We start from the raw sequence: 144179 nt of genomic DNA, 5'->3' as shown, positions 1-144179 counted from the left end.
GTTTTTGAAATACAAACAATTGGCTGGGTTTATCTAACATACAGTACAAAGCCACTGTATTGCGGTGCACAATTCCAAAGACTGGCTTCATCATGCTATGCATAATCAAACAGATCATAATAGAGCTTAGTGTGATATGAGTATCTAGAGCATTTAAATTTTAATAAAGAGATTGTTCCTTCATTATATTATCTTGCTATATATTACATCTTCCTTCCACTGTGCAGTGAACAAAATTTTCTAATCTAAATCACTCCTGCAAATCCCTTAATCTCAATTATAGCAATCATGTTAACTTTGTCATTGCAAATGCTTTCCAGTCTAAAAGCTGTGTGATCCCTCAAACTACTGACTCTTACAGAGAGATCATTAATTGCTTCTTTTTTGCAGGTGAATCAGAATGTCTCACAATTTGTTTATACACAAAAAATGGTATACATGATCAGTGTGTAAACTGCAGCAGAATCAGAGAAGGTTTGACCTTTAACTTTGATTTTCTAGCTATTGGGTTTAGGTTTTGAACACTACAGGAAGGTATATTTGTCTAAAATTCAGAAATGGAAAAGTCAGAGAAGAGATTTTACATTTCATTAGCTAACTATTCATTAACTATGGCCTCTTACATTTGCCTTCATAATTAAAATACTGCAAGTTCTCCTTCTACTCTTGTGTTTTTCCCCCATACATTCTTTTTTTTTCCTTTGGAAAAAAAGAAAGCACGTTTTAAAAGCAGCAAGACGACTCCATATGATGACATTCATTGCAGTGGTTGTAGTCCACTCAGCATTCGTTGTGAGCTGTGTGGAGTTTAAAAAAGACTTCTTTTTCAGAACAGTTTCTGCCAAGAAGTAGAACTAAGTGGTTCATTAGGTCTACCATATATTGGCTGCAAACTCTGGATGATCACTAGAGGGCAGTGAAGAACACCAGAAAAATCTAACCCTTTGCTGTTGTCTTGAGGTCCTGCAATTTGTTTTACATTCAAGATGCAATAGCTCCAGTTCATCATCATAGCCCTGATAGGCTACCATACATAGCACAGATGTTGTGCATGAATTTATTTTTAAGAGCTCTCAGCCTTCTACCATAGTTTTGCTTCTGGCTCCAACACATATTCACACAAGCTAGCTCCCGAAATGTCTGCCTTCTGAATCAGGTGCACCAGCGTCTTAAGGGAACTTTATCTTTATCCCAACAGTTGTGGGGGAGGGTTGGTAGACACCAAATGAAGGGACAATATATACCAACCAAGGCTAAAGTGGGATAGGAAGTAGGTTCTTTAAAGATGAACTCAAGATGCTATCTAGCTAGCTGAGTTACATGTTTATAATCTTAAGAGAAACAGGAATAAAGAGAGAAGAAAGGCAGATACATATAGTGAAGAATAAACATAACAAGTTTCCTATTACCTGATGGAATTAAAGGTGGGCCCTAGGTCTAAAAAAAGGAGGCCTTTAAATCTGCAGGAGCCTCCTATTCGCTCATTCAGTTACCATGAGAGGGCTCAGAACACACACGAGTGACCATACTATTAGGGTGAGTGCAGTAACCTTAGCCCAGGGTTCCCCAAAGTGGTCAGTATCAACCCCCAAGAGTTGATGGGACTATCAATTATTGTTGTTATTATCATTATTTGTAGCACTATTACACTATTTATCAAATTATTTTCATATAATAAAATGTTTGTGGGTCAATGAACAATCTGAAACTTCATTAAGGGGTTGATGAGCTGAAGAGTTTGGGGACCCCTGCCTTAGGCAGGAATTACATTTGGAGTGTCAACAAAGGGTATCAAAAGTGGACTTTGTAAGATGTTTTGCCTTGGGGCAAAATACCTGAAGGTTTGTAAGGAAGAGGCTTCATTTATTATTCTCTAAGGCATCCATATAAGAATAGCCAACAAATATCTTGATCCAGCTCTTGTTCATTTCTTCTTCATATCTGAAACATGCAGGTCTTGCACACACAAAGATATCTGATGCTAGTACTGGAAATATCTCCTTCTCCATCTTGGTGCTCTTCCCTGAATTTCCAAGGCAAGTGCTAAGAGAGAAGAAAAATCATCACAATGTACAATCCTTCTTTTCTATCAAATAAAACAACAGGCACACTTTAGAAGGTATCTTCAAAGAGCTGTATATGAAGTATCAGTGGTTGCACTCAGAGATTTAGTCAGAAAATGCAACTATAACCTTAGAATATACCAGTCTTCCCCAACTTGCTGCCCTCCAAATGGTGAGCTTTCAGTTCCATCTCCATTGGCCATACTACCTGGGTGCTGAAGTCCTACCCATTTGGAAGACCTGAGGACTGTGAAGGGCTTTGAGGTACCTTTGACCTCACTTCAAACTTTAAATTTTCTACATCAGTTACCATGACACCACTTCCTAGTGTCTCACCATTTGGAGTGGTTGAAACTAGAGGCAGAGAAAAATATAGCATGAATGAATGAGGAAGCCTTGGTTTGGTGGCGCAGCAGTTGTGACTCAGTACAACCTACCACCTGAAGTGGCAGGATCCATTTCTCCCTCTAGGCATCCTCATCTTGCCCTCACTCTACCGGAATGAGGTGTTGGATTCCAAAGTACATGCCAGACCCAAGAATCCTGCTTGGGAAAGACTCAGCAGAGGCGCAGCTAGCATAGCTCTCCAGCATAACATGTGGTCTCAGTGACCACCTCTTCCACAATGCCTTGCTCTGAGCAAGGAATTTGGGCCCAGCACAGGGCCTAGAGATCCACACTGTATGATGTGCCCTGAGGGGCCATCAACAACTGTTGCAAGCTCCTTTGCTTCCTTCTGAGTGAGATATCAAGCGGGTGGCAGGAGGGAGGGCAGGATGACAGCAGATGGGGGTCAGGCCTCTCTCCATCCCCTGAGACTGCAGATTCACTCTGCCTCATCTCTGGACCTGCTCATTTCTCCTCAAGTTTCTGAAAACACTGTGAACCACAGTGCAAATATGCATTGCGTGCAAAGAGTAAAGCAAGGAATGAAGTAGTGGAACCTGAAAACAAGAATTGCTTCTAACCATATTGGACTATGAAAAGGAGACTTGTCAAAGAAAATAGCTAGAGAACTAAATTAGGTACTATCTATATTTAAAACAGGCCTCTCCTCAGGAATATTTTCACTGGATGCCACATTCTCGGTAAATGTAGTTGTTAGAATCATAATACATTTTCCATGTACTATGTACTTTGGGCCTAGAATGAGGTTGCTATCAAAGTACTATAATAAGGATGCATTTATTTCTTTATATATTGTTTGTTGCATACTGTGTGAACTTGTGGATGATGAAGAACGTAAGACAAGGCCCATTAGAGATTAAAGTGTAACTGATAGCTACATGTTGCCAGCTGTTCCCACAGCAATGCTGAAAGATCTAAATTGATCTCTGTGATTTATCTCCTATTCACAGTGAAGGATGTCCTTTGCTACTCAGTACTGCCATGTGGTGAAAGCCTCTACCATATGGCCCAATAATTTTTGTTTGGAGATGTGAGCTCTTAATGCTTTTGAATGTTTGATCTTCACATTTCCCTGGCCTCAGTGGATGCAAGGATCCGTTTGCAATAATCTAGTCATGCAAAGCTTTTCTTATTTTTTTTAAATAAAAAAAACTAACCCTTCTGCTGAGCCATTGCTTCTCTTGCCCAGTACAGACGGTCCTCAGTTAACGACTATTCAAAGTTACAGTGGTGCTGAACAAATGGATTTGGAGAAGCGCATGTGATTTGGAAAAGGGCAGGCACAGCCTTCTCATGAGTTTTTGGAAGGCCTCAGAAGCCTTCTGAAGCATCACAAGAAGACCACGTGTAATTTGGAGAATGGCAGACATGGCCTTGGGAAGAAGGCCCAGCACAGCCAGTAGCTGCCTTGCATAGGGTCAGGCCGTGCACCTCATCAGCAGCTGAAGGAAGAAGACAGGAAAGGTCAGCTGGGGACAGCAGGGCTTGCGGCGCGCAGGGTGATGTGGGGGCAGCTGGGACTCTGTGCTGTGGTTCTAGGGTGGCTGGCCATGGTGCAGTGATGGCAGCAGCAGCTGGCTGAGACTGCTGAAGGCCCTGGGCCTCTACTTCAGCCCCAGTGACACTGCTGCTGAGGAGTGCCACTGTGCAGGGCAGCCAAAAGGGCAGAGATTGGGGTGGGGGGAGATAGGTGGGTGGGAGAGTTGAAGAGGAGGCAGTCCCTTACCTTACTGGCTCAGGGCTGGGAGGGATCAAGCCAGGAATGACTTGGATTGGGGTGGGTCCTTGCCTAATGACCAGGTGGGATTCGGTTAACGATGGCAACCTGGAGTGCGGGGATTGCCGTCGCTAAGCAATGTAGTCACGTGATGTTGCACTTTATGACTGCATCACTTAGCGACAGAAATTCTGATTCCAATTTCCATTGTTAATTGAGGATTACCTGTAATCTGCTCTTATTTCTCCCCTTATCAGTGCTGAACTAGGGAAGTAGTTTAGTGATTAAGATCTTCCTTTAGCAGAGGGAAGTTTGCTGGTTTGACATTTGCAGGAATATTCTTTGCTTGTTTTTAATTAGGATCTTTCTGGAATCAGTAATTTTCCTCATTTGCTTTTTTTTTTTTTTTTTAAAGTAAGTCCAGAGTTTCACCATTTTTTTTCAGGCACAAGAGATAGAAAGGTTTTGCCCCCAGCTCCCAGATAGCCTATAGGTTTGTGTTGGGCTGTTTGGGAGCAGAAACTGAAAGCCTTCTAATGCAGGAAAAATGGTGCTTAGAAAAACAATGAAGTGGTAAAATCCGGGGTATATTTAGAAAAAAAAAGTGGGGAGGAAGGAAATCACTGCTCAGAAAGATTCTTTTTAAAAAAAATTGTAACTGCCAGGTTTCAAACCAGCAATCTTTTCTCTGCTAAGAGAAGATTTTAATTAATTAATCGTGTAATCGCTACATGATTTTCTTAGTTAACTGCTGATGTGAGGAGGTTCAGCACCTATTTAGAATTCATGCTGGAAAGTTGTTTTTTTTTTTAAGCTGCTCTATCTGCATTTTGATGCTTTAACTTTATAAATATAATTACTCTGTGTGTGTGGATCAAAGTATAAATGTCCAGGAAGACCTGCCCACTGGAAGTAACACAATTGGCCACTGCCTTCATGGAATAGAAATGTGGGCGGGCCCAGCAGCAGAGGAATTGTCCAATGAAAAAGACCTGGTAGGTTGCTGTCCCGACTAAGTACCTTGAAAACGTTTGCCAAAGACCTCAGTCTGGACTGGATTTTTTAAAAAGCCGGTTTAGAGTCAAGCCAGCATGAGCACAGGACAGGAGTGCAGATGTGCTCTAATGGATCAGGAGACATTTTATATTCTCTGTTTTGAGGGTGAAGAGAAAGACAGCTCCAACCTTGGAAGAGCAAATCTGACATGAGAAATCTACTTTCACATTGCCCCTTGTCAACCTTGACACTGGTTCCTTCTGACTTGATCTTAGGAGGAGTCCAAATGGGACATAAGGGGGCAGGGGAAAGAGGTGGAGTTTCTGGAGGCATAGCTAGTGTAGCTATACTAGATTTGCATCTCTGTTTGCAAGGGGGAGATTTAAAAAAAAACCAAAAACTAACAGCGATAGGCCAGAGATACTCAATCATCTTTCTTTTCTCACGTCCACTTTGCTAGTAGGAACACAGCAAGGTTTCAGAAAGCTCAGAGACTCCATTGTCAGATCACTCTGAGAAAGAAAGTAGCGTGGCCCTATTCTAGTCACTGATTTTCCCAGTTTAATCCAGAGAAAGGAAACCTGGCAATTTCCTCTCAAGAGATTACAGACTTCAGCTCTCATCAACCCTCCTGCATGATAAGCAGTAAGGTTTTATGGAAACTGTTATCCAAACTTCTGGAGGGCCAAGAGCACCAGTTTTTTATGCTGACTTAAACAAGTCATCTGTTACACTGAATGATGGCAGAAAGGTGTTTTGGGTTTTGTTTTTGTTTACTTGTCACAGGCAATGTATATGAACATGTTGAATATCGAAAATACTATTTAAAGCAAGTTTGCAACAGGAAGCCTTAAACCCAGCCGGTGTTCTCTTCAGATAATTAAGTAACCTGGTTATACAGGGCCAGACAAGCCAAGTTCAACTCTAGTTAAATCAGGAATGGCTATCTTGTTTGGCATCCCAGTCACTTTTCTGCCTTGCAGCTTCTATTCCCCCTACCCCAGTTGTTTGAAATAGCTTATACACACAGTGACAATGCTGAAGGCAGAACTCTGGATGGATTGTAGGGCGGCTTTTCCTCTCCCACATCCTTCTGTCCCTCTTTCATACACACATAAACCAGTATGTGAAGGTCCAGGGGGCGGGGGGGGGGGCAGAAGGATATTCTGAGGCTTTTTCCCTCTGAAAATATTGGGGGGAAAAACAGAAGAAAGGATCACGAAATATTTCTTCATATTTTGTTTCAAATCAGACATACTATGTTTAAAATGCAAAACAAATTGATTTATTATTTGAAATACACCAAATCAAGCTACAAATTAACAAATGAAATGGTAGAAAAGCTTATTGTAATATAAGAAAACCTATTTTCAGAAATTCATAAAAATAATCAAGGTAAAGAATTAGAAGGAGAAACTGCTGATACTGGCAGTACTTCAAATTTAAAAATGAGACTGATTAGTCATCATTTCTGATGACAATATATATGTTCTGAGCTTTGATTTTTCCTGCCCCCTTTTCCTCAGTATTTCCCCTGAAAATGAGTGTTTTCTATTTCTGTTTAATACAGTGGAGAACAAAACGTAGAATATACAGCTTTTAAAGTTTTTACTAGTAAATGTCTTCTTTTGTTTTGATTGTCTGCTTCTCTTAAAAAGGCAAAAATGGGGAAAAAAATGCATTCCTTACAGTTCAAGAACCTGTAGCTCCATCAGTCACTACATTTATAATATTGTCTGTATAAATTATACTCTCAGTTTTATACACCAAACGTACTTTCATAAGCAAACTGAGTTATAAATAATATATTTAATGTAGCAACAGAGCGAATAACTATGTAAAGACTGTTACAAATCAAAATTTTACGTATTAGTTCATCTCCCCCACACACACCAAATTTCCAGGTTTTCTTCCACAAAAGGGGGAAAAAACATGCTCATGACTTCAAAATTTCCAGGCACTTTACATCTCTTACCCCCTCCTACATATTCCTGTACTGATGTGTGACCAAAAAGCGACAAAGAAACAGCAGCTGAGCTGACACTGTAGGCATCTGTCTAGAACCCATAGGCCAGGAGAGGCCAATCTCAAATAAATTCTTTTTTCCAGGTTCATGTTTTGTGAAGTCTGGGTTAAGGTAAGATACCCAAAAACCAACACTCGGTACAAGAGAAATAAAATAGTCTCTACCCTATGATTTCTCTAGGCTTCGAATGTAGGCATGGAACCCAAACACCTGGTAGCCAGGTACTACCAGCGCGCAAATTACTAGATGCATAACGGAATTCTGCTCCCACCATGCTCCTCTGTCACAACACATGGTATCCATATGCCAATTTTTTTTATCCACCTTATAACCATCTTTATGAATGGTCAGGGTGCTATGATGAGATGGACAATCTCATCCAGTCCCAGAACTCTATCTCTGAACATTGGCCTAGAAGACAGCTTGTGTCTTGAATCTGAAGTCTCCCAGTGCCCAGATGTTTCCATAGCTTCTTTTTACTTCTGCACTGTCAAAGTATTGGGCTTGAAGCCCATATAAAAACTAGTTATGTCATCTGTCTTCTTTCAATTGAACAGCTGGCAGAGACCTCAAACAATCAAGAGATCCATTTATAATTCCCCTTTATCAGGGGATACTTGTAAAGTAATCTTACTGAGGGCAGAAAATGAACCATATTGGGAGAGTATGATCAGCTGAGACGTTCCCATGAGTTAAAGTAGGCACACACAATCTTTCCAACACCTGTCAGAAAAAAAAGATATTTATATTGCATTGAGGAAGTGAAAAGAACTTAATGGAGGAAGTGTGGTAGTAAGTTTCTCTATATCTAGCTCTGAAATAGTATTCTGACATTTCACTTGTGAACAGTTTTATAGCAAAAATTTGGCTGGATTTCTCCTCCCCAACTTATATTTTGGTTCCACCCTCAGCTGTTCACTGTCTCAGCCTTTTAGTCCATTTAAAATTCAAAATTTGTTCTTTCTGATGATATTCCAGCCAATTAGGGATCACGTGGTCAGTATGAGGATACTATAATATACACCTAGGGAATAACGTTACTGAGGGAACATTAAAGCTCATATTGCCATTAATGTTAGTGATAGAACTTGTTGATATAACTGAGCGATACATTCATTTGTTAATGTAGAACATTTTGCATCTTTCCACATGATGCTTATGGAGCCTAGATGATAAAACCTGTTTGTTTCTAGTGCCTGAATTTAACTATGCAGAGTTAAATATTCTACTATGGATCAAAAATAATCTTGATACTATAGCTATCGCATGCTGAAGGCATATGCAGTATAATGATTTAGGTGTTGCATCTAGATTGGGGAGAATGGGTTCAAGTCTATCCTTAGCCATGAAAACTCACTGGGTAACTTTGGGTTAGTCACTATTTCTCAGCTGAACCTTTGTCACAAAGTTATTCTACTGAGGATAGCAAAATGAGCACAGTCCCCATGTATGTTTGCTTGCTCTTTCAAGAGAAAACTTGGATAGAAATGCAATTAATCCTAAATGTGTTAGTTGCCATTAACCATTGAAATGGTAGCATTAATTAAATTTAATTAATTTGAAAGGCATTTATATGTAGGTCAACATATTCTTTGAAAGTTGGTAGCAAAACTAAAAAAAGGTATATTTTTGTGTTTATGAGGAGACACGGAATGCAACCATTTCCATTATTTATTTTTTATAAAAATTTATATCCTGCTTTTCTTCATTAAGAGCAATCCCAGAGTGAGGTACAACTGAAAAAAAAACTTTAGTTGATTAAGCATATAGATTTTAAACTGATTAAATGGTTAGTTGTAAATGTAATTATCCAGTTGTTAGAAATGCCTTTTGAAATACAGAGGTATGTGATGAATTAATAAAATTATAACAGAGTAAAATAATTTATCAGAACCATAACAATTTCCAAGAATTATACAGCTGTGACCTCCAGCTTCAACTCTACCAGTTAAATTGAATCTCACATATTAATCACCCAGAACTTCAATTATTCAGTCTAACTATGAAAGCTTGTCACCCCAGTTCAGCCTTTCCCAAACTGACCCTGCTGATCGGGGAATTATGTCAATTAAAATCCCACTCCTCTGAAGAGCCCCTAGTTGGAAGCATGTGCCCTTACTGTAATTCTTATTATCCCACCCATCAAATTAGTCTAAAACTTTAGTTGATTAATCTACCAATTAAACAAATTACAGCTTGTCCCCCTAGTTTTTATATAATAGGAACATCAATCCTGACAATTTAATTGCTAGGTCTGATCATTACCTTATTAACCTGATAAACCCCACTCCCATCACAAGGCAGAGCTGTTCTGGGAATATTACTTGTCATGTCTCCCTTGAGGCCCACCTTCTTTTAGTGAAATAACTATAGCTGTGCTTCTCGGCAATTCTGGCTCATATTTTCCCCCAGGAAAATCTCCAGGCATCCCTGCGTGAGCTATATAGTTAACTACACCCCCCTCCCACCATCCCTGCCCTTTGAAATGGAAACTACTGAAAACCTATGCATTTTTTTTCCTGAGAGTCTTTTTTAGTAAATATAAAAACAAAGAAAAAGACTACACCAAATTATAAAAGGGAAAAAAAGCTAAAAAAGGAAGAAAAGCATACAAAATATGTATTTACAGACATACATATATCAATAAATTGAAGCCATGATTCATTACAATGATCCATAGCTGATCTATATTTAAAACAAATCTATGCATTTTTAAAGACATTGCTACGTAGCTTATTTTGATGTTCAAGGCACATGCTGAATAATAATAATAATAATAATAATAATAATAATAATAATAATAATAATAATAATATAAAAAAAGATGCCAGGGGATAGCCATTCAATCTCACACATGAATGGGAGGAAAAGGTGGTGTGCAAAGAATATCCTGTCCCAATATCTCTAGCAGTTTTGCCAGCCGTTATACATAAGTGACGTCACAGAATGATCTCAGCTTGGTTCTCCTGCCAAACATGTTTGAATCTATAAACTGATCTTTATTTTTCAGCCACTGAAAGAGTATTGAAACAAAGCATAAGGGTGGGTGACGGCGTCGCTAATGTGGCAAACATATTTAGGGTTAGGCCTGCATCTCATTTCCTGTCCTGATTTTAAGGGCTTTTAATCTCTATTTTTATACCTATGAGATGTGACCTTTGTCCAGCCTTGCACAACTGTAATTTCTTCTTCCCCCACAAGCTTGCTACAGTTCAGGTCTGTGCATTTCTGCTCTCATGTTGTTTCTAGGATCGGTTTTCTGAACATGTAATCTGCAGTTTCTGAAGGTGAAATGCAATATTTCCAGTGCTCCTACATTATAATTAGCATTATTGTAGTTAAGGAGATGAGGGGACTAGCAACTTAGCATTGTGAGAGCAAACAGATAACGAAAGAACAATTTATCCATTAGAAAACTATCTAGCTCTTCTCTTCCCAACTTGCAGCTGGCACACAGAGTACCCACCCATGCTGCTCTACCCAGATTACCAGCTACAACTTAGAGCTTTACAAGGTGGTCATAGTACAACATGATCCCTTAACAGAAAACCAGGAACCTCTTTTCCTATTGTGGGCCATATTCCCACAATATCACCCATAATATGGTATAATGGCATGTGGGAATGACCTGGGGAGACAGGAAGAAGAGCTGCAGCCTAGACAACTGTCATGCAAAAGGTATCTCAGCCCACAGAAGGAAAGGGAGTGTGGGAAGCATCTCAGGAGGGACCCTCTCTAGATTTCTGGAAAGTAAAAGTAAAGGAGGGGAGAAATGCCTTCAGACTTGCAAGATTCTGTTACTGTAATCTTACAATAAAGGTAGTGTTAGCACCCATGATTGTGCTTCTTGTCTGTACTACCTTGAAGGGCTGACATATCACAAGAACTAGACTGGGAGCTAGACCTACACCCCCATTCTCACCCAATCTAGATCAGTTTTTTGGTCTCGTGGATCAATGGGGTACACTCATAGAAGCACCCTACAAACAGAAAACTCTCCCATTGTACTGGGAAAGAGGGTGAATAAAGAATACCATCTCTACCCAGCATGGTTGTGCTCCTTCCTATTGGTTCACCAAAGAGCAGTTCTGGGGATGGGGGGGGACCATTTTGTTTGGATAAAACTTCAGCAGAATATATGAAGTCATATAGCAACAGAACAGTGAGCTGCACACAAACAATGGGCATTTTTAGACTTGATTATTGAGGCATAGAAGTGCCTCTGAATTCAGTGCACAATGGAAGAACCCAAAATATACACAGGAGAGCAGAAGGGACAGAAGGCAGGATTCCAACACTATTCCAGTTTTGTTTTTAGAGAGATCCAGTGCTACTGCCACTTGATCTGTGAAAGGCTTTGTCATAGATACATAGAGGTCCACCCTTATTCCTCCTATTTTATATTTAAAATGCTCTCATTTCAACTTCAAAAACTAAGTATTTGCTATTTAATTGATTGTAAGTCAATTTAACGTCTCCTTAAGTCCAGTGAGGGCACCTTCGCCTAATACTTTATACCATTCTTGGACTAGTGCTGTACCTGTATGTTCCCATACTGACACTGTTTCTGGGTAGATGAGCTGACTGAGCAATGGTACAACCCACAACAATTCCAGTTTGACTATGTGGATGTTCAGAAGAAGACCAGTGCCTGCAGAATCTGTGTTTTATATGGTATCTTCCCACTGGCATAAAACATCAGGTTTTCACATCTGAGAACTGTATGGGAGGCTAAACATAAAATCTCTCCAGTAGTACTTTCTGCCCTTAGTTCAATTTTTTTTCAGTGACTGACATTTAAACCATAGTTTCATAACTCAAGTTGAGGCTGTCTCTCATAGAACTCGGAGGAAAAAAAACTTAGGATAATACCAGTCTTAATTTACTTTGCTGGTTATTTACATATTCTACAAATATTGAGTGTTACTGTCTTTCCCAGCATGATCTAGCTTACAGCTCCCCATGCTGAGAAAGAGAAAAGGTGAATAGGTAAGAGGATGGGCAATTATGCTAGTGAAAAGGGTAACAAAATGGTGAAAATTCCAGTAGAAGGAAACAAAGGACATGTATGATGGATATCCTTGATTAGATGCACAGAAGGCCTCTGAAATGACTGGGCTGTGGACTGACTGTGTAAGCATTAGGTTATCACCAATTTTTAGGAATGCTGTGTACTGTACCACCCATTCATACAAACTCATCCATCTGTTTGCTAACATCTAGCCTTCCTTTCTGTTTTTTCTCTTGCTTCCATTTCCCACTCTCTTCACTTTCTCTCTCCTTTTTCTCTTTTCCTTTCTTTTCCTCTATCTGCATCCCTCCCCACTTTTTGCTTCTCTCCAACACCAAGGCCTTGCGTCCTTGACCACTGACAACACTGGACAACCCTGATCCAGATGCACCACTTTAGAGGGGAGTGAGGGCTGCAAAAATGACTCTTGGAATGACATATAGCTGATGATCACTTGGCTGGATGAAAATGACCTGAAAATGGCCAGACAAGCAGATAAATGCTATACAATAATAGATTTCCACATGCGAGGATACCACCCATCTCAAATTAGGGCCAATTTTCAGCAAATACCTTAGAATCCTTTCTGTACTCTGCTTCTGTACCTTGGAAAAAAAGAAGAAAACAAATGCCAGATCTTGTCTCAATCTGTTAATTAACTTGCATATATTCCATGTTTTTCTCAGTCAACCACCCATTGAATAGGAGTTCTTCATAAAAACTGGGTTGTGCCAACTTCTTTAAGCCATTAATACAAGGCTCCAGATAAAATGGAGCTTGTCAAAACAATTGTACAATAAAACATGAACAAGCAGGAGATAATTTCAGTTTGTACCAAGGTATGTACTAGAAACATAAAAGCAAGAAAGAATCTGATCTCTATTTTCCAAAATCACTGTGCTTTTAAAACCATGTTAACAACTTCATAAATATCTCTTAAGAACTATGAGTCAGCTAGAGCGGAAAGCATCCCGTGGTTTGGGGAGACATCTGGTTTAGTCAGGGAATGCTCCATGCAAATGTCTACCTTATTTAGGAAGTAAGAAAAAAATCCATCTTGGAAGCCTGGAAAGAACAAATGCATGAATTCCCACTAGTCTGCCCCATCTACCATGTGGGCTTATTAATTTAAGACAGAAATGAGAATTCAGGCAACAGCAGGGCATGTAGAATGAGGCCCAAAATTAGGAGGTGGAGATCTGAAATGAACTGAAAAGAGGGAATCTGATGACATGCTTTAATAAGATGGCCAGATCAATGGAAGAGTAGACTGAAGACTGGAAGCGGGACCTTCATTGGGTACAGTTTTATGGATCAGTGCTAGAACTGGAACTCTAAAAAGCACCATTTTCAAGGAATAGAACTGTTTCTTTAAGAAACTGCTAAACTTTCCAGATGGGTGGTGTGGCCATAATGACAGCTGTTCTCTGATGGATGGAGAATCTGATTTCTGTCTGACTTAGAAATACATCCCCAGAAGTTCCCAGCTGAATCATGAAGGACCTGCCAAGGGAGAAGAAGCCTAGTGGAAGAGTTATCTGTGAACTACTAGCAAATGTTAATGCATTGTCCTGATTTAGGTGATTGGTTTGCTGATGTTTTTATTAACTATCTAATATGTAGTTAATACATCATTCTATTTTAGAGTACTGAAATCTCTAAGGAAGGGAAAAATAAAACATATTAAAAGGTCAGTTCCTTTCTGTGCAAAATTAAGAGCTAGTTTCCATGTATTTCTTCTATCAAACACCATACATACATACATACATACATACATACATACATACATACATACATACATGGCATTTCTGTAGTGCTTGAAGATATCTTTCTTCCTTCCTCCCTCCCTCCCTCCCTCCCTGGAAAGCTTGCCACTCACGGCTGTAGGGAATGAAGAATTAACTTTTATATACTTATTCTAATTCTTCATTTTCTACAGTAATAAGGTGCAAATTTTCCTGAAGGAATTTATGTGACAAACATTCAAGCACCACAGAAATGCTGTAATATTTGAGAGTATAGGATATATAAAAGTTATCAAATATAGTACATTTCTGTACTGCTTGAGAATTTGTCACATAATATCAGGAAAATTTACAGTTCCTCTATAAGGTAGATCATTTTGCTGATTTTGGGGTATAGAAGCAGAAGTTAAGTGACCCTGAACTCAAGATTTGGTCCCAAGGGCCTACAATTATCCTATCCATCTCCTATAGTCTACAGATCAGGTTAATCTGAAACATGCTGATAAGATGAGAAAATATGTGTATACATAGTAAATATGATGGTCATAACCATGAATTCCAGTGGTTGGAAGAGAACCATAGTTCAGTGATAAAGCACATACAGCACATGACAAGGAGAATATCTCATTTTCAACCTTGAACTTCTCATCTGAAAAATATCTTAATTAATCTCTACAGTAAGAGGGTGCAATGTTTCTATGGCGGAGAGTTATATTTTACAGAGTAGAGTCTGGTGCCCAGACAAAGAATTGGGAAGGGTCAGGGCAAGCATTACATTTGGCTTAACTTCAGTTAACTTTAAATTTATTTTAGTCCTTTATTTATTCATTCCTCACATTTATATAGCCACTCATCTCGTAAAGGTGACTCTGGGAGGCATACAATAAAAAACCCATAAAAACCAAACATTAAAAACATTCTATAACAAGAACATTAATATTATTTAAAAAGATTAGGAGAGAGCATCTTCAGTGTTACAGACAATGTAGCCATCTCAACAAATCTCCATTTCCCTGAGATCCCCAAACCTGTTGACATAAACATGTTCTGAGGGACTTCCGGAAGGCTACCAAGGATTGGCCCAGTCTCACCTTGGGGGGAATGTTCCAGAGTGCAGGTGCCCCAGCAGAAAGGACCCATTCCTTGGGTCCTGCCAGATGTAACTCCTTAATTAATCATGCTTACCACGATTATTTTCCATAGGTTGAATAATTCTTTCCTTTCTTACCATTCAGCATTACCAGAGGTAACCTAAAACTTTGGGAGCTGACAGAGTTCTAGGTCTGCAGTCTATGAACCATTGGCAGATAGGAAGGCTCTTAGCCTCAGACCCTGGGGAGTTCACACTCAGACATGATTGCCAGTCAGAGGACACAATTCTAGGCTAGATGTCTGCCAGTAAAAGCAGCCTACCTCTCTCTATGTATGAGATTAATCATTATATTAACCATGCTGGAATAAAGATCTGGGTATGTGAAGTGTTTGTTGTGTTGTTCTATTTCTACACATAACATATTTGGGAGCAAAAGTCCACCATGTTTGGAAGGCATCCATTTGGGAAAGAACTCAGCTGTTTAGCTGAGCACTATGATTCAATCTTGTACTTTCACTTCATGCTATCATGCTTTCTTTATTTGTCCTTAATTTGGTGCAATGTGTGACCCCAACCACTATGATTGTGATGTTTAGGGCTTAGTGTGTTCTGTAAATTCAGCCAATTATGTCTTAGTTAACAAAACATAGTTAAATCACATATATTATTAGTATATGTGAACGCTTTCTTTTCCTTGGGAGTAAGCCCTATTGATTTACTTGTCAGACTTACTTTGCACCAGATAAATATGGGATTATTGAATACAGCACCTATTTAGGCATCTGGAAAGCAAAATCATTCTTAATTATATTGGCTGAGTTAACATATCTCACTAAGCCATGGTTTATTTAAGCATTGTTTATTGACTCCATCAGAGTCTTTTAAAGATTATTTCCAAAGTCAAGACTCCTGATTCAGCATTGGATGAAATGTTAATTGGCACTATCCTTGATTTTATTGGACTTCAACTGACATACTGTAGTATTGACTTAAATGCAGTTCTAAAAATAACCTACACATGGAAAGTGAGCCAAGTAATCCTACAAACCATAGCAGTCTTCTGCAGAAGGAATTCAACATGTGAAAAATTAACATTAACATTCTGTAAAGTACACATAGGAATTTGGGCGGGGAGGAGTTACAGTGCTGTAAGTCTTGAGCTATTCTCCAAGGTTTTACTCTAAACTAATCCTAAGTATGAAGTCCCGTTTTTCTAATCTGCAAAAGGCCCTCAAACATTGGCTAAGTTCCTTCATTGCTTCTAGGTAGCTTATGGAGGGAACAGCTGGTACTCCAGTTCTTGAATTACCACTTGAGCAGTGCTACATAATTAAGGAAGGCACGCTACCCTGTTAATAATTCTACAAGCAAATACACTGGAAGGCTTTATAGTTAGTATCAAAAAAGCTATAAATAGGAGTGACTCATAGAAAACCTTGATAACCTCTTTCAGTTAAAAAAAATACTGACAGCCTCCACACTGGCCATTTCTTGTATCTTCCTACTTAGCCATGCATCTTGAAGCACTTCAGAATATTCCACACAAGGAAGCTGGATTGGGATCGTATTAAATAGTGTTGGGGTTTGCTTTAATGAGGCTCTTTTTACATGAAGCAGGCTTTTGTTCTTGATGTTGCTTTGTCTATTGGATGTTGTCCAGCTCTGCTTCTGTGGACAAGTAACTACACCAGAAAAAGACATAAATTCTATTAATTCAGCACAGATGCTGTAAAAAAAAGGACTGCAGTTCTATGCACAAGTTTCAAGGCATAAATACCACTGAACACGGGGGGTTACTTCTAGTAAAGATGCATACATTTGCCCCGAGTGGTTACAATCTTCTACATGTTTATAGACAAGGAAGCATACAGTGGCAAATTATATCAGGAACACGACTTGTTCAACTCAGTCAACATGACTGTGACTAATGAATTGATAGGTATTTACAATAATAAGGAATTTTTATCTATCACTGTAGATATTCTAAAGTAGTGAGGGAAGCCTTGTTATATCTGGGGACTGCACCTTTTATAAGAATGTTTTTCCCCCTTGGCCAACATTTTGAAATTGGCAAGGTGATGGAAAAAGTGGCTACCCATGATGGAGTAGTTCCTTTTTCAAATTGTTGGGGGTTTAATTATTTTTAGAACAGTCTATGTGTTATACTTGTCAGAGATTTAATATGCCTGATTGGTTTCTTTTTATGAAAATTAGCTTATCAAGAACTGAGAGGAGACAGAGGAGGAGGAGGAGGACTGAATATATAATAAAATATGCCAAAGATGTAGCAGATCTAAAATGTGAAATTGGTATCATCAAGATGCATTGCAATTAAATGAATTATTCCACGTCCATGGCAAGGTTATTTGACTGAAATTATTTTTTTTAGGTACCCAAATCAATTTATCCATGCTATAGCAAAAGCTATGCAATAAACTGACTGCATTCAGTAAACAAAGGCAAGGTGGTATCAGGTGGTTGATTTTGCTGCGTTAAACTCAGAGCAGATGGAACCATTCACTCCATTACCTAATCGCCAGTTTGCCTGGTGTTTGCTGAGTTTTCCTATCATAAAATTAGATCTAGCCACCTTCATGCTGAAGTTGCGTAGACTGCATTTGCCAGAAATGAAATAACTTTAAAACTAAAGAAGGAGCTGAACCGTTATGATATTGACACTGGTCACATGTTTGTTCACTGGGGTTTGTGAGATCTCTCCTTTCCTTTTTCCAGAGGCAATGGAGCCAATAAGATTAACCACTAAGTAGAATCATCCTCTTTGTTGGACTTTGGTAGGAAAGGCATCCAGGTCCATGTCTGGTTTCAAGATAAAGGAGGGAGGGAGAGAGAGAGAGAGAGAGATCCACTCACTAGTCTTTCTCACTATGACGGTGAGATGCATTTTTGTAACATTTATTTTTTAGTGACTTATGTTTGTATTTATGCATATCAAACAGTATATGCCAATTTTATGCAAATTTCTGCCCTCTTCAGGAAAGAGATAAAGCAGCTGTGGGTTTCCTCCATTTCCTCCTCCTTTGCGCATCCCTAGAGTTTTGATTCAATACAGCCATTTTGGAAAATATTGCCGGCAAGAGGCTGAATAGTCTTGTCTCCTTCTACAGGTACTTGGCAAAATCTGAAGAAGATCTATTTGGTTTAAATCTCATCCATATGTCCCTGGTGATAACAATATAAAGATGTATGTAAAGCCATCTTATAGATCCATGTTGAGTTTTTAATGCATTTCTCTTTTCAGGATAGCAATGTCAAAAGTTAATAGTTCCAGAGAATAAAAGCTACAAAATCAGGTTGAATGATTGCCCAGTCCTTTTGAGGGAATATTTTGTGTGTTTGTGTATGTGTATACACTCACTCTGCCTTGACAGCTCATCATAAATCACTTGGAAAGAATGTTTTGGATTGCTGAATCAACACTAACCTTCTGTGAAATTTAGATACACACTTGTATTTTAAAACAAACTCCAGGGCTTTGCAAGCGATTCTTAAGGCCAGTCTCAATGATATGGGCTATTGTAATTTGCTGTCTGGGGTAAAGGAATTACTGACTGAAACAGAATCAATTATAAGGTCATAATTATTGTTTCTTCCACCACATCCCTGCCCCCGCCCCACCAAAAATACAGATATTTTTATGCCAGGCCTTTCTCTAAAAACTTACATATTGCTTATGTACAAGGACATAACAAAATGGGAGTGGCACATTTCATTATAATTGTTCTTGTGATTATGAACACACACACACACACACACAGTTTCTAAATAGTTAAAGGTTTTCTTATTCAGCTTTTCATTTCTTTGGTATTTACGGCAGGACAAAACAACAAGAACAAAAATCTCCAGGGCCTTCTTTCAAACGTAACATTTACGAATGAATCTAGGTGTTCCAGTTAAAACATAAACTTCCAACCACAAATGCATCTGACCTATTTCATTTTGAATCTCCTTCCATATGTGTTGCTCTGCAGTCTTCTGGCCCTGCTCCTGTGATTTTCACAGCCCACGTGATACACTAAAATTGAGAAGGCAAAGCTTTTCCTGGCCTGGGACAACTGGGGAACCTGCAGAATTTCACCTGTTAAGATTGAGTGCAGTTGGCTGCTGTGAAAGGAAAGGGAACAGTCAGTTGTGAAAGTGTTTTCTGTCACACTAGGGGTCGTATTTCATTTACTTAGCTGGCTGCCTCTGGTGGCGGGGGGTGGGGGGGCAAGGGAACAGTAATCATATGTTGATGTTGTCTATCTATGTCAGTGTTGTCCAAACTTGGCCACTTTAAGATGAGTGGACTTCAACTCCCAGAATTCCCCAGCCAGCATGTGGGAATTAAAGTGGCCAAGTTTGGACAACACTGATCTATGTGGTCGCAGTTGAAAACAGCTTGATGGCACATAACCAGTCAATCAGTTGATGTCCCAGGGCAGGGAGAAGGCTCACTATCTTGTCCTGCCTGGGATGGTGGGGTGCTGGAGTTGCATGCTTGTATGGGTGGTGTGCAACAAAACAGGAGCTCAGCCTACTAGAAGTTTAACGCACCTATTTTATACTTATTTATTTCATTCTTTAAATGGGTTAAGAAAATGATAGCCGAAAATGGAAATTTTACCATGAACTTTAACAACACGATCTGTTGTTGGCGGGGCTGCAACAATGGAAGGCTAGTGCAATCCTGCATCCCGTAGTCATGGCTGTGGGCTCACATAGGGAGCTTTCTGTATTAAAGTCTTATGCTTTTCTTCTGTCCTGATTCTTCCTTCTTCGGTTATGTCCATTTGTGGATTTTAGTAAAGTTTTTTTTTTTTTTTTAAGGGGATGCAATTTTATCATGGAAGCCATGAGTGGAGAAGGAGTTGGCCTAAAAGATGGCCTAGAAGGCAGTCTTCTTTGAGGCTGGCTACGTGTGCTGGAAATACAGAAGGCAACATCACTCCTCTCCCCACTGCCGAAGTCATATGAATGGCCTAAAGGGGAAGATGATAAGAATCACTACCAAGGAAGGCCAACTGGAGCTATGCATTCTTCCCATTTAGGGCTCATCTGATCTGCGCTACCCCAATCCAGATGACAGCTAGATGGCAGCAAAGAATTGTGAGTTTTCTATACCTCTTTGCTGCTATCTACTGGTTGTTCAGCTCTGGTAACTCCATTGTCATTATCCTGGACTCTTGACCCTGCTTGAAAAAGGTGCATGGTTCCAATCATGCAGAAAAAAAGGTTTGCGCTGGCTGAGCTACTGTGGTTTCCTGGGATTTGAGAAAATCTAGCAGACTGCATGAGCCGTGGTTGCTGATTAACCTTCGGGTGGTATGTTTGTTAGAGCTGACTCATAAACAGCCCAAACAGAACTTGTAACAACGCAGGTGACTCACATTCAAAACCAAAATAGATTTGTTGCTACAAATCCTCCTCTGTGGGTTTTTTTCCCTTTAAAAAACAATTATTCATTGGATTTTCCTTAACATTGAAATATTTACCAAATAACCAGCATCAGGTCACATCTGATTTTAATATTTTATATTTAATAGTTGGTATCTGACTATAATTCCATGTGATGCAGAATACTGTTTACAGTGTGGTACATGAATCACAGTGGCATTGCATTCTAACAAATGTATTACCTGACTACTTATGAGTTTTCATATTTAATCCATTCACAGCAGAAGCCAATGTGGTGTCATGATTAGAATGCCAAATTAGAATGAGGGAAATTGTCCTCTTATGCATGAAGCTTGTTAGATGATCTCAGACTTAGCTCAACTGTCTTCTGTGGACTAATGTATCTTGCTGGTTAATTTTTGTTATCTGGATAACATTTATTTCTTTATTATATTAATTTACATAGCCACCAATCTCACGAATGTGACTGGGCAGTGTCCATAGGGTTAAAAGCCAAACAAAACAGACACAGAACTGAAGCAACATGTAAATTAAGGGTACTTGGAGGAAGCTTAGGACAGAAATGGAGATAATAATTAAATCAAATTAAATGGAGACAAACTTCTATGGCATTTCAAATAGAACATTTCAAATCCAACAAGTCATAATTTGTTTACTTCAGAACTGCTTGAAAACAAAACTGAGCATATTTGGAAATGTTCTTGGAATTCTGATGGCTCCACTTCAAAAATAAAGTTGATGCCAATTATTTCACACAGGTTTTCTTGATCCCATGAGTGATACCAATGAATCCTCGCTTAATTCATTAAACAGATATCATACACCTAGCTTCTTCACTTCTCATGAAGATATGAATTTCCCCTACATCATAGCAGCTGGCAGCATCTAGCCAACCTTGGCTGATTTCAAAAAAGCTAAACGGGTCAGATTTGGTTAGCACTTGGATGGGAGACCACTAGAAAATACCTGGGATGTAGGCTAGACAGGGAAGTAGAAGTAGAAATCCCAGAAGGCAGAAAGCAACATGGACATGTCCATGAAGCCAGGAATCAAGACCAACTTAGAGAGTTTACCTTTACTCACACCCATCCTTACAATAAATGCAATCCATTTTTGGTTTGTTTTGCTTATCTCAGGGTCAATACCTAGAATTTCTGTAGATAAAAATGCAGATATTTTAAAAGGCAGCATTATTTTCACTTAGTCTATATGCTAAGTTATGCCATCCATATGTATGTGCCAAGTCTGAAGTTTTCTGTCCTAGTGTGTTACTTTTCTTAAACTTGTAAGTAAAGAAAAAATGGATTTCATGTTAAAGCAGCACAGTTCGGAGCCTAGAGCAGCTTTGGGTGTGCTTGTGTGTCTGTGTGTGCTATGTACGGACTGTAAGCTGAATTATGGTGATACAGTATGGGCGTTAACAAAGCAGCATAGCATTATGGCCACAGCAGGTCTGGGGGTCATGTTCCCACTTCCAGATGAACTTGTACGTGCTACTCTGATTCAGATTCTAGGTATCCAAATTTTGGAAATAAAAAAGTTGGTAACATTATATAATTAATTTCATGGTCTTTAGTTCTATACGGCCTCTCTTTCTTTGTGTGTGTGTGTTTGCATGTGTGTGTGTGAGTGCATCTTTGAGTCATTCTCGACTCCTGGAGACTGCCTGGTCTAGTCCCTTCTTATTGGCAAGATTTCAGAGTGGTTTGCCATGGCCTGCTTCCTAGGGCTGAGAGAGAGTGACTAGCCCCAAGTCATGTGTTGGCTTTGTATCTAAGGTGGACTAAATTCATGGTTTCCCAGTTTCTACCCTGGTGCCTTAACCACTACATCAACCTGACTCCCTTATCTCTCTACACCTGGATAATTCAGACGGTAACCTTTGCATCTGTAAAGGTGCCATTCCTTCTATGTGAAAGCCAAAACAAGCAATGAGGCCCTGCTGGCATTTCTGCAATCTGGCGATTTTCAAAGAGTTCTAACCATGGTTGTTGTTGCGGCTGCAAGAGTAGGGGAATGCTGTCTGGAGGGATCCCCACATGTCTTGGCTATTTTTAGGGCCTTGCAACTCTTTCTAGATGCCCAATAGCTGGGTGAAGAAAATGGAAGAGTTGCAAACCCCACAAGGGATCTTTTTTTCCCTTTAGTATCCTGCAGTGGATCATCAGCTGTAAAGGCCCAGACTGTTTCTTCCCCTGAGAGGCCCTCTAAACTGAAAGGCTTTCTGAGGTGATGGTGAGGAGAATCTGCTTGCCTCGAATTCAGGACGCAGAATTCCTTCCAGTAGGGCAACCAGACTGCCCACAAGCTCAGTGCTCCAACCCATTTTAAAGCAAAAAGCTAATTTTGCTATAGTTTCAACACACCGCAACTAGGCTGGAAATAAATCGACTTGGCTCTTTAAGCAAAGTGAGCGTTGTGACCGTAGAGGGCCAGAATAGCTTCCACGACGGCGCTGAGTCCTCTTGCGCAGAGCCATTCCCTTCCCTTAGTAAGCGTAGCCCAGAAACAAAAGAAATTACATTTCTCACCCTCAACCCACTTCCCTCAAAGCCGCCTGCCGAAAGAGAAAAGGCCCAACGCTCAGGGTCTGACTTCGGCCCCGCCCCCTTCCGGCTCTAGACGATCCCGGCGGGCGGGGGGACACAGACCAATGATCTCCAAGGAGATGCGTCTAAACCGGGGGGGGGGGCATGCAACGTGCACCCTCGTTTTGATTTGGCGCAAGCTTTGGACGCTGAAGAGAAGCGTTGGGAAAACCCACGCGCTCTGCACTGCGCTCGTCTGTTTCCAAAGACCCACGCGGGGCTTCCAAGGCAAAGCGTCTCGCCCCTCTGCCCCTTGGCTGGGCCTCTGACGTCTTGCCGTCGTTCTCGACGTAGCAGGCCAGGCACGACCAGAAATCACCGGAACCCCCGCGGAGATGTGCCGCCAGAGCCCGGCCGCCCTCTCCCCCGGCCCGATCAGAGGCGTCGGCTTCTTCGAGGGAGTCCGCGAGCGGGAATGGCAGCGATCCGCGATAACGGCTCCCATTGTTAGCGCGGTGCCGATCGCTGTAATGTTTGTTAGCTTCACGGGCGATTAGGAAAGGTGGTGCCCCAAACTGGTACGGAGCGCTCCCTCGGGCGGGGGCGGAAGCTTCGCAGACGCGAGAAGGCTTTGCCTCGGGGCTGGCTTAGTTAGGCTTTTGAACACTGCCAGGGAGGCAAGTCTGACAGGCGGGGGGCGTCGGGTTGCTCTGCGGCACCCGCTCAGGAGGACAGGGCTCGCCTTGGCCGGGGCGAGAAAGAGCTGCGAGGCCTCGACGAGAAGGGTCGATGCGCACACGCGTAGGTGGGGGTCGGGCCCACTCGCCCCATTTGTATATAATATCTTAAGCAGCGTTTTGATCCCTAGGTTTATGCTGAATAATACAATGTACTGATTTCAGGGCTGCTTCTGGTCCTTCAGAGCCACATCCCTACTATATGTATTGCTCCCCACAGGGCCCACCACATCTGCTTCTCCCTCTCTTTCATCTGTGGGAGGGCCACATCTCCCCCTTCCCTCAATTTCTCCTCTAGCATGGAGGCACTCGATGGGGTGAATTTATGGGGACCTGGGTAATAAGTATCAGCACTATCTGGCACATGCCATTTTAATTTCCCCAAATGTCCTTTAAAAAAAACAACCCAAAATCAAAACCAGCCCCACCCAAGTAACCAATCCCACTTTTTTGGCAGCTGCCATATTTTCAAGGTAATTGCCAGTCAGGGGCATTTTAGAATATCTAAAACCTCCATTAATCCAAGAGAATTTTAAAGGGTTTTTCTCCTTTTAAGAGCAACTGGAAGTTATTCCATCAGTTATTATGATCATTAATATTTATATTGCAACACCAGTGTCCATGGAACTCAATAGTGACAGAAAAAATAGAGATCCTATTTGAACAAATAGTCTAAATTTCACTGTGTACAAGGCAAAAAGGGAGGTAAGCTCTTAAATGTGGCATCTGGATTTATACCTTCTGCTAAGCCATGTTTTGTTTTACTTGTTAAGTAAGCTATAATTAGGCAGATTCACACATTGCTCTAAGCAAAAACCAAACAAGCACATTGTAGCCTAATGTATTAATCCAGGAGTGAATTCTGAAGATTGTGCTGCAGTTTTATATCAGACATTGTTCATTTTGCAGGGGAGATGAGATGAGAGACAAGGAGGCATATCTGAGGTATGATGGTAGCACAAAAATGGAATTGCAAGAGCATCATAAAAGAGATTCAATCAGTAGGAAACTTTTGACACAAGTTCTGAATCACTTGATTCAAAAGTAGTGGTGGGACTGACATATTTACTGTATGAGTGGGGCTCTTGGATGAATCTCCACCTGGAAACATCCTAAGGCATGCCAGATTCATGCCCCCAAACTGCTGGTAGACCAGGAAGTAGAGCCATGTGAAAGCCTGTAGCTCAGTGAAAGCTTTTTTTTTTTTTGCATTACAAGTATGGTTTGTTCCACTGAAGTTATTTTGGCTCATACACGAAGTGTTCCACCTTGCTGAAGTATCGAAGCAAGGTTGATCTGTTTCAGTCACTGCTCCATTTTACATTCAGTTGGTGTAAAGGGACATGGCTCCTCTGTTCCAATATTTGGAATTCAGAAACGATTTACTCTGTTGAAATGCTTTGAAGGGATTCTTTGATTGAAGCTATGTTGAGTTGAAATGTGCCTTTGAAGCTTCACACACCCCTCATTTATAAGGGGTGTGTGAAGATAAGAAACCATAAGATTCCTGGTTTCATTCCTCACATTTTGGTAAAAGAACACAAAGAGTAGGTTAACCAAAAGTCATTTCCCTGAGACCCTACAAGGCCTTTGCCAGTCAGGAATAAACACAACTAGATGAGTTCAAACAACACACTCTCATAAACAGTGGTTTACAATTCACAATAGCTAGGTTCTTGAAGCCAGAACCAAAAGAACCACATTATAGTTTAGCTGTGACATGTGAACCATGTCACTGACCTGGTATGTTAGGTTCCAGATATGTATTTTATTTTGATGTATTTCTGTCAGATATATTTGGGTTGAGTCTCTGGAAGTTGCAGACCTCCTTTAAACCTGAACAAGAACAAAACTGAGAATAGATAGTAAAGACATAGGTAGGTCTATCACACCATCCTCAACTTCTTTAGGAACTATTCTCTGTCACCAACCTGGACATGATCTCACAGTTCTATTGTATGGCCGCTAACATGCTGTGTTCCTCTGACCTTATACAAAATGCCAAGTCCCTTTCCTGTCACAGCCAGTGAATAGACTGCTTTAAGGTTGCTTGCTGTACATATGACCCACTTCAGCACAGCTTTTTCTCTCCCTGCCCTTCCCAATGACTTCACCATTCATTCCCACACCCGAGATGTGACAACTGATATAGGGAGGCCTACAGCCTTGTTCTTTCCTTTTCATGAGTCATCTTAAGTATGAGTCAGTAAGCCTTTATGTTCTAGGGAACTTGGAAGCTTTTGAAAAGCACTGTTGGTTAGAACCCAATGATTTTCTTCCTGCTCTGAAGGAAAGGGATGGTGCAGTTTTACATGGCATTTTTATTCTCAAGCTTGCCCCCCCCCCCCAAATAAATAGAGGAAGTAACACTTTTTTTCTTCTTCATGCTTTTATTTCTAGTACTTAAGTCAATCTTAAATCAACAGGACTGAAAGGTTGATGACCATTTCATTACTGGGAGTAATGAAGTAATGAAGGATAGTGGACTTCCAGTAAACTGGGATGGAAGCCTCACACTTAGCACCATCTCTTATTTGCCCTTCTCTAGAAAGACTTCACTGACCTTGGAGAAGACATCTCCCTGACCTTGGATAAAGTTACATTCTGGCTAATGAGCCCCATCTGTCTCCTCCTTCCCCACTGTGAGACGAGATGTGCTTTCTTACCTCCTCAGGGTAGATTCTGTGAGAGGGTGTACAGCAGTGTTGTCCAAACTTGGCCACTTTAAGATGAGTGGACTTCAACTCCCAGAATTCTCCACCCAGCCATGCTGGCTGGAGAATTCTGGGAGTTGAAGTCCACTCAAAGTGGCCAAGTTTGGACAACACTGCTGTACAGCCAGCTTCGGCACTCTAGGAACAGTAATGTAGTTGCCAGATGACCATTTGGAATTCAGCAGCCGTTTATGCATCACCAGAGAGGAGGAAAAGTGCCATTCAAAAACAGGACAAAAGAGGAGACAGATAGAGGTAAAAGATTATTGGGCAAATGGGGGGAGAATATAATGGACATCAGTCTCACTAGACATGATTCTGACCACCCTGCTCCATCACTGGCTTGCTGAAGTAAGAAATGAGCCTTTTCATAGCAGTCCTGCATTAGAACATGCTGTCCTGGGAGGTAGGCCTATCTCTTACACTTCTGGATTTTTCTTTTTCAATGGTCTAGTTTGGGATGAAGATTACGAGTGGCCATCTAGAGCTTTTTTATGTTTATGTTCTTGCTTTAATGATTTCTTATTGTGTTTGTATACCATACAAAGCCTAAAGATTGGGGTAGTATATAAATATTGTAAAATAAATTAAAATGCTTATCTCACCATTGTGAGTTTTCATTGTCTTCTCGTAATTATGTTTGTTTAGGCACAACCTTTCATTGAGTCTTTAAAATTCTACCTTCTCCTTCAGTGGATAATTAGATAAACACCTTTGCTTCATCCAACTTCATTAGCATTTTAATTATTTCCTCATCCCTTCTTGGCTTCTTTTTTTGTCATCTGCAGAAAGAACATTCCTTCAGTCTAGAATATCTTTCACATTGCTGCTATTGTTGTCCAAATGAAATTATATGATGCAACAAAAATGTCATTAAAAATATTACATTCTGGACATATAATAATACTAGATTTAAAATGTCAAAATGAATTAGATGCATTTGCAACATAATCTCTCCTATCTTTGAAACAAAAGCTTTAAAAAGATGAATCTGTTGGTCTTGACCACGAAGTAACACTTTCTACCTATAGGCACAGTCTTGTAACCTCCCCTTTTCCCACAGGCATAGCCTGCCATAGTCAGAGGAGGAGGGATTTCTCAAATGTTAAGCCATTTGAGATGAACACAGTCCATCATCAAAACTTTGAATCTCTTTCCCACAGGCAGCAGTATGTCTGATCTGCTTGTTCTTGGTTTCATTTCTGAAAGTTTTTAATGGATTAATTAAAACATGTACACATACAGGTAGTCCTTGCTTACCAACCACTCATTAAGTGATCATTCGAAATTACAATGGGCTGAAAAAGGAGATTTACGACCAGTCCTCAAAGTTGTGGCCGTTGCAATGTCCCCATGGTCATGTGATTGCGATTCGTGCGCTTGGCAACCAGCTTGCGTTTATGACTGTTGCAGTGTTCTGCAACCACATTACTGCCATTTGCGACCTTCACAGCCAACTTTCGACAAGCAAAGGCAATGGGGAAACCAGCAAGAATTCACAAGTTGCGGTTATGTGATGTTGCACTTAACCACAGGTGATTTGCTTAATGACCGCAGCTGGAACTGATGTCATAAGTTGACATGGTCACATGATGTCTCACCCTATAACCACATCACTTAGTGATGGAGCTGCCAATCCCAATTATGGTCGGTAAGTGAGAACTATCCATATTCGTATAATCAGCATAAAAAACAGCCCACAGAAGAAACTTTTTCACATCCCCTAAGAACTGTTTTTGCAGGTGGTTTTCTTTAAATATCTCATTGGTGGTGGATTATTCCAGGGCACAGTTTTCCAAGTCGAATGTGAGCATTCAGGTATTGCTGTTGTATACATTGACTTTTATTTTTTTAAATTATTATTTTTTTATTAAAGATATTTTTTTATATAGTAAAAATACAATACAAATTTAAAGAAGAAAGAGAAAAGTAAAAAAAGTGATAAGTGATTAAGTAAGAAATGAGAGAAAAGACAGAAAAAGAAAAAAGATATAAAGCGGTTTCCAATCTTCTTTACAGCAGTTATAAATACATTTATATTTTATCTTCTCTTTCTATTGTTATATCATGGCTCTCTTCTTTCCATATTCTACCCTTTCTAATCGTCAAGCCCATAAATCACAAGTTCATTTTTTTCCATTTTCAGCAAAGAGTCCATAAAGGGTTTCTAGTCACTGACAAATGTAGTTGTTGTCTTTTCCCTAATCAAGCAAGTCAATTTTGCCATCTCTGCAAATTCTGTCATCTTCACCAAGCATTCCTCCATGTCTTTCCATCTTTGTGCATATGATAATCTTGCTGCGCTTACCATGTACAAAAACAATCATAAGTCTTTTCTAGTTGTCCACTAATCCCAGCAAGAAAAGTTCTAGTTTTAGTTAAATATTAATCTTTAAACTCTTTGTATCACTCTGCATATTTGAACCCAAAATTTTCTAGCTTTTTACAAGTCCACCAAGCATGATAAAATGACCCTTCATGCTTTCCACATTTTCAACATATTGCTGAAGTATCTTTATACAATTCTAAAAAGTTTTTCTGGTGTCATATATCAGTAGTACATCATTTTATAAAAATTCTCTTTTAAATTATAATGGGGGATTCAGTCCTTTCTGCACATATTTTCCCATTGATCCATCTGTATGTTATAACTAAAGTTCTTAGCCTGACTTCCCCTTTTATTTTTTACTCCATACCCAGTCTTTCTATATCAGCTTAGCTATAGTGATTAAAACAGCAGACAAGATAAATGTGAAATTGTTATCAAACTTGGCATTTCACAGGAATGTGTGGGTCACATAATTAATGTCCTTCAGTATCAGAAAGCTTCTGCAAAATTTGTTCCTCCTGTGAAGACAACAGAGATTAAAGCTTCAAGAATTGAAATTTGCCAGCAGTTGTTATCACACTATGAGAATAAAGGTGGGGAAATTCTTCACAGCATCAAGGCAGCTGTCAAAACATGAGCTGATCATTACGACCCAGAAATGAAGTATCAGTCCATGGAATATCATCACAAAGATTCACCTGTGGGGGGAAGGGGATTCAAAACCCAGGTTTTGGCAGGAAAATTCATGATTACAGTTTTTTGAGGATACACATGGAGTTATTCACATAGATTTCATTGAACCTGGCACTCTTATCAAGTGAGAATGCTACACTGTAACACTCAAAACTTTGAAACAAGAATTAAGCAGAGTTCAGAAGTACAAGGAGACAATTTTGCCATAGCATGGCAACTCTAGGCCTCACACCTCACAAGTCACCCAAGAGGCAATTGGGTAATTGGATATGACCACTGTATGCCATCTACCATCCGGTCCAGACTTGGTGCCATGCGACTTCTACTTTTTCCCAAAATTGAAGGAATATTTTTGTGGGCCTCTGTTTGACTCAGATGAGGAGGTAGAAAGGGCTATCAGGACCTGGCTGAAGAGACAAAGTATGGAGTTCTTTCCTGACAGTTTTAAGAAGCTTGTCCATTGTTGACCAAAGTGTGTAGCAAGTAATGGTGATTATATGGAGAAGTAAATACAGGTAATGAAAGAGCTCATCTCAAAGATTATTTTTCTGTTTCATTTATTAAAATATCCCTATTTAAATTAAAGTTATGTAGGCAGAGGCATTACTTTTCTTTCAACCTTCATAACCGTTGAAAAATCCACAGTGGCTGGGAACACATCCCAAACCACCCAAATCACATTGTGTCTTAGTGCAATGTGTGTAAAATATCTTTATACATTGGGTTAGAAGAAGGCTTTGTGTATTTTGTTTTCCTTTTCTACATCTACAAGTAATTTCTGCTTCCTGGCAGGGAAGCAGAAACAGAGGAATGAAAGATGATTAATTTAGTATCACTCCCAGGAGGAAAACCATTTTTCTTTATTAGTTCAACAGAATCACAGCTGTTGGCACAATACTTCAAAGTTTTAACTTTGGGGTGGGGGAGAGCAGAAGGAATGTTGGCATCTAGTCTGATTTACTTAATTATACTCTCAGCCTTCATCAGCTATGTCTTTGTGTGCACGTGCGTGTACGCATATGAAGTGATTGTTAGAAAGATGAATGTGCCCTTGCTTGGTTCTTTTAAAGGAATATCCTGAAAGTTTTAAGTCAAAATGATGAAAAACAGACCCAATTTTATTTCCTGCCTAAGAATAAAACCTGGATTTGAAGAGATCATGTTTAAATATGGAACAACTCGAGAGCATCTATAGAGTAAATGATCCAGACAAGAACAAGCTTGCATGTAAGACAACTGGGGAAGGATCTACCTCTTTTCGACTGAGTGAAGTGAGTGTGGGCTGATTGCCCCAACTTGTTTGATCTTTTACTAGTTGAAAAAAAGTTGAAGGAGAGTATATATGTGTATCTACACCCACACTCGCACAGGCACCACACATAAATAGATGCCAATTCCTATCCACAATGACTCCAGAATGACAAAGCAGGCATTGCAAAATCATGACACAAACTCCACTCTTTCATGCTAGTATTGTGAAGTCGCACCCCAGCACATAAAGGGCAGAGTTTGTAACCTGACACACATCACATCACTTGCGTCTGTATTACCTATGTGTTTGCCAATCCCCTTTTAATGGTAATGCAAATCAAAGCATGGAAAGATTGTGCAGATTTGAAAATATGAATCACCATAAGAAAGAAAAGCTACCGTTGTTATTTGGCTACTATATCAACCCTACCACACAGAAATATTTCCTACAACTTTGGTGGGGAGGCAAGATGATAAGGAGACAGAAAAAATTGGATGGTGCCCTCCAATCACATTTTCCTGCAGTGCCCACCAGCTTACATTTTTTTGAAATCTCACACCACAAGGCAAAATGCCAGGTACAGTTAGAAGAAGACAGGTGTAAGATCAGTGGCTTTACAAAATAAATGGACTTGACTTTGGAACAATATCACAGCTCCAGTGATGTCAATGTCTCACAAACCTCTGATCTATTGATTCCTCCTCCCCGCCCCACCTGACAAGCTGAAATAATATATCTGACTGCATCATATGACCAGGGAGACATGATTCAACCTCATTTGTCTTTCACAACTGGTGCCCTCAGATGCTCTGACCTCTGTTCTGACCTTTCCCCACCTAACAAAGCTCATGGATAATAACTTTCCTCCACTGCCCTTCCTAAATTAATTTTTGGGAGGGGGCCTCTGAGGATCACAAGGGGCAGGATAGTGACATGACAACATCCCGAGAGGGCAAGGGTGAAATTCTATCCCCTGATTTGTTTTTTTGGGGGGGGGGGGAGTTGGGGATTTCTTTTTGCTACTTTCTTTGAATATAGACTATCGAAGACTAACCTATCTACTGAGTTCCACTGGCTTTTAAAACAAGAAGATTGTGCAGCTGAATTTGGGCAATTTGCTGCCAAATTTCCAAGGCATGACATGATGGGCTCTGGGGGATCCATGGAGCCTACAGCCGTGTGTCATGTACCCAGCTCCTGGACTACTCTCTGAACTGTTGCCGCCTTACTTAGGGGCATATCTTTACCAGAAAGGTTGGTTGTATGGCCTTACACCAGAGAAGTCGGCTGTACAAAATAAATCGATGACTATTAAATAAAGCATACTGCCCAGCCTGCCATGATCAAAGAATGGGAGAGGGAAAGCCTTGGGATATGATTGTTTGTCTGAGAAGTTGGAAGGGCCTTCTTCTTTTCACCTCTGAACTGTTGGAGAGCTGATTTTATTATTCCAGAGAAAAAGTTGGATCACACTTCCTGCTCCTTTAAGGTGGGGGAAATGACTTCTCATGGACGTTTAGGCCACAAAAGCCTGTCTTTTTGTATCTCATACTATTGTAAGAGTATTAAGAAAGGAAATCCTCTGTACTTAACTGTTCAGACAGACTTTATTCTATATAGGACCCACCCAGCAGAAACTTTTGGAGGCTGGAGAAACTAGGTAGGCCTATTCTAAATTTCTCCACACTTGCTAACTTTTCAATTCGCTTCAAAAGACCAGAAAAGCTTTTCCTTACTTTTTTTTTCCAGCCCACCTTCCTTGAACTAGCAGATACTTCAACTATATACTGAAGTGAGTAGAAAACAGGGCTGCAAATCTTCTCTTATAAAGTAGGAAATCCCATTGCTTTTAAGGAGCTTACTTCTAAGTAGACATTATGTTGTAAATGTAATTTCTTTAGGTTTGGTAAAATATCATTCTACTGAAAACAGCCTATTATTGTCAACTTCCCCATAACTTTGGCAGCAATACACAATGTTATAAATGTTAAGGGTGTCATGTACAACTAACATTTGTTCCAGGAAACAAATGTTTTCAACCTTTTTCTCAGCTGTCTTTTTTCTCCCCTTCTCCCTAAATTTGCAAGTAAAACAAAGTACAGCATCACTGGGCTTTGTCCTGAACAAAGCTTGTTTATTTATGAGACTTTAATTTCATAGTTACTATTTTGGTATTTGGAAATAGGTTCCAGTTTGCAGTTTCTATTTATATTATTTAACCCATTTACTCCCATCTATACATATGCACAGAAAGAGAGACCAGTCCTAGGCAGATTTTTAATTGTAGTCTACAATAATATATAAATTATCATCAAAATCATAAAAAATGGTTGCCTGAAAGGAAGAGGGCAAAATAACAGTGCATTGCCAGCTGTTCTAGACAGACTCACATGGAAATCCTTATGACCCATGACAAGGCACATATGGCAGTTTGTAGTCTAGAGCAGTTAAAATGTGGTCCTAGAAGCCCTGGGGTCCCCCAAGATCCTCTCAGGGGTCCTCAGAATCAAAATTATTTGGCAGCCTTTGTTGAAAAATAATACAATATTATATATCAAACAATTGTGAGAAGCGGCAGTTGCAGCAAATGCATCAATTTTATTTTTTAATATGGTAAATAACCCATACAAACAAAAGCTCTTTTGGGGTCCTCCATAATTTTTAAAAGTGGGAAAGAGTCCTGAGAGAAAACAAATTAAGAAACACTGGTCTAGAGTAACTACACAAGAGTCTGAATGTAGCTATATCTTGTTTTTTGAGGAAGGCATTTTAGGAGGCTATTTTTCCTTGCAGAGAATCATCACAAAGTCATGTTTCTTTTTAGCATACTAAAAATGAAGAACTGGCTGAAACCTCTTCAAGGCAAACCTTACTTGAAACTTGCAATTGGGATTTGGAGCAAAAGGATTAATTCATTTTTATTAACACTTCTATGGGATTTTCATTTAAAGCCAACTTTTAGGTTTGCTTAAAATCTGACATTTTGAAAAATAATATTCTACCCTATGCCTTTTGGGGATTTGAATTCAGGAGGAGCCCTTGTTATAGGATGTACTCCTAAATATAAGCAGAGTGCTAAAACAATACTGAATTATTAAGTAATAGAGCTCACCATGGGGGGGCGGGGGGAGGGCTGATACTTATTCTATAATTGTCTTATACAGAGTTTGGGCTGAGCCCAGCTATTAATGAATGCTAACAGACACTCATTATATTTGAAGTAAAAGTGAAATGTATTAGGAAATATGTGAATATACAGAAGCCTCACTTCTCTCTAAACTGCATCTTGAAGAGAAGAAAGCACCAGAGAGCAGAGAGAAAGTTCCCTTTGTCTTTTAAACACAGAGACCCATTTCAGGCCTGGTGAAAAATAGACCCAAGAATAACAATATCCCTTTCCTTCATCTATCTCTTGCTGTTTTTCCCTAGTGGTCACAGAAGGCTCATTGGTACAAAGAGGTTATGCAACCTGCCATCATTCCTGTATCATGAAGTTGGAATTAAAATAGTGAATTACAAAGGTAATCATTAAATCATGGCTGTTGTAATGATAGGTAAGATTGGAATGTTTACCTGTAAGGTAAAGCTTCAGTCATAGCCACATTTTCCTCACATTTCATAGCAAGGGTATGTTTTATTTGCTGGATAAGGACCGGGTTCATTTTGAAGAAGTATGTGGAAACCTATCCAGGACTGCATAGAGCACAGCTGTGGGTTGGATGACAGCCAAAAGGGAAGCATGACCACCTTGTCCTTTCCTTCTCTTTCCCAGTAGCTGCTATGAGTGAGAATGATCTCACCTGCCAGACAGATGAGCCGATTGGTTGGAGAGGGCTTTAGAAATTATATGGAGGATTCAGACTAGGAATCAACCAACTTCGGCACTTCCTCACTTGGACACACAATGCAAAGAGAGCTACTTGTTGATCATGAGGAGTATCACAAGCAGAGGTGTCCACAGAAGGGGTAAAAAACCCCAAAAAACTCAAGATGATGCCCTCAACCACACAATTGAAGCCTTGCCTCTTTTTTACATGTGTCATGTGGATGATGCATGTAAAGAAGGCAGGTTTTCAAACATAGTCACGGGCACCATCTTACCTCCCCTCTCAATGCCCTTGATCCCAAGAGTTAAAATTAACAGTGAGACCCATCTTTCAAGGTGGCCCACCAGGCTTCTTCTTGGTAAGGGTGAGGGCTACTTATTTGTAAGCCCCTCCTTCCCTTTTAGAATTTTTGACCAATGCCCTCTGTCAAGGCCTGTTAAGAAAATGTGAGAAGTTCAATGTTAAGTGGCTTTATTGAAATGTGGCATGAAACTCAACCACCCTTCTTTTTTGATGCTCACCCATATAGTCCTTCTTTTTTTTTGCGTTTATTGCATACAGTATGTGTGCATTTGGGATTCTGAGTGAATTATGAAAATACAATAGGTCTTATATATAGGCTCAAGAACCTCCCAAAATCTTGTGGAATGAGAATCTGACATGATTTATAAACATTTTACATTACAGTCATGTCTTTTTTAAAATAAATTAACTATTTGGCATCCGCCTCTGACAAAAGTAATGTTTTTCATAGAGAAGTATGGAAAATATGCACTCCAATTTCCTTCCTTCCTTCCTTCAACCTGATGAGAACAACAATTTTTAAAAAATGAGAAAGCCTACATTTTTAAATACCAAACTGGAGTGTGTTTTCTCATTATTGCTGTTTCGGGCAAGCTGCACCTTATAGTGATGCTATCCAGAGTCTTTTCTGTTTGGGTTACAGCATTTTCTTAATACTCACTATCATAATTTCCATGGTTTGGCAAGCTTTTAAACAAACACTGTTTCTAAAAATTCTGCTCATTTCAGTTTTTCATTTCTTTAATACTCTTGTTTGTCATTAATGGATTGCAAATACATCACACAGATTGTTGTGTAATAAACACAGTCCTGATCGAGAGAAAGGGGAGACAGGGAAAGGAAGTTTTTCAAGCCATTAAAGAAGTACCTGAGCTGCATATTCGTAGTACTAAGTGCCAGTATTAGCATCAGCATTAGAGAGAAGGCATCAGCCTGTAAAACTGACACAATTCACATCCACAAGTTTTCCACGTGGCATTTGCCTTTGGGTAAGTAATCTCATGACGTCGTCGTCTTCATCCAGATGTGTTACTCAGGTTAATAAATGTGAGGAACGGGTGGCTTTAAAAAAATGTCTATTATATATTTTGAAAAATGATGATGTGATGCTAAGGTGGCCCTTTTTTATGTAAACACCCCCCAAACCTTAGCATGTATCTGAGAAATGGAGAACTGAAAAGAGCACGTGAATAAAAAGAATGGTTTAATCCTTCCATTTGTTCATGGAGTAAACAACAATGTGAAGAGCACTTTGGATGGAGCCTGTAGCAAAAAAGAATGTCCTTCTCATACACCATGGATGATTTTATATCCACTGTTCCTACAAGCTTCTTGGTCATATTTGGCAATGCTACCGTGCTATCTTCTCAGGTAACAGGGTAAATGCCAAGTAAATATTGCATTGAGACCCCTGAAATTAGAAAATATTTGTGTGCAGAAACCCTGGCTAAGAGGCCAGATACTGTTCTCTTCTTTGTCCACAGACCCCCCCTAAAGTGAGTAGAGCAAAAGTGAGGGATCTTTTTTGCATTTTAGGGGATTAAGGATAAAATGGGATCAGTAAGTCTTTTGATGCTTAAGGGGCTCCTTTCACTCCTTGGAACATCTAAACCTCCCTCGCCAGATGGGCTTTGACCAGACTTTGGAGTATGGCCTTCAATGTGTCACACAAAGCTTACTGTGGTTCTTGTGCTGGTGGAAGTTGTGCACTTCTAGTATACAAGAAGGCAAAGTCTTGTGCCTTGTGTGAAAACCCTTCCTGGAAGGGGCTTCCCCCCTCTTTTTTTTTTTGGCCTAAATCTGAGCTTATACCTGTGATATGATCTTATATCCATATTGCCTTCTGCATCATCCTTCAGGACATGTGGAGTTAATTGAGCATTCACATACATATATATGCAAGCTTCTGAACTGGGGAACAACATGGTCAGATTTCAGACAAATAAAAGTCATTCATTGCAATTTTCCTTGTCAAGTTATAGGATCACGTGCAATGGCATTTTTTACCTAGCCCCAGATATAATAAGGCCACAGTGGGCTTAACTTGCCCCTAGACATTTTCCGATGTGAAAGCCTGTTCCTCCCTCCACCAGCAGGGCTCAACTGCTGGGTAACTACAGCTGTAGTCTTTCCTCCGCCATTACTGATTTCTAAATCTCAAGAAAATAGATAAGATATTAAATTGGGAAATTTATTTTTTAAGGAAAATAAATGGCCTGTTGTTAATTGAGAAGGTATTTGTAATCTGTCTCACATGTAATAGTATCTGCATAACCAAGCTATCTTGCCCTCCCTCCCACCACATCCCAAATTGAATCCTACATCAGTTTAGTAGTTCCATGGATCTGATGAAGTGTGCTATAGCTCACCAAAAAACAAACAACAACAAAATCCTTTTTAATAATGTTTGTTCATCTGAAAAGGTGCCACCAGACTCCTTCTGATTTTAGCCCTGTGTGACGAGTTCTTTTAAAAGTAAGAGAAGTCAAAGAAGCTAAAGATTGCAAGAGAGATCAGAGTATGGTGAAAAGCAGAGCATCCTACTATGGCCATTGCATACAGTAGTAGCTAAGGTGAACTTAAGAACCCCATACCCATTTAGATACCTGAAAAGAGCTACAGTTGGGGACTGGATGGTGGACATGCTCATGAAAACCAAAAAGGAAGGAGAATGCAAGAAGTATTGATTAGGATATGCACTATGCTTGTTCATAGTGGCCAAGAGACCCCTTTGGTCTGGGAAGAAAGGCCATTTCCCCAATAGGTATAATTCTATGAAAAAATGGGGTGGAGAGAAGATAAAAATCAGCTTCAGGTTGAACATCTTTCAGATTTACAGTAAGTGGTATACAAACAAATCAATAATAAATCAGTAATAAATGGCACGTTTTGGCAGGTCAAGGGCAAAGATTAAGATTCTTTCCCTTCCCCCAGGCTTCTACCATTGAGAAGCAGCCATTGGGTTGCTAGAGAATCTTTCCTTTTTTCTTATTTTTAAAACATTTCATAATCAGGATTGACCAGCTTGTGTATATACAGTACTTGGTCATACTATTAATTTGTGTGTGTGTGTGTACATACACATACATATACCCCCACACCCTTCCTAGAACACAACAGTGCTTATTCTCTAGTTAGTTTGCAACATTCACAACTGATATAAGGTGCAATGTAATCCTCTTCGCTCCCTGCTCCATAAGATCATTAGAAGCCATCTCTGTCTAAACCTGATGTCTGTCACGTATGTTGTATTACAATTTGCATGATCTTCAACTGCCACGGCTCTTGTATTTAAGGGAAGACACTCAGATGCTTTCCCACTTTCCATTTATCACTCATCTCCATTATGGTTTAAAAGAAAGAGCAACAAAGAAGCCTGAGGGGGAAGAAGCTTTTACAAATATACTTTCAGAGTTTGTCAATCTTTGCAAAGTATAGAGCAAGAAATGGGCAAAAACATTTCCGTATCCAGGGCAGGTGCTGAAAGGCAAATCCTGCTGCTTTGTGCCTTTTGCAATCTGTGTCATAAAACAATGTGGTAATAATTCCACAATCTTTATCAAGGGAATGCATCAAATTCTGGCCACAACAACCCCTGTTGTGAAAGAGATTAGAGACCCACAAGGGCATTGGAGGGTGTGTTAAGCCTTTCTCGGATTGGTCTCTCCCAGCTCTTCGTCTGCTGTTGCCCTGAGGGGTCAACACAAAGTTTCCAGTCACAATGAACTCACTGGCACTGTATACTGTAATCAAGTTGTATTGTGTAGCTTTAGTAGTGCAGCTAAGGTTCACTCTCAGGCCCAGAGGATAGACTTCCTCAGCCCAGAGGCTCGCCAGATGACTGGAGAGCTGCAGGTAATAACAAAGGTGCCTGGGCCAGCAGAAGTACGATGGGGCTGATCCTGGTCATTTCAGCATCTTTTTTCTTGGTATAATTGGATTTGTCCAGCTTGTGCATGTCCATGGTTTCTGACATTCATTTTATTCATCTATTCTCTCTGTATTATTGTTTCCTACAACAAAACTGTTCATCCATATCAGTTGTGCCTTTCAGAGCTGACGTAGTACACGGGGTTGTCTCATAGTCCTGACCGACATAGCCAGCTTTGCTTGAGTGTAGATTATGACTGAGAGCTCCCATCCTGCTAAGCCATGATTTCATTGTGGTTCAGTGAATAGAAAATGGCTTGGAAAGACCTAAGAGTTAGCCGTAAATCATGGCGCACAAGCCTGCGATGGTATGTGACAAAGCCAAAGTGGTGGGTTTACACAACGGGCCACACCAAATGAAGCAAATCACGGTATGGCTTTGAGAGACACCTGGGCTCAGCCTGGGCATCACCTCTCAGGCTAAGGGAGGCTTCCAAGGGCTGAGTCCCCACCCGCTATAGCTTAGCCGAGGGCTGCAAATACTTGCATACTTCCCATGCAAGCTGCCTCGATCGAGCTGGCAGTGCCCGTTTCTTCTTCCTTCCATTACCCACTGCTTGAACGTTGGCAGGGCAGGCCTGCTGAACTTTGCTTAGAGTAGTTGCAGCAAGTTTCCTCTTCTGGCTTTTATGAGGTGCCTAAACCTGTTCTGAAACTTTGGCTTTGCGTGCAGCAGATGCATTTTTGCAGCTCCAGGGGAGAAGAAAATCAAGGCCACTTAACATTGATTCGGATGTAGCAATTCTTTTCTTCTAAGGCTATAAGCCACGATCAGAAGAAGGCATCATGGAACGTTTTTTCAGTCGGCTGTTTCTCAGCCATGGTATCAATTCCGGCAAGTTAATGATTAAAGGGCATTTGCATCATTTCAGGAAAGGAACGTGTAAGAATATTGCTTCTATGCAACACCTCTCGCTCACTTATGAAAATGAATTTTGATTTGCATACCGTTCATATTTCCTTTCAGTATTAAGATAGAGATAATAGCTCTCAATCTGAAATCGTTGGTAGATGAATAGAAGTATATGTGTATTTGTAATGCAGCCACTGTATGGATGCCATCACCAGAAATCATACCTGACTTGAGGGCTTCTTTACATGAGCTCCATTCCTGCATGCAATTTCCTTGGCAAGTTATGGAAGTGGTGGGCCACAGCTGCCTTCTGGGATGGCTTTTTTCACTTCCCCATCCAGAGTACAGCTCTGGAATTCTCCGGCAATTATCTCATCCAAGTACTAACCACGGCTGTCCCTGCTTAGCTTCCAAAATCAGCCAAGGTCAGCTAGATGCTGCCACCCACTGAAGTTCAGACACCCCCCCCCTTTAATTCTATTGCTGGGCCTTATTCTTCTATTAAATCTGTAGAGGATTGCACTGCCTCTCAGCTGAACACTCAGTTTCATAATTATGCTGTGTAGTGATTTGAAGTACATCCTTTTAATAACCAGGAACATATTTCTAGAGATTGAAAGATCAAAAGCATTGGACAAGGATGTTAGTTTTATTATTCCTTTGTGTAAACATGGGCCAAGGAAATAGGGATTTCCCACAGATGGTAAAAAAGCACCTTAATCTTCCTTAGAGAAAAGCATGCAATAGGACTTGTCTGGGAAACCTTTAGGCTGGAAGGCTTGCCCTTGAATGTGGCATTTGAAACCACTACATGCAGCTACTGCATTGAGATGTTTCAACATTAGTCACTCTCTAAAAGATGAGTTTTAGAGATTGGTGCTGTAACCGGCAGAATCATTTCTGCCTGGAGGATAAATAGATAATGGGTTCCAGTCTTGCTCCTGACACAAACACTCCATGTGGCCTTGGGGAAAGTCACTGGGTCTCTCAGTCCTTGTCTTCTTCTTCTGGAGAAAATATACTGACTTTGCAGGAATATGGACTTTGATGGAATCAGAGAAGCAGCGTTGTGTTGTGTTGCTGTTGTACTGCACGCCAGCACCTAAGGCTGTCTAGAGTGAGGGTATGATGACTTGGGCTAATGGAAGGATTGGGGGTAAACAAGAGAGATGAATCAAGCTGGGGGGGGGGTGGATATCAGGCTGGGAATAATGAGAAGCTAATTTTTATTTGAGCTTAAAGCAGGTTTATTTACTGCTGTCTCCTGGTAGCTGCATTGTGTTTGTACAGTGTAACAGGGCTATATGTATGATCACCAGAAAGGCTTAGCCTGAAACATTGGGCTTTTTCTCTTCCATCTCTAATAACGGCAGAAAGCTTTTATACACTCATATCTGTTCTTGTGAAATACTGCCTGTACTGATGAGTGTGTTCTCTTAGAGTACTGATGATGATTTTTAAGAATTCCTTCCTTCCTTCCTTCCTTCCTTCCTTCCTTCCTTCCTTCCTTCCTTCCTTCCTTCCTTCCTTCCTTCCTTCCTTCCTTCCCTCTCTCTCTCAGATTAAAAACAGATACAATACCTAAAAATGAACAAAAAACAACCCTAACAATAAACATAATGGAAGAGCAAACATAACTAACCAAAACAGACACTGCACACCAAGTGGACCTACCTCAACCTACCGCAGAGCTTTGGGAAACTAACCAGTTTTCAGAGGCCGCAGGGCTGGGACAAAGAGCAGGCACTGCAGCGGAGAAGGGGTACTTCCTGTGTCCCAACAGATGAAATTGCTTAATGGGTGGGACACGAAGTGCAACCACTCTGTCAAATTGTATGGTGCGGACAGCAATGGTGGGTGAGAGACAATAACCCACATAGCTGGGCCTTATGCCATGAGGGGTTTTATAGGCAATAACCAGCTGTAGCAGACTGGTTCTCCAGTGAGCTCAGTCACCCTGCGGAGCTGTGCAGGAGTGGATTCAGCAGGAGTGGGTTCAGGAAGTGCTGGCCAATCCCAAGTCCTGCATATGACCAAGCCCAGGTCTCCTATGCATGCAATATGGTTCCTGCCCACTGGCATCATTCTGGAGGACCATTTTTCACCAGTCATTCGCCTGCTGAGCTGCCTTTGGGATTGCTTACGTGATGGTTGATTGAAGTGTGAAGCTCTTGGACCTCCTTGGCGTTGGGGGTTTCAATACATAATTTAGTTTTGTCCTAGCTGCTAACCCCATTGCGGCTGGGGTCTAGCAAGGGGCGAGTTGTGGGTAGGCACAACCTGACTTTGTGACATACTGTATAACATATTGTACAGTATGCATGCAGAGGAAGCCCATCCCACTTACAGCTCTTCAGATTAAATAAACCCTACGAAGACTAGATGAGTTCACAGATCATGCTAAGCTAAAAGGCCATTTCTTTGCCTTTATTTCAGCTCAGGCATAGACATCCAACATTTCCACCAATTTGTAATGTGTCAGAAGGGGGAAATTACTAAATACATAACCAGAGAGTAATCCTATGGATGATATTTAATTGTAATCAAATGCAAATGTCAATGTTCTGGCTCATCCACTACTTTTTGATATAAGCCCCCAGCAGATTTTCAAAGGCCAAGTGTGGCCTTAGACCAGATCAATGTTGTGCTTGGGAGGAGATGTGCAGAGACTCCAGTAAGGAGCATTTATTGTAAGGAAAATGTATCGCATTTATGGCATGTAACACAAAATTGCTATCCCTGAAAGATTAGGGAGCCTATTCCTCTCTACTGTCCCTTTCTACTTAGAAAGATACTCTACTGAATGCAGTGAGGCTTGTTCAGAAATAAGTGGGTAAAGCCTTCCAGCCTGAGAAATGTTGAGTGTGCATTCTTGTTTGGTAAATTTAGAATTAAGTCTGTGGAGCCTGAGAATTGTAGGTTTGTTTTCTTTAAAATAGAACATATGACTAAATCAGCCTTCCTCTGTTCTGGGTAATTGCTGTGCATAGTTTTCTAAAGAAAATGTGTTTGATGGAAATAGGAATACAATCATAATAATGGACTTCAGCGTTTGCCCTTTATTCAAGGGACTTGCTAAAAAAAAACGAATGGGTTTTGGTGAGACGGTTTTGTATATTTGTCTAAGGCCTAGATATGCAATGGGCAGCCTGTGAGTCACATATGACTTGCTGGAATTCTGGAATTCAAATGTGTTTCCCAACATCCACAGCTGCTTTCTCCTAGTCCCATTGGACTACACCAGGACCTCTCATTCTTCATCCCTTCTCTGTGCTGTCCATGTGACTTCCTTGGGCCATCTCTCCCATCACACCACCTTCTGCCCAGGTTCTCATCTTCTTTCCTTCACAAGCTGCTGTTGTATCTCTCCACCATCCTGCCATGCTCTCTTTCCATCTCAAGTGTCATCATAAAATTCATATTTAATTAACTTAATTTAACGTTTGCCTTGCCCCAACTTTTTAATACTTTCCAGTGTGGTCCCTCCCTTGGTTTGAAGTAGCAGCCACCAAACTGGCTTCAGCTCCTTTAAGGCTGCTGAAATAAGGGTGAGTTGCTTTGTTTTAGGGGGCGGATGTTTGCTTTTTATCTGCAGTCTTTTAAAAAGGTTTGCCCATGTATTGTTTGTACTGTTTAATTTCGTAAATTGCCCTGGGAATGGTGGGCTAAAAGCCTTTAGCTAATGAATGAGTTTAATCCAGTGCTTTCAGATTTCTTGCTCATTATTTATATAAAGCCATTTTAAAGCGGGTTCATATGCTCCTTCCTTCACTTATGCGTTCATCAGTGCATGAGTTGGGGAAAGTGAGATGCTATTTGTAGACCTTCCCCTTGCCCTGCCATTTGACACAGGAAATGCAAACAAGCTCTAAAATTCTTTAAAAAAAGTCAACATTCACAATTCCTCAACTCTCCCCCCCCCCCCCCCGCTGCATCACTACATGCAGTCTATCAATGTACATCCCAGGGCTCTTTATACTTTGCATCTTCTCCACCGTGGCTGTCACACCTCCACCCCACAAAAGGTGCTGGGTCTCCATCCCCCTAAAGATTGCCACTTTCTGGCATAATCCGTCTAACACACCTCTCTACAGGTGTCTCCCTTGAGCTCCTTAGGAACACAGTTAAGGGGAAGCATAATCCTTCATTTAATAAGCCATCTTTACTGGTTTCATAGAAAATGAATGGGAAGGAATGGTTTACATTTTTAATGGCTTCCAAAAGACCTCCTGAAAGCATTTAATTAAGTTTCCGAGCAATGTTTCCAAACCATGGCTCTGCCAAGTCAGAAAGGAGGAGCTATATACCGTACCATTATTAAACAGATTTTATAACTGCATTGGTGCAAAGAATTAGCCAAGACATGTTGAACTAAGCTGTCTTTCCTTTCGTGCTATGTGCTAAATACTAAAGCACAGCCATAAAACCTTAGATTAATCAGCTGCTGTTTATTGTAGTAAATCTTCGGCAGAGTTGGAACTGCATGGTTTTTAGGTAGTTTTACAATGGTGCTTAAGAGATCTGCTTTAAGGTGAAAATCTGCTGTTATTTTTATTATATAATTTATTTTTCTGCCTTTGCTCCAGAGGCTCAGAACAGCTTGTGTTGGAATCTCCCTTCATTCCCACAGTAGCTATCTTGAGGGGTAGACTGTATTGAGAGAGTGATTGGCCCAAAGTCATCCAATGAGTTTCTATTAATGGACTTAAACCTGGATCTCCCTGGTCCTAGTCCAACTCCTTAAGCATGATTGATTGATTGATTGATTGATTATATGCCATCAAGTGACTGTCTAGCGACTACATAGATAGATTTTCTCCAGGATGATCTGTCCCTAACTTGGTCCTTCAAGTCTTCCAATGATGCACCCATCACTGCTATAATGGTCCATTCACCTTGTTGCTGGTTGTCTTCTTCTTCTCTTTCCTTCCATCTTTCCAGCATTATAGTTTCTTCTAGAAAGCACAGTCTTTGCATTATGTGTCCAAAGTATGATAATTTGAGCTTGGCCATTTGTATCTCAAGTGAGAACGCTGGGTTGATTTGTTTGATGATCCATTTTTATTTCCTGGCTATTAAACTTTATATGATACTTTCTTTTTATCTAAAGAAAACTTCCTTATCTTCAGAAAGAAAGTGAAAAGCACTTAACTAGTAATACTGGGTATAAATCCAATACCAATAGTATGATTGCAGCTGTTAATCTCAGACAACCTTTCCCCAACCTGGTGCCCTCCAGCTGTGCTACTCATCAATCCTAGAAGCCCCCAGCCAATACTCATCCTGTTTCAGAGCATGTCAGCTGAAGTCCAATATACCTAGAGAGCACAAGATCAGGAAATGCTGATCTTAGCTACACTGCTGTTAATAACATGACCTCACAAGAGAATCTTTTATATAATTTACACATGTGGTACTTAGCCTGTGTGCACTTTGTGCATTGCAAAATTGATGGTCTGGAGATATGGCGGTTGTTTGCTTGATTGTAATGTCCCTCTAAATAGTATCAACTTGTTGATTTAGTTCCTCATTAGGTACAATATTTGGTACTTAAATTAGGAGGAGTTAAATAAAGGATGAGAGAGGAATTGAACAGATGTCCAAAATCTCATGCACTGGGTGACCTTTTCTAGTTCAGTCACTCGATCCTACCAACTCTACTGCATTCTTCTGGAGAAGAATTGATCAGTAACAGATGCATGTCCTCAGATGCATGGAGTGGGCTGACAATGGATATTAGAAACAAAGGACTTGGATATGTCCAGCAGCTCATATCTTCCTTGTGAGGTCAACAAAGGGGGATTCCATCTCTTTTGAGTGCCAGGGCTCTCCTGGTGATGTCACCACATAAGTATTTAAGTCATGTGGACTCTGTGGGTTTTGTTGGCAAAGCTGCAAATCCTACAAATAAATAAATTACAGAACTCAATTCTGAGGGCACCTGTCTTGATAACTTTTAGAGGGCAGGTAAAGCATAGTTGCTCATCTAAGATAAATGATAAGCTGCCTGATTCTGCTGTTAAATTAAAAACAATTGGGAGTCAATCATGTTTTGTTACAGTTTAATTCTGTTTCACCAACTTCAGGACCAATTTTAAAGCATGTTCTAAGATGTCTGACAATATAATAAACAGATGTATCCATTTGGGTCATAAAAAGACAAATAAATACATAAATAAATACAATATAAAACAAAAGGATTATCTCCTAGAATTAATGCTAGGAGTATCCTTTACTTTGAGAAGGGGAACCTAAGCAAACCTTTTGTCTTAGCTAAATATCTCACAATTACAAAACATTGTAGGACCTTTAGCCTAACAACTTTTAACACATTGGGTGTAGCCCTGCTAGGAGGAAGATATCAACAGATTCTCTCCACTGAGAGGTTTTTTTGTTCTGCCATTCGGAAACAATTTCATCACCTGTATTTAACTCCACTTCTAAGTCAGTTCTTGATAGACCAGATTGATTGATTGATTGATTATGTGCCATCAAGTCAGTGTTGACTCCTAGCAACCACATTTTCTCCAGAAAGGTAGACAAGATAAATCCTACACTTCATCTCTTCTCACAGACTATAACAATGCCACCTTTGAAGTTGCCCATTTTTGTTTCAGAGCATGTATTATTTGGAAACTGGTAGTGAAACATGACGGTTATTATTCAATCTGACTAGGAACAAATGTTGCAGTTTGGCAATTTTGTTTACCTTTTAATGTTCTTTTGTAGGGTTATTTTGTATTGCTCTGTTTGGTAACTGAAAAGGTATGAGTATGTTTTACGCACACCTTTTGCAAAATACTTCTATACAGTATTTTATTTATTTATTTATTTATTTTAAATCTTTATTACAGTCAAAGACCAGCATAAGGAGAGTGGGGTACAGTCAATTAGAAAGCATAGAAAATACATCAGAGTCTAAAATAGTAATTATAATAATTATAACTATGTTATAGTCTGTGAGAAGAGATGAAGTGTAGGATTTATCTGGTCTACCTTCCTGGAGAAAATGTGGTTGCTAGGAGTCAACACTGACTTGATGGCACATAATCAATCAATCAATCTGGTCTATCAAGAACTGACTTAGAAGTGGAGTTAAAGGTTGGAAGAAATGATCAGCATGCTAAGATCAGATGCAAGCAGGCTAGAACAGATGAAAGAAAAGAAGCTGAAGAACAAGAAGACCAAAGAATACCTGACCAAGAAATATCACTTAGAAACAAGGAAGATCAAAGAAGCACTGGAAATAATAAAGCAGCAAATAACTGCCATAGCCAAAAAGATCAGCACATACGAAGCTCGAATTGCACACTAAAGGGAGAATTTCCAATTTCAGTTGAATCAAAAATGTTTCTACCAATCCATCAATGGAGAGACTGCATTGAACCATTCAACACCTGACAAAGAAGAAACAGTGCTGTTCTGGGTGCAGCTATGGGACAACCCAAAGAAATACAAGAATGCAGCTTGGATAAAGGAAGTGGATAAGAATAAAAAAGAAGCTGAAATGAAAGAACTTGTAATAACAGCAGAAATGGTGGAGAAAAGGGCAAGGAAGATCAAGAATTGGTCAGCACCAGGTGAAGATGAACTGCATGGTTTTTCATTGAAACATCTGACTAGTCTGCACCCACTCATTGCCAGTTTAACAACATACTACAAGGAGGTGAAATTGAAGATTGGTTAACATCTGGCAAAACCTACCTGATAATGAAAGATCCAACAAAAGGGGCAGCACCAGGCAACTACAGGCCAATTATCTGCTTGCCAAAAACTTTCAAATTGCTGACTGGTGTTGTAGCTGATGCAGTCCAGCAGCATCTAACTGAAAACAAGCTCTTTCCACCTGAGCAAAAAGGAAACTGCCCAAACAGCAGAGGGACAAAAGATCAGCTCCTAATTGACAAGATGATTTTGGAAATCTGCAAGAGAAGGAAAACCAACTTGAATGTAGCTTGGATTGATTACAAGAAGGTATTCGACTCCCTGCCACATGATTGGATAATCAAGTGCCTATAAATAATAGGAGTCAGTAGAAACATCAGAAGCTTTGTGCAAAGATCAATGGCACAATGGAAGACACAGTTGCTGGTCAATGGTGATAGACTGGAAGAGGTTAATATCAAGAGAAGAATCTTTCAAAGAGACTCACTATCACCCCTGCTGTTTGTCATTGCATTGATTCCTCTGACAACAATACTGAACAAGTCAGGCCATGGCTATCAAAAATCAAAAACATTTGCCACATCCCATCTCCTTTACATGGACGATCTGAAGCTGTATGGAAAAACATCATCTGAAATGGAATCGCTGCTCAACACTGTCTGAATATACAGCCAATATACAGTACAGATATGACTGGACAAATGTGCCACCCTGACCATCAACAGGGGAAAAACAGTGAAAACTGGAGGAATCAAGATGCCCTATGGAAATAACATCAAGAGTCTGGATGAAGAAGATCACTACAAATACTTGGGATCCTTCAAGCTGACAACATCAACCACATTGAAGTCAAGAAGAAAGTTAGGAGTGAATACATCATGAGAGTGAAAAAGATCTTAAAGTCCAAACTCAGTGGAGGAAATACCATCAATACAATTAACACCTGGGCAATTCCAGTAAGTAGATACACAGCTGGAATAGTGCACTGGACTCAAGCAGAACGGGAAGCCCTGGATAGGAAGACTAGAAAAATAATGGCAATGAATCATGCCCTTCATCCACACAGCACAGTTGACAGACTCTACTTACCAAGGAGCATAGGTGGTTGTGGAATGTTGCAAGTACATCAGAGAGGTGAAGATGAAAAAAGGGCATTAGAAGAATATTGAAGGACAGTGAAGAAGTTGCACTGAAGCTAGGGCACCATGAAGGCTTACTGAATACTGAAGAAACCAAAGTGGCCTACAAGAAAGATGAAATGAAGAATAGAAAAGAGACATGGCAAGGCGAAGTATTACATGGCCAGTACACAAAAAAAACTAGCAGACAAAGCAGATAACAACAAGACCTGGCAATGGCTAAGAGCAGGAAAGTTGAAGAAAGAGACAGAGGGGATAATTCTGGCTGCCCAAGACCAAGCCTTAAGAACAAATGCATATAAAGCCAGAATTGAGAAGACAGCAACAGACAGCAAATGCCGCCTCTGCAAAGAAGCTGAAGAAACAGTGGACCACCTAGTCAGCTGCTGCAAGAAGATCGCACAGACTGACTACAAACAACAGCAATGACAATGTAGCAACAATGGTGCATTGGAATATCTGCAAGAAATACCATTTGCCTGCAAGCAAGAACTGGTGGGACCACAAAACAGACAAAGTAATAGAACATGAAGAAGCTAACGTGCTCTGGGACTTTAGAATTCAAACAGACAAGCACCTGCCACACAACACCCCAGACTTAACAATTGTTGGTATGAAAGACAAAAAAGTCTGGATAGTGGACATTGCAATACCCAGAGACATCAGAATAGAAGAGAAAGAACTGGAGAAAATCACAAAATACAAAGACCTGCAAATATAAATAGAACGACTGTGGCGAAAGAAAGCAAAGGTAGTACCAATAGTAGTAGGCGCTTTAGGTGCAATCCCAAAACATCTGGAGCACTACCTGAAGACCATCGGCATTGACAAAATCACCATCGGTCAATTGCAAAAGGCAGCTTTACTTGGAACAGCTTACATCCTGGGATGATACCTTTAATACCATTAGACAACATCTACCTATCCCAGGTCCCTGGGAAGGGCTCAATAGGTGGATAAAAACGCCAAATCCAGTCTAAACAACAACAACAATAATAATAATAATAAAAAGCTAAAAGATATAAAGCAGAAAGTATATATCTAAAAGGAATCTAAAAGGAGGGGTGGGAGCATTAAATGGGTGTAGTGGGGCATAAAGGTTAGTATGTGGTAGACTGTATCAAATTACAGAGCATTCTAGTATGACGAACTAGATGCTCATTAAGACTAGTTTACCACACAGGTCATCATCTGGAAAATTTTAGTTGTTGCTGTGCAGAACCTGGCAACATTATATGTTGTAGCAGGGTTGGTATTTGAAGCAGCAGGAAGTTGTAGAATTGTCCTGTGCCCTGGGTATTTATGCAGTAATAGTGAGATGAGTCTAGTATGAAAGTCTGTGTAGTACAGGCACTGGAGAAGCACATGCTCTGTTGTTTCTGTGTGTCCAGAGTCACAGGAGTATCGTCTCTGAGTAAGGAGTCTTCCTGTATCGGCCTTCAAGGATAGCTGAGGGGATGGCATGACATCTGCCAGAGTAAAGGCCCTCCAGTGGTTAGGTACTTCGAGTTTAGTCAGTACTTTATTGATTTTGTCTAATATATTTAACTTTTTAGCACTCTGTACTTGTAGATCTTTTGCTACATTTTATTTTTTTTCTAATTTAATTAGGTTTTTTATGTATTTCCATTTGAGTTCTGTAACTCAAATATTATAAAATTGTATATGAGCTGGTCAATGACTGTAATAAAGACGTTCTGCTCAAAGATCTTTAAATCAGTTTAGCCATTCCATGCATCTGATGAAGTGAGCTGTAGTTCACAAAAGCTTATGCCTTTTAATAAAATTGGCTAGTCTGAAAAGGTGCTACTAGATTCCTTCTGATTTTTACAAGCCAGTATAAATCATTAGTGAGGAAATCACTTCAAGGGTTGGAGCTTCTCACAAATGCCACAATTTCCTCATATGCTTGTAAACTGTCCTCCTTGAACTTCTGAAGAGACTGAAGACAGCTTTTCCCAAAGTGTCCTTGAAATATCCCATACTCCAGGTGGTTGGGAAATGTGGATTATACCCCCAACATTTGGTGAAGACTTTTCTAGGAGCTGCTAAAAGAATGTGGAAGGGTGTGAAGATTGAAACTGAGATACTTTGTTAAATTCCTCAAAGGAAGGGAATACTTTCACACCCACAGTTGTACATTTCCTGGTGTCCCATATTTGAAGTCAAAGCAGGCTTGTTAACTTCAAACCGCTGACTCATAATGCAGACAATGAGTCAGAGCTGCTTCGAACCTTCTGGCATCAAGAGAGCGTTGTGCGAAAGCCCAGGCTGTGATGTGGAAAGTGGAGGAAAGGGATAGGCTGGAGTACAGTGATGGCTCAGGATGTGGCTTGCTAGAAAATTAGCAGCAGGGACATTGGTCCTCAGTAGTTGCTGCACCTTGCCTGTGGTTTTAGGCAAACATGGCATGTGCTCTTTGTGTACAAAAGCATGTCATTTGCAAACAGTAACCAGGTGTTGGCTTCAGCCTTGGATTCCATAAAGGTTGTGACCCAGGTATACTCTTTTTCCTTAGAAGCAGAGTTGCATGACCCGAGGACCCTAGGTCTACACACACAAAGCTTTTGGGAACACCTCCAGAAAGTAGAATCTAATGGAAGGATTTGTGTCTTGGACTGTCCACCATCACATTTACTTTTTATTTATTTGTTAGATTTATACTGGGTAACAGTGACTCATGCTCGCACCTCTAGGATGGACCACAACAATGCACTCTACTTGGGACCATCTTTAAGACTACCTGGAAACTGCAGTTGGTATAAAATGCAGCAGCCTTCCTGCCAGTGGGTGACAACTGCCAGAACCATATCATACTGGTGTTGTGGGCACTGCATTGGTTTTCTGTAGGCTTCTGAGTACAGTTCAAAGTGCTGGCCATTACCTATGAAGCTCTACATGGCTTGGCATCTAGGTATTTCCAGAACCACCTGATCTGTCCAGTGCATGCATCCTTTCCAGGCATGTTGAGGATCCCCTCCCATGTAAGATATGGGGAGAGGGGACACTCTCCTGTATGGTCTTTAGAATATTTGATCTTTAATGTTGCTTGGAGAGAGGTATCATTGTTGTCATCGTTTTAATTAGTTTTGGTTTTATTGTTTTATGTAAACTGTTAAATTGGGAGTTATTGAATAATAAAACAAACAAACAAAAAACCTCCACATTTCCTCCATAAGCTCAAGACCATATGGCACTTCTTCCTCCAATTTTCTTCAAAACAACTCTGTGAAATACAGTGGGGCAAAAAAGTATTTAGTCAGCCACCAATTGTGCAAGTTCTCCCACGTAAAAAGATGAGAGAGGCCTGTAATTTTCATCATAGGTATACCTCAACTGAGAGACAAAATGGGGAAAAAAATCCAGAAAATCACATTGTCTGATTTTTAAAGAATTTATTTGCAAATCATGGTGGAAAATAAGTATTTGGTCAATATCAAAAGTTCATCTCAATACTTTGTTATATATCCTTTGTTGGCAATGACAGAGGTCAAACGTTTTCTGTAAATCTTCACAAGGTTTTCACACACTGTTGCTGGTATTTTGGCCCATTCCTCCATGCAGATCTCCTCTAGAGCAGTGATGTTTTGGGGCTGTCGCTGGGCAACACGGACTTTCAACTCCCTCCAAAGGTTTTCCATGGGGTTGAGATCTGGAGACTGGCTAGGCCACTCCAGGACCTTGAAATGCTTCTTACGAAGCCACTCCTTCGTTGCCCGGGCGGTGTGTTTGGGATCATTGTCATGCTGAAAGACCCAGCCACGTTTCATCTTCAATGCCCTTGCTGATGGAAGGAAGTGTTCACTCAAAATCTCATGATACATGGCCCTATTCATTCTTTCCTTTACACGGATCAGTCGTCCTGGTCCCTTTGCAGAAAAACAGCCCCAAAGCATAATGTTTCCACCCCCATGCTTCACAGTAGGTATGGTGTTCTTTGGATGCAACTCAGCATTCTCTCTCCTCCAAACACGACGAGTTGAGTTTAGACCAAAACGTTCTACTTTGGTTTCATCTGACCGTATGACATTCTCCCAGTCCTCTTCTGGATCATCCAAATGCTCTCTAGCAAACTTCAGACAGGCCCAGACATGTACTGGCTTAAGCAGGGGGACACGTCTGGCACTGCAGGATTTGAGTCCCTGGCGGCATAGTGTGTTACTGATGGTAACCTTTGTTACTTTGGTCCCAGCTCTCTGCAGGTCATTCACTAGGTCCCCCCATGTGGTTCTGGGATTTTTGCTCACCGTTCTTGTGATCATTTTGACCCCACGGGGTGAGATCTTGCATGGAGCCCCAGATCAAGGGAGATTATCAGTGGTCTTGTATGTCTTCCATTTTCTAATTATTGCTCCCACAGTTGATTTCTTCACACCAAGCTGCTTGCCTATTGCAGATTCAGTCTTCCCAGCCTGGTGCAGGTCTACAATTTTGTTTCTGGTGTCCTTCAACAGCTCTTTGGTCTTGGCCATAGTGGAGTTTGGAGTGTGACTGTTTGAGGTTGTGGACAGGTGTCTTTTATACTGATAACAAGGTCAAACAGGTGCCATTACTACAGGTAACAAGTGGAAGACAGAGGAGCCTCTTAAAGAAGTTACAGGTCTGTGAGAGCCAGACATCTTGCTTGTTTGTAGGTGACCAAATACTTATTTTCCACCATGATTTGCAAATAAAGTCTTTAAAAATCAGACAATGTGATTTTCTGGATTTTTTTTCTCATTTTGTCTCTCATAGTTGAGGTATACCTAAGATAAAAATTACAGGCCTCTCTCATCTTTTTAAGTGGGAGAACTTGCACAATTGGTGGCTGACTAAATACTTTTTTGCCCCACTGTAGGTTGAGCCAAGGTAGGATGATTGGCCCAGATAAATCCACTGAACATCCACAGCTGAGGTTAGGTCTCCCTGGTTGTAATTCTAAACTGTGCCACATTATTACACTTCCTGGGGAAAGCAACCGACTGCAAAATGGCCCATATGCTGTGTTTTCACTTTCATTGCTCCCAGAAACTGTACCATGCATTGGAGGAAAGATGGATGGATTTCAGGTCTCCCCCTTAGCAGTCACTTACAGTTTCCTGGAAAATGGATGTATGCATGTACTTCACCCGCACTGAAAATATGGAAGTGAGGAGACTAGCCATTTATTTCCTTTTTGTGTGGAGCAGCGCCAGGGTATTTTGCTATTCCGGCACCTGTGGCAGTTCAAGAAGTGGAGGTACTGTAGATGCTATTGGTCAGGTGGAGAGAACCCTAACTGGCTCATGGTGACCTTGGGATATTGTCAGTGTTTCACAGTCAGAAAAAGTAAAGGCGACTAAGGTGTGGCATCATGAAGGTGTCCATTACTCTGTTTTTAATCTTTAGCATGCTTTCTTGTTGATTGATTGATTGTCTAGTGTCAACTCCATCAAGCCAATGTCAACACTTAGTGACCACATCGATACTGTATTAAGATACAGGATCATACAGTACACACTAGCCAGCAGCATAGTTATTACTTCTAGCAATCTGTATTAATAAATCCATAAAGTAACATTGGCACCCCACTGGGAAGCCCATGAGTTAAGATGCAATTAGATTAAGGAACAACTTTTCCTGGATTTTAAAATTATCTACAAAGCCCATTCCTGAATGTCTCCATCATCACAGATCAGGCACATGTCATATTCATAGCTTTATTTATTAACACAAATATTTATATATGCTGCCTTCTCTAAAGATTCTGAGTGGCTCACAATAAAGCATTAAAACATTTCCAAAATTAAAAGCATACCCAAACAAAATAAAACTCATAATGTGGCCTACAAACAAAAAATAAGATAGTATTTTTCCTCCCTGGTTTCCTCCAATTAGATTGCAACTATTTTCCCTCAAATAATGAAACATTCAACTCAAAGAAACACCGCACTAGATCCAACTTTCCATTCCTCTCTTTTCCCATCCCTTGTCTTTCTTCCTTTCTTTCACAGTATTACGTTCTGATTTTTTGTTATTAAAGACAATACTTCTTCAGATGTACTAGTTTTCGTTCATTCATTCATTCATTCATTCATTCATTCATTCATTCATTCATATTCTTTTATTGTGCATATAGTAAATCATATTCTTTTTATGTCTCTCTTCCTGTCTTTTCATCTTGTAATCAGGAATTCCACTTTTGTTGTTGTTGTTATTTAGTCGTTAAGTCGTGTCCGACTCTTCATGACCCCATGAACCATATTGTGCCAGGCCTTCCTGTCCTTCACTGCCTCCCTGAGTTTGCTCAGTTTCATGCTCATTGCTTCAGTGATGCTATCTAACCATCTCATCCTCTGCCGTCCTCTTCTCCTTTTGCCTTCAATCTTTCCCAGCATCAGGGTCTTCTCCAAAGAGATCTCTCTTCGCATTAGGTGACCAAAGTATCTGAGCTTGAGCTTCATTATCGATCCTTCCAATGAGCAATCAGGGTTGATTTCCTTTAAGATTGACTGGTTTGACCTCCTAGCAGTCCAGGGGACTCTCAAGAGTCTTGTCCAGTACCACAGTTCAAAGGCATCAATTCTTCGGCGCTCAGCCTTCTTTATGGTCCAGCTCTCACAGCCATACATTACTACTGGAAAAACCATAGCTTTGACTATGCGGATCTTTGTCGGCAAGGTAACGTCTCTGCTTTTTAATATGCTATCTAGGCTTGCCATAGCTTTCCTCCCAAGGAGCAAGCGTCTTTTAATTTCATGGCTGCAGTCTCCGTCTGCGGTGATCTTGGAGCCCAAATAAATGAAGTCTGTTACTGCTTCCATTTCTACCCCTTCTATTTGCCAGGAATTGATGGGTCCAGATGCCATGATCTTAGTTTTTTTAATGTTGAGTTTCAAGCCAGCTTTCGCACTCTCCTCTTTCACCCTCATCAAGAGGCTCTTTAGTTCTTCTTCACTTTCTGCCATTAGGGTGGTATCGTCTGCATATCTGAGGTTATTGATGATTCTCCCTGCAATCTTAATTCCGGCTTGTGATTCTTCCAGCCTGGCATTTCTCATGATGTACTCTGCATATAGGTTAAATAAGCAGGGTGACAGTATACAGCCTTGTCGTACACCTTTCCCTATTTTGAACCAATCAGTTGTTCCATGACCGGTTCTAACTGTTGCTTCTTGGCCCGCATACAGATTTCTCAGGAGACAGGTAAGGTGGTCTGGTACTCCCATCTCTTTAAGAATTTGCCACAGTTTGTCGTGATCCACACAATCAAAGGCTTTTGCATAGTCAATGAATCAGAAGTAGATATTTTTCTGGAACTCTCGTGCTTTCTCCATGATCCAGCGAATGTTGGCGATTTGATCTCTAGTTCCTCTGCCTCTTCGAAACCCAGCTTGTACATCCGGTAGTTCTCGGTTCATGTATTGCTGAAGCCTAGCTTGTAGGATTTTGAGCATAACCTTGCTAGCATGCGAAATGGGTGCAATTGTGCGATAGTTTGAGCATTCTTTGGCATTGCCCTTCTTTGGAATTGGAACATAAACTGACCTTTTCCAATCCTGTGGCCACTGTTGCGTTTTCCAAACTTGCTGGCATATTGAATGCAGCACTTTAACACCATCGTCTTTTAGTATTTTAAATAACTCAGCTGGAATACTGTCATCTCCACTAGCTTTGTGGTTAGCAATGCTTCCTAAGGCTCACTTGACTTCACTCTCTAGGATGTCTGGCTCAAGGTCAGTGATCACACCAGCGTGGACATCAGGGACATTAAGATCTTTCTTGTATAGTTCTTCTGTATATTCTTGCCACCTCTTTTTAATCTCTTCTGCTTCTGTTAGGTCCCTGCCTTTTTTGTCCTTTATCATGCCCATCTTTGCACTAAACGTTCCTTTCATATCTCCAATTTTCTTGTAAAGATCTCTAGTCTTCCCCATTCTATTGTTTTCCTCGATTTCTTTGCATTGTTCATTTAAGAAGGCCTTCTTATCTCTCCTTGCTATTCTCTGGAAATCTGCATTCAGTTGCTTATATCTTTCCCTTTCACCCTTGCTTTTCGCATTCCTTCTTTCCACAGCTATTTGTAAAGCCTCATCAGACAGCCATTTTGCTTTCTTGCATTTCTTTTTCTTTGGGATGGTTTTAGTTGCTGCCTCCTGTACAATGTTACGGACCTCCGTCCATAGTTCTTCAGGCACTCTGTGTACCAAATCTAATCCTCTAAATCTATTCATCACCTTCACTGTGTACTCACAAGGAATATGATCTAAGTCATACCTGAGTGGTCTAGTGGTTTTCCCTACATTCTTCAATTTAAGCCTAAATTTTGCAGGGAGAAGCTCATGATCTGAGCCACATTCAGCTCCTGGTCTTGTTTTTGCTGTCTGTATAGAGCTTCTCCATCTTTGGCTGCAAAGTATATAATCAATCTGGTTTCGGTATTGACCATCTGGTGATGTCCATGTGTAGAGTCGTCTCTTGTGTTGTTGGAAAAGAGTGTTTGCTATGACTAGCTTGTTCTCTTGACAGAACTCTATTAGCCTTTGCCCTGCTTCATTTTGTACTCCAAGGCCAAACTTGCCTGTTATTCCGATTACTCCTTGACTTCCTACTTTAGCATTCCAATCCCCTATGATGAAAAGGACATCTTTTTTTGGTGCTAGTTCTAGAAGGTGTTGTAGGTCTTCATAGAAGCAGTCAACTTCAGCTTCTTCAGCATCAGTGGTTGGGGCATAGACTTGGATGACTGTGATATTGAATGGTTTGCCTTGGATATGCACTGAGATCATTCTGTCATTTTTGAGGTTGTACCCCATTACTGCCTTTCCCACTCTCTTATTGACTATGAGTGCAACTCCATTTCTTCTAAGGGTTTCTTGCCCACAGTAGTAGATATATGGTCACCCGAATTAAATTCACCCATTCCCTTCCATTTCAGTTCGCTGATTCCCAAGATGTCAATGTTCAATCTTGTCATCTCATGTTTGACCACATCCAGCTTGCCTTGGTTCATAGATCTTACATTCCAGGTACCTATACAATATTGTTCTTTACAGCATCGGACCTTCTTTTCGCTTCCAGATACATCCACAGCTGAACGTCCTTTCGGCTTTGGCCCAGCCGCTTCACTCTTTCTGGAGCTACTTGGAATTGCCCTCTGCTCTTCCCCAGTAGTATATTGGACACCTTCTGACCTGAGGGGCTCATCTTCCGGCATCATATCTTTTAGCCTTTTAACATTGTCCATGGGGTTTTCTTGGCAAGGATACTGGAGTGGGTTGCCATTTCCTTCTCCAGTGGACCACATTTTGTCAGAACTCTGTGTCATGACCTGTCCGTCTTGGGTGGCCCTGCACGGTATAGCTCATGGCTTCACTGAGTTACGCAAGCCCCTTCGCCACAGCAAGGCAGTGATCCATGAAGGGGAATTCCACTTTGCCCCTACTAAATACTTTGGGTGTATTTGTATGAATATATTAGGCATTGTCTCAAGAGACAATTGTCAAAATTACTGAGAAATTTGGATTGCTGTATAATTGTTAGAACAAGCAGCTGCTAAAGCCAAAAGATAATTTGAAAGTCACTTCACTGATTGCTATGGAATTGTACACATTTACCTACTTATAATGGTCAACTTTCCTGTAAATTTCATCCTGTTCTGGCAAACTTAATGCTCTCTGCATCACTTTACTAAAAAATTGGTGCATTTTCACCCCCATCACAGTCTACCTTTCACTCCTTTCTGATAAAAATAATAATAAAAAAATCACAGGTATTTATGTTTTTCTCATGCTAGATAATGGGAATATGGAGCTTCATGCTTTCCTGCTTCAAATTTGGATTCAGAAATGAGTCATAACTGGTTACCCTCTTCCCTAAAACAGGCCTGGTGATCTTTTGTGATGATCTAACCAGCAGGTCAGGGAGGTAGTCTTTGCACAACCCTAATTTAAATGTGCGTTTGTTTAATTATATTTAATTACTGTTAATTTTTTTATAATAGGATAGGAAGATAGATAAGTTAGTATGTGGAGAGGAAGATGGATCCGCAGATATTTCTGGGCAGAGGGCTGCATTTCACCTTTGAGTGACATGCCATTAAAAAAAAACACCTGGATGAGGTCAGGATGAAAACTACATTTGATTTAATGTGCATATATTAATTAAAATTAAGCACAGTTGATACAATTACTTCCCAGTCACATATTTAATCATTTCCCCCTTTTGTCATATGAATCTATTAACAATCTTTTAAGGTATCTAAAGTCTGCAGCCAAGGCTCTTATATATACACCTCCCTTTTAAACAAGTCGATAGTCAATGAGAAGGTATGGACAAAATACCCTGGATTTCCTTATTTCCTTGGCTAGGAAGACACTTCTGCTTCTCCACCTTTGGATAATGACCCTTTATGAGAGAAAACCTGCACAGAGGGGTCCTTCATGGAAAACCTCAATGGACTTCTTTCAAATGATGATGAGAACAATCTGAATAAAGCAGGAGCCCGTGAAAAGCTACAGGTGGATTAGATCCAACTTCAACTAAAGCAAACAACAATAAAAGGGGACACTTGCGTCACTGGTCTTTGCAACTTAATCTATAAACAATTACTGGCAAGTGAAAAAAAAGAGATTTCAGGACAGCCGTGTTTGGATTAATAATGCCAAGTTGATGATTGTTGGCATTATATTGTTGACAAGTATATTGCTGGCACCTGCCATTTAAAATTTTTTTTAATGAAAAGCAGATGTCAAAAGTAGGATCAGTTCTTACCGCTATAATAAACAACAGTTGTCTAAAATGGGAAAGATTTGTACCAGAAGTATGATCTGCATAGGATATTTAGATGTGTTGGTGTGTGTACATGTGTGTATCTAATTAAAGACAAGAGAATATTAGCATCCATAAAGAATGAGGAAGAGTGTTTATAGACAAAGAGAATTAATACCCCAATAGATTAAAATCTAATATTTTAATCAAGAGTCACACTGAAAGTCATTCTATCTCTCTATTATCCCCATCTGCCCGCATAAACTTTTTTTCCTCTCTTTCTCGCTCCCTCATACAGAAGTAATTATCTTTCCTGAGCATAAATCATACAACAAGGGCTGATATAAAACACAAGTTCGATATACTGATCTGTCAACACTTGGTACATCAATATCAGTCATTCCTTTCCTACTGAAACAGCCCCATCCATGTAACCTTAACTCAAAACAGCATCCTTTTTATTATCTACGTGCCACTGGAGGTAGTCATCTGGGGCCACTTCAAGACATGGTCAGCATGGGTGGGCCCAGAATTCCATTCACCTATTTACACACACATTCCCCCCTTCTATTCATCCGTTCATCTCTTCTATCAATTCTCTCTCTCCCTCTCTCTTATACATATATCACAAAAAGTGTTTCCTTTGGAACCATTCTGAAGGGCAGAACTGCTGAGTCCATCCTTTCAGAGCCCTCAGCCTGGGCAGGGGTTATTCCTTAAAGCATAAACCTGATGGTATCCAAGTTTTCAAAATGCTCTTCTCGCTGAGGGATGGTGCCCACAAGAAGGATCTTCGCCCTGGCACACTTGTGGGTGACCTCTGCCTTGGGGCATGTTTACAGATTCTAAGAAACAGCTAAGGGGACAAATAAATTATTTACTACAGTTATGTATGGGCTCTTTTAGAAGGAGGAAAATCAGTAAATAGATACATAAAATAGCACCTCATCATTAGATTTCCCTGAGCAACTTACAGTGTTTTTACTGGGTAAACCATAATTATGAATGGGATTTGGAAAGATTGAATGAGACGCCTTGTTAGAAAAAATTATCCTGCTTCTACTGTGCTTGTCCTATTTTCTGTGCAGGCATGAACAAGAGAAAGGATGAGAAACGTTAATGAACTAGGATGATGGTGGTGGTGGTGGTGATGGTGATGATTTCTATCATTTTTTTTTTCTCCTGCAAGAGGGAATTAGACGGAGAGTTCTCTCCATTTTTCTCCTATGGATTTTTCTTCTAGGATTCTTTACCGATTATTCTGCATGATATTACTAATATACAAAATAAAGCGTAACTATTATCGGGAAAATCTGTATGAACCACAAGCATATGAAGTGCTAGTTCAGCAGAAGGAAATCCAGATCAGTGATTACAGAGAACTGATGATGGAAGGATTCAGAGGCATTTATGGCAATGCCTTTAGAAGCAACAAAGCCACTTCTTGCTCAGGGCTAACAGCAAAGGGCAGTATTTAATCTCAGAAGAGCAGTTTGTCACTGATGCTAGGATCTCTTAAATCTGGCTCATCCTTCTTTGCAACTGCAGAATGTAATTTCCTTGTAATGTGAGGGCAGTTCCTACAAAAACCTATGATTATCTCATGAAACAAAACCTAGTTTCCCAACCCATGTGAGTCTCTGAGAAGGCCAGCAAGCTGAAGCTGAAACCTCTCCCCTCCCTCCATTGCAGAGTCAGCATTTGTGTATGTTGAGGGCAATAAAAGCCTTCTGAGGAAAAGCAGACATCAAACAAATCCAGATTCATAAACTTAAGGCTAGAAGAAAAGGAGTGGGTGGATTTGCCTTTAAAGAGAATTATACTGAAACTTTTTTTTTCAAATCATGTGGGAGAATGACATGAAAGTTTTATGCTTCTTGCAGACAATATCAAGATTGCACTAGTTTTTTTTTTTTAAAAAAACCTGAATATTGTTAGATGTTTGGTAAAATCTCAAACATAGATGCACACTCAAAACCAAGCTATTTAGAAAACTTCAAGTATAGCTGGAAGTAGCAATATAATGCACACATCAGATGAATTAATTTCTTCTGCTTCTTTTTATTCTTACTCTTCTTTGGTAAATATAAAAGAGATCCAATCAACATATATTCTCTAATCACCTACTGCCAGGGTTTATTTTGCATATATTCTGTTATGATTTTTATAGTTTCTGAGGTTTGATTTGACTATTTTTTTTCTTTTAACTAAACATTGTGGCTTGGTCTCAGCACTCTGCTTATGTCAACCTTGTTGCTTCCAGATTTAAACTACTTTCTTGCCTCTGACTATAGCATCCATCTCTTTGGTATAGAAAGCTCCATACAGTCCTGGCAGTTTTAGTGTTCATACCCAATTTATTAAATCTATCACAAGCCTCAGATGTCTCAAGGAGTTTTCGTTGCTGTAAAAATCCAGCACCTGTCTTCAGTCAAACATAAATCAGATCTGTTGCCTAAATTAATATATTATATTATATTATATTATATTATATTATATTATATTATATTATGTTAATATTACATATTGCAACCCTAAGTTATGGTGATAAAGTCTTTCAGCAATTCCCCTTCTAGTGAGGCCTAAATAACATTTAGAACTTTTATCAAACAAACAGTCTGTAGAGTTTTTGACAGCTGATTTGTTTTTGTTTTTGTTTTTTTTACTTGCAAAATGCTTGCTTGTATGGCTATAATTTACAGTTCAACATGTTCTGCTCATATTAAGTAAGTTTTACTTAAAGATGTGTACATGCTTCTTGGTTTGAGCATAGTTATGGCCCCAAGTGATTTTGTGGGTTTGTTATTTTAAGTGCCTCTGAACTTGTAGAGGAGAATAGAGCTTACCTTGGAGAAAATAGGCAGTATCCATTAGTAAAATGTGAGTTTAGGCCAGGAAAAAAGGAAAGTGTGAAAAACAAATTCAGGATTGCCCTGCATTCACTGTTTTTGTATAAGATGCAGGGAAGGGAAACACTGCCAGGCATTCAGGATTCTGCCATTACAGCCTACATCAACAGAGTTCCTATATTTCTTGTGGTGTCTGCTTCCTGACCTGGCCTACCTTGAAGGACTGATAGAACTTTAGATCACTTCACATGATCTTTCCCATAAGGCAGTGTTGTCCAAACTTGGCCATTTTAAGATGATACATGCTGGCTGGGGAATTCTGGAAGTTGAAGTCCACTCATCTTAAAGTGGCCAAGTTTGGACAACACTGCCATAAGGTCACTTCTATACTGCAGAAGGGTTTATTTTTACCTACAGTCTTTAGTAGGAGAGAAGCACAACTCTTTAGATTGTGGGACTGCATAACTCATATTGTACCAATCAGCTCTGATGGGGGTTATTAGTCCAAAACTTTAGTACAGAATTTCCTTCTTCTCTTTTGTCAGTCTCTTCTTTTTTCCTCTGATAATTCCATCTCTTTTAAACAGCATCAATGCCAATTACATTTTGGTGAGTGAGCCGCTCCAACTATTTTCCATTTACATAACTTCATCACAATTCTGATAACCGCTTTTCAGAATAACGCTAAACTTCTAAAACTGGACTTGCTGGTCAAACTATAGAACTGCAAACTGGGAAGCTGAAAGAGCCTTTGTAGCATTCTGCTATGCCACTGTAACACTGTAGGTAACCCTGGAGACTTCCCCACATTGGGCCATTTCTGTAAAATATTGTTCAATAAATAAAGGACTATGATATGAACAATGAATTATTGAAAGCCCCCACCCTTCTAGCCTTCTGGAAGGCCTTAAATAGCTGGCTCTTCCCCCAAGCATTGGGATTGGGTGAGGCCAAGCGATTGTTGTTGGGGAGTATTGCTTTAGGGTGCTGAGCCCTGTTTTTTGGAGGGTTTTTAAAATTGTTTCTTGTATGGTTTTATTGTTGCTGTGAGCTGCCCAGAGTTATGGTATATAAGATGGGTGGCCATATAAGTTTCTTAAATCAATCAATCAATCAATCAATCAATCAATCAATCAATCAAAAAAGCAGAAAAAATGTCATGAAACAGATTTTAGCTATATGTTTATACTATTATAAGAAAGGTCACTGTTTTAGACTTTTACAGTGGTACCTCGAGTTACGAACACCCCTCCTTACGAATTTTTCGAGATACGACCAGCTCCGGCCCCAAAAATTTACCTTGACTTGCGAACCCCGCCTCGAGTTACGAACCGGATCTGCGGCCATTTTCCCTGCTGCCACGCGGTCACGGCTTCCTGTGGGCAAGATCACGGTAGCAAGGAGATGTTCGGTGAGGCTTGTGGTGTGTTTTGTGGCGTTTGGAAGGTTTTTGGTGTGCTTGTCAGCATGGCTCCAAAGAAAATGCAGAGCAGGCTTGGCAAGAATAAAGCTTTGAAGAAAAAAGTGACAATTGAACTTAAGAAGGACATTATAGAAAAGCACGATCGTGGTATTCGTGTGACTGATCTGGCCTTGGAGTACAAGATGGCGAAGTCGACCATCTCGACTATTTTGAAGAATAAAGATGCCATCAGAGGAGCTGCTGTGGCAAAAGGAGTAACAATCTTAACGAGGAAGAGGACACAAATGCTGGAAGAGGTGCATATGTTTCAGAACTGTTTAACCGTATGTATTTACATTGAACCTTATGGGGGAAATTTGCCTTGTGGTGCGACCAAATTCGGAGGGCAGATTAACCGTATTTACATTGAACCTTATGGGAAAATTTACCTCGAGTTGCGGCCAACTCGAGTTGCGACCAGAGTCACGGAACGGATTAAGTTCGTAACTAGAGGTACCACTGTATTTCAGCTGCAGATCTTTATGACATGATGAAATAAAGTGATCTGGACCTGTCAGAGGACAATAACCTCTGAATCCACAGGAGTTGCATCTATATTGCATTTTGTTGATGGCCACAAGCTCTTGGATGGTAGTCGGTGGAACTGAAGATATTTAGCTCGTTTGGAATAAGATAGTGGGACTACAACGTTTACAGGCAAAATTGTTTGAGGGAAGAAAGTATTGATGGTTTGGCCTATATTGAATATCACACAGCCTTTACAGCACAGGAGCTGCTTTATGGAACTGTGGCAGGCTGAGGAGGGATGCAGAACAGACCACGGCACTGAGGGCACACAAAGAAAGGTGGCTAAAAGAACAGTAGGCAATGGCTTAGGCTGAAGAAGAAAGAAAGAGGCAACCAATGGAGGGAATGAAAAACTTGGGCTGAGTCCGGAGAACTTCACTGAGTGACTTTGGGCCAGTCCCTCTCAGTCCAAACTTGCAGGGTTGTGGGGAAAAATTGGAGAAGGAAGTACTATCTATGCTGCCTTGAGCTCCTGGAGGTGGGATGCAAAATGAATAAACCAATAAAGTAGCCTACAATGAGAGGGAAATTCAAGAGGGCCAAAGAATGTGTAGGTCTCATCATGAATCCCTATTGTAAATTATACTGATTTTTTTTTTTTTTTTTTGGCATGTTTGGGCTTCTGTCTTCAGTGCGGCACGGTAGTATGGCTATAAGGGTCGGGCAACAGCTACTGGGGCTACATTTTACACACTGATTCAAACTAACTAATCCCTTCTCTGGCTATAGTAGCCTTCCCCAGCCTAGTGTCTTCCAGATATGATAGAGTAAACCTCCTTCCTCCCTAGCCAGCATGCCGAATGATGAAGATAATGGAACTAGATTGCAGGTTGACTTGCAGATTGATGGGAGTGGTGGCTCAACCTACTGTGCCTGGAAGGGGTCAGCTTGGGAAAGATGAGGGTACAGGTTTGAATGCAAAGATAATATGGATACGGTGAGTGCAGAGAGACTGTCTATCCGAGGAGCAGAGCCTGTCCTTTGTAAAGCATTCACTGTGTTCCATATTTCTGAGTAATTTGAACAGTCTTGCCCCTGGAGTCATGGCTATAGAAACACATTGCTGGCATGGCTCAGTCCAAAGAACAACAGCCCAAGGATGGGAGGGATTTTTAGTCATGCTGGCCTCCACAACCACCTCTTAACCTGGAAGGGAACTGATAGAAAAATTGAGAAGCCTGCCATATTGCCTCAGCCCTTCCCAGATGCAGATGGAATGGTAGATGTTTTGAAGGCCAAGTGATGATGTTCCATCCTTGTTTTCTCAAGCAATCTGTGTTCCAGCTTTCCAGTAGAGAGAGGATTCATTTCAGGCTGCTTCCTACAAAGGAGAATAAATGTTTAATCTGATTTTCATAATGTCCTTTGTTCTTGATGAGCTCGTGCTATGCCCTAGCAATAGTCAGTTGGTGAATTTGATTCAACAGCTTGAACCATTCACAAGAACAGGACTAAGAACCTGACACACCATTGATGCGGTATCCTCGGTCTTTCAGTCTGCCCAGTGTTGGGCTCAAACTGCTTGAATACATGCGCTGCTTTAATGATCTGACCAACTAGACTACAGCTTCTGGGGTTATGTTGATCAGCTGGGCTACTATTTATACACATGCAATATTGAAATTCCTGTGTGCTACGTTTAGACTACAGTATTTGGGTTATGCAAATAATTGTTTCAAAACCATTGCTTGGCCCAAGGGAGCTTATTGGTTCTTTTCAGAAGAATTATTTGTACTTCAATTAGTAAAACACACTGAATTCATTGAGCATGCTGGCCCCAATCCAATGAAGTATACACACACCAGATCCAGTGTTGAACTAAGATCTTTAATTTCTGTTTTCTTTTTAAGCCACAGTGGTTCCCCATCTTCCTCATATTCAATGCTACGAACTTCTTTGTTTATAAACCAGAGAGTTTAAGTCAACATATTGCATGACAAGAAATGGAAGAGCTGATACCAAGATCCTTTGGGTCTGCATGCAGCTGCTGTTTGAAGAGATTTTACAAAAATGCCTTAGTAGGGTTCACATATAATATGCCAGAAAATGGTTTGCTTTTGAACTAATAGGATGAACAAATTAGGCCAGTGAATAAACCATGGTTTTTGAAACCAGTGTGTTGCAATCATAATTTATGTGCAAACAAGGATGCATGGTTTGTGGTTTCTTGGCTTATTCCTAGTATGCTTTTATGTCCTGTCCAGGCTTCTGAACCAATCCACTGAGGGGCAAGGCAAAGATTGCTAAAAAGCAGGGAAAAATGAAACCAGGGATTGGCTAAATAAGCCAATTAATGTTCTTGGCCAAGTGTATTTAAGTTTCATACACACTGCACCTGTGGTTTTTATTGGTTTGTGAAAGGTTTTGTCATGTGCAGCATCCATGAAGGCAGATATTTCATGCATGCTCACTCCTTATGGCAGCCACTTTTTCATGCCTGCCCAGATGCTTTTTCAAATTTCCCTCAGCTCAAAGACAGGAGCCCCCATCATACTATGCCATACTGATTCTGAGCTTGACTTTTTAGTATTAAAGACTGACCAATAACTATAGAGCACTGTAGAGCCTGTAGAGTATATTCAAACAGTTAAGGGGCTGGATCAGGACTTTGGGACAGTCAGTGTCTCTTGGCTCAGCCTAACTCACAAGGCTGTTCCTGTGGGGAACAATTGGAAGAAAGAGTATAGGATATTAATCTGACAAATGACAACAATCTGACAAAGGGACCTAAGGAATATTGAATGAAAAGTGAGTATCATCCAGTTTCTCCCCATCCCGCTTCCACTTCATTACTACAACTGTAGCTGGCTTCCTCTACTCCAAGTTCAGGAGATATGGAGGAAGCAACAAATGAGAGTATTTTTCCTGCTTTGAAAAGTATAATTATGCCTTAGAATTTTCTGATTCAGAGATATCAGTGGTAAGCTAATTAGATCTAAGCTAATTTTTAGCTGACAATCCTATTGGACTTTTTCCATATTCTTCTTGGACAGTTGAGAAGTTTGGAAGGGTTTAGCTCAAAACTACAAGACATTTTCCTGAGGAAGGCAGTGAGAGGAAAAATCTCTCCTGGGGCTCAAGAAGAAAGAAAGAAGGAAAGAAGGAAAGGAAGAAAAAAAAAAAAGGAAGGAAGGAAGGAAGGAAGGAAGGAAGGAAGGAAGGAAGGAAGGAAGGAAGGAAGGAAGGAAATCACCTATAAGTTTTTTGTAACAGCCATTTTTCCTTAAGCTTTATTTCTGCCCAGATTTGGATTTCTAGCAAGAACACAGAGTCTAATCCACTTAACTGTAAGTTTTAGGGATAATAAGGGGTTCACATGGATTTAAATCAAATCAAATCTTTATTACAGTCAAAGACCAGCATAGACATGAATTCAAAGAAGAAAAGGTTCTGATTGCCACTAGGTTTACAAAGTGCTCACAGGAAAAAAAATCAGAAGACAGTTAAAGATTTTAGCAATGAACTTATTGTCAAATTGACTCAAACAGAACTTGCTACATTTATCAGACTTTTAAAAATTATTAGTTCTCCTTCTGAAGTCATTGCTCTGTGTACTGTCCAGGATCAGCCCAATGTTGTTGTCAGAAGTCAGTCATCAAATGGTGGTCTTTAAAGCATCCTTCCTCAATCTGAGGCTTTTCAAACTTCAACTCCCACCATCACTGGATGTGTGGGTTGAGGATGACAGATATTGGGTATGATGCTTATCAGACTGTGGGATGCTAATTCAAACAATTTATTGAACCACTCAGATCTCACTTCCTCCTTTCCTCCTTTCCACCAAGTGAAACAATCTTTTGTTTTCTCAAAATTTTCCACAAAGCTTATTTTTCCATTGGAGTTGTCAGCTAGATGTATTTATTTATTAAATTTATATGCTACCAGACTCCCAGAGAACCTGGGCAGTTTACAAATTGGTAAAAAACTTTTAAAAACAAGGAAAAACCAAAAAACCGAAAAAAGAATAAAGATGGCAGAAATTACAAAACTGAATGGGAGCAAAGGAAAAGGGGGCTTCAAACACCTCCCCAAAGGCATGGGCAAAGAGGGTCTTCAGGGTCCTTCAGAACACCAATAGGGTGGGGGCCATTTGAATCTCAGGGGGAACTTCATTCCAGAGGGCAGGTGTTACTACAGAGAAGACACACTTTCAGGGTCCCGATTGTTTAATTGAAGGAATCTGGAATGCACCAAACCTGCCAGATTGGATTGGCCAGGCAGATACTATGGGAGACAGGCAGTCTCTCAAGTAACCAGGCCCTATGCCATGCAGGGTTTATAGGTAGCAACCAGCATCTTGAATCGCTCCCAGAAGCAAACTGGCAACCAGTGCAGCTTGTGAAGCAGAGGTGTTACATGGGCATACTGAGGCACGCCCATCACTGCCTATGCTGCTGCATTCTGGACCAGTTGAAGCTTCCAGGTGGTCTTCAAGAGCAGCCCCATGTACAGTCAAGTCACGAGGTGACCAGGGCATGAGTGACTGTCTGAAGGGTTCCCCAGTCTAGATCAGTTCCCCACCTGCAATGAGAGGGAATTGCCATTTGCCTGAAAGGGAGTTTTACATCCAAGTAGCAGGAAAGGGTGCTGCTCTAGAGAGGGAACAGGAAGAGGAGGATGGTGAGGCAAATTTCTGTTGAGAAATCTCCTGGTCTCCAAGTGTCTCTTGTTCATGCTCTTTTTAAAAAAATAATTGAATATGTCACACTTAATTCGGCCTTAGTCACTGTTGCCTTTGGGTGGGGGATGGAAACAATAACTCTGTATGTTTTACTGCTGCTGCCATTTTAAAATCTGGTTGCTGTAAATCCCCACTGCTGATAGTAAAAACTTTTTTTTTTTTTTTAAACAAAATGATGGTGACTGAATATCCTTAAACTTAACTTGGAGCTTTCTTGTGAAAAATCAGAATCTGAATATTTGGAATAATACCTTAATTATAAAGTTAATGTGTTATAGTGGCTAAAGCGTTCGACTAGGCATTGGCACCCAAGCCCATCCTCAGCTGGAGCAACTTACTGGGTGACTCTGGGCCACTTTTTTTCTGTCCCCATCACTTATGCTCACATGACTGTTACACAAGGATTTCTCACGAAGCCAGTTAAAACTCAAAAGGGGGCCAAACAGGGGTGCATTCTGGCCCCTTTGCTTTTCAATTTTTATATTGCTGGTATGGCAAGATGTCAAATTTCAACTTTCCATCCCCCCAAGCTAAGAGATTGCAGCACTGCTCTGCTGCTTTATGCAGATGATGCTGTACAGGTAGTCCTCACTTGACAACCTTAATTGGGACCGGCAACTCTGTTGCTAACTGACGTGGTCATTAAGCGAAATGTCATGTGACTGCTTCATTTAGTGACGGCAGTTCTGGCAACCCCAGTTGTTGTCATTGCGTGAATCCCACACAGTCATTAGGCAAGGACCCGCCCGGATCCAAGCCATTCTTGGAAGAAGGTAAGGGACTGCCTCCACTTCAATTTTCCCCATCTTTGCGCTTCTGGCTGCCCGCCTACCCCTGCCTCCAGCTGTCCCTGCTGCCTAGCCCTGCCTGCCACCACGCCCACTGCATGGCATGCCACTACTGTGCCAGGGCCTTCTTTCGCGTGCTGCCTTCTTTCACGCTGGAGCAGCACGCAAAAGGAGGCCCTGGCTGCACCGGCACAAAAGAAGGCCCCAGGTGGTACAGTAGTGGTATGCAGTGTGGCGGGCACAGCAGCAGCGGGCAGTGCTGGGAGGCGGGGCAGCCGGCAGCAGCGGGTAGGCAGGCCGGCAAAAGGCAATTGTAAATGTGGGTAGGCCCGAATTTTGTTCATGTGACTGTAGGGGTGCTGCAATGGCCAGAACTTCAAAGTCCGGTCGTAAGTCCCTTTGTTCAGCGCCGTTGTAACTTCGATTGCTGAATGGACGTTAAGTGAGGACTACCTGTACTTATTTCCAGAACACCAACAGCTTTAAAAAAACTCTGGCCCAATACTGCAGCAATGATAATCTGTCCATAAATGATCAAAAAGCCAAGATTATGGCATTTGCCAAGAGGCTGAGGCTCTGCTCGTGGAGCATTAATGGTCACGAGACAGAACAGGTGACCTGCTTCAGTTAGTAGTTATGCATGCCACTAGTTCAAGAAAGCTCACTGTGAATACTGTATACCGCTGCCACTGGGCAAAGATCTGCCAACCCCATTCTTGAATTTTTTTCGCTCCAAGGGGAGAATGGGAATATAATGAACATAATGAACTCCTGGAGGAAACCTGGGATGTACAACCAACACAAAAATAAGTAAACAAGAACATTAATAGTCAAGGCAAGTACTCAGTATTCAGAACACATTTTGGTGGCCCACATGTCACAGAATACCTTGCCACCTAGGATCTGATCTCCCCCCCCCCGCCAAAAAAAATCTTTAAAAGCAGCATTGTTCTGCAAACTTTTGGTGCATGTGATCAACCTGTGCTGCTTTGGTGGGTTGTTAAATTTGCTTTGATTCTCTATTTTTTTCCTTGTCATTGTATGTAAGTGATGGAACAGATAATAAGTAAGTAAGATTTGAAGCTAACTCCTGGAGTGGAGGGAGAGAAAAAACGAGGCGAGGAAGGGGGATCTCGATTTTTCCCTCCTCCCGCCTCTCCGTTGTTTGCTCCCCGCTTCCCCGTCCTGCAGAGCACCGAAGTGAAGCTGAGGCGGGCGATCGCCCCCATTTCCCCGACTGCCAGGAACCGGCCCCCCGACCCTTCCTGCGGCACTACCAGGCGGACAAGTCGCTAGTCCGGCTTGCCTCTGCTCCCATCACGTGAGCAGAAGCCGCCGCGGCCGTCGCCAACTTGCCTCCCACCAGACGCAGTATGAGGAAGTCGGCGAGAGGCGCCCTTGCCCCCGTTCCCCAGCGCGCGGCACGGGCGGAGGGAAGCGAGTACGTGAGCGCGGCGCTGCGCGGGGAAGCGCTTTGCTTTCTTCCCCAGTGGCTTGGCGGGAGGGACCGGGCTGGCGCGGGTTGCCTGAGGCGAGCGGGGGCGGCGGGAGGGTCCACGGCTCTTCCCCCACAGTGGGCGCTACTGGGTCGCCCAGGAGCCGTACCGAAGCTCGGGCAGGCGAGACGGGCAGGGATCCGGCTCCTGCCCCTGACTCCCTTCGCGAGGAAGGGCGGGGGAGAGGAACACCCAGATTGACTGGAAACGCTCGGCTGCCCGTGCACCCTGCCTCGTATGACGCTCGGGCGGGCCTCTAGCCGCGTTTGGCCGGTAATGTGCCTAATCCTGTCCGGGCGCTTGCTTGCTTTCTTTCGCTTCGCGGCGGCCGGAAAAGTTGCCGCTTCCGCGCGCGGGGAGCCGAGTCTTTCGCGTCGCCGCCCGGGATGGAGGGTGGAAAGCAAAGGCCGGCCAGACTTTCGACGCCGCTCCAGCTTTTCGTCTCCTTTCCTGGGTCCCCCCCCGTTGCTGCTGGGCTGTAAGCAGGGAAAGCTTGTCCTGCGGCCCTGGCAGGAAAAAGGGGTGCTGGGTATTCGGCATGCAAGCCGGAAAGAGGCCGCGGCTACTGCTTGGCCGGAATGCCTTCTGCCAGCTGTGCGAGGCAGATGTTGAGTGGCCCCTTCGGCTGCGGCCTCCGCCTGCTTCTCTTGTCACCTCGGCAACTTCGAAAGAATTGGCTTTTCGCGCGCGCACGCGCTGCGGAATTAAACTGAGCTGCTTCCTCGCAGCCCGGCTTGATCGCGCGCCCACGGGGCCCGCCTCCGGATCTGCTTTTTTGTGCAGGTTGGAGGCGTTTGTCAGACGCTGCTGCTGCCGCCGCCGCCGCCGCCGCCAGCCAGCGAGCCAGGTTGCTGCGTGAGGAGGCGGCGAGGAGCCCCGCGGTGTCGGGAGGACAGCGAGCGGTAGCAGAAGCGACCCGGGCCCCCCAATGGAGGAAGAGGAAGAGATAGTGGCTGCCGTTAGCGAGGAGTGGCAAGGTGTTGCGGAAAAGAGAAAGGCCTGGGCTAAATGCAGGGACTCCTGGCAAGCGTCGGAGGCCGAGTGCCTGTCTCCAGAACCAGCGGAACTGGCCCCCGAGCAGGAGCTCCGCAGCAGCAAGTTGCCCTTGACTGCGGAAGGAGGTCAGTCTCTTCGGCGACCCTTCTCGCTTGCTCCGCTCCCAAGCCCGTTTCCACGGATAGCGACGTGCTCTTGGAAAAGCAAAGAGCCTTGTGACACCTGAAAGGCTAACAGATTTATAGCGAGCGCTTCCCGCACTCTCGTGCACGCGTTGAGGATTGCGTTTCTGGCGTTCGATGACGTCCGCCGAAGTTTATAGCTCAGGAAATCAGCTAGCCTTTCACATGCCAGAAGACTTTGCCTGCTTCTGTCGGGACAAATCCGGGGCAGGGTGGGAGAGTTTCCAGGCACTTCAGTCGAAACCACACTTGAAGGGCTGGTCTACCCTTTTTCTTACGGGAAAGTAAGCAGAGGGTTGCTTCCCACAAACTTGCCATGGTTAGGCTGGCTTATAAAATATATTTGCTAAGAAGAACGCTCTTCTGCTTGCTGCACAGTATTGATCAAGTGTGCTCACTGCATTGAATTGAATTGGTTTCACTCCCTGAAGATATTTATATATTATTATACGTCGTACATTTTCAATGCTTAATTACACATTTCTGCCATTTTCTTGTTCCTGAAAAATTATGAATTATTGCAGCTTGTCTCTTCCCTTGCTCCCAAATGATGTGCATTGATTTGCATGCAAGTCATTTAGTTAGTTAAGATTCTGTGCGGCCTTTTTAAAAAATTGCCTTGTTTGTCAACTAATTCTTTTCCTTTGATTTGTTTTGCTCTGCTGCCCTCCCTCTGTCCTGCAGGCACTATTCCAAATGAAAAGATTGCAATTTGGCTTAAAGATTGTAGGTAAGCATTTCTTGTGAAGAGTTGTGCAATTATTAAATATGCTTTTTTCAGCTTTAAGCAAAGATTGTTGGTCTTGATTCCTGGAAAGTCCATGGGTGGAACATAACACTTCATTGTGACTAGAATGTTGCAGAAGCAGCTTTGTGTTTTGTGATTCTGTGTGTGTGCGAAAGAGAGAGGAGGAGAAAACAAAAAAAAACTGCTCGGGCAGTGCCATTGGGACTATATTGTTCAGTAAATAGCAGCTGTTTTCCAGGGTTTAAAGGTTTTGTGTTCATAAGGTTTCTAGCTCATTGTAAATAGAAGTGTTTTCTGGAAATATAATATTAATAGGAACAAAAGAAATATTGTTGATCACTTCTCTGCTTTTTCAGAACTGCAATCCTAAATACTTCTATCAGGAAGGAAGCTCCATTGCAACCAGTTGGGTTTCCTTCTATGTTAGTGAGCAAGTTTTAAGTTAAGAGAACTTGTGTTTCTTCACTTCTAAGTAAACATATCTTAGATGACATAATCTGTTTTATGTGTCAGAGGTGTTTAAGAAGTTCAGTTCATATTCATAACTAATGAAGTTTATTAGAATAATGATTGCAGTATCATGATGCTGGAGCAAACTTTTATCTAAGGAGCAATTTAATGCAGTGATTGGTGCTGGATTTAAAATAGAAAGCTCCACATTCATCTCTCTGCAAAACTGGTTAATCTTGGTTCTTACCCTAGCTTACAGGGTTACCAAAAAGATAAAAGGGGAAGGGCAGATATGCTGTCCTAGGGTCACTAATGAAAATGTCATAAAAACTGTTATTCTGCTGTGTGCTGTTTAAACTACGTGCAGTATTTTAGAAGGCCATGCCTTTTTTTAAAGTAAACTTTTCATTTTTCTAATTAAAGGGTTAACTGTAAAAACAAACCTGAGCAAATCAGGAAAAGATAGTAGAAATGAATCATTTATTTTAGGTGAAATCATAGTATATTTGCAGGTTGGGGTTATTTTTATAGAGTCTAAACAAGTTTAATACTGATAGTCTTTCTCCTTTCTCATTCTGCAATAACTTTTAAGCACAGATGCAGAAAACATTTCTGATTACACTGCAGAATGTATTTGTGGTTGAGAAACTAACATAGAAAAAGAATACTTTTTTCCCGATAAGTTACCTATGTTTTTTGGTGGCCGCACTTAATATTTCTTCGGAGAGTGGATGTGAAGGCTGCCATAAAGCAGCCATGCAAAATGGACAGAGCCAAGAGTAGAGCTAAATAACTTGTTTCTCTCTGGGTTTGGGAGGGTGGGTTAGGAGGGTCTTTTAAAAAAAAAAACTTTAACTTATTTTTGTACTTTCATGATAGTTTCCTTTCATGCTCCGTCTCAAAATGGTATGCCATTGATTTTTAGCAGTTATAATCAGAGAGGACTCTTGTTCACCCCTGTTTGTTTTAAGTAGTAAATTCATTGAAGCTATTTTTATTATCAGCCAAGATCCAAAGAAGAATACAGCTAATGCTGAATTCCAGCTCAGACAGCAATTTTCCATTTCAGCATTGAAACTGAAGGAACTTTAAAGTGTTGATGATAGTAGCTCCTGGTGATTTCTTGCTCAGGGAAAATTATTCTAACATTCTAAATATTTTGGATGAGTCTTAAGTAGTTCTTTGGGTACTGGTTGTTGTTGTTGTTATTATTATTATTATTATTATTATTATTACCATTATTTTTAATATTCCAATCTTATGCCACCTCTGCTGGAAGGGGAGAAGTTTACCCGGTGGGCATAACAGCAGTGCAGGGAACTGCCAGCAGAGATAGCATCAAATTGCAGTTTAAGGCAGCCCTTAATTCTAGAAAATTAATCCCATGTTTTTCAGTTGAAATGTGAGTATGGCATCTGAGGGAATATGTAGCAGCAGGATAGAGAGTGTCCTTCACAGTTTTTTTTGCAGATTGAAAACAAAACAACTTCTGTGTTTCCAACAATCCTTGGTGTTTTATTTAATACAGATTGTTGCAGATTTCTACCCAATAAAAGCACCCACCTCTGTTGTTGCCATATTTGGAATCTCTGTTGAATATAGGATAGATATTACTGCTTCCCATCCCAGAATGGCTTGGGTGGGAATAAAATCAGTCTTACCTTTGGGTTAAAAAGGATATTTTCTACTATAGCCCCTGGAAAAAGAGGTCTGTGTTTTGTTTTGTTTTGTTTTGTTTTGTTTTTCTTTTTGGAGGAAACTATTTCTATAACATTAACTGAGACAAGGGTGCTGTGTTATCAGGTTCAAGAAAAACAAAATGAAACTGCTTAAAGACTTCGCAGAGAAATAATCTAGAAACCTTGAAAAACTTGAAAATCAACTTCTTTTATTTTTTTATTTTTCAAATTCAGAACTGGATAATCTTGTTTTTGCAGAATTCCTGTACAGTATATGGTAACTGATATGATCAATCTCTCAGTTTTGTGTTTATCCAGAGCTTTTATAAATGTGTTGTAATCTTTATATACATTTTGCCCGTTTTGATGTCTTGCTATTTGTATTTATACAATATAAATCTTTTATAGAAGTCATTCATGAAAAATAGAAATTCATATACAATCTACAAAGGCATCTAAGTATGATGTTTGAAATTTAGCACTTCCTCATTCAAATCCCAGTATGAAAAATTCCAGTTTGTTTGGAAGTGAGGCTTCTGCTTTAATTTCAGCAGTGCCGTGAGCAAACACTTGGCATGAAAAATGTCCTGCCAAATTAGCAGTATTAGCTGTTAGCTAAGCTGGGTTCTTAGCAGACCCAGTGAATGATCTGTGAGGAGATGATGTGGCTTTGATGAAGCATCCAACAGTTTGGATCAAATTGAGTTTTGTGAATATAAGGCCCCTAGGAACCCCATTTAAGATCAGGCATTAACTGTCATGCATATGTCTTTAAAAGCTTTCTTAATAAATAGGAACTAAAACTACTTTTCTGATTCTAGCATGGTGTAAGCCACCCTGGAAAAACCTGGTTTTGAAAGGTTTCCCTCAAATTTGTAAAATAATCAGGTAATCAATCAGGAGTTGGTAAGCGTTGCTCCGATAAAGAACTTATCTTTTTGTTTTAGGATGCTATTTAATTGTCTGGTCTCAAACAAGGCTGCATGATTCAGACAGAAGAATCCAGAATTTAAAAAGACTTCTTAGCATTTGCGAGGGAGTGACAGCTTAGAATTTAAATCTGGTATATCTCACCAATTGTAAACTGTAGTATCATCCAGAATGTGAATGAGAAAGAGGAGGAAAATTGCATTTTAGTTTCTGATGATTTGCTGGCTCCTTTGAAAGATCATTCACTTTTTCACTGAGTGAAAAACTTGGTAGATGAGTAGGCTTGTCTTCTCTATATGGTCCTGTTATATAAATGACAAGTTCTTTCTAGAGAGAACTTGTTCTTGCTCTCCGGGCATTTTGCTTGTCTGCAGATTTTTTGTACAGAATCTCCTTTGATTTTTAAGGACTTCCTGGAGCATCTTTAAATGAACAAGGTGAATAGGAAGAGGCACAGTTTCAAAGGCCAGTTCTCAAAGTAGCACTTTTTGTGTGCTAAATCAAGTACTTGGTAGATAACTCCTGAATCTGTCAATCTAATTCAATGTGGCATAGCTTTCCTCTGCCAGTCTTCCCTAGCTTGGTGTCCTCCAGATATCTTGTGTGACAGGATGGACATTAGTTCTGCTTCGTAAGGACGATGGGGACTGTAGTGTCACACAGATGGAAGGGAATCAAGTGGAGTGTGGGGAAAGCTCTTCCATGCTAGTTTATCAAAGACAGAAATTGCCTGTGTGATAGACAGTGGTAGTGCTTTTAGTCCAACAGATGCCTGCAAAATGCACATTAGCACATGAAGAAGATAAGAAAGCAAGAGTCTGCCACATGTTTGTTTGTTTTATGGCACAGCTAATTTTCATACTTTGTGCTAAATACAATAATTTGGTTCAGCCATGTATCCTGTTTTGAAGCTGTATATAGGTTCTTGGTACTTGAAAAGCACAACATAGGCATAGTCTCAGTACACTTGTTCCACCCTGAGTGGTAAAGGAGGCCTTGGTGAGACTGTTTGAGTTTTTGTTCTTGAAATTATTTTAAAGTTCTCAGTACAGGAGTTATTCTAAAGCTTAAGTCCTTTGATATTTTATCTTTCTGAGATTGTATGATACAACTTCAATTTGTTATTATGCCTGTTCAGTCAGAAATTGAGTTCACTGAGACTTAGTCCCAAATCAAAATATATACGTTTGCTATCTTGAATGTATAGACTGAGAAGATGTAGTGATGGAAGTGATCTTAAAATTATCAGCATCCAGTTAGATTTGTTATTTGTATTAAAGTTACTGGATGCACTTTGAAATAAGGTGATTTTGAAGTGTCTTCTAGATGTGTTTCTAAAATAAGGCCATATTCACCAGGAATTTATTATCTGAACCTGGGATTTCATGTAATACTGTTGAAATCTTGCATGAAATCTGCAATCCTACATTTCAATAATATTTAAAAACTAAAAGTTTTTAATTTACATTTGGGTGGCTGCAGGTCGTTTTTGGTAGGAACTTGCTCTCTTAGCCTTTTTCCTGAGCTCTTTAGCTTTCTTTCTTTAATAATAACCTTCAAGGTTTTTTTTTTTAAATCAAAGAAGGATGTCCAGTGAATATCTCCTGTTCATAGAATGAACATCACCAATCGGAAAAAAGAATGGGGAGGGGGAATGATCACTTTTCTCTCATAGTCTCCTCTCCTTACCGCCACACACACACTTTTCTTTCCAAATACACATTAGATTTGGAGGGAGGAGTTGAGGGTTGCAAGAAGGAAAGATGGGGAAAATGCCCTCGCTTAAATGGAAGTTCCAAACACGCAGGGGATTCCAATATCATAAGGGAGCATCATGCTTTGGGAAATTACTCTATAAAAATCTTGGTTAATAAAAGATTAATTGGAATAATGCAAGGCACATTTGAATGTTGGTGTTGAAGGAGCTTTTTGTAGTTCCAGAAGATGGAAGGTTTGTTTTCATTGGCTGGTTAACAATCAGGGAAGTTCAATTTTTTGTCCCTGCCAGCCAAATACACTGTACTCATGAGTTCTTGAGAGGGTGGGCTCTATAATAAATGTTTCTGCACATGGCATGTTTATTAAAATGGAATTGCAACAAAAATCCTCTCAATTTCTCTATATATTTTGGTCTAGTTTTACTACTAATACATTCCATAGTGGTATACATGTTAGCTTCTTTACAGCAAGGAAATCCAAAAAGTTTTGCAGTACTCTAAAAACCTAATGGATTTACAGTACCATCCTGTATATTTTTGCTATACTGAAAATCTCAGTCAACCAGTGGGATTTACCCCCTGTTATATATATTTTAGTACCATGGTTCTAAATAGGCTGTGAGTCTGCATCTGTTGATGAGACTCCAGCTGAAGTGTGTGCTACAGTCCATGTTTCGTGATGCTTCAGATGGACAACAGCCATCACTATTCATCAGCAAGCAATCAGCTACTCTGTTTTTCCTTCCTTAAGTTATTTTTGGGTGGAAAGAAAAAAAAAGGTGGAAGCCTTCGTCAGAGAACATAGGACAGTTACAAATGCAAGACTAGATGCTCTGTAAAATCCTGTGTTTGAGAGGGAAAAAAGCCTTGATTGGAACCACCTTTTGTCTTAAAGTAAGTGCAGCATACATACAAATACATACATATCTTACATTTCATTATTGTAATTGCATGCCTTTTTGCCATTGAATTACCTTGAAACTTGCGTGCAGCAGTCTTGTTGGCCTATTCCCATCAAATTCAATGAAGCATGTATAGGATTCCGTCGTGATGATGCATATTATTCCACCCTAATGATAATTAACATTACAAAATATCTTGCTACAAATATGTTTGAATTATGGCTAATCCGTTACAGGATACACATGCAGTCTGTGTGTGTGTGTGTAATGTGTGTGTGTGCGCACGCATGCGTGCAAGGGAGAGAGAAAGGCATACAGTTTTATATTAGGACGTCTTGGGTGTGTGTAGATGACAAAAAATGTTGGTGTGGTCTGAGGCTGAAGCCACTGAAGACAGCAGCCAAACATTTGGCTGGTTAGTCATATTTTTTAAAATGCACTGTGGTTGTGTTCCACCCTTTCTCTAAGGAGCTTCAAGTGGTGTATATGAGAGGGCTGTCTCATCTTATTATATGTTATAAAATGTCCAATGTGGTCTATCATATGTATATTTGTTATTCCCCCCCAGTTCTCTGGTTTGTTTGCTCTAGTAGTTATCCAAACCCCCTAAACTCTGTTTGATTTTTATCATTTCCTCGGAGTAGTAAATAGTATTGTCTCTCTATATGTCAGATTTCCTTTTTCTAACAGATTGCTAAATTATAACCTTCCTTTCCTCTGAGAGCTAAAGGTGGTACACAGGTAATACATACTTAGTACTACCTCCTCCAATTTTGTTCTCACAGTAACGACTCAGTGATTTGCTCACACTCCCCCAGTGAACTCCATGATCAGATGAGGGTTTAAACCTGAGTCTTCTCTGTCCCAGTCCAACACTGTAACCTCTACATGGTGCTTTGTTCTGTTGTTTCTGCAGTCCATCTTTCCCTCTGCTGTTTGGTTCCTATATGGTCCTCAGGTAGTTTCCTCCATTTATTCACTAGCATAGCATGACTTGTACCTACTTGCCCAGCCTGTGCTCTCCAGAGGCTGCAGCTCCTATAGCCTTCAGCCACAATGGCAGTGCTCGACAGGGATAATGGGAATTGTACTCCAACACATCTGGAAAGTGCCAGGGTGAGGCACGTTAGATATAATGAATGGCAGAAGCTCTCTGAGGTTACACAAAGGGGGCTTTCCCAGTCTGTCAGGAGATAACAGAGGCTAAATTATCGGGGACAGTTTGCATACTATGGCTTTTTAGTCACTTTGGTGTAGTAATTAAGGAGTGGCCTAGAAACCAGGAGACTCTGAGTTCTAGGCCTCCCTTAGGCATGAAAGCCAGCTGGGTGACTTTGGGCCAGTCACTTTCTTATCCCAACCCATCTCGCAGAGTTGCTGTGGGGAAAATAGGAATAGGAGGCAGAAGTATTAGGTATGTTCGCTGCCTAGGTAGGTAGGTAGATAGATAGATAGATGAAAAATTAATAATAATCTGGACTCGTGGTATTGAGAAGAAATATTTGAAAAGGAGATGCTCAAGGAGCGGAGCACCTCTGATACTCCAGATATTTCAAAGACAGTGGTGAGAGATGGTGGGAATTGTAGTCCAACAAAAGAGTCCCCACCCCAGGGTAAGTGGACTAATGGTTTGACTCAGTAAAAGTCAATATGTTATGTCCTATGACTTTTTGTACTAGGATGACTGGTGGCAATTACGACAATACATTTGTCAGGTAGGGTGAGGAGGACTAAACCTGCTGAAATTAACCATTAATCGTAAGACAGTTTGGCTTTTGCATCTGTTTATGATAGCCAGTTGAATGGCTTTGCCTTTGGAAAGAGAACTACGTGTTTTTCTTTTGGGGACAGGACTCCTTCCTGTCTTAACTATGCCACAACCCATCTTCCAGATTTCCCAATATTTCTTCCTTTGTAAAACTGCCTTCAATTTTTTTGCCTTATTTTCAGGGTGCTTTCAAAAGTCTTTCATGTTATTTTCGGTGGGGTTTTCGAGTTTGCTTTATTGCTATTTTTTTCCTGTTACTCCTCAATATTATGTCTTTCATTCTAAAACCGTCTCTCCCATGTTCTGCAGCCTTCCTGGTTGCTCCATTACCTGATCAGAAAAAGGCCCACATCTTCCTTGGAGATATACAGTGGGGCAAAAAAGTATTTAGTCAGCCACCAATTGTGCAAGTTCTCCCACTTAAAAAGATGAGAGAGGCCTGTAATTTTCATCATAGGTATACCTCAACTATGAGAGACGAAATGGGAGGGGGGGAATCCAGAAAATCACATTGTCTGATTTTTAAAGAATTTATTTGCAAATCATGGTGGAAAATAAGTATTTGGTCACCTACAAACAAGCAAGATGTCTGGCTCTCACAGACCTGTAACTACTTCTTTAAGAGGCTCCTCTGTCCTCCACTCGTTACCTGTAGTAATGGCATCTGTTTGACCTTGTTATCAGTATAAAAGACACCTGTCCACAACCTCAAACAGTCACACTCCAAACTCCACTATGGCCAAGACCAAAGAGCTGTCGAAGGACACCAGAAACAAAATTGTAGACCTGCACCAGGCTGGGAAGATTGAATCTGCAATAGGCAAGCAGCTTGGTGTGAAGAAATCAACTGTGGGAGCAATAATTAGAAAATGGAAGACATACAAGAACACTGATAATCTCCCTTGATCTGGGGCTCCATGCAAGATCTCACCCTATGGGGTCAAAATGATCACAAGAACAGTGAGCAAAAATCCAAGAACCACACGGGGGGACCTAGTGAATGACCTGCAGAGAGCTGGGACCAAAGTAACAAAGGCTACCATCAGTAACACACTACGCCGCCAGGGACTCAAATCCTGCAGTGCCAGGCATGTACCCCTGCTTAAGCCAGTACATGTCCGGGCCCGTCTGAAGTTTGCTAGAGAGCATTTGGATGATCCAGAGGAGGATTGGGAGAATGTCATATGGTCAGATGAAACCAAAGTAGAACGTTTTGGTCTAAACTCAACTCGTCGTGTTTGGAGGAGAGAGAATGCTGAGTTGCATCCAAAGAACACCATACCTACTGTGAAGCATGGGGGTGAAAACATCATGCTTTGGGGCTGTTTTTCTGCAAAGGGACCAGGACGACTGATCTGTGTAAAGGAAAGAATGAATGGGGCCATGTATCGTGAGATTCTGAGTGAACACCTCCTTCCATCAGCAAGGGCATTGAAGATGAAACGTGGCTGGGTCTTTCAGCATGACAATGATCCCAAACACACCGCCCGGGCAACGAAGGAGTGGCTTCGTAAGAAGCATTTCAAGGTCCTGGAGTGGCCTAGCCAGTCTCCAGATCTCAACCCCATGGAAAACCTTTGGAGGGAGTTGAAAGTCCGTGTTGCCCAGCGACAGCCCCAAAACATCACTGCTTTAGAGGAGATCTGCATGGAGGAATGGGCCAAAATACCAGCAACAGTGTGTGAAAACCTTGTGAAGACTTACAGAAAACGTTTGACCTCTGTCATTGCCAACAAAGGATATATAACAAAGTATTGAGATGAACTTTTGATATTGACCAAATACTTATTTTCCACCATGATTTGCAAATAAATTCTTTAAAAATCAGACAATGTGATTTTCTGGATTTTTTTCCCCATTTTGTCTCCCATAGTTGAGGTATACCTGTGATGAAAATTACAGGCCTCTCTCATCTTTTTAAGTGGGAGAACTTGCACAATTGGTGGCTGACTAAATACTTTTTTGCCCCACTGTAGTTGAAGTATGGGAAACCAAGGAAGTTGTAGATGTCTAGAGAAATAATTGTAGAATGAAAGATACTCCTCAGCCAGTTTTATAGCTAAGGTAAACTCAACAACCTTTTATTTTAATTCTAAGAATTCATTGATATTTCCTTCTCCATGGGAGAAAAGAATTTGTCATCAAATTGAAGGAGATGGTTAAAAAATGCAAATAAAAAATGGGCATAACAGTATTCTTCAATAAGGCCTGCATGACTTTTCACCTGTGCCCAATTTAGGCATTCAGCTGAATAAATGGAAGGCTTAGACAGGTAAAGAACAGGGCACACAGTTGGAAGTCTGGAAGAAGGTGGTTCTCATGTTTGTTTGAATGCCAGTGCAGCTCTCCATAAGATCTGGAGCTCTGCTGAATTATATGAGAAGCTCAACCTTCAATTGAGTGTGGAAATTTGGGAGAATAGGGTCAGGGCTGTGTAAATGCCCCATCTTCTGTCTACTTTGAGGCTCCATGCATTTGGCTGAATCCCTGATCAATGCTTATAAAGCCCATTCTAATAGTCATACGTGTTGGCCTGCTAGATTGGATAAAGTTGTTTTGCCAGACTGCAAGAAAAGGCAGTGAGTTTGCATGCTTTTTAAGCAGGCCACAATATTCACTGCACAATACCCACAATTTCTGTGGGCTTCTTTCTTGACCAGCCTGCATGGCAGACTGATATTCAGCCTGTTTTGTTTTGCTCAGAATATATACACCAAGAGAGCATCAAATACTGCAATTGTTAGAAGGAAGATAGAAAGTTGGTGCTCTTGTCCTAATCAGCTTGCAGTTTTCAACTGTTTATTTTAAACCTCTTCAAGAATGACTTCGAAAAGCCCTTAGTCTAAATATTTTCCTCTAGCGCCCATTATTAAGATTGACAAGAAAATTGTTCATGGGTAGAGTTGTATTTATCTAATCTTCTAAGGATCAACTACACCGCCATGGAATCTCCATTACCACCTATTAAGGGACAGGGGTGTTGTAGGGATCATCAAATGTTAATTTTTAGGGGAGATGTGGGACTTCTCTGCAGAACCAAAACAATCCCAAATAGATCAGAATAATTATACCATACAGTTAAGAGCTACAGAATTCTCAAAGGTTCTAAACAGACGTTCTTCTCCCTTATCATAGAATACCAGCCAACAGCACTAGACCTTTAAAAGAACCCAATTTATGCCAGCGGTTTAGGCACATGTCACTCTGCACAGGACTGAATTGTTTCAGCTAGATTTAATTGCATTTGTCTTGTAACTGCAGGGTGCAAGAGCAGTCCACTGAAATATAGCATGCTTCAGTCCTATAAATTGGCATGTTGAACTGACTTCTTAGTTTTTCTGGTAATAATAGAGGAGAAGTTTGCCACTGCTGTGTTCTGGGATTTTTTTTAAACTTCCCAGTCTAGCTGATACCCTGGTATTTTATAGTGGTCTCCCATCCAGGTGTTAACCATGTCCAGCTCTGCTTAGCTTTTTCAAAATGAACCAGGGTCAGCTGGATAATGTCACCTGCCGTGACAAATCATGTTTAAGCCTCCTTTCTGTATGTATGCTTATTTGGAAGTGAGTCTCTGTAGGACTCCCTTCTGAGTAAATATACCAAGAGTTGGACTTCAAGCTATCTAGTCCCTTAAAATTAACTTGTATCCATGCCAAAAAATGATGGATAATCTTTTTGGTTTGATATGCTTCTTCATACGTGCTGATATAAGAAAATGTGCAGAGCTCCTGTAAGCAAGTATTTTCTTGATAAAAGAAATGTTATCCTTACAGGGTTATAACATAAAGACGTCTTCAGCATATACAGTTGTATTCTCATAGATCCGTTTTTCAAAACGTATGTTTGGGTTTATATCTAACATGGTTACGCTGCCGGTATCCAAAATGCTCCTGCACTTTGAAAAGTATTGTTGCTGCTATTATTATTGCTCTGCTCTGCTCTGCTCTGCTCTGCTCTGCTCTGCTCTGCTCTGCTCTGCTCTGCTCTGCTCTGCTCTACTGCTAAGTGATAAAACCTTTCTGGGCAGTAGAACAGGAAGAATATAATGTAAAAAAATATATAAGTGCTATAATCCATTGAAGACCATCCAGAAGTTACAGCTGCTACAAAATGCAGGGGTATGAGCAGTACTGGGCATTTCATGATACTTCCTTGTTGTCAGTTGGCTTCCAGGTGCAATTCCAGGTGCTGGCTGCCACCTACAAAGCCCTTCATGGCTTAGGGCCTAGTTATCTGAGGGACTGCCTATTTTCAATTGCATCTGCCTACTCTATACATTCGGTCAGAGGGGTGCACTCCAGGTCCCTTCAAGTTAATGCTGCCATCTTGTGGGACTGAGAAAGTGTGCCTTCTCTGTCGTGGCCCCTGTCCTCTGGATCAGCATTCCCCTGGAGATATGTATGGTGCCCCCTCTCCTGGGGTTCCAGAAAGCCCTTAAGACCTGGCTCTGTTTACGGGCCTGGGGTTAATGTGGTAGTTATCTATTGGCTGGGCCCCGCTCATTTTGTACTGTTTGTGTTATTTGTCGTTTTAGTTGTTTGAGGCCGGGCTGCCTGTTTATGTAGGTTTTTACTGTTTTTTGTGGACGTTGTAAGCTGCCCAAAGTCTTCTGGAGTGGGCCACTATATCAAATTGAATACATTACATTAAAACAAATAATCCCATTATAATATGGGCACAGACAGTAAAAATACATAGCTGTGCATCATAACCATTCCTTCTATGCCAGCACTAAAATGCTCTCCTTTTTAGCATTTAGGGACCTTGTGAAAGCCAGCAGATGCGAACTGGGTAGCCAGTGATAGTGCTGAACTATAACTCCCATCATCCTTTTCTGTTCAGTGAACTGACTGGAGCTGCTAGGATTTATGATTCAGCAACACTGGGAGGTTGCCACAGGTTCTCCACTCATCCTGTGAGTACTGAGGAAGGGTTTTGGTAAGAGTGAGCTCTTTCTATTCCCAATCCATCATCAATTTAGGAGGAGAAACTGCTATTTTGTCTGTGTAGATCTATGATTATTTTGGCCCTGTATTGATGCTTTTCATCTGAATTTATAATGCATTTCCTTGCAGTGATATCAAGGCTGGGCAGAATTTCCTCTCTTGTCCTTGTGTTCTAAATTTGTGTAGCTGTTATAGAAAACAAGCAGTTTCACTGGAACTGAATGAGCTATTTCCTGATGATAACTTGAGGTGGGGGTAGGGGAAAGCTGTTTTTATAAATAACTTTTTTACTGGAATATTGTGTGAAAAGTGATTGGTGAAGCCTTTGGACCCAGCAGGACATATTTCTGAATAAATAAGTTAAAAAAAAACATTCAAATGCTTGCTTAAATTAATGTAGCAAATTCTATATGTTTCTTATAAACTTTGATGAACTTCAAAAGTGCTTGGTTGCCAATTTGCTTTTTTTTTTTTTTTTACTAACCATATCCTTAGATTTTTTTTTCACGCTGAAATATAAACAAGGAAGTTCTCCACCTTAAATGTAGGCTGATTTTTATTGTCTAAACTTGAGAACTTTTTAGGGGTGGGAAACCCATCATTGCCATGGCAGAGGAGAAAACAAAAAAAAAAAGAGAGAAAACATATTTTAATTGGAAAGTACATAGGAAACATGTAAATCTTTCCAGAAATGGACAGTTCGTAAAATGTCTGCTACAGAACAAATCTGATGTCTTAATTATACCCTGGGAGCAAAGTTACACTTTGGGGAACGTGGCATGTTGATGCCTTTTAAAGCCCTGGTGGGAAGGGTAGGGAGGAACTAATCTATTTGTTAGTTCTCATTTAAAGCCACTGTGACATAAACAAGCATAAGTTGGCATGCTGCTTTCTAGAGTTTCTTAAAGGATGAGAAATGTTTAAGGGATAGCTCAGTGGTAGAACACATGCTTTGATATAGATGGTCTCAGGTTCAGTCCCTGTCATCTCTAAAAAGAGGTGGACCTGGGTTTAAAACCCTGGTGATTGCTGCCAGGCTGAGTATGATATTGCATTAGATATTGCACACACCCCATATAAATAATTGTATTAAAAATTTTTTAAAGGAAGATAAAAATTAATACAAACTAATATAAACTAAGAAGAAGAAAGAAATCAAAGAGAAAGCTAAAAGTGCAAGAAAGGAAAAAAAGAAAAAGAAAAAGAAAAAAGAAAGAAAAAAATACAAAGAAGTGGCTTCCAATCTTCTTTACAGCAGTTAAAAGTACAATTATAAATTTACCTCTTACTCTATAGTTACAACATGACTCTCTTCTTTCTATAACTTATCCTATCTAATCATCAAAACCATAAATCATAAGTTCATTTTTTTCTGTTTTAAGCAAAAAGTCCATAAAGGGTTTCCAGTCAGCAATACAGGTAGTCCTCGAATTATGACCATTCATTCAGCGACCGTACAAAGTTAAGATGTTGCTGAATGAAGGGACTTAGGGTATTCAAAGTTCCAGCTGTTGCAGTGCCCCAGAGGTCATGTGAACAAAATTCGGATGCCTGACAACCAGCTAGCATGACCAGTTGCAATGTCCTGCAGTCATATGATCACCATTTATGACCTTCTCTGCCTGCTTCCCTCAAGCAAAGTCAATGAGAAGCCAGCAAGAAAGGTTGCAAGTTGCTGGGATGAGTCCCCCCCCCGCAACCAGGCCTTTCACATGCACCGTACCTTCCTTTCCCCTTTGCAGGCACACATCTTGCACCCTCTTTCCCCAGCCTCTCTGCAATCTCATGCATGTACCCCCGTGCCCTCTTTCCTTGACCTCCCTGCGCTTTGATACATGCACATGTACCCTGCACCCTCTTTCCATGGCTTCCCTGTAATTGCTTGCATGTTCCCCACTCCTTTCCTTGGCCTTCCTGTGATCACATACATCCCATGCCCTCATTCCCCAGCCTTTCTGAACTCGCGCCTCACTAAGCGCCTCCTCCCCAACTCGTGCATGGCCTGTGCCAGACCTTCCAGGGCCTTCCCCACCCCCCTGCGGCACCCCCACGCTCTTTACCTGGGACTTCCGCCGCTTCCTGCTTAACAACCAGCATGTCTTGGGTTATGACAACAACCAGGACTGCCTGGATTGCTCTCACTAAGCGATGTGGTCACGAGACGTCACACTTTATGACCAAATCATTTAGTGACAGCAGTCCCAGTCCCAATTGCAGTTGTAACTCGAGGACTGCCTATAAATGTAGATATTGTCTTTTCTCTGATTAAAGAAGTCAGTTTAGCCATCTTAGTAAGTTATTTCATCTTTACCAACCATTCCTCCATTGTGGGTAGTGCCAAATCTTTCCATCCTTATTCATACAATAATCTTGCTGCAGTTATTATATGTATTAGATAAACCTCTAGAAAAATTTTAAAAGAAGCTTTGGTAAATTGAATGAGAATGAATGTTTTCTCTCTCTTTCCTTCTGTTTTGATCATACCTCCCAGACTATTGATATGCCACAAATCATAAATACTGGTGCGTGTTGGTTTGTGAATTAGAGTTTTCATACTTTTTTAGGCCACAGAACCTGTTAGTTAAAAAAAAAAAATTCTCAGAATCCCTGATTAAGAAGAAAAGCTGTTGTGATAGAAAATCGGCTGCATTTGAGAGTTGTTTTTTTTCTTTTGCCCTTACTGTCTCACACGTCCTTACTTACATGAAGTCCTTACAAAATTTTAGGGTTCCATGGAACTCAGTTTAAAAAACCCAGGATTAATACACTTGTGGGTTGTCTTGGAACTGCTGTCATTGATGTTGGAGACATGTGGAGTTAAGAAGTACTGTCTTGGCTTGGACAGGTATTTGGCTGCAAACTGGCCAAACTGGACTTTTCTTGCATCATAGCTTTGGTTGGTTTGATTTTCTTCAGAGGCTAATTAAAACAAAGCAGCTGTTGTGTAACTGTTCTAATGTACTGCAGATTGGACAGGGGTTTCTTGTTTATTTGTTTGTCTTCAGTTGAGAGTGCCTTTGCTTCAGTCCAAAGTGGAACTTTGCTGCCATCCATATATGGATATTTAGAGATTGCTTCCCTGCCCCCCCAAAGATTGTCTGATAACATAGATACCCCAGAACAGTGTTTCTCAACCTTGGCAGCTTGAAGATGTGTGGACTTCGACTCCCAGAATTGCTGGCTGGGGAATTCTGGGAGTCAAAGTCCACACATCTTCAAGCTGCCAAGGTTGAGAAACACTGCCTTAGAAGATAAATTTGATTACTCTAAAAGAAAAAAAAAATGATCAGATGCCCCATGGCAGCAAGACAGTTATTGGGTACAGTATCCTATTAGCACTTCTTTATAAAACCACTGTGTCATGTAGCAGTTGTTTTCAGCGGTGAGTGTAACAATTATTGTGCTAGGGCACTATCATCATAAAACAAAAAGTTGGTGCTGCAGCTATGTGAAGATATTTTAGTTTCCCGGTTCAGTCTGTGTTTCAGTTTTACAATAATCATCTTTCTCCCATTCTATGGTGCCTGCTTCACTAAGTGCAAAGGAAGAGTCTCCCCTCCTCCCTCATTTGTAGAACAAGTTGTTTCAAACAAGTGCAAAATAACCAAGGCCTTTCCCCCTCAGAAGCCGCCTTCATTTCCAGCAGTATAATTCATTCCAAAGGGGCTCAGCTGACTCAAGGCCTTGCTGCTGTAAAATAACTCATTTCTAAATATTCCACTTGTTCAGCTGGGCCCCCTGAGGGCTTCCTATGCACATAAATTGCCTGTGTTCAAACACACATTCTCTCTCACTGCTTTCATTGTAGTGGGATAAATTACAGGGCCGCCTGTACGTAGGAAATACACAGGGAGGCTGTTTGACAGAGCAGTTTTGCTGGTAGCTGTTAATCGGCTCTAGAGGTGAAAGGTTTGCTTCTGGGAGAGAATGCCAGCTTTACTGTTAGCTTACCATTTTGCTACCAGCCAGGACCATGTATCATTGGCAGCTGCCTAGGAGGGATCTGGAGACACTCTGGAGTGGCCATTAAGGAAAGAGAAGGGGAAGAATGTTAAAAGAACCATTAAAAGCCAGTGGTGTAAACAATAAGTGCCTTTGTTTAAACTCTGGGTTGGAAAGGCTGTTGCTTGAAAACCTTTAATAAAAATGCTTTTTTTCCCCTCTGAGTCTTCTCCCATTGACATACAAGTACTCCAGAGTTTCATTGCATAGCCATTTTCAGGGGTTTGTTTGACACTCCTTTCCCTCGTTAAACTGCCTTGGTGATTTGATATTGGCCGTCCATATTCAGAGGGAGGGAGTAGGTTTAGAACACTAGTTGCTTCAGTGTCTGTGGTCAGTGTCCCCTTAAAAAGAAGAGTGAGACAATTCTAAACTGTTTTGGAGACACAAATAAGGAAAGTGACACCATGTTTTGTAATGGCATTTGGCTTTGGAAATGGAATGAGCAAGGAGATCCAGGAGAGGCCACATATTACAGCTTAATTTATTGAAAAAACATGGCAGCCTAGCTATTTTCTGGAGTAGTGTTATTTGAAAATACCCAGTAGCTGAATTTATTGTATTCAAATCCCATTGATTTCACTGGAGCCTAATGTCATGAATAACTTAATCCCAGTCAGCAAATTCTTCTTGTCCTGATTCTCAGGTTTATCTAATTCAGAACTTTCACATTTTCTTACCTCAGTGGTTGGTAGACAACTTGGTAGCCTTGTACCCACAATTCTCACGTGCCAAATTATTGGCTGTGCTGGTTGAAGATGTGGGGACTGGCTCCCAAATATTGTAGAGGCACTAGATTGCCTATCCCTGTGTGATGCATTGAATTAACAAGGGCAAAATATGCAGACTTCTTATCCTAATTGAGGGAGAAACAGATCTTTGGTAATCAGTTTAATCTCTTTTTATATTGCATGCCTTCCCCTTATGACCAGTAGTATAATATTGATTTGTGCTGCTTTGGTACTGTTCTGCTTCACTCAGTCCAGTAATCAATGTGGCATGACAGCATCTTTAAGGGCTTTGGGGGCATGACAGCTGACAGAAAACTCTACAGATGTTACTAGGATACAGTGACATCCTCTCTGTGACAGTAGACATCCTCTCTGTGTCTAATTTTTAAATATGAACTCTGTGTTTTCAAATTTATGCTAAAGTTAACAGGTAGTTTAATTTTGTCTTGCCTTAAGAGAGGTTCTTGTTTCTTGCAACTTTGATGCTGTTCATCAGCACCTGGTGCCCCTAAAGAGCAGATATGGGACCTACTGGCCTCTAGATCAGGGTTTCTCAGCCAGGTTCTGTGGAACCCTAGTGTTCTGCAAGAGCTTACTAGGGGTTCCCCGGGAGATCATGATTTATTTAAAAAATTATTTTAAATTTGGGCAACACACTCTTGTAGTGATGAGTAGAGACCAAACAAAAATCTAGTTACAGGTGAATGCTATATTGCAGGAAGGGAGAAATATATTACAGGAAAGGAAGAATATATTGCAGGAAGGGAGGAATACAGTATATTGAAGGGGAGGGAAAAGTGCATTTTTCAAGAAATTAATGGACTTGTCCAACTTAGTCTGTGATGTCAGTCTCCCCCTCCTTCATCTTTTCCCTGCAGTTTTCTTGTAGTTATTTTATTTTATGTTACAGACAAACACTGAGTTTTAGTAGTATATAGATTGATTAGACAAACTGGATGTCAGATAAAAATTTCAGAAATAATGGACATTTAGGAGCTAACATATACTTGTTCTATTCAGAAAACTACTATTCTGAAATAATATTCTCTTTGATTAGAATGCTACTCTAGATTAATAAATAAAACATTTAAACAGAGGGCAATAGAAGATTTGTGGTAAAATTCTATATGTGGAAAGGTTCTGCCCTTGTAAAGATGGTAATATTGAAACACAAATTCATATTCTGCTATATTGTAATTTCTATCAAGACACACAAAGAGCTGTTAACTCCTCTTTTAACTCCATTTCCGTGATGGACTGAAGAATGTTATGTGCAGTTTTTATTAGCAGATAAAGACTCCAAGGTAACTCTTGCCATTGCAAAGTTTGTTTCTGCTGCTTGTAAAACTTGCATATTGCTGATAGCAAAATAGCGCAAGCATGTTTGTATACAGTATTTTTTAATCTTGTATGCTCTATTTTATCTTGTATGTTCTATTTTGTAACTCTACGCCTATAGGTTTTATTTAGAAAGTTTTATTTAGTCTGGGTCACTGACCTCTAATAAAAGATTTGATTTGTTTTAATTTGACAGCGATGGTTGAACTATTTACTTCAGCTACAGGGGAAGGCTATGAATCAGAAATAAGCTGAAAACAAAAGACTCAGTCTAAAAAAAGCAAAGTTGTCCATGTTGGTCCTTAAGAAGATAATAAATCTTCAATTGATTGTGAAGTATTTTATAAACAGAGTAGCAAGCAACTTTTGAATTCTCAAAACTCATCAAGCCGAATATTATGCAAAGCAGTGGATAAGGGAGAGGATGGGGACATTTTAAAAAGTGTTGGATAGTATAGCCATAAGGCTACATTTAGGTATTGATTCAAGCTAGATGGCATTGTTAGGCATAGCATTATGAGATAAAGAAGCACTGACTTACTTAAAAGAAAGGTCGGAGTGACTTACATATCTCTCTTGCTTTAGTGAAACAAATATAAAGAATAGAGAAAAGAATAGAGAAAAAACATGTCCATCTACACATTAGCAAAATGCTATTACTGGATGGCCACTGCACGTATTATATTCCAAACTTGGCGAAACTCAAGAGGAATGTGATTCAGAACTGGGGGGCTGCTTCCATGCCATTCCACTTGTATTTATAGCAGTGCTACCAGAACAACGTGAGTTGGGAAAGTGATTTATGGTTACTCCTCCATGCTTCCCCTGGGCTGAGTGACTTTGCCAGGGAAATCATTTCCTCAGCTGCATGACTAATTTGATTGTGTGGCCTAAGAAATAACTACATAAAATGACTACTATGATCTTTGGCCGTTGGAGTCTCTAAGGTGACACTCTTATGTATCTATTTGAGGGTTTCCTTCTAGGTAAGTATATGCAGGATTGCAGCCTACATGATCTAGCAAAGGGGGGAGTAAATTAACGAGTGATTTAATTATCCATAGTAATAATTAAAGAACAATCCTTAGATAGAGACCTTGAAATATTTTTGACTTGTATGATGTTCCACATTAAAGGATTTGGTGTATATGTGTTTGTGTAAAAAAACAAACCCAAGATGATTCAGTGGGTCTTTTTCACTGGAGAGCTGAGTTGCCAGTTGTTCCACTGGCTGCTGTATCTCTCTCTCTGTAGAGGCAGCTTAGTGTGCAGCTGGTGAGAGTTAGCCTTGTTTGCCTGGGTTCTGTGAATACTTTCACTAGTTGATTTCTCCATACCAGCAGGTGAAACTTTTCACAGCACAAAGGTAAACAGACCCACCTGCTAAATTCTGTGCAACAAGCATCTGTTGATAGGATTAGAGCAAGAACAATCCTTAGATAGAGACCTTGAAATATTTTTGACTTGTATGATGTTCCACATTAAAGGATTTGGTGTATATGTGTTTGTGTAAAAAAACAAACCCAAGATGATTTGGTGGGTCTTTTTCACTGGAGAGCTGAGTTGCCAGTTGTTCCACTGGCTGCTGTATCTCTCTCTCTAGAGGCAGCTTAGTGTGCAGGTGGTGAGAGTTGGCCTTGTTTGCCTGGGTTCTGTGAATACTTTCACTGGTTGATTTCTCCATACCAGCAGGTGAAACTTTTCACAGCACAGAGGTAAACAGACCCACCTGCTAAATTCTGTGCAACAAGCATCTGTTGATAGGATTAGAGCAGGCTGGGCTGGTTTTCTGTTTTCCTTAGTTGGCAGGGCTATTGAAAGACTAGAGTTATCAACTGTTGACCTGGAAATAAGGCCTCTTCTTTAAAAATTGCCACAAGGCAACAGATGGGACACAGCTGTTATACCTGTTCCTCCCAATGCACATTGTAGCACAAAAGCAACATATGGATAGAGTTGTTGGGGCACTAAGAGAGGATTTTCAGATGGATCTCCTGGTGATGAAGCAGCTCAGGCACTGGGACCCCATCCCACTCTGCAGCGTTGAGGGTAGGCAGAGAGGAGGAAGAAGGATGGGTGCTTCTTCCCTTCTACAGTAGCGGGCCCAAGCACCTCAAGGGACTCCCTTCACCTTTTTAGTCACTGGGAAAATATGCCTCCGCTGGCTGAGGAAAGGAGGAAGAGCAGGCTGGCAGTAATGGTGCTGCTATGATTGATTTGGGGGTAGCAGTGAAGGAGGAGGAGGAGATGGGATAGCTCCAGCTCCTCCTTCCTTCCTTCCAACTGCTTCCTCATTACAGCTCCTATTGGGGCTCCTTATGACCTGGTTCATTGTTGTTGTAAATATTGAAGGCATGGGACAAAGAGTGGGATAAGGGGGAACCCATGTCTCCCTGGGCCAATGGGCTCCAAAGTTTCCCCCTCTGCCTCCACTGTTTAGAGGAGTAAAGTCTACTTGCCATAGTCTTGGGGGGGGGAGGGTGAACAGATGAGCAGACTATCATATCTTCAGTGGTCACATCTGTCTTATGGTTTTAGTGACTTTCAGAAACTCCATGCACACTGATTTGGCTGCTGACAAGCCTAGAAAGGGTTCATGGTACAATACTGTGTTCCCCTGTGTATGTTTACTCAGAAATAAGCTCCACTTAGGAGACACTTGTTCTCTAGTGTGGTTTACAGTTGCAGTCTAAATTGAGCTGAATAATATAACAAAATGATAAATCTTTTTCTAATGGTAGCTACATAGGGCTGTGTGGGTGAGTGTGCCCATCCTTTGACATGTGAAGTATGCCCTTTCTGCCCATTCTTTCTGAATTGGATACAGGAACATGTCATAAAAGTGTTTTAAAATATGAGTTTTCAATTACATGTACTTTATCTATGAATAATTAAGGCATTTTTTAAAAAATGACTAATTTTTCACCTTCCTGCTGTTGTGCTAGCCCACACTTAAGGCAGCTTGTGCAATCTTGCTCATGCTTATTTGGAAATGAAATCCAACAGAGTTCAGTTCTTGTACCAGAGCAGGCATCGCTTAATTGGCTTTTGCAACTAGTATCTGTATGGAGACTCGGCTTTTTGAGAGCGGACTTTGTAAGTTGTATGTACGCGTGCATGCACGCTTTCAGGAAGAGGAGGTGGCGGATGTGAAGTGCTGCTTTTTAAGGAAGGATGTGAAGAAGCAAGTTTTAAAGGAGTCATGCGCATTTTAATCTCTTTTGTGGTTTTAGAACACCATTGGGAGCTTCCTTGGATGAACAGAGCAACCCAGCATTAAAAGGTAAAAGTCTGGCACTTTCTTGCTCATTAGACTGAAAGTACAAGAATAATAACTCCCAAAATTGCAGTTTGAATTGAAGCTGTTTGGATGTTGCTGAGAGAACCTTGTGTCCCCCCTCCCCCACCAGTGCTTCTGAATAGGAGTGGGATGTTCAGGGTTGAGTACTTACCGTATTCATGTCTCACGAGTGATAAAGCCAAGTGGGACTCGTGTAGATACGTCTGTTTGGATGAGAGAGAGCAAGAGCGAAGCATATTGAGAAGTAGGTCAACCTTTCAGTATATTCTTTCTTGGCTGGCTCTGACTGAACTCGCCACACCTGAAAAGTTACCACTTGCACAAACCAGAATGCAAAAGTTCAAAGTACGACAAGAATGTGCAGGTAGTGACAGGGCAGAGAAGAAGCCCTTGCAGGAGGTGGAGTTCTTTCATTTCATTTTCCAAGGATGAAAGGGAATGCTTGTTTCTGGACAGTACTTAGGCTTAAAACTTTTGGTAAGCGATTTCAAAATGTAAACTTTGTGCTATGCTACATGTGACATAGAATTACTAAGGTATGTGGCATTGTAGATATGAAATGACTCTTTTTCCCTTTTATCTTGAGAGTGTCTTTGGAAGTTTTCTCCCCCCCCCCCGCCTTTATTGTAAGGTTTCTCGTTTATGTTCAGAACTTCCAGTGCTAACAGTGTGAGGCTTATTAGACTAGCACAAACTTCACTACCACTTTGTATAATATGCTAGTGTTATGGGGTGGTTAAAATATGGGATTAGAACTAGGACCAGCTTTATACCCAGTTTCAGCCATGGAGTCTTAACATAACTTTGGGTCAGTCAGTATTTCACAGGGCTGTTGTGATGGGGAAAGAAATGGAGAAGGGAATGCTATGGAGGAAAGATGAGATACAAATGAATAAACATTCTAAAATATATTTAGTGTTTTAATTTACAGTTGACAGTTTTGCTGGAAAATAACCCTAACCATAGGTTTTGATTTTACCAAACTGATATCTTTTTTAGGCATGCTGGTGAGGAATGGAGGAAGTTTTGAAGATGATTTATCTCTGGGAGCAGAAGGTGGGTGTGGCATTAAGCATATGCTTTTTTTTAAGAAAAAAAATAGAACTGGTCTGTTTTTCTAGAAAAGAACAATATATTTTTATTCTGATTGAAGCATGTGAACTAACTTGTTACTGTAAAAAAATAGGAAGAGATCCTTGGAAAAATGTGTCAGAAATCATCTGTCAATAAAATGTAATAACGGTGTATCTGCAAATCTTTTTCAGTTTTCAAAACAAGACAAGTATGTTCATGACAAATTGTGTTTCAGTGAGACATTACAACTTCCTTGAAATTTCACCCCTCTGTTTCTGTCCCTTTTTAACAAAAATATTATGCATATTGTTCTTGGAGCCAGATATATTTCTGGAAAAATAATTATTTTGTTTTCAGATCAGTTAATTATTTTGTTAAACTATGTGGGCTTTCTCTTTATCTGCTGTGTGATTTGTTTGTTTTAAACAACAGGCCTTTAAGATTCTGGGAACTGAACCTAGAATCATTTACTCTTATGCCTCATTTGTGTTGCTATGACCTATTTGGATTTTGTTTAATAGAATATAACTTAGCTAAACTTTTGGTCCACCAACCCCCATTATTGTTTCCTGTACAACAGCCCACTAGTGCAGACCAAGACAGATGCTACATATTATAGAAGGATGAAATGATACTCAATGAGACTCAATTGCTCAGTATTTTAAATCTGAACAACAAGAGTCAACCACAGATTGCCATTTCAAAGCCTAAGAGCTCATGACTCCATTCACCGATCCTAGCCTCAATCTGACTTCTTTGCCAGCACAGAGGAGAGTATGAGAAAGCCTTTGCATGATTGTGAGACAACAACAATTCTTAGTTTTTTCTGTAAGACAACTTCTATGGTTGCATGAGGCTTCTAGTTTTAATTGCTGTTAACCAATAGTGTAGGGGAGCAGCAACGCAGTGAGCAAAGTGTGTGGTGTCCTGGCCTAGGATGGCAAGAGTGGACAGGAAGTATCTGGCTGGCAGACCTGGAATAGCAGTCAGATGTTGTGTGCTCCAGAACAGCCTTCCCTCTGCCTAGGACCTTCCGTGTGCATTGGGACTGCAGAATTCACCATCTGTAATATTCAGAACTGGAAAAATGGGATGGGGAATTCTGGGAGTTGGAATCTCAGCACATCAAGGGGACATTAAGTTGGGAAAGGCTGCTTTGGAATATTAGACACTGAGGGGACTGTTCTCAACCTGCCAGCTATTCTGAAATATGTAAGAATGGTTTTATATCAGGTCTGTCTGGTATTAATTTGAACTTATGGCATCACAGTAATGGGATCCGATTTTGGCAAGAAAATTTTTTAAGGTTTTGTTAACATTTTCCAGAATGGTTAAAAAAAACCTTATTCTTTTTATAGGATTTATAAACATCAAGTCAGAGTATATTGGCATAAGATTTCTCACAACAAACTTGGATTAAGGTTTCTTTGTTTATTGTGAAACAGTTATTTTCATTTTATTTGTTAGGGTTTACTTGATTTCTGTTTATAATTAATCCGTGGAGTGCACAGAAAGATTCCAAGAATTAGATGCCAGGATATGGTGAAATGTTCATGGCTCATTCTGAGTCGTGCCGAAGCTTTACCTTCAGGCCTCTTCTTGCATTAAACCATTTCTGGAATACTCAATACGTGTCTTGGAATCAGATATGTATTAAAACTAGCTTTTCAGATACTGGGAAAGTGGAATAATAACTGTTCAATAGTGAAACAGACTTTTCTGTTTCACTATTGCCACTGGTGAACACATTTTTGTATGTGTTTGCAGGATTTTTTTAACCAAATTATATCTGCTGCAATAAGTCCTAAATGTTTCTGGGTATGCCACCTTCCTTGCATCTCTTCTTGACTTGAAATAAGGGTTTTCATTTTTTCAGCCTTTGCTTATAAACAAATATTTTTGGTATTGAGAGGATGCTCCTAGTTTCGATTGCAGCGTCCTGAGGGAATTAAGATGATACGTTTTAAATATAGGCCAAGAACACCAAGCCGTGATTGTGTGTAACAGAAATCCTATACCATTATTTTCTTGTTTTCAACCCAAAAGAATGTTGGAAAGAAATTATGTAGATGGGCTTTGGACTCTCCATCAGCAGAATAGCTCTGACAACTAACTCAGTGGGACCAAACTTGGTCTGCAGAAAGAAGTCTGCAAAAGAAAGGGGGTTGACAAATGGGCTGAATCAAGCTGGGGAATGTAGAGAAAGAAGAATTGCAATGCATCCCTTTGGGCAGCAGCCTAGAATGATGCTGACTGCTCCATTCTAACGCCCTCCTTCTCCCCTCCCCACCCCGATTGTGTAACCCAGAGCTGAGTATATCCATTCTGCCCTGGGCTCCCCGGTACATACAGTATATAAGCATAAACACACAGATGTGCAACATAGGGAGAGAGCAGAAGCACAAATGTAGGGACATACTTTTATTCTACAGAGAAAAATACAGATGCCTCCTATGGCCACTGGTGGTAAAGGAATGAAAAGAATTCCTTGTGTGCTCTCCCTGCCTTATGCAAAATAAATATTCAGGCAAGGGTCTTGCTAGAAATTCTAATGTGGGATCATTTTCTCAGATCCAGCATGAAACAGGATCACCTATTGATCACATATTTCTTCTATCCTCAGATGTATAGTTAGTTCATCCATGTCACTAGGTCTCAATGCCATTTATTTGATTTGGCTGGGGATCTTGTGTAAACCCATCCTTTGTGATTTGTAAACCAGGGTCTGTGGCTTAACATACTGCATGAACCTAGCCAACTGTGATTTATCCAACAGTCTCGGGGGGAGATGGGCAGCATATAAATGTAATAATAAATGAATAAATAAAAATAAAAATCCATTGTAAAAACAATTAGCAATGCAGCATGCATTCAAAATATCATTTATAAAATAAAAGCGATTGAATTGCTTGTTATTTCTGTTAATGATTACAATGTATTTTTGTTTCTGTAATTTGTATGTATAAATTTATATTCATTCTCTCCTTCCTTTCCCCCCCCTTCTTTAGCAAATCAATTGCATCAAAGCAGTGAACAAATGGAAATCTGGTAAAAATTCAGACTTTTTGCTTTGGAGTAATGTCTGACATGAAGTTAATCTTTCTGTATGAACATGATTCTTTTTAATGGTTTGTCATCAAGCACATAAGCTGATGAGACACAGCTGTGAGCGGCTTTTTTTCCCCTTCCCAAAAAGCTGCATTAAGTTAATTTTGGTTTTTTCTTTAATTTTGAGTGAGATAGTCCACTTTCTACCCACCATAATTATGATGCAGATCCCAAACTGATGAATGGATCTTCCATGACCCATTATGGCACCTCTGTAAAACCTCTTTCCAGATCTGGTGAATGGTGATAGACTCTAACAGGTGTATCACCATTGCATTAGTCACTGGAGGTACTAATAAAAACTCCATATAGTTCCAGCAATTGGGAAAAGGCAGAGTACAGCATATTGTGTTTCCATATTATATAGAATTATAAAAAAACAATTTCAATCAAGTACATTTACCTGTCGTTCTGATTGTAATTCAGTTACATAATTATTGACCAGAGGAGTAACCTATTGTCTCCGAGATCTTTTTGGGTGGCCCTCAAAGCCCCTCAAACTGCACTTCTAAATGTAATGTCCTACGCTTTGAAAAGAAGCTGTAGTGTTAGTTTAAAATAAGCTTGATGCAATTAAAAGTAGAAAAAAACCTACTTTCTCCCCTGACACTCCCCCCCCCAGGAACAGAAAATTCTGGCTCTACTTGCATGTCTACAGTGGGGTTCACCACTGTACTTTGCATTGTTTTTCTTACCTTCTACAACACTGTTTTCCATCAAGCCAATAACTGTGACTGATCTGGTCCACAGACGTTTCCCACTTTTGTGCTTTAGCAAGTAGCAGTCCAAAACATCTGGAAGGAGAAAGTTCTACTCTTCAGCTGAGGAAATAAGTGATGCTGTTAAATTACCATTCATTTTTGTGCTTGTACACTTAATTTCTTTCAAACTAAAATTCTGTGCCGCGATAAAAAAGCAGAAGTTCAGTACAGCTCTCTGGATGTGATAAATAGAACTAGGTGGGGTACTTTTAGCAGAGGAAACAGTTGTGGGGTTTGGAAGGGATCATGAGGCTCATAGTGGAAAGCTGCTGCTGTGCATTGTAACCAAAGTGATTTTAAGAAAAAGAGGAGGAGTAGAATTTTGGATATTTGGGGTATTCTTAAAGGATGAGGCAAGCTCTCCACCCTTGTAATTATGGATTCCCTTTGTGTTGTCAGTAATAGTATGTTGGCAAAGGACAAGAGACTTCAGTTTCATCAGAGGGGGAGAAGTATGAATTCCACTGGCTCAGGAAAAAGCAGTGCAACCGTTTCTAGGTAAGCAAAGGACTATTAGTGTGGGATAAGTGGTCAATGACATTTTTTTATTCCACCTCTTTTTTTCTTCTGGAAAAAAAGAAATCACATTTTATACAGTTTTATCACAGTCTCACTTGCCTGCAGCTTGATGATACCTCCTTTTGAGATATACTTAAAAATTGCCACCTTTGGAGTTTCATGATCTTTCGGCATGCTATGTTATGGCAGCTATGTGTGTTCATATATCTGCCTTATTCGCATATGTTTTTCATTCGAATTAAATGGGAACAGCAAGTGATGGGAGTTGAATCTCTTGAATTCTGGTGATGGAAACTGCCCTGCCTTCCAGTTTCTGGAGTCTAGGAGTATACCATGGGGTTCATCTGGATTAAGACCACTATGAGAGAAATATATTCCTTTCCCATAGACTTCTTATTTCCTGAAATGTAAACATATACTTCTATATGTGCCGGAATTTTAAAATTCCTTTGTTGCCAGTGGAATTTAAGAGGAAAAAAACTCCACAGGAAGTAAAGGAAATCCACAGGAACAGTTCCACGCTGTGTTCTTCAAAAGTCTCCTTTGAGCTGAACTTGATTCCTGGTGATGTCATGGACATATCCATGTACTTTTCTTGGCAATGTTGTAAAGTGGTTTACCATTGCTGCCTTCTGGTGATATTTCTTGAACTTCCCAGTCTAGTCTACAGATCTTGCATTCTCTGAATAATTTGTGGAGTTTAGTTCTCAGACTTTTTGCTATCCACTCATCTCCCTGTTGAATTCCATACTTCTGCTCTCAGGCTCATGGCAGAGCAGAGGGAGGAGAGAAATGCAGCTAAACTTTTCTTCCCTGATTTCTCTCTTCCTTTCTTGCCAGGATGGCAGGCTGGACTGGAAACATTGCTGGGAATTGGAACTTCTAATGTTTTGCTTCCTAATCAATGAAGAATTTGATAGATCATTGGTGTAATTTTGTACTATGAGTAGAGTAGGTGAAATGTGCTTGGAAGCGGTTTCGCTTGAAGGAGTTCCTAATGCAGCTCGTAGCACCTAGTTGATCTTAGCTGACCTCAGAAAGCTAAGAAGGGTAAGATTCATATTTGGAAGAGAGACTACTAGGAAATTGAAAAAGTTTTGAAAGATGGCAATAGAAACCACTCCTGCATTACCAAAACAACTCTTCACAGATGTGTTCGTGCAGTCATCAGTTGAGCTTAGCTCAAAGGAGACTATCTTCTGTAAAGGAGAGAATGGATCTGTGTGGTTCATTCTGCATTTCTGTTGCTACCCCATTGCCCTCCATTCATTGGAGGGCAATGGTTTTGAGTGGGCTACCTGCTATATCTGTAAAGCCTCCACACATAATTTGAGAGCAAATCAAGTGGTGTATAAAGTACACGATATCACACACCATTGCTCATATGGTTGTGATTACACCAGTGCTGCATTAAGGCCAATGTGTGCAAGATGCTGGGAGCCTAATCTCCCCTCCCCCATATCCTTTAAAAGATAAAGCTCCTTACTCAGGCTGTGCAGACTCTTTTTTACAAAGTAAACCCACATAGACTCAGGTCAGTCTGTATTAAGTATTTTAAAAAAGAGGTGGCTGAGAAGGTTGGCTGAATGCCTTCAACCTGCATGTGACAGCCCTAGCCTGGTTCAGGCCATCATTGCTTTGTATTTAAGAAATAAAGTACTGAAAAGGATGAGGTGCCACACATTTCTGCAGAGCATTTTGGTTGCCCCTTAGAATCCAGATCTTATAGGATTTGAAATGATGCAGTGAGTTTGCTGTCCAAGTACAGAATGCTTCTCGCTGCTTTCCAACACATGGAGAGCAATGCAGTTATGACAGAGAAGACTGGGTGAATAAGCAAAGTCTAGCTCTCTGCCTTTTCACAACAGTATAGTTGAACTGCGAGTTTATGGGTCGGGCTTTGCTTTCAAGGAAGCTTGAAGAAGATGTATGACAGTCTGTCCCTATATATAATTTTTGATTGAAATCATACAGACTTAAACATTCTTCTAGGTAAGTTCTGTTCCTCGTTACTCTCCAAACTGAATTAATAGCGTAGCCTTTTCTAGGTGTGCTTAGAAGTAAGTCCTGTTAAAATTAATAGAATTATGGGAGAGTGTACAACAAATATTTCAAATATTTATCATTGCTTTATGAATTAAATTCAGAGGCACAGTCTTAAGTAGACCAAACTCTCCATTTATAAATTTATTTTTAAGTAAGTTCACAGAATCAAAAAGCCCTTTCATCTTTCTTAAATGCGTAAAATTAGAGTCTGAATCTTTTAATCCAAGTATTCGATTTAACTGTCTTATAGATTTCACCTCTACTTAACCAGAAAGGGAGAATATGTAGTGCAATTCTTGTGTTCTTGTTTTAATATAGTGTGTCTGAACTACTGGAACTCTATGAGGAAGATCCTGAAGAGGTTCTCTATAATCTTGGATTTGGACGTGATGAACCAGATATTGCTTCTAAAATTCCATCAAGGTTTTTTAATTCATCATCTTTTGCAAGGGGAATAGATATCAAAGTGTTTCTGAGTGCCCAACTGCAACGAATGGAAGTGGAAAATCCCAATTTTGCTTTGACAAGTATGTGTTTCTTTCCTTACTTGGCGGTGTACAAATTCAGTAAACATAAATGCATAAAAATTCAATATGTTCCTAAATAATTTCAGAAGTTGGCTATGAAAAGTATGATGGTGCCTGATTAAACTCCTTGTTTTTCAGGATAGTAAACTAGAAATAAAGGGAGCTAAAGTTATTAGTTGCAAAGTCCTTCTAGTTTTAAACTTTCTGAACCTAGTCACTTGAGGAGAGAATGTTGTCAATGCAGCTAATTACCCCTTTGCAATTTGGAAAGTCAATTTCTCAAATTATAGTGAGTATATAGGTAACTGTAGCAAAACACTAGGAGCACTTGACCAGCCTTCCTCAGCCTGGGTTCCTTGTAATAGTTTAACCCTCAGATCTCAGCATCTTGCTTCCTATGCTAGCTAGAGATGATGGAATCAATAAGGAAGGCTGCTCTAAACTTTTGGTGCCATCCTACTCACGATTGACTGTGGACAGCAGAATAAAGTGGGAGTAGTATATGTGGCATGTGGAATTGGAATGTGAGAAAAAATTCAGAGAAGAGGGAGTGGAACTCATTTCCAAGACAGTTCAGTAAGGAGATGGGCACTTTTGCTTGGTGGAAAAGTGATGGAAGGCATCTCAGGTTTTTCCCCTCTTCTTCATCTGAACGGTTTCCCAATGACATAACTTGGTGTGTATTATTTTCTTGGATTTATATGCCGCTGTGGTTGATACAGACTCTGAGTGGCTTACATACCTAATAAACTTTAAAACAATAAAAATGAAAGAATGTATTTTCCTTTGAGTGACTTAAAAGGCAAATGTGTTTTTAAGACCGATCCCATGACAAAACAATTCAAGACTGTCTCCTTTCCCTCAGGGAATACTGTAAGTAACATTCTGGTAATGCATGGAATCCTAGTTAATTGCATCAGATTTCAGAAGCCAAAGATAGTTGAAAGTCAGAAATCTGGCTTGGCTTTGGCTCTGATGTGCTGGTGTTTCTGTTTTTAACTTTGCAAATTTCAAGTTCATTTGTAGTTTCAATATTGCATTTTTACAACGCTGCCCTTTGTTCTTTTTGTCATTTTGGTTTTGTCTTTTCACCAGGTCGTTTTCGGCAAATTGAAGTGCTTACTACTGTCGCCAATGCATTCTCTTCCTTGTACTCCCAAGTTTCTGGCACTCCCTTGCAAAAAATTGGGAGCATGAATTCATCTTCCAGTAAAGAAGCATCCAGCCCTCCTCCTCTGACACGAAGCAACACAGCGAATCGTTTGATGAAGACCCTGTCTAAACTCAATCTCTGTGGGAACCCTCAAGCAGGGGACAGTGGCAGTAATATAACCACTGAGAAGGGCAAATCTGAAAATGGGAGTGAAGAAGCAGAAGTGAAAAATGAAGCCAAAACCCCAAAACACTTCAAAGCATCTTTGTTGGCAACAGTAAAAGAAGAAGTATCTTGCAATCAGTGCAACCTACTAGGAGCTTTAGATACTTCAGAACTTTCTCCTGGCACTAACATTCAACAGGAAACTCAAGGTTATGCTATGTCTTATGAAGATCAGCAAAATAACAACTCTTTTGGACATTCGGGTGGACTCCATGAAAAGATTGCTGCTATGAACTCTTCTAGTCTCATGGCCGATACTCTGGAATCAACCAATTCTGAACTTAAAAGTATCGGGGCAATACAAACGCCTCCAGCTTCAGTGGCTGATAAAGAGACTTGTGTTCCGCTAACCATTCCATCCATTGCCAGCCTCATGCTGCAACAGAAGGACTCCTTTGAAATGGAAGAGGTACGTAGAAAGAGATAAGGGTTGTTATTGTTGTTCTAGTTCCTCAAGTGCTGACTCTCCTCCATATTCTGCACCAGCTTTTTCTAGCCTGACACCTGGTAGATGGTGGAACCAAGTAGGGGACTTTGGAGAGTTGTTGTCCCTGCACGTTGTGTGGATTGCACAGATGTTGGATGTAGAGTTTTGAGAAGCTGCTAAAGCGGTTCTTTGGTATGCAGTGCAGGAGATCTTAAACTAGGATTTTAAACTAGAGCCTTCTTGGCTTCATGTACCAACCCTGATCCATTTTTAGTGAGTACTCCAGTTACAGGAACTCTCACAAAGAGGGGATTGGGGTACTAATGGGAAGGAAGGTTATACTCTTCTGAGATACTCCTGATTAAAACTATGCTTAAAAGCCAGCCAGCCAGCCAGCGATATAGCATGTTTGGTACTGTTAGTTACTGTTAGGGATGGACAGCCTGTGGCCTCTTAGTTTCACTTGTTTATGCTTTTGGAGTTCCCTCCCACCACAATTGCCGAAAACTGACAGCATAGTTTCTTTCCATTTTTAAGTGGGAATCACATAAGAACCTATTTTAAACTCTAAAACAGGTCTGTCAACCTATTGAAATTTAGTGAGAAGCTCCTATTCCAGGATGGGTAATACTGAATTAGATAGACAGGTGGATGAATTTAAAGCAGCTGGCCCTTACACCTTTAGATCAGGGGTAAGTAACTTGATGTTCTCCAGATAATATGGACTGCAATTCACAGCATTTCTTTCTGTTAATTATGCCAGATGGAGCAGTTGGAAATTGGTCATAAAATTTTGGAGAGTTCCAAGTTATTATATTAATCCTTGTTATAGGTGTATTTCAAGTTATTGGATTTCATCCCTAAAGCTCATAATGGTTGAATACCACTTGCATCAGTGTCCTGACATGATTAATGTTAATAATTTTATCCATGTGGCAGGTCTGGACAATTCTAATTTTGATGAAGGCATTAAAGCATCCATGTCTGCCTCTCAGTTGTGCAACTTTTTATTTTTTATCCAAAGCCTGTCTTCTGGAATTGGAAAATGTATTCTCCCTGTGACGTTCCCATATCATGCTAACCATAAGAGGGTTTATTTCTTTTTCACATTACGAGGAATAGGTATTTAGCCATTCTACTTTATAAACCATGGTTTATGGCTTAGTGTTTTTTATATATATACCCAGGTATTATGTAGACTTCAGCAGATTATGGTTAAAACAAACCAGGATTTAGCATGCTATATAAACCTGGCCTGTACATACTCGTATGCTTTCTTATGCCATTTTTGATGGCCAGGATTAATCTTTAATTTTTACCTGGGTTGGACTATCCTTTATTCAAAGGATAAAGTTATTTACTCAAATAATGTATATCTGGAACATGGGGAATAGGATAGAAAGAGCCAAGTATTTAAGCAGCTAATTGTTGTTTGTGCATGTATTTTTGGGAATGGATTTACATATATATGAAATTCATTGAAATCCTGTGTTTCTTTTACATAAGTATGTTCCCCAAACTGGTGCCCTCCAGGTGAGCAGCATCCATCCAACTCCTTCATCCTTGGCAAACATGCTATGTATGGAGAAGGAGTGTACATCTGAAGTGTACCAATTTGGAGAAAAGTAACCTGGTATATATGGCCTAGCACCCCTCTCTCCAGTCTTCCCAGTTCCTTGCTGACAGCTGTCATTATGCTTGAAAGTGCAGCATATTTAAGTGAATTCCTGACCTTCCTAGTATTTTGCTTTCCTTTCTCCATTATCCTTGCTTTCCATTATCCTTGCTGTTTCCTACCTGGAAAACCCCTGCCCAGGACGCATTTGTACCGTATCCATATTGAGACCAAGCATGTGTTTTCTGGGTCCATGCCCAGACCAAACACATATGTTTTGGTCCCAGCACAAACCACTCAATATTGTCCTTTTTAGACATGCAAGCCTGTTCACAGCAAAATGTGCACATTCCTACTCATTCAAGGCTGCTGCAACACCTTTGAAAAAGGTCACTGAGTGTCAGTGAATGAAATACACCTGAAATAATACATTACCAAGTTATGTTTATGATTTTATGGGTAGTGCACAGAAATGAGGAATCTAGCTGTTAATAGCAGAAATGAGGACAGTTCCTATTTCTTTTTATCCTTTTTTTGTTTTTCTGATTGTCTTGTGCATAGAAAACACTGTGTGACAGTGTGGAAAGTGCCCTCAAGATCTGCTTTTCTTCTTTCCAAGCTGGACTTTGGAATGTTTTCTTTGCACGTAGCATGGCAAAGATGTCGAGGGCACAGTTTTCCATGCTGTCCCAGAGCCCTTGAGGCTGGAGCTTCTGTCGGAAGTCTGCTGCTGTCAAGATAGCCAGCGTGGGAGCGTGAGTCAAGGCACAGCTTTCCCAGGAGCTCTGGCCTCTGCGTTCTCAGCCAATTGGATGCGTTTGTGCTGGCATGCTTATTGATATTGGCGAAAGAGATGTGGAGGGGTGGAGGGAACAGGGCAAAGATTGTGCGTAGAAATGCAGGCAGGATTCTGACCCTGCCAGCAGCAGCAGCAGCAGAGGCGGGTGAGGGGAAGGATCGGCCCTTTATCCCACCCCGACCCCCTGATCACCCAGTGGGAAAGGGAGGACCAGAAACTCCAGCACAGCCCTAGGAGCAAATGAAGTCACGGAGTCGCCTTTGCAGACTTGACACCTAGTAAATGGCTTGTAAGATGGGTATTTATATGCATTAATAACAGTAATGCGGAGACATCTGTGTGCTTGTCTTTGGGTTTCTTTGGTTTTGTTTTGTTTAAGGAGTCTTAAAATTAAGGAGCTGCTGTTGCTGTTTCAGTTGTGTGATGTACGCATTTTTAGAGAGTGCAGTGCAGATATAGCTGAAGATAGTAACTTGTTAATGAGTACAGATTCTGGCTTCCAGACATTTTAGAATTTGTCTGTCTTCCAACTGTCGTATTTTTACAGAAATCTAGTTTAAAAGTGGAAGGCGATATTTGCTATCGATACTACATTGAGGATAGATGTATATTAATTCTATGTACAGTATGTTTTTGTTGTTCTTTAACACTCTGCTATGGAATCCCTCCCCTTGCTCTGATTTTTACCTTATGGCATTCTTATTCCAGCATCTTTCTTCTTCCTTTTCTATGACAGCACTGATTCAAACACACAGGAGCCATTTCTGATACTGTATAGATTTAAGTGTCTCCAACTTCAGTTCTGAAACAGATGGGGAGAGAAAACTAAGTGGCATAATCTAAGTTTGCTCCTAAACATTGCAGCAAAACTGCAGAATCTGAGTTCTGGTGATCTGGCATGCAAGAAGCTGGGTGTCTCTTTGCAGAGAAATGCTGATTAAAAAGGAACAGTGGGAGAGCCATGAAGACTCATTTATGAAGCAGAATTCGTTTCCTGCTTTCTTTGGTTCCTTTCTAGCTAAGCTGTAGTTTAGGGGCATGCAGACTTAGGTTTGCTGGGTCTAATTTTGCTTTACAAGGTCCCTGACTTAAGTGCAAAGGAATAGCTTGAGATCGGAAAATAAACTTTACCATTAAAAGATTTAGGATGTCTCTGACTCAGTGTCTCAATTCAGAAATTTGTTTTCTGTACTAGAAATGAGATCACAGTTGAGTTGCATAAAACCATGCCCAAACGTTTCTTTCATCTTTATAGTCTAATTTAAACACTTGGAAAGCAGAAACATTTAGGGATCAAATGCAAATCAACCAGAAATCTGCCAGTAGATTCTGCTCATACTTTCCTCCAATTCTGCTGTTCTCCAGGAACAAACAAGAACTAGTATGCTGTAAGAAAGCTGCTACCGCACAGATAAAATAACAGAAAGATTGCTGTAGGTCCAAAGCATCCTCTCCAGAGATTGCCTGTTGCTGTACCTTTGTGTTAACAGCCTCGCTTACTTTCAGCAGAGACAGTAAATAACTGCTGGCTTATTGCCAGTGTCTCTCCTGGTAACAAACAATTCTACTGCCTCTGTTTATTGCAGGTGATCAAATGTGCCATTTGTTTCTCATGCAAAGATTTAGTAAAATTACCTGTCCTCAAAAGAGGTTGGCTTTAGCCTACCCCTTCATCAGTTTCTCCTCCAAAAAGTGGCTTGCACAGACACAAATGGGTACCTATTTATGGTTTTAAGAAAAGGAGGTGTCTGCTCTCAAGTAAGAATGCTGCTTAACTTTTTTGGTATAGGGTTATTGACTTGGGCTGGGCAAAATCATTTAGAGCATTGGTTCTCAACGGGGGCGGTACCACCCCCCGGGGGGCGGTGGGAGGATGCTGAGGGGCAGTGAACTTGTTTTGGGTGGTAGGGGGGCGATGAGCATGTTTTGGCATTCGAACTTAATTTTAAAACTCCCCCAAAAATGTATTAAATCGATTATCCGGTTTACACCATTTGTATCAGCAATAAAACAAATTTACGCGATGGCTGCCCTCACGCACTTCTAAGAATGGTGAGACGAATTTGTATTCTAGGTAGGATGACCTTGAAGAACTCGACACTACGATTCTTCTCCGATCCCAACCAGCACAGTGCATGCGTCAGCTGTTTTCCCGCGCGATTAATCGCAGCGAGTGCGTTAGCTGTCTTCCCATGTGATTAATCGCAGTGCGTGCGTTGAGCGTCCTTTCAGTATGAATGTTTGATCTGACCCGTGTTTCTTGAGTTGCTTTTCGTTCGCTTCATTTTTTTTGCATTAGTCATTTTAATTTTAATAAAAGGAATGCAATTACCTTCCAGGGCAAAAGTATCAAGTTAAATTGAACAAATTTGGTGTGTAAGTCTACTGAAAAAAATTACTTAAAATTTTTGCCTTTTATAATTCAGTAACTCCCCCCCCCCTCCCCAAAGGGTGGTGTTGAAAAATTTTCCTCTCCTTAGGGGGGCGGTAGCTTCAAAAAGGTTGAGAATCACTGATTTAGAGGGTTGCAAACTTGGGATAAGTGTAGTTTGTGGAAGCATCTGTTGAATCCAAAGGTTTTGTTGGAAGGATGAAATGCGCATCATAATATCATGATATTAAATCAAAAATGTATTTGCGGTCTAAGATATCATGATTCAAGTTTTGTCTTTTACATATATGTGCATGATGCCACAACACATCATGTTGTAGAGTTTGGGTTCTAATATTGCAATGCACATTTCATCATTTGACCACCTGCCTCCTCCTCCCCCAGTAGATGCACATGGTGGTGTTTGCATGCCCTTGCAGGATCAGATGTGCAGGATCAGATTGTAGGGGAGGCTTTCAAAGCAGAAGTGCCAAGCCTTGAAGACAGTGCAGGCCTTTGTATTAATGAGCAGGTTCAGAGGTTCAACCCTTTTACTGACCTGTCTGTCAGAATGGCTTTAGACATAGGATTTTATTTATATTCAGAATTAATTAGATAACTCCTCTTCAGGATATTTCCTGAATCTCTTCAAATGTGATGTCATAAGATAACTGGCTGTTATGAACACGGCTGATGCATTAATTAAATGTATCCGAGCTATTTGAAGGCCCTAAAATTTGTGTCTTTGTGGAAGAGAGACGCAGGGGGGCTGGAAACAAATGCTTAGGGTCATGGCTATGCTGGTCTTTGGTGGGGAGTATGCTATCAGTGTTCAGTCTGTTGGGGGCTCCCATGCTATTCTTGAAGCATATATTTTAATTCTTGTGTCTAATTAGGCCTGCCATATGTCAGTATAGCTCATAGCACTTAGAATGACTAGTATCTTGAGCCCTCCAACATGTCTCTACCCCCCTTATATTTGTTAGATATAACAAATCATCAGTAGCAGCTGAATAGGAAGACTATTGCCTTATTGTTCACCTAAGACTGTGTTTGTCTTGACCCAGAATATAATATTCAGAGACAAGACCAACAGGAGCTGAAGGTAATATATGGCTCCATGTTTCCTCCTGTTCTGAAACAGACATTACTGCAAATTAATTAATGTGCAGTAATAGACATTGCTGAAAATTTATTTATTTATTCATTAATTCAATCATTCATTCATTTATTTATTTATATTTCAAATTTAATCACTGCCTATCTCACTCAGTGAGCGACTCTGAGCATACTGAAATATCCCCATTGTGTTTCCTTGGATAAAGCTCAAAAAGTTTTTATTTCAATAGTATTTATTCTGTTTGTTTTAAATAGTGATAACAAGGACACAATGCTTTAGCTTTGTATTTTGAAAATATGCTTGTTTCCTAAAAGGAAGTCCTTTGATTTTGGATTTTCTATTTTAAAAAGCTAGTACTAAGTCAGACTGTATTGTGTGAAAAGAGTAACTGGGCAGTTTTATCACCAAAAACATCTTAGAACTGAGGAAGTGTCTGAAAACGGAGTAGCTGTGAAATAAGGAGGCCAGCTGCCTTAAAGCGATGAGGACTTTGGAGTCTGCTTAATCAATCTGGCAACTCTTAATAGCAGAGTTTTAAAAGCATGTCTTTCTTTTTGGTTTTATATCAGAAAAGTCATATTTTTCAGTTATTTTTCTTGGCTTCATCTCATGTGATTTTTCTTCTTATATTTCTAAACTATCTTCTTGGAATGCTTCTAACAGTGTTGAGACATTGCTCATATTCAGCAGGTATAGATAACTGAATGACCTGCATATTTTTTACTACAGTTCCCATAGCCCAACCAGTATGGCAAATGGACAAGAACAGTGGGGGTTGTGCTACAAAATATTTGGGCAGGGACACCAAGATTCCTACTCCTGCCTTATTAACATTAAGCATGCCGACAGGTTGTTGTGTATGATAGAGGACTCTTGAATAGGCAGGGTCTCCAGTCTCACATAGAAAGTGCGTGTGGATGGTTGCTTATGAATAAGTGTTCTGCATAGGGTTTCTTTCCATAGGTGCCGCCCTCTGGATGTGTTCCATAATATGTCAGTGTGAAAAGCTAAATATGGGAGTTTGGCTTCCCAAGAATCTGGAAGGTACGGGTTGAATAAATCAGACATAGGTAGTGTAGCAAGAGTAAACATGATCCTACACATACATTCATTTAAAGACTTTGAGGAATTATGTGATTGCCAGCAACAATCCCTTTTTACTGGAATTCAGAATTAAGTCAAAACCCACCATTCTAGCCCAGTGTTTCTCAGTCTTAGCAACTTTAAGGTGAGTGGATTTCAACTCCCAGAAGTTAGTTAAAGTCCACTCATCTTAAAGTTGCTAAGATTGAGAAACACTGCTCTAGCCTGTGGAACTGACAGTGGTACATTCTGTTGTTCTGGTATGTGTTTCATACTATAGTTTAATCATTCTGGCTTAGTAGCAGGATGTATAAAGGCAACTAAATGGGAATAACTCCAATTCAATCTTGCAAATAAGCCCATCAAGCCTGCCAGGGGCTTCCAAGGGAGATAGGGAGAGCTGCTGTTCTATTCTGGGCAAACAAGAGTGCCAGGTACACCCAGCTCTTCATAGTCTGTACATCCATGTGCATAGAGATTCACACATTCAACTGCATGCAGCTCCTGACTGGCTGTAGAGATCTGGTCAGTGCTTAATCTTACTTTTAGGGAAAGGCAAATATCAGTTTGTTCTGGGAACCCAAAGAACCTTTTAAAAGGCTTATCTAGAAATAGCAAATATAATGGATTCCAATGTTATTCCACCTTGACAATAACATTGTATTAGATCACATTTCGGAACACAGTTCTAACTCAAGAACCATTGGGGTTCACTAGTCTACAATGTAATCACAAAACAAACAAACTGGATGAAGATTTCTGAGGATAGGACTTTATGGAAGGGCTCCAATATATCCCCATATATAGTATGGCTATTTTCCTCAGAAGAAGATTATTAATAAAATATCAGTGCTGCAAATGTGCATCAAGCATATATTAACTTCTGTGTCAACATGAAGCTAAACTGAAGTAAAATTAATTCCTCAAGTCAGGCTGAACTCCTGCTATCTCATAAACTTTTGCAGTCCTTTGGAATGTACGGGACCTTATAAGAGGGGGAAGAGACAACAGAAAGAAGTATTCCAATATTCTTGCTGAGATAGCCATTAAAAATGGATTTTTTAACATAGTTGATCTACATTTTCCCTATCATATTTTAAGTATTGCTAGGGATTCAGTGGACCCTTGTTATCTTTTTTGTTTTTGTTTTGGTGCCTTCAAGTTAGTGTTGAGTCCTGGTGACTAACTGGATAAATCACTGCAGTTTTGTTGGCAAGATTTCAGAAGCAGCTAACCCTTGCCTCTTTCCTAGGGCTGAGAGAGAGGGACTGGCCCAAGGTCACCCAGCTGGCTTCGTGCCTGAGGCAGGACTAGAACTCACAATCTCCCGCTGTCTAGCCTGGTGCCTTCACCTCTACACCAAACTGGCTCTCCTGTTATCTTAGATGGGTGATATTTCACTGTTTTCATTCATTTCAGAAGATCTGATCCTAGATAGCATAGGAAGCTAGAAGATTTTTTTTTAAATGAAGATAAATTCCAGATGAAGTATCACATATTGAGAAATATGTGGCAAAAGTTTTATGAATATTTATATAGCTGCTGGGGAACCATAGGAATCCCATTATCACAGGAAAAGGCTTAATGCATAGTTATTCAAATCCAGCAATATGGAAGTCAATTGAAGCTGATAAATTGTGGATAATAAAAATAGTGACTGCTGGATTTCTTCTCCAAAGCTATTCTTCTTTGTCATTGTGTTTGTAGGTTTGACCTGATGTAAATATTGCATACTACTGTGTAGGATACCACTGAAAACAGATGGCCCTGTGGCAGGGTCAGATTATTAAGGTCACAAGTGATATCAAAGAGAAGCCACACTTCTTAAAGTTGCTGAGGTTGAGAAACACTGTTCTAAAGAGCTGCCTGGGTGTTTGTTGTAATAAAAGAATCAATCCTTACGTAGTCACCTTGATAATCCCAAAACTGCAGCTGACCTAGAATGCAGCAGGGTGGCCCCCCATGCTCTTGTAGTGAAATAGCTTCCCTATTTCAACAGTCGCTTTCCAGGCCCAATTCAAGTTGTTTACAGTGGCTGTTAAAACCTTCAGTGGTTGAGGCCCAGACTATCAAGAGGAAGGCCTCCTCTGTCCAGATGTCCCCATCATCTCAGATCATCAAGGGGACACATTTTACAGGTCCCACCATCAGTGCTTCTGATGTCATCAGCAAGTTCAGCCAATGTTTAGTCATGCTGTCAAGAATAAAAGTCAAAACACCTTAAAACCACTGTCTTCCTATTGGGCTATATGCATTTATACAAATAACCATGCTATTTGTTCTACAGGAGATAGCCAAAGCAGTTAGAACATTCACTTTTAGGAGTTCTTTAACTCTATGGATCTAAAAAAACTTTTGGTCTCAAAAAATATTGGCACGTGTTTATACTTGAAAAAACAAAAACATCTTATTCTTGATAGCACGAGTATGTGCCATTTTTTGAGATCATGTCTTTTTTAGATTCAAGGAGGTTGAATAAGCAGTGTTTAGATACACTTGAATGTGTCTGTGGTGTAACAATTATATAATGATACAGTTTTTATATCTTCATAATTTAAAAAGCACGTGAGTGTTCTAATCTCCTATAACAGTATAACAAACATTGTAATGTTTAATGTACGTTTTCATATTTCTCTTTCATAGTGCCCTTGAAAAAAGGTATATAGCCAAAATGTGTGAGGTTTGCTTAATGAAGTCTTTTTTTTTACTGACATTAGGAACTCTTTTTCCTTCCCTTTTTTGCTCCTTAAAACATTTGAAAGCCAGAGTAATAATCACTCATATTAAAATGTCTTGAAATTCCCCAGATTGAAATTGGTATTTTAGAATTAAAAACTCTAGAGTTTCAAGTTTATGTTAATTAATACCTCTAGATTAAATACAACTGTGGAAAGGTTTTGTCCTTGTAGTTTGTCTACACATTTTGAGTGTAACCTTCTCTGTAATTAAAAGTGCTATTTATAGTTCCTTGTGTTATTAGATTTCAGAAAGCTTTTAAAAAGTGAAGACATGTTTCCTATGTCTATAATGCTGAGAGGGCAAATAACAAGGAAATGTACCTAAAAGCCAATGAAATCCAACAGATTCTGTGCTTTATTTAAGACACTGCTTGAATTACTTAAATTTCATTTAGATCCCTTCTACTTTATTTTAAAGTTTCAGAGGTGAACTAGTACATTTCAGTGCCTGGGAAAGGGTTCTGAAGATAAAAATTAAGGACAATAAAAATATTTAAAATAAAAATGGTAGCATCATAATGATCAAGAAGGAGCACAGTTTTCAAAGCAGAGGAATCCAGGATCTTGGGAAAGGAGGTACTGAGGCAAGTGGAACTTTAAAAGGAGAAATAAAAACAATAGAGGGAGATGAGTGAATCAATATATGAATCAATATTTACTCTTAAAGTGACCAAACTCCAGGCAAAGGGGTAAATGAATAGCGCAATCATAGATAAATGGGACCACAGCCAACATCTTATGCTCCTGGCAGCTTGTGTTAGCTAGGTGTGTGTGTGCATTCATGGTATTTACTTGTTCGTTTGTTTATTGGAAGGAGGAAAAATACGACTTTTCAGCCTAGAAGTTCTGTGCATTCATGGCTCCTTGGATTCAGGCCCATCTACAGAATATGATAGCTTTGGATCATCTGATCCAGAATATTTGTATTTGGAAACTGCATTTTATAATTATTCTACTCAATTTTAAAGTTAATTGGATGTTTGCATATGGAACAAGTTTGCTTTAATAGTCTAGACAGCTTCTATCAGTTGCCTTGTTGTAGACATCAAAAAAAAAGGGGGGAGGACATTTGTTTTTTCTCCTTAAACAAAAGCTTCCCTGTCTAGTTTCTTTTTGTTGTTTGGGGGGAGTTGCTCAATAACTGCTTATTTAATAATTAATGTAGAATTGCCTTTTTGCTGTTTAACAAAGGAGCTGCTTTGTACTATACTTCCCCCCTCCTCCCCTTCAGCAAGGCAGCTTACATCTCTGCATGGTCTCCCAGAGTCCATAGAACTTCCTAAAGGGGCATGCAGACCGAAACCTGCAATACTTCCCAGTGTAAGACTTTGTGTTTTGAGTTTGTAATCATTGGATGATGAATCTGCCATATTCTGAAACAGTAAAAAGAACATGGTGTCAACTAAAAATGAAAGCAGTCTGGGGTAGCTTTGATTTTTTAGAAATCTTACTTAGGTTTGATGGTGTTGAGCACTGAGAGAGAAAGGTAGATAGGTTTTTTTTAGGAGGCAGAATAGAAACTTTATCTTTGATATCTCATGGGGCAGATGCTATTTTCTGCAATACCCTCTCAAGACAATATATTTTTCTCATTTCCTCTCTTCCTTCTGCCTTTTTAAACATAGCCCCTGAAAAAGAGATTTGTGAAATGCACAAGCTAGCTATCATGGTTTTCTGAGTTTCAGTCAGCTTTACAGCCTCTCTCCCCCAGCTAACAGCTCTGTGTTTGTTTGCCTGAAAGTTTCCCAGAAGGAAACCTCATGGGATAGTGGTGCTGATGATTTTTTTTTTTTTTTGCTCTGCTTCATTGTTCTTAAAAAAAATCCTTTTATCCTAAGTTACTGATGTCATAGGCTTTTCACATTTTATTGTTCCTGTGTATTCTAACTTCAGCATTATCACTCCAGGAAGTCTGAAAAAGATATACCAATGATAAACAGCAATAATTGACTCCTTTGGCTTGCCAAGTTTATTGTATTTGGAATTGTTAATCAGCTAAATAACCAGTTATGCAAGATATAAATGTCATGCATATTCACTAGAATGCTTATTGTCTATAAGCATAAGTTTAAAAGTGCATCAATTTTCTTCTGCAGATTCAAAGCACAGAGGGAGAGATTCCACATGCTCCTAACACAAGCCAACTGGCTTTAATCAAAACAAAAAAAGGTGAGTAGATTTTTTTTCCTTGTTCCTCCTGAAACATCCTGACCACTGGATGTCGATCCAAGTACTTTAAGCTTTTTAAGTAGTGGCCCACCCATAAGCTCCTAGTCTGCCCTTCAATTAGATTTCAAATCATAGTGTCTTCTTGTGAAATGGCATCCTAAATGACAGAGGATGGATCAAACTTGTAGCCTTAATTAAGGGTTTGGCTTTTCTGACTCCTCCATCAGTTATAGGGTGGAGAAATTGAAGTGGTGCAATATATTTATATGAGCGAATGATGCCCTGTCATTTAAAATTACCATTTTGAACCTTAAAATAACATACTCAAAACCAAAATCTGCATGGCACATATAAAGAACATTTTTACTGTTCTCCAAGTGCTGACGATACAAAAGGTTTGTGTGTTCAGCCATTCAGATAATGTGACAGAGCAGCCCTATAGAACATAAGCATTAAGTCTCCACTGCGTTCAGTGGGGCTTCCTCCATAGTAAGACTGTTCTAGGACTGTACCTTCTATTTCCAAATTAGAACATACGGTGACTGATTATGAGGATGCTCACGGAGTTTTTATCTTTGTTGGGTGTCCATGTTAGTTGCATCCCTCTGCTTTTCAGCACAGGAGAATGAAGCAAATGCTGTCCTCTCCCTCTTTCTTTGCCAGTATGTGGTTCGTTCTGTAATGGCATGGAAAGAAAGCACTCCAGAAGAACCACCATGGTCTAGAGAGTATGTACTTGGTGCGTGAAAAGAAAGGTCCTGTGCTTGGAGTAATAAATGGTCTAGACTACAGTAGCAAAGAGAATACCTGCATTCTTTGATCAGTGGAGATCATATTTTTCTTTGAACATAGAATGAAATGTAGCTCTAATTTCGCTTCAGAATGTGACTGCCATTAGCAGGTTGAAAAAACACCAGTAAGTATATGTATGCCCTGGCTCAGGAGCTTAGATACCTGTATATCTAACTGTATACACTTAGTTTAGTTACAGGTGTCTTTAACAATCAGTTAGCTTACTACCAGACTAAATCTGTCAGTTTCAGTTCTTCAGGCTTGATTTAAACCTTGTGTGAAAACCCTTGGCATTTCTCTGGATGGTAATCTCATTCAATCTTTTGGTTATCCATCGATCTGTTTCCACTGCTTATTTTGTAAGTCTATTCACAACAGATGTATTATTTCTATCTGTTGGCTTATGACTTGCCTACAAAGCTACTATTTTGATTTTGTTTTCTTTTTCTTTCTTAAACTGGTAATATATTTTTGATAGGTTTGTTCATTCAAAGATCAGACTGTAGCTGCTATCAACAACTTATTTAATAGGGTGCAGTAAAATGTATACTATCTCATTGGTTTGTTTCTTTGTTTAAAAAAGCCTTAGGCATAAAGGTAAAAATGTTAGCATTTTATGTTAAATTCACAGAATTTGTAATTCTATTTCCTTGTATTAATAGCAGGCTTTTTAATTTGCATTGTCCATTTTATGAATTGTGTTTCCTGTTTTATTTTTGTTCTTAATGTAAGCTTTCATCATAATCAGCTTAACTTAATAACACATTATTCAGGGGGAAAAAGCTCAATTCTCCAGTACAGTTAATATGATGTTCTTTTTAGATAATGAATTTTAATTAGTGGAAAACAAGTTTGTCTTTTGTGTGTTCAGCATTGGTATTTGTTATTACATAACCCAAGTAGAGGTATGTTTTTCTTGCAGGGTTTGCTTTTTTGAAGGGCAGGACTGGAACAAAAAGTTTTATTTGCTAGATGCTATAACATGAAGTGAAATGAAATGTTCAGTATGCACAGTCTTCACTAGCTAAAGAAATTTTGGTTCAGGAAATTGTTGCTATTTTTATGCACAGATGGCCTGATGGGTATATCTTATACAGGCCATGAAGTTTGATCTACTGGCATTTGCCAAAATTCAAATACACATTTAAAAATAAATCTCTAACTGTGCAAGGGAAAAAAAATTAACGTCCAAATGTCTTGAAAATTTAGAATAGAAAAATGCCTGTGGGATTCTGCTTTATACTGAACAGGTTTATTTGATCATCAGGGATTTAGTATCTTCTGTTCTGGCTAGTGGCAGTCCTTAAAGGTTTGGTTTCTTAAGATCCTTTTTATCTAGAAGAGCCCTGGATCAAAGCTGACCTTATTCCTGTATGCATAGTACAGCTCATTAAGATAGAACAACAGGTGTATACCCTGAAATTCAGGAATAATTAAAACTAGCATTTTGTTTGAGCTAAATTAAAAGCCATGATATTGATCATTATTTTTTTCTCACTTCCCTCTAAAAAGCTGAATATGTAGAATCTTTTCTGCATTTTATTTTTGCAGTAGCCGCTTATATTTTACCCAACATACTCCTGAGCCCTTCATTTATTAACAGAACTTTAACTTGGATATTCCCAGTCTAACACCTTTTCTGTTCCATTGTTGGCCCTGTTGAATAGTAAACATACATGCAGTGATTTTTCACATATTCCAGTCTTCAGGTTCTCCTATTTCTTGTAAGTTACAGGAACAAAAATATTGCATAGCATATTGATTGACATCCCATTATTATTTCCAGACTAGGGTTAGACAGAGGGGAGAGATAAATTCCAGTATTAGGGAATACATCCTGTATATGAATAGACATTTGCCCAACAAGATACATGTGATGTTAAAAGTTCTAGCAAGTGAGAATCTGGGCAGTAATGGTCCAGGTTTTTACTTAGGACTCAGTTTCTTTATGCAAACTAGTTCTAATAAGGTAGCTACGACCAAAAAAAAAATGATGCTTATAGGCTTGTCCCAAATTAGCCTCCCCCACCCCCCACTGTCTTCCCACTGTAGGGAGTACAAACTGGTTTCTAAGCAAGTGCAGATAAGAACAGCCTTGCCCAACCAAATGTTTTCTACATATGTTGCATTAGAGCGCTCCTCCTCCACAGCAGTTTGATAATTGGCTAAATTGACAGGAGAGAGATCTGGGAAACTGAAGGCTAGTCATCCCAATTGTTTGGAGCAAATTGGTGGAACAGAATTTCAAAATTCTGAAGCAAAATCAGCATTGATTCTGCAAAAACAACTGTCTAGTTATTGAGTGAGTCAACAGCCATGCAATTACAGGTGACCCCATTGACCCTGTATGCTTTTCAAAGCATTTTCAATTTTCAAAAAGCCTTTGACAGAGCTCCTTATCAAAGATTCTTATGTAAACTTAACAGCCGTGTCCTTTTATAGGTTGCTAACTGGTCACAAAATGTAAAATGAAGAATAGGAATACACGGTCAGTTTTATCAATTGAGGGGTAAGAAATGGAATACTTCAAGGATCTGTACTGGGACAGGTGCTTTTTAACCTACTCACCTTGACATGGGTAAGCAGCGAACTGGCCAAATTTGCAGATGATTCCAAACTATTCAGGGTGATGAAAGCCAAAAGTAAAGAATTATAAAATGATCTGTTTAAACTAGGTGAACAGTCAACGAAGTACCAAACACAGTTCAATTTAAATAAGGGTAAATTAATGCACATTGAACGAAAAGCACAGGTGCAGAATAATCTTCTATAACTAAACAGGAAAAAGTTATTTGGGCCATAGTGGATAGCTCAATAAAAATGTGCACACACTCAGTGTGCCGCAGCTGTAAAAAAAGGCAAATTTCATGCTACAAATAATTAGGAAAGGGGTTGAGAATAAACACTGTAATGCCCTTAGAACATGTATAGCGTATCTACATCTGGATTACTTTGTACAGTTCTGGTTTTCATGTTTGAAAAACAATATAAGAGAGTTGGAAAAAGTGCAGAAGAGGGAAGCCAAAATGATCAAGGGACTTGATCATGGTTAGAATATTTGGGACAGTTTAGCTTAGAGTCATGGGGATTATTTGTATTATTTATTATTATAATTATTCAGATATATAAAATCATGCATGGAGTGGGAAAGGAGATGAGTTTCTCCCTCTTTCAAAAGACTAAAACTGGGGCTATCCAGGGAAACTGATTGGAAGGAAATTTAAAACAGACAGAAGAAAATACGTCTTGCAACTCATAATTAATCTGTGGAGTTCATTGTCACAGGATGTGGTAATGGCCATTATTCTGGATGGTTTAAAAGGGGATGGGGTAAATTCATGGAAGACTTAATTAAGGGCTAATAGTCTTGAACATTCAGTGTTACTTGGGGATTCACAACAGTCTGCCTCCAGGTACCATTTGCAGAGGAGCAGTGGCTGGAGAAGGGTAAGTCCGTATTCTACTTCTTGTGAAGCAGGTCTCAGAAAGAAACAAAAAGATGGGTGTTGGCCCGATCTGGCAGAGCTGTTCTTTCATTCTTATAACTGTGATAAGGAAGATTGCCATCCAATACACCCAAAGAGAGCAGATTAGACAAAGCCGTATTACTGAGCAGGATGCATTGAACATAGTGGGACATTTCAAAGAACTTCATAGGATGTTTTCTGGGGTGGACACCTTCACATCATAGCATATTCATTAGAATTACAAGGGTAGGCTTTAGCACAGAGTGGAATGAGATTGATTATTGATTCCCTCCACTTACATTTGCTTAATTATTTCAGTTATTGAAAAGATATGCACATCTGTTTAGCGCATTCTGTTTGTGTGTGTGTATGCCTACACATGCAAGTATGCATACACTAATGCGGTTGTTTCATCTGTGGAATGCTGCTTATTCAACAGAGTGTGTCCACTAGTGGAACAGGGGAGGCAACTTTCATGAAATTCCCCCCACCCCACTTCCTAAGCCCTAAACATCTGCTATTCTGGATAAAATCGCCTCTTCAGCTCTCCCTTTTTGCTGCCAGTAGTAAATTCCATTCGTGGGATGCTGCCAATGGCGGAAAGAAAGGCTAGATTCAGCCCGTTGTATCAGGAGCTCTTCAAACCTTAAAGTCACAGTTAGGAGCCTTTACGGGCTTATATTATGTGAAGAACGGCTACAATTCTGGCAGCTCTTTGGTGTAGATGATCCATGACGATTGTTTCTGGAGCAATATTTGTGGGTCGATATCTTGGCTGTGACAATGCAGTACTCTATGTTTGGACATTCTCCTTCTGAGCACCCTTCTTGTTTATGATGGAATTCCAAGCATATTATCTCTGCAACGTGAAAATCCATTGGTAGCTCATTAACAAGAAAGAGAGACAGAAAGACATAGACACAGATACACATACATGCAAGCTGAGGTTCAAAAGCAACAAAGTGCCTTGCTGTGTTTTATTTATTTTGATTACAAGAGTGCCATCTGTGTTATATTTTAAAACCACACAAAATAAGGCCAACATTCTTCTAATAGGAGGGAGGACAAATTTGGAAGTCTTCCCCCAAAACTAACTGCTGTTCATCTCTGAGCTATGTGTTTGTGTAAATAATCAGATTATTTACACTTAGAAGCGACATATTAATAACTTCTGAGGATGTGTTTTCAATACATAAAAACTGTCTGTAATTCACTCTTATCTATTCTAGAAGACTGTAGAGCATTTTCAATTCTCCTTCATTTGTTTGGATTTTTTTAAAAAAATGTTTTTGGTCTCAAGGATGTAAAACTATTTAACTTCCTGATAATTCAGAAACGTCCACAACCTGCTTATCATCCCATTCCTTATAAACTGTGCAGTTTTTAAAAGCAATTTAGTCCAGGAGCACAAAAAGCAGGGCTGGATTTGAGTCACTAAATTTACTCTAGCCATACATTTTAAATGTGTCTATGCTGTGAGTCCCTTGTTGAAAATCGCCATTCTGTGGCTTCTTTTGTATACTTTGGACCTGCTGGAATGTTTTAAAGTCTGCCCCACACAGAACATAGGCTGTTTTCCCAAATGCTGTTGCTCTACCACCATCAGCTGGAAGGGCTGTGGGTGAGGCTCCAGCATGCAGCATGCTGAGCAAAGCTTGGGTTGGCTTGAAGGGGATATATGTCCTGCCCAGTTTCTAAGCTTAGCCTGCTTCGGTCCCAGCTGAACAATTGCCTCTGTGTCTTCTTTGGTTGGGGCTCTGTACAGGGCAAGAGGTGTGTCATTTTTGTTTACCCTCAGGAAAGCATGTGGCTTGAATCTCTGTTTTTTTTAAAAGAAAAACACCTATTAATTCAAAATAGGATTCTCCTGCCTTTTAAAGTAAAAAATACTCAATATGCTTTTCAAAAATACTTAAAAGGAACTTTAAGATACAATATCTTATTTATTTATGTATTTATTTATGTATTTATTTATTTATTTATTTATTCATTCAGATACAGTATTTATACATATTCTGTACATGGATACAGTATTCCTTTAAAGATACAATATGCCAGTAAAATAAAGATTAAAAATAACAATTAAAAACTAAAAACAGTCTGCACAGTTAATATTTATTTATTTAGTAAATTTATAAGCCTCCCATCTCATATACCAGACCAGGTGGCTCACAATTAAAACAGAATAAAAAACAAAAAACAACCAGAATTAAAAACAACAAAAATGACATAAAAATAGCAGCTGAGAACACTTATAAATACTCAAACTGAAACAGGCTCACCCATGCTATCAGGACTCCAGGCTCAATGGCAAAGCCAGGTTTTTAGTGCCTTGCGAAAGGTCAGCAGGGTCAGGGCAAGTCTAATTTCTGAGGTGGGGAGATAATGTTCCATTAATTAATATGTTAATTGTGAACTGAGAGACCCGGGTTCAAAGTCCAGTCTTAACCAGAGAACTCCATTAGCTCACTTTGGGTCACCTCCTAACACTCAGTCCAGTCTACCCCAGAAGGTTGTCTTGAGAATAAAATGAGGGATGACCCCAAATATGTTGCTTTGAACACCTTGGGATAAGGTGGGATAAAAGTGTCGTCAGTGTAGAGAAAAAAATTAGCCAGCTGAAGGCCCAATTAAGGGCTAAACAGAGCCAAAGAAACAATCAGTTTTGGCCGGAAAGCTAAGAGTCAGAGCCAGCTTTTGGGTTGGTAGGTCAGGGCTCTGATCTGTATGAATAAATGCACATATCCTCTTGAGAGCTAAATGGAGCATCATGTACATGTTGGAAGATCTGCTGAGCATTTAACATTTGTCTGTCTTCCCATTTCTCCCACCCCCACCAATAGATCAGCTCTTGCGATCAGCAAGTCAGCATTCTGACAGCAGTGGCTTTGCAGAAGATTCTTCCACTGACTGCTTCTTGCTCAATCAACTGCAGGTAAATTTCTTGGATTGCTTCTTTTCTGCTTTCCCTATTGTTACCAGTCTATAGTGTGAGCAAGGAATCCCTTTGGCGTACCTAGGGGAAATGTGAGAACGGTTTTGTTTTCTAGGATTCTAATTCAGTAATGGCATTTTCTTTGTACCTGGATGATTGGATTGGACTGCAGTAGGGCCTTTTAGCTACAAAAGATTTCCTATTTATTGTCAACTGTGATTGCAAGATGTGATCATCACTCTCCAGGTGGCAAGTACAGCAGCAGCAGCATAAAAATGCAGTCCTCACAACTGCATCACACTGTATACAAAAAGAGCATCATATATCATGGGACTGGAATAGGGAAGAGTCTTTAAAAGTTTAACAATCAGCCAGATATTTCTGGAAATGCCAGGTTATTCCCTTGATCCTAAAAGTATATGTCATGGCTTGGTAAAGTTCTTGGGGAAAGAACATTGCATGGCATTGATGCTGCTACAAGAAGTCCGTGTTTCTGTTTAATACCTGCCACTAGTAATGACTGGTGACTTGGAAGTAAATCAGAGCCAACAACATCTTACTTTCTATCCATCTTCCATTCCCGCATGTTTTGTTCTGTGGAACACAGAACAAAAGCACTCTGCCCTGTAACTTTGGTACATGACTCACTTTATGACCCATTAAGTTTGGAGATGGCTTCAGCAGGAACTCATTTTATACCAGTGAAACTGAAGCAAGTAGATATATCACTTGAGAACAGTTATGGCAAGGGAGTATATGGATCTGCTTCCCACCTTATGCAAAAGCAATCCTTTGAGCCCAAATCTGTGTGCTACACAGTAGGCCCCCATTGCTCAGGATAGGGAAAATGAACCAAGTTAGTGTCAGGGTAAAGTGAAAGGATGGGTGAAAAATTATGGTTAAGAACCACAGTTGCAAAATTTTTTGCACCAATATTTTTCTGCTTTAGAGAAGGAAGTCATTGGAGTAGACAGAAAAGCCAAAAGGAATTTTCTTAAGAGTCCATTCTTTGCCTAAAGGTGGGCTGGTAAAGACAAATTTGTAAACAGGCTATGCCACTGGAAAACAGGATTATAAAGGGGGCAAAAAAGGATCTAAATCAATTTTAAAAAGGAAATAGTATAATCCTGAACATGTTTACTCAGAAAGAAGGTCTGTTAAACTCACTACTTAGGAAGGATTTGATGTCACTACCAAATCAGAAACACAGTAAAAATAGGAAGCACACTTGCCTTTTAAATTGTGGGTTTACTTCTCTTGCTTCTGGCTTGTTCCCTTGACTGACTACTGTCTGTATTAAAAGGGAACTTCCCACTCCACTGCAGTCATGCAAACACACACGCACACAAGCACAAAATATCTCTTTGGCTTATGTTTCTCTTTGACTCCCTCCCATCCCAAAGTTGTATCGAGGACTGTAGGGTCTGTGTGTCCTGCTTCCTGACTATTACTTCTTTGTCTTACTTGGTTTCCTGCTTCCTTAGACTAGATGGCATAAATGATTGCTCTGCCTGATGCCTAATAAAGAAGCCAAGAGGAAAACAGACAAAGCATGTGTGCAAACGCAGCAGATTAGTCCGGGATACTGTTGAACTCTGGGGACTCCATGTACCCAGTTCTTCCTTGGAATGGGAGATTGTATAACTCGGCTGCAGTGCTGAGGACACAAAGAGAAGGGGTGGAGGTCCTCTGTCTTTAAATATAAATCTCTCCTGCCTGCCAGACTTCATTCGTAAAGGCTCACAAAAGAAAGACTCAGAAGGAGGGGAACTAAGTTAGCACAAGGGCAAGAAGGCTGTCCTTCAGTTCCAGACTGCTTGGGACTTCAAAGGTCAAAGAAGAAGTAAATAAATGATGAGTCTGGAAATAAGAGATAAGCAGGGTTGCAGGAATAAGTGCATTATGTGTTTAGCTTCTCTAGAATTTCCCATCCATCTTTAGATGATGTTAAGATTTGTCAAGTTAAAAGTAGATCTATTTTTTCTACCAGTCTAGATAACAGTTTTCAAAATTATGGCAATTATGATTTCCAGATTTTCATAGCTTATGGCCACCAATATTTTTTTACAACTAAAATTAAGAATGCTTTTTAAATTTAAAAAAATGTTTTTAGTGAAATTAAACAAAAATAAAAACAATACAACATTGATGCAATCAAAAAGAAAAAAAATATGCAGGTAGGCCTTGCTTACCAAATGCCTCATTAAGCAACCATTCAAAGTTATGACAGTGCTGCAAAAGTAACTTTATGACCAGTACTTGCACGACTGTTGCAGCATCCCCGCAGCCACATGATTGACATTTGGGCACTTTGCAACCAGCAGGCATTTACAACCATTGCAGCATCCTGCAGTCACGTAGTGGCCATTAGTGTGCTTCGCAACTGGCTTGCGGCAAGCAGAGTCAATGGAGGAGTCGGTAGTAAAAGTCATGGTTATGTGATGTCTCACTTAACAACCATGGTGATTTGCTTAAGGACTTCAGCAGAAGTGAAGTAAGTCCGTTGCAATCATGTGATGTTCCACTTAGTTGCTGGTCCCAATTTGGCTGCTAAGCGAGGACTACCTGTAATTTACTGATAAAAATGAATTAAAATTTGAAAACAAGAGAAAAGGTCCATGAAATATTAATAAACAACTAGCTCAGTCCTTTAACATATTATTGAAATGTCTTCATGTTGTAAGAAATGAGAACATGGAGCATACTTGTCTGTATTGTCTAGGTTTAATAATATTGATAATGCTAATACTGATAGCTTTCTTCGTACTTACATTAAGTAATGGAATAATTTAGTCTGTACTGACAATTAGTTTAAATTCTGATCACAGTGTAGAATAGAGATGCACTGTTTGTGTGAGGAATTTTACTGAATATAAAACTTTACAACAATTCCAACATCTCTTCTTGCAGCAAGAAACTGGGTCAGTTCCATGATTAGCTGAAGTTTGCCTGTTATGATTTAGTTTTGCTTCTAAAATGTGGCTTAGGCTTCATTTACCTTGTCGTATAAAACCATAGTGCTAAACAAGCAGCATTGAACTCCAGAGGCATATCTCTTACTTTCTGATTGTTGGCTTTGAAGCAGGCAAAACAGCAATTTGTCAAGGAGGAAATGGATCATATTCTGCCTGTCTGAAAAAAGTGCCCTGAGATCCAGAAAAACTTGCCTTGAGCAAAGAAGGCTTTGCTTGGTCCATGGAGGTTTAAACTGCCTTCCTGGATCTCTGTGAAATTGTCAGAGCTGGCCAAATGTGTAAGCAGCTGTCTGGAGAAAGTAAAAATGAATCCCAGTGAAAAATTATCTTCAAATAGAATTACACTGTTTAACAATGTATGTTGTGGAACTGTTCTGGATACTAAAATCACCTTTTTCATGATTTCTTTAAAGATGCAAGCGTTCTGTTTTTCATTCTTCTGTCTTCCCTCTCCTCCTTCCCCTCAACCACCATTTTTCCATGTGTTCTCCATAGGGGCATGACTCATTGCAGGCCATGGGAAGCAGCGCTGATAGCTGTGACAGCGAGACCACTGTGACATCCTATAGCGAGGAACTCAAGACTCCAGTTGCCGAACCAGAGTCTAGTTTCAGTGAGCTTGATGAGGAGAAATTCTTCCTCTTGGAAATGGAACAACAGGGAAAAGAGGTGGTATCTGAGGTGGATGCAGGAGGCCAGGAGACGTTAGGACATCAAGATGGACTTTCTTCAAGTGGCAGAGAGGAAGAGTGTGGCAGAGGTGGCTTAGAGAGAAGAAACGACATGGTTTCAGTCCATGAAGCAGAATCTGAGGCATTGGATGAAAGCAGTGAAGAGAGTGATGTGGATAAGAGCAGTGAATGCGAATTCCCTCCATATAAAACTCACCATATTCTCAAATCGGTGTCATCTCTAGAAAGTAGCAGTTCCTCTCCTTCTTCTGTGGAGAGGGTTAATATTGCTTTACAAAGAGCCCAGAGGAAGGACAGTGGGTCTTCCATTCCCAGAACTAGTCGCCCCCTGCTCAAATCAAAAGACCTTCTTTTTAAGAACAGGCATCAGGCCCCTGAACTGGGTTATCCTCTGAGACGTTCCCAATCCCTCCCAACCACTCTTCTCAACCCAGTGCGAGTGGTCTCCTCTGTCAATCTCCAGCTAACTCCAGGCAAGCAAATGTTATGTGGCCCTCCCTCTTTTACATACAAGTATGACACAGAGGAGGATCCTGGAAAGGAGAATACCCCAGAAGAAACATCCTTCGGAGACATTAACAAGAGCTCTTCTTCTTTATGTAAATCCACCCTCCACATTGCTCCTTCACCCACAAGGAAGGAACCTTCCCAGCCTGTTGGAAACAAGGGGCCGGATGAGTTCTCTTGCAGCAGAATACAGAGTTGCCCTTTGCACCTCCCACCATGCATGTCTCGCTCATCGTGTTCGCTGCATTCTCTCCATTCTGATGGTCCAGACCAGCACTTCCAGGACCACACAAGGACCTTCAGTGCATACAGCGTCCCAAGCACCCCTGGCTCTTCCTGTGCCGGGTGGCCTTCCCCTTTTGGCTGCCCTCATATGCTGAGGCACGTTGGACATCCCCACCGGTTTCATTCCATAAACCCTCCCTCCACTGTTGAAATGCAGTTGAGGCGAGTCTTGCACGAAATCAGAAACTCTTTGCAAAACCTTTCACAGGTAAGGGAAAGTGGAGTTGGTTGCTATAATCCAGCCCTACTCTGACCTAGAACCATCCAGATATGCTGGACTGCAGTACCCATCTTTCCCACCTAAATGGTGTGGATCATTGTGGATGATGGGAAAGGTTGCCCATCATCTTTTTATTTTTTTCCCCTTGGAAAAATGCATAATACATTAAAGAGGATGAAACACAGTATGAGACACTTATGCCATACAATTTTCTGGACAACATTGATGAAACTGAAAAGAGAGGAGCAAATCTGGGAATGCTGGATTATGGCTCCATGGTTTGTAATGAAGACAGCTAACCTGAACATTTTACTGCTCCTTCCACAATCCACACCAATTTTTTTCTCCATTTGTACTTAGTATCTCTGTCAAATTGCTGGATGGTTGCCAAAGTCTTGTGTTTAGGGGGTGGGTTGGAGAGATTTAACCTTTTTGAAGATACTTTCAAATATAAAATCTCTTTTATCATATAAAAGAGTTGAACCGGCATAATTTTTTCCCAGGGATTATCAAGCAGAAAGTGAGTAGGCTTAGCCAGCTATTGTGAAATCCATTGACTGTGAAGGTGAAATTGCTTTTTCATTCTGTTCATGGAATGTAATTTTTTTCCCTTGGCCTCTTTAGTTCATAAAGCTCCAGGGTATACTGGCCTTGCCATGTTAAACAAGCCCGGGGTGTGTCTATGTGTGTAACCTATTTCACAGATAAATAACTCCATGGGTGGCATTCATTGCTATTTAGAGAAGGGTGGGAAAGGGTTTTCAATCTAGAACTATTCCTTTGCTCAGTTGAAGAAAATGCTATCTGCAAGCGTATATCCTGCAGCATCAACTCACATCAAGGGGTTGCTGTTCGGGAATATGCCCCTTCCCCGTGCTAAAGCTTCCCCGCATGTGTCAGTCTTCAGAGGTCTAGGGTTCTGCAACAAAGGCAGAGCAGATCTGAAGGGTAACTCCCACATCTACAAATGGAGAAGGAACTAAGGCAGTGTTGTCCAAACTTGGCCACTTTAAGATGAGTGGACTTCAACTCCCTGGCTGGGGAATTCTGGCTGGGGAATTCTGGGAGTTGAAGTCCACTCATCTTAAAGTGGCCAAGTTTGGACAGCACTGAACTAAGGGAACTGCTCATGATACGATGGGCATGGCTGTCATGTTGAGTGAGGGGCCCAGATTGGAGTGTGAGGATCAAAAATCTGTTCTTGCTTCACCAAATATACCAGTGGAATTCACCCATCATGTTGGGTTCTAGAAAAGCAGAGTGAGCAAGACCCAGCACTCCTTCTGTAAGTCCGTGATTCATTCTCACATTGTCTGCTGTGTCAGGGCTTGACTGCTGGTCTCTCATTGCCTCCGGTGGTTAAAGTTATCTGACAGGTGTGTGTTTGTTTTTCTTCCCACTAGAACACTATGATGAGAACTCACGACTTCACTGCAGCCTCTTACAGTACTCAGAGATCATCCATTCTACCTCTCTATGAAGTAAATGGTCCTTTCTCTTCCCCTTATAAATGATAGACAAATGGAATACAGGCTTAGGAAACAGATATAAAGATGCCATTTCCAGGTTGTGGATGTATATAGTATGAATGTATATGAATGAAGCCTTTTTGTGGTGACTTTTTTATTTTTGGTTGGCTGTTGTCTTCCTTCTCAAAAGGAAAAAAAAAATGGACTGATGTATATGCATTGGTTGCACCTTTACATACAGGTAGTCCTTGGTTAATAACTACTCATTCAGCAACCGTTCGAAGTTGCAGTGGTGCTGAACGAGTGGTACTTACAACTGGTCCTCGAAATTCCAGCTGTCGCACCCTCCAGTCAAGAGATTGTCATTTGGGTGCTTGGCAACCAGCTCGCACTTATGGCGGTTGCAATGTCCCAGGGTCATATGATCACCCTTTGCAACCTTTCCTGACGCCTTCCACAAGCAAAGTCAATAGGGAAGCCAGCAGGGAAGGTCGCAAGCCTCTGGTAAGTTGGCACCACCACTTTTTCTTCTAAGGAGCCCCCTACAGAGTATGGGATCCCAGGAATCTCACACTCTGTAGTGCGCATGCCCGCAGGACTCCCCGCCCATACTCTGTAATGGATACCTGCCTGCATACATTTGTGTGGTGCTGCAGCACCCCCACCTGGCCACACTCCATAGCACTCACCCACCCGCTGGCCTGCTCGTGAACCACCCAGGACTTGCGACTTCTTGCCAGCTTCCCCATTGACTTTGCTTGTTGGAAGCTGTCAGGAAGTTGCAAGTTGCCATCATGTGAGGTCCTCACTTAATGATGGCGATGGGGACTGCCAGGATTTCTGTGGCTAAGAAATACAGTCACGTGACATTGTGCTTTATGACTACATCACTTAGCGATGGAAATTCCAGTCCCAATTACTGTGGTTAAGTGAGGAATACCTGTACTAAGCCTATTTTCCTCTTCCTTTTACTGAGCTTTTTCTGGAATGAAGAATTCTTTAGCTGGTGCTGGGAAAAAAAATCAGCCTATAAGGCAGGATTTGCAGGTTTTCTGACCTCTAGTCTAGAACTTTGATTATATCCAGGAAAATATACTGATAGGATATTGTCTTGCAGACTGGAGCTCAGGTGTGCAAAGACTTAATGTTTGGGTCTGTTTCTCTAGAATACTTTCCAAGATCTTCAAGTGGTGAGAAGGAACCTAAATCTCTTTAGAACTCAAATGATGGACTTAGAATTGGCCATGTTGCGCCAGCAGACTGCTGTTTATCAGCACATGACAGAAGAAGAGAGGTAACTATTGCACTTGTGCCAATGTTGAGTTTTTTCTTCTCTTTTACTAAAATCCTCCTGTCCATTATGTTCTCAGAGCACTTTTTTTTCTTCCAGGTATACAATCTTGAATTAATCTTAAACATGCTTCTCCTTCTTGTTGTCCATCTAAATAAATTAGCAAGTCCTGCTGCTCCTCTTCTGCACATACAGTGTTCTGCCTCTGCTGCTAAAACAATTTTTTCTGATCACTACTGATGTTAAACTGCTGCAACTATTCTCATGCTGAATTTCCTTTTCCTGCCATCTTTCTCCTGCTCATTCTGCTCCAAATACGTCTCTCTGGATCAGCTTTTTGTCCTTTGCTATGATCTCTTCTCTTGGTAAGTTTCTTTCTCTTTGGTTATACATTCATCAGTTCAAGTTCCTAGTTTTAGATTTTGGATGTTCCCAACAAGAAGGATCCCAATCTTGTGGGAAACGTCTTTATATCCTTACTGTGTTAAGATTTTATACAGTAGTTATTCTTAAGATACTTATAGCCAATCTTGACTGGAAAAACTAAGCAGACCTCGTTATTACTTAGATGGGAAGTCACGTACATCCCTGGCTGTAGGCTAGACAGAGATTTTTATTTATTAAAAAAGGCTTGTAGAAAAATGGCAGTGGCCAATCACTTTCATTTTGTTACCAAGAAAACTGCCTGGACGTGTTCAGGAAGTCACCAAGAGTTGAGCTCAGCTTGAGGGAGACTTAACCTTCTGTATACTTTTTAAAATTCCACCCTTCCATGATCTCATACATACCATTTTATTATACTTGTGAAGTACTTTAGTTGGGAAACCATGACTAATCCCAAGGCTATCCACTTTTGCAGGGGCTATTAATTTAATTTGGATCACTCCTTTTTATTCACCGAATGTTGTAGGAGGGTATCAATATATTAAAAAATGTTTAATGGCTGGTTGAACATCCCTCCTTAGTTTAGTCCTTTTTATTTAGCTTTTGTTTCCAGTCTGAGGTCTACCAAGGTGGCTTCATTATGCATTGAAGCCCTTCAAAACAGTATCAAATCCCATTTCTTTCTGCAGAAGTTGTCCCCTGAAAATGTTGCCTGGATTGTGTTCCAGATCACACCTATGGCGTTGCTTAATCCAGCACATTCTCTCCTTTATGCATCTGTCTTACTGTCTGTCTGTCTGTCTGTCTTCCTTGCTTCTATAATATACTGTTCCTGATACTTGAATTACATCTACCTCAAACACTTTCTGAAAATCATGCTCTTTCCTTAAATTTCTTTAGCCTTGCATTAAGTTCAGTTTCTGTGGATTGCTTGACCTGCTGTGATAAATACCCATGGCTGTGGAAAGTGCAAGTCCCTGTACATAGCCCCTGAATTCTCTTCTACAGTCCCTGAATCCCTCTCTGACATAATAATTGAAAATTGGCATCATACCTTCTGTGCAGGTAGGGATAGCATAAGCCCTAAACATATGGCTTAACAAACAAACAACCAATCCATGAGATAAAATAATCCTGGGCATACCTCCATGTGCTTGATGGGGCCCCATCCACTTTACACCATCATTTCCTCTTATTAGCATTTCCTCCTCCCTTTTTCAATGCAGTCCCCTGGGTTAAGGTGGAGTGCTGGTGATGTTCTGGGGGATTTACTTCTAATTCAAGATCTTTGGAGGTAATACATGGTCATGATTACCAGTGTACCTTTACCTTGGACAGTGTATTATGGAAATGATTCTGGATCTCTCTGTTCTGTTTAAAATGATGGGAGTTTGTAGATATGTAAATACATTATTGAAAGTTAAATGTTTAGCTTTAGTTTTTAAGAAATTTAAAAGCTCAAGAGTATTATAATTAGGTAGGTGGGACTCATCTGAATTTACTCCTGCTCTTTTCACTGATCTCTTCACGTGAATGGGCATAGTCTTGCATGTCCCTGGACTGATAGGGTTAGGTTCCTCCGCCGTTTTAGATGATTGTCAGTATTTCTATTTCTTATGGTCCACACGATGACAAAAATTCTTTTTGTTTTATTGAACTTGCTTCTGATTTAGATATGAAGCTGATCAGCTCCAGACTCTGAGAAAATCGGTTCGTATGGAGCTTCAGGAGTTAGAAATGCAGTTAGAGGAACGTCTGCTTGCTCTTGAAGAGCAGCTCAGGAGCATGCATGAATCATCACCTTGCAGACAACAAACCTTCATGGTGGGTTTTGTGTTTTGGCCATTGTCTCAAGTGTCTGTGCATATCAGAAATATACAGTTGCTCCATACTAAGCAAGGACATGATAATAGCCTGATTGTTTCTCCCCAAAGAGGTACAAATTACCTGCTGCCTGATGGGAAAAAGCCCTGTCCCAATTTGATCAGATTAAAGATGCAATTTCTATTTAATGAAAGAATAATTTCAGTATAACTTCTGCATAAGGGAAGTAATACTGCAGTGTAGATGGGGAGTGAGGTTTATACTCCTGCCCTCAATTTTTATTTTGCCTCCAGCCTGTACAGCTGATGAAGTGAACAATTTGTTTTGGGATACATTGATTTTCAGGTGAATCCATGTTTCATAGCGTAACACAATTTAATATTAGGAACATTGGCATCTTGGGTGGGCAGCCCACACAGATGACGATGACGTGCTGATTCAGGTATAAATCTTCACGGGTTTGGAAGATTACATCTTTCCTTCAGATGTAGGCTGAAGAGGCTGGTAGTGTGCTGGTCCAGTTCCTGCAGATATGTGGCTCTCTTATAAAAAATAAAATCCTGACATACAGAGATAATCTAAACTTGTTAACAATAATTAGCAATCCAATTTTATTATCAATTATGCGTTACTGTATTAGAATTGCCTCTCATTCAGTTATCTAATAACTGCCTTGTGAAGGGTCTAGTTATCTGATTTCTCTGGATTCTTAATATGGAAAAAATGGAGTGAAGAATGTTTTATACAAGGAACCAGAAGAAACTAAATTATAGAAGATGCGACTTCTTTTTCTTATTTGCGATTCATAGAGTTTGAAGCCCAACCAATGGATGATTACAGCTATTACAGATAAAGCAGATCTGTAGACTGCACATTTACCAAATGTTGCCTTTAACATGGTCAGGTTTCTCCTTTTTCCCTGGAAGAGGAACAATCAAATATGAGAGAGATGAAAGAACCTGGGGGGATGGGATGGGTGAGAATTTAATTGCTTGTGATTTATTAAATAGTTTTCTTTCTTACTACATTCATAGAAACACAACACCTTCTAAAATTCTAAAATAGGCTTCACTGTCTTTTTCATTGCAATGCTTTTTTGATTGCCCTTATCTTAAAATGCATGGGCAATTAAACAATGTGAATAGTTTTCAGAAATAATAATCCAAATTTCTCCTTTCCTCTTCCCTTCCAGGGAATGTATGGTAGCAGAAGCATTGATAATTTGTCATGTCCTTCTCCGTTGAATGTGATGGAGCCAGTAAGTAACCTTATTCAGCCAAAGCAGGAATGTGCAAAATTACTAATTAATGTTGGCTTGAAGGAAAATAATAAAAAGCAATACGCCTGTCTTTCATTGCTATGAACAGGACTGTGCATAATGTCATAGGTGTGTACAAACAACTCAGAATTATGGAATTAAGGTGCTCTGTTTGATTTCAGTTTTAATTTAAGCAGGAGTGAAGATACTTATCCACTGAGAAAGGTGGGTATCTTATGATTTAGGGGCTGGTATCCAGTATAGGATTTCACTTGGAGGAATAGGGGCACCTGATTTTTGCTGATTGGATTTTACTCTCCTCCCTATCCCCCAACATCTCTCATGTTTACTCAAGCTATTCCTGAAAGTTGGGGAATCCTCCATAACAGAATAGGATGTTCATTATTGATTAAATTAACTTTATAAAAAAATCCTGAACCATTTTACAAAAACTATAAAAATCTTTCTAGAATAAAGTAAAAACAAGATAAAAACAGAATTTTTAAAAGTCGTCAAAATTGAAATATGGAGTTAGTCATTGAGGATTGTCAGTATTAAAATATATGCTTTAAGCAGTGCTTATTGCTGGCTTATTGGACCCCATTCCCAAGTGCTATCTTGGAGAAGACTAGCTTCTTGTCACTACAAAGTAGTTTCTGGAAATGTTTAGATGACAGGACTTTCCTAGATGTCTAGGTGCCTGGGAAGCTGATACATTTGGATATGTTCAAAGTCTTGGATATAAAGTAACTACTGGAGTAATTAAGGATGACCTATTTTTCACCCTTTCCTTTTAATCTGATTCAAAACCTCTTGCCTATATCAAAGAAATTCTGAAAATAGTAAAGGACTTGAAATAGGCAAGGCAAAATACAAGATTCTGCTGTATGCAGCTGTGTCTACAGGAAGTCACTGTGGCATAAAAGTGACAATGTAGGTACAGTGATGCCATAACACAAATCCCTCTTTATGTACTTGGTTCTCAACATCTGACACAAGAACATAACTCATGGTATTTGTGTCATTTTATCACCACCACCAGTATCCTCCCCTCCTAGACACCCATCGCTATATGCAGATGTTAGATAATCCAAAAACCTCTATTCCTAATTTTATTTTGCTAATATTTGAGTTTGAAATCCTATCTGGTTACTTTATGAATTGGAGTAAGTCAGACTTGATGCCATTGGGTCTCCAAAAACAATTTTGACATGTTTAGAAATTGAGCGTTTAGACTGTGTTCTTATTCATTTATTTATCTTGGCATAAAGATCCTTAGGACATTTTCTCAGGTGGCAAATTATTCCCATCTTTGACACAAGTGAAATAACTAGACAGATGGTCTAGAATTACTTTGAACCTTGGAGGTAAGAAGAATATGATTAACTCCAAGGTTGATTCATGTTTTGAGGGGTCTTCCTATTCTTTTTTTACTCTTCATATTATTTTAGAGGAGTTTATACGCTATTAAATGATTTTCTCTAGCAATAGCATATTTCAAGATTTTGCAATTGCCTGTTGGGAAAGTGGATTTAATTCTTCACTTCTGTACACATGGATGGCTAACACTGGAAAAACTATTTCTTGATGTTAGAGTTTCCTTGTTAGAGTTATATCCTGCCTTTCCTTCAGGACCTCAAGGAGCCACACGTAGTGTTTCCTAATCCTATTTTTCCCTATAGCAACCCAGGGAGTAGGATGGACTGAGAAAGCTATTGGCCCAAATTTACCCATTGAGTTTATTTGGCTCAAGGTGGAACTGAGCCTGTGAGCCAGTCCAGCACCTGAACTGCTACACCTTGCTGGCTTTCAGTCTACACCCAATTTGCAGTAGTGGATTTCTGATCTGTGTTGTTTGCCAACAATTTAATTTATGTATTTATTTATTAAGTGATATTTTCTTGTGGGTTTTGTTGTTGGATGAAGGGTAAAAAAGAGAACTTTCAAGGCCTTTTAATTACATTTTTTGGGAGTTCTCTCATTTATGATACAACAGTTACTAATTCCTGTAATTCCATTGTATGGTGGGATGGAGGAGTAATGCTTATGTCATCTATCAGAAAATTTTACTAATTCATTATAGATTAACGTGGCATTACTATTCTCTATCGACAGCACTGCATTTTTCTCTAGTACAGGCCAAAGCTACACATTAGAGTCTGTGCCTATCCTCTACAGATGAGATTGGGGGTGGGGGGTGTTATTACTGAATTCATGGTAGGCCTTTAGGTATTTAGGGGTGCAGGGCTGTTTACCAGGTAACTAAAATAAGGCTCATGACTCAAGTGCAAGAAACTATGTTTATGCTCTTGCTACAGTGTCTGATTCTTTCCACTTCCTGAATCCCCAGGTCTCTGAACTCATTCGAGAGCAATCATCTCTGAAATCAGAGTTAGGGCTGGGACTGGGGGAACCTGGCATGCACACTCCTCCACCTGAAGGCTCGGAATCTGCATTTGATCACTGTGCGCATTCTGATTCCTCTTCGGTGTGTTCTAGTCAAGCCAGCAGAAAAGCCCACGGGCGGTCATCTGAAAGGTGCAAGCCACCCAGCCAAAAGGTGTACCGGGCAAGCATAGCCTTGATGCCCTCTCCGCCTGCAAGAGCAGGAGTCAGGCAGCCACCTGAGGAGCACTTGACATCCACCTCCACTGTGGGGCAGAAACTTGAAAAGCTTCCCCTTGGGCCTGCAGCTGAGGAAATGTCCAAGAATGTGGAGAATGAGGAACTGCAGCAAGTCATCCGAGAGGTGAGGGCAAAGTCAGCTGGAGTATTCCTACTGGGAGGATTTTGTGTGCTTGCATGGATATGCCTAGGCCAGTGTTGTCCAAACTTGGCCACTTTAAGATGAGTGGACTTCAACTCCCAGAATTCCCCAGCCAGCAAAGTGGCCAAGTTTGGACAACGCTGGCCTAGGCCATCTCTCTCCCTTTCAGTCAGAGGTTTTGCCAAAGTCTGAATTGAGAATGAGTAGCTGAAAATGGGCAAGAAGGAAAGATTAATTTAAACAAATTAAATTAATCAAAATGGATTTTGATGAAAAGGGTTAGAACATCTTGGAGAAAAGGATAATTGATCAGCTAATCAATTACAATTGGCTAGTTTATTTTTAAAATATAACAGTTAATAAGGCTATTGCTGTTCATCCACTGAGAGACATTAAGTGGCTGCAAGTTTTTTCCCCTTTAGTAGCAGCCCAGAATTTCAGTGGGGAAAACTCTGTAGGAAGGACAGCTGAATATAACAAGGGAATAAGAGAGGTCCTCTCATGGAAACTTCCATGAACTGAGAGTTGGAGGGGCATAATCCCAATAAGTGAATAAATAAATGCCTGAAAATGCTGTTTTCTATTCTACTGTACAACCTAATTGTATTGTAGCACCTCACTAACTTTGGTAATCATTAACCCAGCCCAATAAGAAGCTCCCTGATTTTATTGTTTAAAGAAAAAAAAACACCAAAAATCTTTGAGGTGTGAGAATCAGCTTAAAGAAAATTAAAGGAAGACCTTTTTTTGATACACTTTGACACCTGTAATTCAGAATATATTCACATAGTTGGAATCCAGCAATGTTTAAAGCATGATTTTCTCCAGTGGCTGTTTCTAGGAAGTTAGGCCATTTTTAGTCAGTTATGGTCATTAGATTTCCAGGGTTTTGCAGAAATGGAAAAGTAGCAAATTTTCAGATCTTTGGAAAAAGTTATGCTATGCCAGGGTAGTGGTCCATCAGGACTGAGGCATGTTTACTCCACCTGACACTGGCATTCCAGAGACTTCAGTTGCATGCAACCACATGCTTTGCCATTGAAATATAGCCTCTCCCTGCCATTATATAACTAATACTTAGTTGTATTTAAAATGGATCGGTTACTACAAGGATCTGCAAGCTAAGGAATTTTGGTAACTAGTTGAATGCATTTCAGTCTAACAGAGGAGGCCCTGCATCATATAAGCAATGGTTCAGGTTGTCATGATTGAGGATAGCAAGAGAGGCCTGGTGAGGGGTGCACTTCGATCTCTTCTCCAGAGTGCAGTTTCAGTCAATGCATAACTGACAGGATTGGCTGTCTGTTCAGTGTGAGTGGAAGGGATCTTTGTGTTGCACCCTGTAAGATAAATGCCTGAAGCAGGCTATTGCATATCGTTCATGCAAACTGTTTGCATATAGGCCAATTCCTAGAGTTAGAAGACAGTCAAACTATCTTAAAGACATGAATTAAATGTGCATTCTGATAGGTATTATGGAGCTTAATTCCCAGTGGCCATGCTTAAAGATTGACCATTCTAGCTTTGAGATACATTATACACATCTACAGCCTACATCTGAAGGAAAGATGTCATATAGTTTCTGTTCAGTGACGGCTAGCACCTAGCCTTTCTGCATAATCTGGGATGGACAATAATTGTATAGTTAAATTGTACTATATGAAAAATGGCTGATGTCTTGAAAGTCGTCACATGAGGTTGCCAAAATCTCATGACATTCAAGGGGTCCAGTGAATGCTTTAAAACATCAAGTTGCATTTACATAACGGGTACCTACTAGTGAAGATGTGGTAGACTATCTGTCTGAATCTCAAACAGTTTAACTGCACCCTCTGACACATTTCTGTACAGAAGTCCCATTGAGCTCTCTTGGTTACATTCCAGGTAAGTGGGTGGAAGGATGCAGCCCCTATTTCTCAAATTCCAAAGTTGGTCAGTGTGCTCAATGATGTATGTGTTGCAGGAAGAGGGGGTGTTGAGTGTCATGTGTGTCAGTGACTATTCAGACCTGAGTCTCATAAATACCCAAACTTTAGCCAGGCTTTGTTTGCTTTCAGAACAGAGGGACTCTATTGGAGGAAAACGTATTAATGCACATTCTTGATATTTCTTCACAATGTTAAATTTGTGGCATAGTGAATGATTTCTCTCCTTCTGTATGTTTGAATTATTTTGTTTGCGGTGGGGCAGGGTGAAGGCGTAAAAAAACCCAGTATTTCAGAGTATTTCTGAGTGGCCTATAATGAGTTTGAGTTTTTGACCTCTGTTTACTAGAATGAAAAAGAGCCTTCTCCCCCTTCAAAATAAACTAGTACAGTCCTCCTACAGAAAAAGAAAGAAAAAGAAAGAGGTCAAGATATGTTCTCTCTTGGTTCGAAAAACATACAGTCTGACCTTTGATTTATGGAATAGAACAAAACATAACAAAAATGTAGTAAAGTCTTTTATCAGTGGATTGATACTGAGGAAAAACAAATTGTTCAAGGGAGACTTGATTTTTAGAAGTTACTGTGAAGTTTTTTCAAGATTCTGGTACACCATTGCAAGTGATATGGATGTTTTGGTAGAGAGAAGTAATGTGAATGTGCTGAAACATCTCCATTTCCAAGAAAATTTTTCCAGAAGCAGAAAGTTCTTATTTCATGCAAACAGTTTATCCTTTGTTATGCAGAGTACTGGTTTTCAGATAATATGGGAATATGGTTCTCTTCTCTCCTGCCCCCCTCCCTTAAATTTCTTTTTAATATATTCAGCTATAGTTTCTGGTCCAAGGTTTGTTCTTTAGCATTACTTTCCAGAAGAAAAGTTGTATGCATTATCTCACAGAGTACAGAAGTATCCCTCAAGCAGCCAGCAAATTTCAATGCTGAGGGCTTATAGCTTCCTGCCAAGGTCACACTGGAAGTCTGGCTGTTGTTAAGCCGGGAGTAGAACACAACTTGCCTCTTCTCACAAAGATTCATCTCGTTCTTTGGTCATCGACTATGCTAATTCAGAAATGATCATTCCAGAATGTGCAGTTGACTTCCATTAAGTTTATTCATAGCCTTGTTACTCTGCTGCTCTTGAGTACCCTCAGGAGTCAGTGAGGCTAGAATTAAGAGCCTTTGGTTCTGAAGACAGCTGCTCCAGCAGTTCTCTAAAGGTGGTCAAACACTTTTTTGAGGGCAGAAATACACAGAGCTGTGTATCAGATGGATTTTGTGTGGTGGGTAGAGTGATATGGAAAGGGCAGTCTTGGAGAAATCTCTTCCATCTTGGCTGTTGGGACAGGGATAGGCAAAGTAGTGCCATCCAGTTACTTTTGATTGTAGTTCCCAGGAGTCCCCAGTCAGGACCATGACTGATGCCCACGGCAACCAGCTTTTTCTTCCTAGCTCAAGGGAAGGATGGATCCCTGGACTAACTGGAAGAGAAAGGGACCCACTGGAAAATGGAATGTGCTAATTTAGTCACTGACATTATAACTGGTCAGTTATATGTAAATGTTCATAACTGGTATGAACATTGTGCAATGCCAGGTTTGCACACAACATAACAAAATCCTTAACCATGATTGAGTGGTTGGGATTATATAACACACTAAGGCAGTTAAACCATGCAATGATTTATCCCATTATATAAACCTATTCAGTATTTTAACTGAGTTACCCTGTATCAGCGGGCAACATTTTTGTAGCAAAGACAGCATTGAACATTTTGGGAATGTAGAGGCTGTAAAATAGGGCCACATCACATGAGGGGGGCTTTGCTTTTTAACTGTGATAATGACTGTTTTAAGGCTTGTAAAATATCCTGCACCTCAAAATGGTAGGAAACTACTGTTAGTTTTTAGTGGCCTTGGTCCAACGGGCTCAGAGGGCTGGAGAAAAAAAGGGACTTGAAGACTGCCTTACAAGATAAAAAATATAGTAGAAAGGTGTTTACTGGTTTGGCCCATGAAGTCTGTGATGCACCCAGTTCTAGCACATGTAAAACAAGAAATGTAGTTGGTCCTACATGGAAAACCTAGCCATTTTGCTCACTATGGAAACTGCTATTTTTCGGGTGGGCATGAGGGCAGTTGTGTTAATCCTGCCTCCAAATTTTGAAACTACTGAGACAGGAAGACTGAATGAGCAGGAATTCAGTGATTCCCACCTCCTCCACTCCAAAGTAGGGAATAAAAATCGGAGGAAAGGAGGATTTCCCAGTCAGAATCTGTGAGGCTGGGCAAGCTATAGTTCTGTATAAATAAAGTATCTGGTAGATTCCATCACTTAAAGTAAATTGTGATTTTATCTTTAGATCAAGGAGTCTATTGTTGGGGAAATCAGACGGGAAATTGTAAGTGGGCTGTTAGCAGCTGTTGCTTCCCCAGGCGTATCAGCTACTGCTAAGCAAGAAACACAGCCGTGAATCGGTACTACAGGTAAGTTCTTCAGTTGGTTGCCCATCACTTGGACTGCTTGATAGGATGGTGAAGATTTATACATAATATATGCATGACTTCTAACATTTCAACTGCTTATGTAATATGTTCATAACCTGCCTTTATGAATTCTGCCAAAGTCTGCATTGCTTTTAAATGGCCAGTTTCTAAGTCCGCTTTGGGTGGGAAAAACTATATTATAAAATTAAGTAATTACATACAAATTGAGACTATCAGAAATTGGATCTATCCTGTATAAAACTGACTAGCCTTAAAGACACAATAGCAGCAGAATTTTCCTTTGTAATGCGGTTCTTCCTATGTATTTCTCTATACTTACATAGCTGGGAATGTTATAGGATGGAGACACAGTCCACCGGAGAACGTGTTGTCTCCCACCTTTCCTTTGTATGTCAGTAGGAACTATAGTTAACAGAGTGCTTCTTAAAATATCCTCATGAAATGTGTCTGTGCTGCTCTTTACGGAGAAAAGCCATTTTCTCTACCTTTCCAGGGAAACATACCCATCATTACTGATCTTGACTTTGGAGAACCCTACTGTTAACTTTCTAGATATATCAGAATACCCCAGAACCAAGTTAGAAAATCACCTTTAAGGAGAATACTAGAAATCTCTCCTTTAAAAATTAAACCATAAAGCGTCCGCTTCGCAATATTGTCTGATTAACTTTTGCAAAGCCACCTGTCTGTAATTACTCTTGAATCCAAGGATAGATTCAAAATCATGGTTTTTAGAATATTAACGTTTATCCCACTAGTGCTTTAAATAACCAAGTATATCTCCTTCTGACTTCAAATAATGTGTTTGTTTGTTTTCCCAAGGGTTAGTATATGGTCCAGAGGACCCCGTGGATGTCTCCTTTTGGGATATGTAGACGGATGCATCTGCCTGCCAGCCTGACACCAGGAGAGACTGCTGTTGTATGCAACAGTGACTTGTGTGCTGCATGTCTTCCCATGTCAGGCCTATGTGCTAAGATCCAGGCACTTTTCATCTTACTGATGTGCATAAATGATCAAGAGAATTGTGATTATCTTGCAAGCCTTAATATTTATTTGTGTGTTCCTTCTAAGACTTGAAGATTTCTGGACCTTCCCTGGTTATAAATAGCCTAGGATTGTTATAGTTTCACACAACAACAACAAAAATCCCTGCTGACCTCTGTGAGGTATTTAACTGTGCAATAACTGTTTCACTTTGAGAGCTTGGAGTAATCATTTCCACTGCTGTTATCAAGTGCCACTTAAAAAGAAGAGAAGAAGCTGTTGTACAAATGAACGCTTGGGAGAAGCTGTCATTTGCAGAGAGTTTAGAAAATGACATGAATTTACTTAAAACTACTACAGACGCTTACACTGAAAGCCTTATCTTTGTATAGTAGATAACCTTTTTTTAAAAAAAGGATTTATATAATTTTCTGCTTTCTTTATCTTTCCCTTTTTTCTTGGGATGTCTTGTCTTTTTTTTTTTTTTAACTTAATGTATGAACTACTCTGCAATTATATTAAGAGGTGGTTTTTAGCCATTTCCTCTGCCTACTAAAGCAAGTTGGAAAAACACTAGTTTAAAAGGCAAAACAAGTGGTATGTAACAACATGGGCTTAGCATTAGACTGCTGTTACGGGAAATTCACTTGTTTTTCCTACAGCCTAAGGAAAATGGCATTCATTACAGCCAATAAAAATGGAAGCAAGTGTGATTCTTAATACATAGTTTATACATTAATGCTCAAAGAGTTGAAATATAGCCATGTCTTAAATGCTAATCAGCTACCTTACATGTTTTTAAAATGTTTTCAGCTAATAAAATTAAGATTTTGTTAAATAATCAGTGACTCATAAAAATGTAACAATACTGGGAGAAGTATGTCAAAAAACTTTGTGTTGGGAATATACACCCAAGGGCTGAATCCTTTTTAAAAAGGCTACTATGCCAATAAAAATATTTATTTTGCCTACAGATGTAGTGGTGTGTCTTCTTACATTTTGATACTGGAGACCAAGACAATACACTTAAAAGAATTTGGGAGTCCACATTCCATCCATAACTTTGCCACTACTTTTTCTAGTTACTCATGTCTTCCTTGTTGAAGTAACTTTAAACAGGGCCTCCTACAAATGTACTTGACCTTCCATAGACTCCCTCTCACCATGAGTGTGGACATATAACAAAGCCAAAGTGATGACTTTCCTTGGATAGAGCTGCCCAACTTCATGATGCAGATAATGAAGACTGAAACCCCTTTCCATATATTTTGGGTGGAGGAAGCTACATTCAGCCAAGATAACAAGCTATGCTGAATCATACTCACCTATCTCAGGAAGGAGAACCTGCTGCCCTCCAGAATTTGCTGAACCACAACTCCTCATAGCTCCAGTTAACATGGCCAGTGATTGGGAACTGTAGTTCAACAATTTCTGGAGGAGTTGTATGTTTTCCATCCTGGCTACCCAGTCTAGCATTCTGTGTTCAGAATGA

At 40.2% G+C, this 144179-nt stretch overlaps 1 protein-coding gene across 8 annotated transcripts; it reads left to right on the top strand.

Moving 5' to 3' along the window:
* The first annotated feature begins 70803 nt into the window (after window positions 1-70803).
* On the top strand, window positions 70804-143658 carry ITPRID2 (ITPR interacting domain containing 2). Of its 8 annotated transcripts, none has more exons than XM_025163091.2 (19): window positions 70804-70921; window positions 71760-72097; window positions 72839-72884; window positions 94600-94649; window positions 95667-95723; window positions 98750-98789; window positions 100010-100108; window positions 102494-102702; window positions 103798-104489; window positions 116330-116402; window positions 123505-123596; window positions 127067-128263; window positions 129679-129756; window positions 130911-131038; window positions 133093-133243; window positions 134436-134501; window positions 136852-137250; window positions 141556-141679; window positions 142523-143658. In XM_025163091.2, exons 2-18 carry the CDS (start codon window positions 71905-71907, stop codon window positions 141664-141666), a joined length of 3681 nt encoding a protein of 1226 aa, XP_025018859.1. In that variant the 5' UTR covers window positions 70804-70921; window positions 71760-71904; the 3' UTR covers window positions 141667-141679; window positions 142523-143658. The 8 variants fall into 8 exon arrangements, 4 of the variants coding, with proteins under 4 accessions (XP_025018859.1, XP_087991864.1, XP_087991863.1 ...); XM_088135737.1 differs by lacking the exon at window positions 70804-70921 and adding an exon at window positions 70976-71249; XM_025163092.2 differs by lacking the exons at window positions 70804-70921; window positions 72839-72884 and having other exon boundaries at window positions 70978-72097.
* Window positions 143659-144179: the final 521 nt, after the last annotated feature.

The sequence above is a fragment of the Python bivittatus genome, unplaced genomic scaffold (genome assembly GCF_059951505.1).
Source record: "Python bivittatus isolate LINGU-HERP-01145 unplaced genomic scaffold, Pbiv_v1 ctg000200_np1212, whole genome shotgun sequence".
NCBI lineage: Eukaryota > Metazoa > Chordata > Lepidosauria > Squamata > Pythonidae > Python > Python bivittatus.
This window is presented reverse-complemented; position numbering and strand designations above follow the sequence as displayed.

Coding starts and splice junctions, on each gene's coding strand:
- ITPRID2 (XM_025163091.2), top strand. CDS start 71,905: ATGGAGGAAGAGGAAGAGATAGTGGCTGCCGTTAGCGAGGAGTGGCAA. Junction 123,597..127,066: donor TCTTGCTCAATCAACTGCAG/GTAAATTTCTTG, acceptor TGTTCTCCATAG/GGGCATGACTCATTGCAGGC. Junction 129,757..130,910: donor CCATTCTACCTCTCTATGAA/GTAAATGGTCCT, acceptor CTGTTTCTCTAG/AATACTTTCCAAGATCTTCA.